This window comes from Tetrao urogallus (genome assembly GCF_951394365.1).
Source record: "Tetrao urogallus genome assembly, chromosome: 17".
Classification (NCBI taxonomy): Eukaryota; Metazoa; Chordata; class Aves; order Galliformes; family Phasianidae; genus Tetrao; species Tetrao urogallus.
Window position 1 is genome coordinate 10851631 of NC_136830.1, and position 126382 is coordinate 10978012.

The 126382-nt window shown below is 46.3% G+C and overlaps 3 protein-coding genes across 3 annotated transcripts; 1 reads left to right on the plus strand and 2 right to left on the minus strand.

The window, feature by feature from the left end:
- Window positions 1–8058: 8058 nt before the first annotated feature.
- Window positions 8059–23061, minus strand: HORMAD2 (HORMA domain containing 2; the record flags this gene model as incomplete). Its single annotated transcript, XM_079543717.1, has 12 exons — window positions 8059–8112; window positions 10470–10534; window positions 11613–11730; window positions 12484–12737; window positions 13301–13452; window positions 15937–16004; window positions 17344–17370; window positions 18108–18128; window positions 19396–19432; window positions 20432–20495; window positions 22144–22288; window positions 23014–23061. The coding sequence occupies 12 exons, from the start codon at window positions 23059–23061 to the stop codon at window positions 8059–8061; spliced, it is 1053 nt and encodes a 350-aa protein (XP_079399843.1).
- A 2959-nt stretch (window positions 23062–26020) lies between these two features.
- LOC306952984 (acyl-CoA dehydrogenase family member 11-like) lies at window positions 26021–39869 on the plus strand (the record flags this gene model as incomplete). The annotated part of the gene is made up of 14 exons (XM_079543771.1): window positions 26021–26293; window positions 29574–29806; window positions 30419–30518; window positions 31385–31502; window positions 32217–32359; window positions 32460–32609; window positions 33122–33216; window positions 33464–33563; window positions 34980–35120; window positions 35948–36040; window positions 36642–36749; window positions 38935–39106; window positions 39393–39459; window positions 39746–39869. 14 exons carry the CDS (start codon window positions 26021–26023, stop codon window positions 39867–39869), a joined length of 1917 nt encoding a protein of 638 aa, XP_079399897.1.
- Window positions 39870–43829: 3960 nt separating this feature from the next.
- Window positions 43830–114520, minus strand: MTMR3 (myotubularin related protein 3; the record flags this gene model as incomplete). Its single annotated transcript, XM_079543707.1, has 21 exons — window positions 43830–44001; window positions 45719–45745; window positions 46971–47059; window positions 47497–47607; window positions 49275–50676; window positions 51339–51484; window positions 53496–53666; window positions 55005–55190; window positions 56794–56989; window positions 58061–58172; window positions 60112–60243; window positions 60467–60672; window positions 66879–66992; window positions 68788–68884; window positions 72504–72670; window positions 74916–74998; window positions 78849–78881; window positions 82116–82232; window positions 83470–83559; window positions 83946–84023; window positions 114458–114520. 21 exons carry the CDS (start codon window positions 114518–114520, stop codon window positions 43830–43832), a joined length of 3792 nt encoding a protein of 1263 aa, XP_079399833.1.
- Window positions 114521–126382: the final 11862 nt, after the last annotated feature.

Consider the following 126382-nt stretch of genomic DNA (forward strand, 5'->3'; position numbering starts at 1 on the left):
ATGTACCTGCCAAGCAATCCTTTCTGTGGAGGTGACACAGGCCACAAAAGGAACACCTTGTACCCCAAACCACTACAGCCCTTCAAGCCCCATCCTGAAATGTCTCTGATGAGTATCAGAAATGCCAGGAATGCTGCTACATTACTAGGGACACTACGTTGCATTCTAGTGCTTTTTCATTTCCCCATCCCATCTCCATCGTGTAAGATCAACTTTGTGTTGGGAAGATGTTGTTCTAAATCCCCTTCTTTGGCATTTCAAATTTCATTATCTCTTTTCTTATAAAGTATAAAGTAATGCAGAGTTTGTTCTCTGAAAATCATTTTTACAGTGTTTAAGACTAACTAAGATCATTTTGCTCCACTCCAATAATAACCATTAGGTTTTTACACCTCTCCAGTAATAACTTGGCAGAGTGTCAGCCAGGCAATCAACACGCCAGAAAACACAGCACCTTTGCTCCAAAGGACAAATTCTTTCTTTTACTGCTGCTGCTCTCTTCACCTATATTTGCCATCAAGAGGTACCTTTATAAAAGTTAGGTTTGAAACATGGTGTGTTTCAACATCAGCTGTATTGGGTAACTATGCCTCTTGGTACGAAGTGGATTGCTGCTTCAGAAGTAAGTTGATATTATAACCATAGCAACACTACTTGCAGAGTCAGAAAGAAAAAACAACATTCAGCAGCAACAGCAGAAAATGTGTATAGATTACTTTATCTCTGCGTTCAATATAGATAAAAACCCTTCTCTGAAAAAAATAAAATAAAATCTATGCTCCGGAAAGAGTAGATAGAATGAAGCATAATCTAATGAATCATGAAACTTGTTTGCTGCCATCGATATCTCAGAGAGCTCATCCTGAAACAGTGCTGTTGATATTGATAACATATTGGCAAGGGACAGCCCAGCCAGAGAGAAACAAATTTAGCCAGTGGGATGTGTGTGGTGGGAGGGAGGGAGACAAAACAGAAAGAAGCACACAGATCCTGTCCACATGAAATCACCAATCCTCAACTTTAAAACATGAAACAAGTGCTGTTGGCCTCCAGTCATGACAGCTGTGGTGCCTGCTGCCTCCTTGCAATCCAAACTTTGTACAAGACAAAGTATGCAAAAATACGTGTGGCATGTGGAGAGTTAAACATGAGGAGAGAATTAAGGTCTTTACCAGTCAGATGGCAACACAAACTCACACCTTCTGAAATGCATTGTGTGGCAGAACAAACATCATTTCCTGCCTTCCAGAAGCAGCTTCTCTGGTTCACTGACCTTCCTTTTCTTCTTGGGTCCTATTACCTCTTCCTGGCTAAATGCAAGGTTCAGGCAGCTTATCTGTAAGAACCATCAGAAGCAGTGATCATTCTCACGGTACAGGCTCCTGTTAGACAAGTCAAGAAAGACAACTTCCAAATCTACAGTGTGTTTTCCTGGATCCTCTTGGGTTTATTCAGTGTGATCTTGTTCTCCAGTAAAAGCCATTAGGCAAGGAACCAAAACTGGAACACTCACTGGAGCTGAGATGCTAAGGTTTGTGAAAGCAACAGGTTCAGTCCCACAGCCTAGAGACAATGAAAGGAGCAAGGAGGCCTTTGAGAAATACAGTCGCTCGTGGGGCAGAAGCCTTCTTCACCAACGTGGGATAGTCATAGACTCAGAGAATGATAGAATGGCTTGTGCTGGAAGGGACCCCAAGGATCACCGAGTTCCACCCCCCGTCACAGGCAGGGCCACCAACCTCCAGCTCTGGCACTAGACCAGGCTGTTCAGGGCAACATCCAACCTGATCTTGAACACCTCCAGGGATCCACAGCCTCCCTCGGCAGCCTGTGCCAGCACCTCACCACTCTACCTGTGAAGAACTTCCCCCTGACATCCAAACCTTCCTTCCAAACATCTACACCTTCCTTCCTTGAGCTTAAAACCTTTCCCCCTTGCTCTATCACTATCTACCCTTGTAAAAAGTTGATTCACCTCCTGCTCATAATCCCACTGAAGAAAATTACATGGGTCAAATTGGCAGTTACTGGAAACAGCTTTTCAGGATGAGACACCATGGAATGATGTACACCATGGAATTTCAGCGTGAGCTGATGGGCCTCTGAGTCCAAAGACTATGTGTGAGTTTGTGAAAAACAACTAAGCAAAGCAAGCTCTGTTTCAGGGGGCATAACTTCCCCCTAGGAAGACACAAGCCCCCCTCAAAAATATCCAGAGGCCTAGAAAGCAAAAGGTTAAAGAGCACTAAAAAATATATGCTGGAATACAAGTGGGCAATTCAGACAGATCACAGACAGATGAACGTCCAGAACGACAGCTGAAGTGCTGGCTGTGTCATGTAAATCACAAACTCACTTATTCTTGTTATCACAAGACATATTTGCTTCTCTATAAGAATAATAACATGGAGCTGCAGAGAGCAGCATGTGCTGCTGCCCACCCAGAAGGGACAAAGCACAGAGTCTGGCAGGGTGACCTATCTTGCTCCCGCTGGAATCGAACCGAAGGGACACACCATAGCACACTCTTCAGCTTTGCCTCCAAAAGAAAATTCGTTTGGATGAAAGTAAGGTGAATGAAGAGGGAAAATAGTGCTAAACAAGTTGCTAATTCAAAATAAGAGCAGCTTATTCTGGTTTCGCTAAAAAATCAGGAGGAGCTCTATGAAGCAGGATAAGCACAAGGAGTTAATAGAGAGCTATTCCAGAACACATCCTGGAGAGAAGCACAAGGTCTCCAGATTACAAAATGTGGTCATTACAGAATTCCCCACCCACGTCATCAAGGCTCTCTTTCTATCTGACCTTGGTATGAGGCTTTGGTAATCTCTACGTAGCAATGGTCTTCCTAATGTGTGAAATAACTGACTGCGGATTAGCAGCAAAACCACCTCAGTTTGCCTCTCTATCGTGTTTCAAATTGTTTTTCTTCCCCTCTTCCCTCCTCTTCATTATGAGCAACACGATATTGGCTAATGCAGAAAGTACAACTTCCTTTCCATGCAAACAGAAAAAACAGAACCTGCCAAAGTGGGAGAGGCAGGTTTTCCTTCAGTCTGACAGAACTTCAGCACTGTCCACGGCGTATTTGCTTGAGGAAACTGAGATGAGTGGATCTCTATGTTACAGCTCCTGAACTGATATCCAGCTGCTCAAACTGGCATTTCAGGCAGTTATTTACTTTCCTTTCCCTGGCATCACTTTAACCTGTCTGCTTCGGTTTTTGAAGCGCAGGGCCCAGGGGGTGGAAACACTGCATCTAGACACTCTGCACTGCTAACACAGCTGCAAGACTTGTACCCTGTCCTGCTGGCTGCACAACAAAGTATAGCAATGATCCCCAGTCTCCAGGCCCCTGGTCACCTGAGGGATTCAGCTCTCTTTCTGTTTTAGCCCAAACCACACAGTGAGCACATCATCCACAGCCGGTGCTTTTATTCCCTCTATCGAGGAATGGACTCTGCAGCACAGGCAGCAACTTGGAGGTTTACCCCTTTCTTAATTCTCTGCATGGATGGGATGCTTCTGAGGCAGGAGAAGCAGCCACAAGGAGCAGCCACGACTCCCTCTGTGTGCATGCCCTACAGGAACCTGGAGATTAGGAGTAAAAACATCTATGCAAGTCGTCATGTTCTGCAGACACGCACTATTCATCTGCTGAATGAACAAGATGTCAAACGTGTGAGGTATTTCACCAAAGCCAACATGTCCTGTCCTGCTCCTGCCCTGCTACAAGTTCACATATGAGCTCAGAGGCAGGATCAGACCCCGAGCCCAACTTCCAGGTTCCTACCTTAACCAAACACTTGGGCTTCTTCCCCAGCAATGCACTCTAAATGGGATTAAGTCAGATCCTACGTGTGTTTATTTGACTTTAACCAGAAAGTAAACCTCTTAAACGGCGCGGTAAAAAGCAGGAAATCCCTCCCATTGACTAAACATACAATCAAAGCCTCCAAAGGTTGATTAATTCTATTTTTTCCCATACTCTGGGACTTTGAACAACCCATAGGCGAGCTCAGGCTGTACCAACGTTGGCTTTTGTCTTACACAATCACTGCAGGGCCTCGGCTCCCCTCAGGTATGGAGCCAGGTGCTACAAGGCCCCCCAAAGGACAACGCTGATGGGGGAACAAGACAGGAACAGAGCCGTGAGCTCCTGGCTGTCAGTCCAGGCCATGGCTCTGTCAAGCTCATAGCACGACGACACAGTGATCACGAACTTCCCGTGCTGTACAGTACTGCGCTATGTGTACAACGGTCGTATTTTGCCACTGATTTTTTCTGTGCAATTATAGCTAACTTGTGAATCATGCAAGTGTTACTAATTTCTGGCATAAAACTAACGGGACAGCTGCACATTGTCTGGAGAAGATATCAGGCTAAAAATAGATCAGACTTCAGATTAAAGCCTTCCCAAGGCAGACTGGTGGATGCAGCGCGGCAAGCAGACTATGGTTACGCTCCTATTCTTAGATAGACAAAATCAGTTTCGTGCTCTGCAATTTTCAATCCCCAGCGTCCCCACGTATCCTAGCCAAAAATTCCCAACATAAATTGATGCAAATTCACAGCACTTCTGGCACTTCTGCTTCCGAAGGCATCCTATGTAGAAAAGCTAGAATAGTGTAGGAGCATTCAGCTGTGCCCCTGCTTTGTGCCTGGCCTGCCCCATGCTGAGGTTTGGCACTCTGTAAATCTTATGTCCTCAGAAGAGTTCTCTTTGTCAGGACACGGAGTGTTTAATGTGGTACGTTGTAACCCAACAAATTCAGAAGCGCATGAATGTCAAAAGAAACCCAGTTCCATCAAGCAGGCCGGAAGAATAAGGACTGAGATACAAGATTTAGCTGGTGAAACAAGGCAAAACAATCCTCTGCTGCCAGGGCAGCAAGTACATCTAGCGGGGTACACAGATCATCATTAGGAAACTCTTATCAGAGCGGGCCAACGCCTGATGCATCTTGTGATTTTAGCTGCAGATAACTTGGTAGCACAGCAAACATTGCCACTTCCAAAAGCCAAGCCAGCAGCTCTTTAAATGCAGCCCCCAAAACAGGAGGCGTGCCAGGTGACAGACACCTCTCTCCGAGTGAAGGCAGCTCACTGACAGGTGGCTGCTCCAAGCACAGCAAAATCGAGGCTCACGAGGCACGTGGTGCTGTGCAGCAAAGAGATGGAAGGAAACAGACAGAAACCAAATGCAGCAAATTCCATTTAAACAGAAGGAAGAGCTTTTCTTTGCTATGAGCCTGATCAAATACTGGTGCAGGCTGTCCAGAGGGCCGGTGGAGCCTCCATTCTTGGAAGTATTCAAAATGTGAGTGGCCAAGGTGCTTACCCTGCCCTGGGCACGTAGGATGCTCTATGTGGCCTCCAGGTCTTCTGACCTCTGCCATTCTGCGAAGGCGGCACAAAGATTAAAGCTCAGCACAGGGCTCAGTGCTGACTGAGCTCCTATCAGTTTCCAGAAAAGCCAATGCACTGACATCAGTAGAACTAATCCTGATTTTCATCTGTACAAAGTGGAGGAGAATCACGCTGGTAAGCATGAAAGCCAAATTACGCAGGTGGAAGAATGAAAGACGCTCACTGTGATGCATCTATGGAAACTTGCCACATTTCTGTCCCCAGGAAACCATGCCAAGACATCACTGATTACCACTGGTCCTCTTCCTTTTCCATAGTTCACTGTTAAAATCTCTGCCATCCAACGCAATTTCCTTTTTGCAGACAAAGTCTGACAGGCCTACGCTGTGTCTCACGTATCTCGTTGCGTTTAAAGGACCACAAACAGATCTTTCCAGACTATGAAAACAAATTGTTCAAAACACCTGATTAAAAAGTCAAAAAAGTACCAGTGTCTGTCCCTGTAGCCTCTGCCAGGACCCTCAATTGGCCTGTAAGCTTCTGCACTGGGAGACTTTCCCTTGTGAGATTTACAGCACTGTAAACCAGGAGGTGAAAAGCAAAGACACTCACTGTGCCTATGAGGCCATCAGCAGCTTAGGCCCTCGTGGGATGTCAGACCTGCCCGACTTTACTGTGTGCAGATTTCTCCAGCAGTCTGTCTGGTTGTTAGCATGTACATTATGAACATGTGTGAAGGCTCAGAGGCTCAGTGTCTTCCTCTGGATGTCCATGGCATAGCTGAAATCTGAGGGCACACAAGTTAAACCTTTCTCCACCTCCAGGGCAGTGAGCATCACCTCCAAATGAAGAGATCACTACGAAGCTGTTTCATACACACTAGTCAGGAACAACTCATGCAAGGGATGAACAGCCTCAGATCCAGCTAAAGGTCGGATGTGAATGCAGAGAAGCCAGGAATTTCCTGAACTCCTTGTCTCACTCCTCCCAGAATGGCCTGAGCTAACAGGAAGGAGAGAGGCTAGCTCATCTCTGAATCTTTCTCTTCATTGTTTGGGTCTGTGTAGCCTCAGCTGGTTTGGAGGAGAAAATGTTCTGGGAACTTCTCATCAGATACAGTTCGCTTGATAGACAGCTAGAGATAAACCTTTCTTTTTTTTCTTTGCTGCAAAAGTTCAAGATAATGACATTGCCACAGAAAAATGCTTTCCTATTGCTCGGCAAATGGCAGACTTCACCCTTAAACTGCTTTCTGTCATGGCAATTGTAAAAGTGGCTTGCCTGAGAAAAATCAGACAACAAAGGTCTTGATCTTCAAGTTGTTGTTCTGCAACTGGATCCCTTGTGCTGACCTTCACTTTCAGACAGAAGTCACATGCAACTCTGAAGCTCAGCAAAGGGATCTCCAGCAGGATTACCACGGCTCTGGGCACCAAGAGGATGCTGACCACTGGCAAACACAACACACTGCTCGTAGGGTGTCAGGCATGAAAGACTGCTCATGCTGGCTTCCATTGCTGCCACAGCCTCTCTCATAGAGGAAAAGGACGTCACCAGGTACCCAAGACTTCAGCATGGGGAGTAGCAGCTGGCCAGACAAACCACCACCTGCAGTCTAAAATGGCAGTCTTTCATTTAGGCAAGTGAATCTCTGTGACTTTCAGACAGTTCCGGGTAAGAGAGCTGTGCCACACAGCCAGGCACTGACAGGCAGTGTGGAGCCCCTGGGCTACCAGTGATCCACTGTGCCTACACAAGGCCAATCCTCAGCACACTTACTGGTGTCCCACAGCAGCCTGGTAGCGCAAACGCAGCCAGCCCAGCAGCATAAGCACCATCTGGCACTGACTAGAGAAGCCAAAAAACCAGGAGGTAGAACTGTTCTGTGCTGATGCAGCCACACCACTTCCAGCTCTGGCACAGGCTCCGTCTGGGACGACTCAGGGCTCTGCACAACTGCTGCACTGTGCAATGAGACTGTGCTTTAAGGACCACCCCAGAACTTCAGCCCACAGCTTGCTGATGGGAGATAACGCCTGCAGAAGCATCCACATGGTCAGCTTTTATTCATCTTCTAGAACTGTTTCATTCCAAACTCATTCCACTGCAACATGTTTGCTTACATGAAGACAAAGAGGACAAAAATCAACTTGTGGGACAAAACCATTAAAGAACCCACAAGAGAGTAAAGGACTACGCTGAAGTCTTCAAGAAGTTATCTCACATTCAGTGCAGGACCCCATTTCCATCAGCAGATTTCTGCAGAATAAATCAGTGGGCAGCAATTCCCTATTTTACTCAGCTCTTCAGATCACAACTGCTAGAATGCCAGTGGAAACTAGGAAGACACATAAAGATAGCACACTGGGACAAATCCGCAGCTGATGCAATCAGAAACTCTCCTCAAGTCAGCAGAGGTAGGGTAATTTACATGCTGGTGTCTAACTCTGGATGATTAAGTACAGAGATGCTTTGCTGGGAAAGGGCAATCTCTCATTTGATCCTAAGTATCATCAATCATTAGATTGCAGATAACAAGCAAGTTGAGTACATGTAAATTTTTCTCCAATCTGAAAAGCCCTCTGTCAGAGACTCTTCGTGGCCATTATTAAACAGCATTTATAGTTCTAACAGGACAGAAATAGTTCTTTCTCTTTTGGCAGATCTGCAGCCTTTGCTTCTCCCATGTCATACAGATAAAAATAAGCCTCCAATGCTCCCATTCCTGGTTTTCCTGAAGAGCTGTAGGTCAGGAAAATAACGAACAATCAACTCGGTTCCAACAGCATAGTTCTGGCTTTTTTATAATTGGGAAACAGAAGGAATAAAGAAGTCCGCTCAGAGGAAGAGCAGCAACGGGGCCGTCCAAATTCCCCACAGCACCTCGTGACTGGATGGGATTTTTTAACACATCGCTTTCTGAACATCGAATCCTTGCTGACACCACGATCTGCAATAGGCTGGACTGCTTCCATCGGTTTCGATCAGCTCAGCTCAGCACGTAACGGTGCAGGTGAGCACTGAGCGCCCAGCCGCTGGGCCCAGCCACGCACAGCAGGGTGAGGTCCCCCCCCCAGCCCGCCTCGCCCTCACCAACCAGCCATGCCCGCTCCCCCATGGTAGCGCTGGTATGTGAGCAATTTTTATGAGAGCTAGTTCAAGGCGCTCTTTGGGTGGAAACCTAACACTTGTCGTGCACTAGCAGCCTGAGCCTGGTGGCTTATGTCTGCCAAAAATAAAGGGAGAGCTGCACGGACCCGGCCAGCTGGTTCCCGAGCGCTGCACACCCCAAGCTGAGCGACCCCTCAAAGCCGGGGGAAGGCAGCTCTCTTGGGAGACCACACAGCTCCTCAAATCACAGAGCTCCTCCCAGCACACCTGAAAAACGCTGCTCGTTTCACCGTCCTGCAGCCTGGATAGCAACAAGATGTTTACATTCACACCCCAAAAGGACTCCTGCCATCTTACCTGCGTTTGACCTCGTTAGATAATACCTAACTCTGATTTCCCTAGCTTGCCCTCATTTTTTAAGACAAACTTCACTCGACAGTTTGGCTTCCTGATATAAGTGGAATACACAATGCACATTTGTTTCACCCACTTCCCTCAGAAAAGAAGGGAAAGTCCCCCTCGCATGGAAAATAGCATCAAGTTTTTATTAGTGCTGGCTTTACCGTGGTGATCTGAACTTTCTAAAGAGTGACTTGCTTTTATTTCTTCCTGAAGTGACTGAAATGTTAGCCATATTCTAAGCAAGTATGTCTAAAAATAATAATATCAAAGAATAACTCAAAAACTGTCTGCCCAGCAGAATTTAACAGGAAGAGGGATTGCAATTCTTTTTTTGAGTCTTTGGAAGCATAAAGTGGATCAAATGACTCTTCCACTTTTCAGTAACCAGTACTGTTTCCACCACCTTCAGAAACTCTCACTATTGCTACTGCATTCTAAGGGAATTCACATGCTGCAGGAGAGAGGTATCTGGTGCTCTGACTCTCATCATGACAGACCCGAAAGAATGCAAGAGCATGAATCAGGGGGAGAACCATGAGTTACAAACAAAAAAGGCTCCTGTTTTCTCAGAGACGACAGAATAAACAATGATCAGAAGGAAACTGGAGGATGTGACAAAAAAAAAAATGTGGTTAAAGTTTGAAAAATACCAGCCTAGGCACAGAAGTTCATTTCTAAGATCCAGAGTCAATGCAAATACTTCAGAGATGCCTTTTGAATGACACGTTAAGTAGTCGTCTCCAGTTGCTGTCTGGGTTAGACTTTTCAACAGAAGCAGGGAAAATTTTACTAGCAATTTCCTACTCTCGTTAACTTATCCTGTGAAGATTCAGTTTCTGAATATTCAAGCTCACAGCATCTTCAACTAATTTGAATAGGAGGAAGATCAACTGGCAGGTCTGGTGGTGTTCAGAGACCTGCCTGTCACTGAAAAGAGCTCTGCACAAGGGCATGAATCCCAGCACTGATTTTGGTTCAGGGATTGACCTGAACAGTCTCAGGATGGAATTAACTTCACGTTACTTTATGTATCACGTCTGGTCCATCCTACTTCTTAGCTCTGCCTCTGTAACCCCTGAAAAAAGAGATCAGCACTTCCAGGAGCTAAGTCTTCCTATCACAGAGAGGTAGGCAAAAAGGGATAGGATCCAGAAGTACTGTGAGTCACACATGAAGATAAGACTGGCAGCAGGAAAGGAGAGGTAAAGATTAGCTTGGGCAGCAGACAAACACAGCCTTCAAATCTAACCCAGGGTGGTGATTTCAGAACCCTAATCCAAAAACACACGCAGGTAAAGAAACCTGGCTGTGTCATTTAGGCTGCATGTGTAATGCATGAGTGTCAACTCCTGGAACAGAACAAAAACTCTCGCAGTGGATGTGTGAAATGAGCTGACCACGGAAAGCTTGTTCATAAATGCTTCCAGTTCATGCTTATACCCCTGTGCTATAACACTTTGTAGCCATTGCATACCATGCAGCAAATGCACACGTTATTAGAAAGCTGTGCCATCCTAGGTGACATCACATTCCATGGCAATCAATTCACGCTGCCTGTCATATCAGAGTCACTGAAATTTGCTCACCTGCTGAGATGCCTGTGAGGAAGGCCGCCTGCCCATCTCTTTTATTTCCATCTTTCCCTTTCCACCTACAATGCAAACATATCAAAATTAGTTCTCAAGCTTCAAGCCCTATATTTAACTGAGAAAAATATACACAAAAGGACAACTGAACCACTGTAGTGCAATCCCATGCCTGATGTGGAATGGTGTAACCCTTATTCTCAGGCAATGCCAGCACTGGCAGTTTAGCACTGTAAACAGACTTCAGACTACCATCATCTAAATATAAAACATTAACCTCAACAGCTCCTGTCTGTGAGGTTAATACTTCATTTTTTAACCTGGCTTCCTAAGAAACAAGGATTATGTCAGTATATAATCTGTGTAAGTGGCTGTGTTGGACAGGAGCTTGTCCTCTGATTAATAACTGCTGTCCCTACTAGACAGTTTCCATAAAATTTGATTGTGGGGTCCTAAACTGCCTCAGAGCTTCATGGAAACAATTTGATGAGGCAGGAAGATATTGTTAATATCCCCCTAGTGGAAAAGGTGGCAGTGTGAGTTCACTCCTCATTATTTATCAGAGAATCTGCAGGAGAAAGACTAGAAGAGGTGGCTTCATAGGCAGCCCAGCTCCTTTATTCCACTGCCTGAGGATCTCAGGAATGCTATTTACCATTTTGTCACTAGATGGTATTGTTCCACAGGCTATATTTGAGAGCCTCAAAGGTCAAACAGAGCATGGTACATCACCAGCTAGGCCTACTGAAGTGACAGAGGCTTTTTTTTTTTGGTATATGTTCATGCATGCTTTTACATATGAAAGTTATTAGCAAAATCAAGCTGCAACAGCTATAGGAAAAGAGCCTTGGTGAAATGTAGATAATGTAATGTGATATTGATGAACGATGCATTTCCTCTGTATCTGAAAAAAAACTGCTGAGATAAAAAGGTGGAAAGATACTGATAAAAAATTGAATGTTTCTGTTAACAAACCAAGCGTACACAAGAGGCCATTTATTATAGGTCACTCTGATCTCATACAAAATTGAATTAGTCTGACAAACTGTTCACCCATTTCAAAACAGCTGAGAAAATCTAAATATTATGCTAAGAGATTAGCTGTGAACACAGGCTCCTTCACTGTTGAAACTGAGCTTCTACCTGTATCTTGAAGGCAAAAAGAAGATGCTTCAGTTCCCAGGCCTGGCTGGGTATAATTTCTGTCCTTTCCATCCTTTCCATGCTCATCTGACTCTGCTCTGACAGGGAGAGGGTTGTTCTGCAATGCAAACAATCCCTTGAATTAATAGCACGACTTAAAAATTATTCCCAGGAGGTAAATCTGCTGAGCTTATACTCAGCACTAACAGAGATGAGATTTACAAAACTCCTCAGCATGCAGCACTCCTACTTCCAAGCCTACAGAAGAGAGATTTACTGAGAAAGGCAGAAAATTCTGGCCCAAACAGTTTCCTGTCTTCAGGCAGCAGTTATGCTAAGGCTTGTTCACTGGCACTTGCCACCTAAAATTAAACTGCCAAGCCCGAGCTGCTGGTGCAGGCTGCCCCTTTGTTATTTCAGCTGAACTTGCTGTCTAATGATTGCCTGCTAAAGACAACCCCTACACTAAGCACCGAGGTGCTCCAGAGAAACTGGGCACAGTGCACAACTTTGGGATGGTTAGAGGCAGTGGAAGGAATCCCACCTGACTGCACAGATCTGGGAAAGAAACACCAAATGGAAATGCAAAAGTCTGCAGTTTCCTCCAGTTCTGCATGTGTGTGCTGTGGCTCTCTGTATAATCACTGCCCTCTTCTGGGAGAACATATTAGACTCAGTAAGCCAGTGGATGTGCTCAAATGAAATTCACATTATGCTGATGGATTTGCAGTCTCAGTGCTCAATCCAGTGCAGCAATGCTGCCCTGCACAAGCTTATTGAGCTAGGATTCTGAGCAAATGCTTTTTTTCAGAGTGTTTTGCTAGATAAACTCCATTCCTCCAACGAGAACTGAATAGAGTTATTTCTCTACCTTAGTGCTTCCCTCCTCTTCCTCTTCATCGCAGTCTAGCCCTTGGTGGGAGATCTCAGTAGGGCTATTCTTCTGGATCAGGTTGCTTTCAACTCTCCCCATTCTTTTGTTTTCAGTTGTTACTTTCACCTTCAAGGTGTGGAACCCAGTGGAGACTGACCCTAGTTTCAAGTTGACAGGATCACCATCAAACAACAGGTCCCCAGGGTTGTCATCTTTCTTAAAGCCAGGTGGCTGGTAATCATCAGGAGTCACTACACACAGAGAAAGAACCCAGTGCTGTCAGAGAAACAAAGTTCCATCCCTCTTTAATCTGCTCTATGAAATACACACATCTACCAACCTCCAGAAACAACGCCAGCTACCAACAGTGTGTTGGGTGGTTATTTTTTTGGAGGGAAAAAGGGAGATTTCAAAGGCAAAAAAAGAACTGAGCAAATGCTAACAGGTGGCTGAAAGAAACAGTAACTTTAGAATGCTGAGATACCATCAATGAGCACAACTTTCTGGATTACAAGCCAACACAGGAGGTGCATGTTCCTTAAGAAACAAACAGTGAAGAAGGCTGTCCTTTTCACACTGCAAGGTTGCACTTCTCATATGGATTTACAGTCCTTTCTCACAGCATCTGCCATCCCTGTGAGTCTAAGGGATTCACTACATTTTACACCATTTCTCACTGCATCAGCTCATAGCTCCTACCACCTCACTGCCATTTCACCTTTCTGAGGTTTATTAATTTCACGGGGCTCGTGGTTATCACAGAAACTGATGGAAAGGGAAGCTCCCCTGGCAGCACACGCAGCTATCCACCTACCATCATTGTAATAGAGGAGCTTCATGGTCAGGGAAATGTCATTGGGAAGTGGGCCCAGGTTCTGCATTAGCAGGTACAGCTTACGGATCAGGAGGCTGCAGGCTTGCTTGATGTCCTCGCTGCACACTCCATTCACAAAGTTCGTTCTGTTGCTACAATGGAAAGCAGAATAACAGAGTTGTTTTTCCTCAGTCATGAATATTCAAGATCCAATTACAAATACAGTGCACCCACTGACTTGTCTCAAAGCACCAGTGAGAAAGCTACAATGCCTTCGTGTAATTTCCAGATAAACAGGGAAATGAAACAGACTCCTGGGATGGAGTGGCATCAGGAAAACAGCAGCTCTAAACGAAGTGGCATGGCATTTACATTTGAAAAGACTTTGCAGTTAGGGCAATGGACCCCCATTGTACAAATATCGTGACTCACTTGTTCGAACATGATTAAAATGGATCAAAGGACCATAAAACAAGTGCCTTTCACCTAAGCAATTCCAGGAATGAGAGGAATGAGGTGAAAATCCCATATAGAGCTGATTCATCACCGTGGCTGTTTTCAAGTCCATTTTGCAGATTGAAGAGAAGTGAATTCCATGTTCTCACTTCAATTTCATGTAAGAAAAACTAGCTCAGAAGTGCATTTTTCCAAAGTGACTAAGGGGCATTCCTCTCACCTCCTTCACCCATCCAAATGTCAGCTGGCTAGTCTAAGCAAGCAGTCTAGACTGAGATAACCGTGCAGCAGCAGTGGGATGAATTGCCCTCTGGAGGAGTTCGTTTCTCTTGACTACAGATGTTGATGAGATGAGCAGCTTAGATCAGGCTGCTAACTTTAGCCAGTTGGAGGCAAACTGGATGAATCACTAAGAGAGCGAGGAACCTACACTTCCTTAACATTCAACAAGAAAGGGCCTTAAAAATAGTAGCTCCTCCACTATAAAACTGTGTCTTCGGATGATGCCACAAGCAGACTGGATGGTATCTAACAAAATCTAACAGAATCACCACAAATTATTTCCAAAGCAGAAAGGAACAAATGACAGTGGGGAGAATGCCAGGGCTGAGTATGGCTGATTAAATCACTGCTTCTGTAAGATGGATTTCCCCTTCCAGATGGAGCATTTCAATACGAAAACTGAGTGGCTGTTGAACAGTTTGTATTCCCAAGGTTATGTAGGTTATGGTTTGGTAAGTTCCAACAAAAAAACCCTTGTGCTGACCATGCTGTGTTATTAAATGGAATCTTGTATGTTCTGGAACGTGTATGGGAAGTGAGAGGCTAAAGATGGCAACATCAAGGTGGAATAAAGAGAAACCAGGCCTTTTCTTCCACATCACCTTCACAAGTCTTGGGATTAGCAGGGTAGAAAGCACAGAAGAAAGAGTATATACAAAAAGACATGAGAGCTCCATAGGAGGTAACAGGCCAAGTTCTGGTTCAGTATGAGAATAACACTAGGTTTGATGCAGGAGTGTGCCAAAAGGCAGGAACTAAAGAACTGAACCTCTCTGAAAGACTGGGATCCGTGGCCAGAAACTCCTCCAAAAATGAATCTAGAAAAGGGCAGAGATCATCTAGGAGAACGTTTTCCTTTGCCACTCGTACACAAGGACACAGACACATTCTTTGAGGGATGATTTGCTCTGGGTTGGCATGTGGCAATAAACCTTGCAGGTGCATAACAGTAGTTTTATCAACTGAAGGAGCTGACAGCAAAGATGACACAATAGTTTGATCAATGCCAGAATGTCAGCTTACAAACGACTGCAGGTACATACATGACCTGGTGATAGCAATGTCAGTCACAGGGGAAACAGAACAGAGCCACAGCTCAGGGAATCTGAGGCCTCAATCTCTGAACCCTCAGCACAGCACTGAGATTTTGAAGGAGCTGATACAAACAGAACAGAAAAGATAAAGAGGAGCCTCTTCTTGACCAGTACTATGGACATCAACAGATGCTGCGTTCTGCTGGGGAACTGGCTAATTATTTTTCCTTGCTTTGGTCATAGTTAATAGCTTTTGACAGTATTAAGTTTAAACTAAACAGGATTTTGCCCCACTAAACACAGCTGTCAAATATCTAACAGTGCCAAGAGGATGTAAGATGCTGCTGCTTCCTGCCATAAGTTCTGCAGCATCAACACAGGCATGATAGAGAAAGACCTCCCAGGCCACCCTCCTAGACTACTGGAACAGAACGCATGCGTGCAAATGCCCACGGATAAAAATACTGGGAATGAGATCTTCATTAAAAGGATCAAACTCGGAACAGCTTCATTGGAAAGCACAAGGCTCTCCTGTGAAACTGGAAGAACACTGCTGCTAGTTGAGATGGTAGCAGGCTCAACAAATGTGTTGGTTTCTCCACTGCTACACTGACTTGGTGTGATTTCTCTAAGTTGCTTTTCATTCAGTTCTGATGCACTTCAAGTGCCTCACTGTGCTACACAACAGCATTTCTATTCACCAGCTTGGATGTTTGTGTGCTGTAGTGACTATCCTCAACTCTGATGATATTTACTGCTGAGCTGCTCAGACATGCTATCATCATGAAGGGCAGCTTCTTCCTCAGGCTTCAGGAACACCTGCCTTTCAAAGTGCAATTCTGAGAAATAAACCCAAACCATTACCTGATGATGTCCATCTCGGGCACCTCCTGTTTGTATTTGAACTTGAATTGATACAGTTCAGTCACTGTCTGGAGATTTAACAAGAGCAGGAAAAGAAAAAGCAAACGTAAAGATGTGTTCTGAACTTAACAGGGTCTTTTCAAGACTTTAGAAGAACACAGCATTAGTCTAATGAGATGTTTATAGCTGAAGCTCCATTACTGCTTGCATAAGTGTTGGTAGGTTTTCCTTAACAACCACAACTTACCTAGCACTGAAATAATCACAGAAAAATTGTAAACTTCCAGCCTCCTCCTTCTATTTCCTCTGTGGGCCTGACTCCCCAGCCCTGTCCTCTAAAGAGACACCAGGGCCAGCTGACCTCACAGTGTCTGTATGTCCTCCCTCACTACTAAAAGGAAAAATGTCAGGCTTCATGAGCGATGCAGCGTCACAGGGAAGCCTGGCCAGAGTTCTGTATAGAGACAAGAGCCTGCAGGACAGTTTCCACTAGGAGTTTAAACTGTATTGCACAGGGATTCTGAGTTTCACTGGTCTCAGTGTTTACTAAGAGATTAAAAAGTATATATTTAGATGACATCCCACGTAAAAGAAAATGATTTGCTATGTTTTTAGAGAAGACAACCATTAGGAAGAACAAACTTCAGTCCAAGAGGAAGGACATACTGCAGCCCAATGTCATGTCTATCATTGGCTTTTCTGAGGCAGTGAGGTTGACTGGGAGGAGTCAGGTTGAGTTCTTAAGAAATCCCAGCACTTCCTCCCTCCCCAGATGCTGAGGTGCAGCGGGGCAGAACTGCAACGCCGCAGGCAGGCTCTGCAGCCATTCCTCATCTGTGCTCTGTGGAGAACGAATGGATGCAGAGCCTCACTTATATATTGCACTGCTAAGACTGCTGCCACAGGCTAGACAAAATAGCAGAGGTGGCAATGCAGTGGAGAACACGGAAAGGATAAGCACACACACACTGTGTAACTCATGCATCCCAGCTCTGAAGTGATTTGTAACTTCTGTCCTAAACCTCTCTGCATGAAAAACAAACAAAAAAAAAAGAACCAACAGATCTCTTCTCACTACTCCTTTCAAAAAGATAATAAAAGAAAAAGAGAATAAAAGAATGATTTTGAACTTCCCAGTTCTTCCCTCAGGGAAGAAAAACAAAATTGAGAACATGCCCATTAGTTGCCTGTTAACATCCCTGCCTGAGGCCCTAGATGCCCGGCAGGAGTGTTTGATCACAATCCAGCTCACTGAGCTGTCATTCTTGAGTGAAGGCAGAAGAAGAGAAACCAGGTCACCAAGCAGCAGTGTCAGGGTAGAATTTAAGCCCACAAGTCCATTCTGAATAAAAATCTACTCACCCATGCCTTCGGTTGCCTCAAAGATTAATTAAGACTCTTTCTTACCTCCGGTTCCTCGGGATTGGTGTACATCTGTTGTAAGAAAGCACAGTGAGCACATTCTGCCCTTGGGTAACATGAACCAGTGAAAAAGGACTATAAACAATGTTATTTCCAAGTTACAGCGGAGATTGTGCTATCTGTAACACGGGATCAGAGAAAGGAATGGCCGAGACACGGCCTTCCTCTATCAGCAGTCCATACTTAGCACTTCAAAGACAGGTAGAAGACTCACCTGTGTAATTCTAGAGGAATGAGGTTGATTCCCATTCCAATCCTCACAGGTAACATTGATGCCTGAGATTTAAATGCTCAGATTATGCACACAGTAGGTGTGTAGAACGGCTATTGCTGCTTTACAGAGAACCAGGGCAAAAGACTCCTGAGGCAGCTGCTAGCGTGTGGTTTCCTCGGCATCAGATTATTAAAGCAAACTCTTATGCACTGAGAAAACACAGCAGCTTCCTTCCTCCAAGGATCAAGGCCAGAGTTTGCGGGAAGAAATGATAGGGAGCCCAGGAAAGTGTTTCCTGGGCTTTAAGGATTCATGTAAGGCCTGAGAGTCAGAGGTCTGACATACGGAGAAAACGTTCCCACGCAGCCTAGGAAGTTCATATTTACCATATTTAAGAAAGGTCATCACTCTATTAAAAACCACATATATTTTGACTTCCCCTTATAAAAGGCATTTATGGTTTGACACAACGTTGACTCCAAATCTCTGTCAAGCACAGTGGGAGAAGAAAAACGTCTTGAACTGGTTTACTTACTGCTAGGACAGCAACATGTAGCTAAAGAGAGAGAGAACAAGAGAAAACAGAAGGCAAAGTCAGTATCTATCCTGAGTGGGTGAGGACAACATAAGATAGCAAAATCGAACTGCCTACACACACAGGCACATTCAACAAACTGAGTCACACGTCTTCAGGCAGACTCTTCACAGCACAGCAGCAGCAACACCTAGTGGCCGGTTCGCTGGCTTCACATGCACTTCCCCAAGAAAGCAACGACATGCTCAGACTTCCTTCCCTCCTGGGACTTTTTCTAAACAAATATTCAGAGCCTATGTCAACTTAAAACACTTTCACAATAGCACCCATCCCTACCGCAGAATAATATTTGTTCACTGATACAAGACACATCAAAGGTGTTTAATTCACGCTATAGCAAGAAACTGTACGTGGGAAAGGATGAGAAAGCAATCCTAGAGCACCCATTAAATACCTGTTTTTCTCTTAACCTTTGTCAAACAATAACTACATTATGTCTCTCATAAATAGCAGAGGGCTACATTCCTCCTAGAACTGTCAGCAAGCAATAAGCAGTTCCCATTTTGCACATCGTATGCACAGTGCCAGTCGTACTGATTTTAAGAGCACGTGCAATCAGCAGAGCTGAAACTAACACAGCTTCATCTGATCTAGATGAGAGTTAACTTGAGCAGTGCTGACAGAGATGGTAATTGGTCCTTTTTTCTGTACGTAGCAATTTTGTGTGTGTGTGTGAGAATCAGCAAGAAATATGATTACTTACTGGCTGGTTTTGTTCTGAAACCAGATAAACACATTACCTAATGAATGGCCTTATTAAAAAAAAAAAAAGGAATAAAATCCAAACCCAAGAGAAACCTAAGAGGGTTAGAGAAGAAAAAGGGCAAAGGCTTGAAGAAAACATGATAGAAAGCAGAAGCATGAAAGAATCTTTCTCAAGAAAACAGGCATAGAAATCAGGACCTGCAAGTTCTGACTGGCACTGTCTGTATTCAGACACTGGAGAGTGCAAATGCAGAACACAGAACAAAGGGGAATCCCTTCCAGGCTGCAAGTGCTCATGCCATGTACAGGCAAGTCCAGAGAGCTCCAGTCAAGGTTTGGTTGGGCTCAAGGAATAAAATCCCAAACCTCAGATTTTTATTCTCTGGGCAGCCCTCCCTTTACTCCACAGCTGTAAATGCTGTCTGTATGCAAGATCACTACAAAAGGAGGAAAGAAAATACAGTTTTGTCCATATTTTTGAAGAAAAATAACAAAGTCCATTAAAAAGCAAGAACGAACTTACATACTGCTTCTCCAAAGCATCAAAACAACCTTGAATCCTGCCAAGGAAAAATGTTTTAGTGCTAACCAGCAATGCTTATCTCATGGCCTGTAAAAACACAACTCATCAGATACAGTTTAAAGTCCATGTTATTCTGGAAGAAGACAACACAGCCAGTAACATTCTGGTCTTGTAAAGTCCTTTTCCAGGTCAGCCATCAGAATGAACCCGCCTGCCCTTCAAAAAGCATTTGTGTGTTGTTTACACATCCTGAGCCAGTCAGCCTAGAGCACACTTCAGTCCTGACAGTGACAAGGACCTGAGGCCAAAGCTCACAGCTCCATTTTGGCCCCCAGCTTGCTCTCCAGGGGCCCTTTTCCCAATGACTGTGTACAGAACTTGGCTGAAACTTCAATCTGAACACAGCCTGACGTGCCAGGACTCCTACATTTTTGCTATCTGATGTACAGCTCACTGCTAAGGATGTTTTCAAAGCAGTAGGTATTACTTGAGGCAGCAATGGTCAGATGTTTACTTATTGAGCCCTCGCAACTGCATATCTCCTTATCAATTCAGACTCTGCTTGTTGGGAACACGCTAATTCTGAAATGCACCCTTAATAATATACAGGACAACTGTAAGGTACCTAAACACACAATATTCAGGGAGGTAAAATACTGTACTTACTGAAAAACAAGCTACAAGAATCACTATAAAAGTGAAACTGGAAAATATGAGACAACAGCAGAATCAGTCTCATGATTTTCTTTACTCTCACTCCCTACCTACGCTGCCTGTGTGTGCTTTGGAGCCTGACCATGACCTCACTAAAGTCAACACTCCAACAGGCCCTGGCTTCACATGATCTCCGTCAGCTAATTCTGTCTTGCTTACGCACAGGGCCAAGCACACACACTGCAGCAGAGTGAGTTGCACAGGCATATCCAACAGTGCTGCTGGGCACAGTGTTTTCAAACTCAGGAAGAAGAAGAACGTGAGGGGTAGATGTCTTGCTGTTCAGCACAATCTTGTCTTAGTTTCACTGTTACTCACTTACCACTTGACTATCTGAAACGATCCCAGACAGCTTTTATCTTCTCGCAGAATTTTTAGACAGAGGTCTGCAAAACCAAATTTAGCACATAGTTACCATCCTTATCACAGCTATTGGGCAAATGCTGAAACCATCCCAGCTATCCTCCCTTTTTTGGATAAAATACTTTTTCTGGAGGTTCTTCCTAGCGGAAATGTTGGTTTTCCACTGAGTCCCAGGTGGGCTGACACAAGCTTATTGCTGCAATTTCAAATGTCAAAGACTTCCCTCAGATGATCTGGGTCCTGACAGAAGTCTAGAGTTGGCTTAATTCTGAAAAGCCAACAACTTCCTTCCTCCATGCCCACCAACTCTGGTATTTCCATAAAACACCTTCACTTCTGCATTCAGACTTCACCAACATCTCTGTGACATAAATGCCTGTAGAATAAAATAAACTATTTCTGATAACATTTTTCACCTAGTTCCTTCTGCCTCTGTTTTCAGGCATTCAGAGCAAGAAGAAACACATCCTGAAAATGAAGAAGTGAATTTGTAACACCTTAGGAGTCAACCAAAGAACCCTCAAAAGCATGAGCAGGTCAGATGTCAACATTCTTGATCAAAAAGACACTTGAAAGACCTGACATTTGATTAGAAGGACCAGTGGCTATTCAGGGTTTCCTGTGCCCTCAAAGCCCATGAAGTGCATGTAACCTTGTTTCAGGATAACTACCAGCTTAAGTAAAAACATGGAGATAGACTGCAATAAATGGAGACATTTCACACCCCACTAACATATCACAAATGAACAAAAAGATGCTGATGAAGCAAAGCATCACTAACTCTTAATATGGAGGAGGCTCAGTGAGACCTTATTGCCCTCTACAACTCCCCAAAAGGAGGCTGTGGTAAGTTGGGCTCTGCTCTTCGCCCAGGTTAGTAGTGACAGGACTAGAGGGAATGGCCTCAAGTTGCACCAGGGGAAGTTTATGTTGGATACTAGGAACAATTTCTTCTCCAAAAGAGTGGTCAGGCATTGGAATGGGGTGCCCAGGCTGAGTCATCATCCCTGGAGGTGTTCAAGAAATGTGGAGGTGTGGTACTAAGGGACAGTGGGCAACACTGGTGGCAGGTGGGCAGTTGGACTGGATGACCTTAAAGGTCTTTTCCAATCTTAATGATTCTATGATTCTTGTGATCCTACAGTCAGTCTCACAGCAATATTTTTCTTCATTAAAGTTCTGACTGTGGTTCTCTTGACAGTTCTGACCAAGCACATGCAATTATGTGAGCTAGTCAATTTTCACAGAAAGGAAAAAGCAATTCTACTTTCTATCTAACAAAGCAAGCTGAAAATTTGAACCCCAAGGGCTCAAAAATCCAAAGGAAAATAACATACACCAATCTGAACTAATTTTTAAATACTCAACAATGTCTAAGCCAAGCTCCTGACCTGAGGCCTGACTCAAAGGGCTGGCAATAGCAAGGAACAATTATAAACCAAAAGAAATATGAATAGGAAAGCCACAAGTTGCCAATAGCTCTAGGTCATCTTCTGTGCTCTCTATCTGATGCAGAAGCACTATCTGTATCAAGACTTGAGAAGGCCTATTAGCTACCTTCCCAATAGACTCAAGTCACACATTGAGCAGCTGGAAGGTAATCTGTAGAGCAGATAATTGCTAAAGTACAGTGAGTACGAATAAGAATTCTGAACAAACTGCAAGGGTTACCATCTAAATAGCGTGTTCCATAAGAACTCTCAGGGAACAGCCCTCTCAGGTATGTTATGCAGGAGACAGAGATGGCCAGAAGTCTTTTCACCAGCACCACAGACTGCTGCTTAGTAGTGATTTTGTTGGGGAACAACAGAAATTCCTGAAAAAGAAGGGCAAGGATTACACTTAGAAACGATTCTTAGCAGTTAGGAAGGGTAACTTTAAAAGATAATGTTAACATTTCCCTGGTCTTCATATTACACAGAGAGGACTCATGTCTAACAAAGTTTTTCAAGGAGAGTTACTGACATGATTTATTCAGCTGCAGACCACATGGGTCATTATTTCCTCTCTAATATGGCTGAACATTCCCACCCCTCCATTGCACCCACGCAGGCACTTAGGAGTGCCTTAGAATCAAAAGCGTGCATCGTTTTGTGCCAACTGCTGAGGTGCTCACTTCCTTACCAAAGTTCCCTGCCTGCTACAGCTTTGTGTGAGCTGTGACAGCAGACTAAGCCTGTCAGCACTGTAGGCAGACCTAGTTTTCAGAGCGATTTTAACACAGAGACGTAAACAGTACATCTAAGATTGGAGCTAATGTAAATACTAAACACTGCATGATTTAAACAGGAAAAATCCCAGTGGAAAGGACACTAAATTTAGCTCCCCTATTAGGTCATTGCCTTATTTCCTGCTAATGAAGTTCTGTGCACGCCTAATGAGCCTTTACTTATTTAGCCAAATATGTCAAAACTTCATGCTTCCTGGACTCATTAAATTGGAAATATCTGCTTTTTAATTCAACTAAGAATAACACGGTCTTCCCAGCTCACAATACAGACATGCCAGGCTCAAAACAGGGAGGCATTTCAAGGTTTTTACCTTAGAGGACTTATTCTTCGGCCTACTTAAAAGCTGACAAGTGGCCATCACGTATTTCAAAGATCTGTCTTCCACTTGTAGTCAAAACCTGAAAAAAAAAAACCACACCAAACATGAGACCCCTGGAAAATACACAATCATTGCACTTTTCATCTTCCTTAAAGATGAAAAAGAACCTTTCTCCTTAAAGAACCAGATTCATCGGGCTTATTCAGATCTAAGAGATTTGCAAAGCAAACTGTGGCTACTCTATGGCTAGAAGTGTGCAGAAGGAGAGAACTCTCACTATTCACCGGTAAACCATCGGGGCTACTTGATATTCAGGGCCACAGCAGTACCTGGTGTCAGCCACTGCTCTTTTAAATCGCATTTCTCATATCCCAAGCCTCAATGTTAATTCCTACAAGCACTAAAAAAAGCGTGAAAGAACTGGAAGCCTGCCAGCGGCAGCTGGTATTTTAGGAAGAGCGAGCAGGAACCACATTAACATCAATCCTGGCCAGAGCAAACCAAGGCGCCAAAGCACCGGCTGCCATTAGGCCGCTCGCTGCACCTGCATTGAGGCACCAGGGCAGCTTACAGCCACAACTCCCTATTTGACACCTGTGAGCCTGCAAGGTTTTCAATATTTACGCATTCATCTTAGGATTCTTTATGTTTTAAACCATGTTTCACTACACACTCTCTGGCCAGGTCCGGAATGCAATTCAAGCAGACAAATGTCTGCCTGTGAGCCACCTAACAATGTGATAATGGTAATGCAATGTGTTTTCCACAGCGCAGCCTGTTTACAGTCGATTTATACACAGTGGAAAAGCCTCCTCGGCAGCTCTTCGGGGCCTCAGAACACCACAGCAGCCGGCACACAACGGCACGGTGAGAAGGCAGCGCCGCTCACCCCAAGCGCGGGCTCGCCTCAGCGCGGCGCCATCTTGGGGGCGGCCCGAGCGCTACCTGCTGGGGGCGGGCGGAAGGAGGCGGCTGGGCGGGCGGCTGAGGGGGCGTTGCTGCAGCCCCTCGCTGCTCCCTCAGTAAAATTCCCCCGACCTGTACGCTAAATCCCCCTTCCTTTAGCTGACAGACCATTCCCTTATCACTGCCTACCCGTGCAAAAAGTTGATTTTCCACTTGTTTCTAAACTCCCTTGATATACCGGGAGGTCACAGTGAGGTCTCCCCACGGCCTTCCCTTTTCCTGGCTGAACAAGCACGGTTCCTTCAGCCTGCCTTCGTAAGAGAGGTGCTCCAGCCCTTGGATTATCTTTGTGGCCCTCCTCTGGATAGGACAAGAAGTGATTTCAAACTAAAAGAGAGGAGTTTTAGACCGGATATAAAGAAAGTGGTTTTTTCACTGAGGGCAGTGAGGCTCCGGCAGCGGTTGCCCAGCGGGCGTCCCTTCCCTGGAAGGTCAGGGGACAGGGCTCTGAGTTACCTGACCAGCTGTAGGCATTCCTGCTCGTTGCAGATGGACCAGGTGGCCTTTAGGATCCCTTCCAACTCAGATGGTTCCATGGTTCGTGCTGCAGCCAGGCGTGTCCCCGCCTTTAACCCCATGCACAAGTCTCCAACATCCGTGCTTGTAACAGCATGCTGTTGTTTGGAATCGTGGCACTGCTGTCAGCGTGTCACCACCCAAGTGGAGGTGCAGGTTTTACATTACTCAAAGCCAAAAGGCATTCTTAGGGTTTCCAGGTACGAACCCAGGAAAAAAGAGGCAATATTAGACCAACTCACAGAATCACAGAATTGTAGGGGTTGGAAGGGACCTCCAGAGATCATCGAGTCCAACCACCTGCCAAAGCAGGTTCCCTACAGCAGGTCGCACAGGTCGGCATCCAGGCAGGTCTTGAACATCTCCAGAGCAGGAGACTCCACCACCTCCCTGGGCAGCCTGTTCCAGTGCTCCGTCACCTCACTGTAAAGAAGTTCTTGCGCACATTGGTGCAGAACTTCCTATGCTGCAGTTTCCGGCCGTTTCCCCTTGTCCTGTCTCCACTCACCACTGAAAAGAGTTGAGCCTCGCCATTCTGCCCCCCACACCTGAGATACTGATAGACCTGGATCAGGTCCCCTCTCAGTCTTCTTTTCTGAAGGCTGAACAGACCCAGCTCACTCAGCCTTTCTCCATAGCAGAGATGCTCCAGGCCCTTCACCATCTTCGTGGCCCTCCGCTGGACTCTTTCCAAGAGATCCTTGTCTTTTTTGTACTGGGGAGCCCAGAACTGGACGCAGTGCTCCAGATGAGGCCTCACCAGGGCAGAGTAGACTCCATGACATCGGAGACTTCACAAGAAGTAGATTATGTCTGGAGCTTCTGTCACAACTCAGGGATCCAAGGAAGATGAGTCCCCTTTTATTAACCAGTACCTTGTTTACAGAATCATAGAATGGCTTTGGTTGGAAGGGCCCTTACAGCCCCCAGCCCCAAGCCCTGGGCTGGTTGTCCCACCAGCTCCCATCCATGGCCTGGAGCAGCACTGGGGACGGGGCACACGCAGCTCTGTGCAGCCTGGGCAGGCGCCTCACTGCCCTCTGAGTGAAGAGTTTCTTCCTAACATCTCACCTGCCAAATAATATAGGATAAGATCATAATGTGGAATAATAAGAATAACCCACCTAAACTATTTCTTCCCATTCCCAGGAATTCCATAAGTTTTTCTTCTCATCTCATTACAATTTCCAAACTCATTATTCCAGGCAATCCACTGGGGATGCTGCTGGATGCACACCAAGGCTTGTCCCTCGACTCTGGGAAATTTGGATGCTGATTTACACAATTGCTATGGACAGACACAATGTTTTCTGAGTACCTGTGTTTTCCAGGCCCTTTTCTGATCTCCTTCCAAAGACCTTTGCCCTAGTTCAAGTCAACAACAGCTGCTGAAAAGCTCCTCCCCAAGGGAGGAGAAAAGAGGGTTCATTTTCAAGAATAATATAACAGCATTAGGAGAAAACATGATGCAGTGAAGGTGATAGCTGTTGGGGTGACGTGCTGAAGCTTTGCTGTCATGTTTACTTTGGCTCTGTGCAGACCTGGTGCTACCTGCAGGCTGCGTCACGGCTGGGACAGGTGCCAAGCCTGCAGTTGTAGAGGATTCAGCACAACGGCAGGGCAAGGCCAGCAGGTCGGCCTGCGGGAGAAGCAAGTGGGAGCAGACCTGGAAATGCCTGTTGCAAGAAGAGAAGCTGAGACCCTCTTCCAAGAGCGGCCTGAGCCTGGGAACCAGTATTTGGAGGATGCTTTGCTTCGGAGTTACCTGGAGGCACACCTTCCTCCCAAGGTCTGACGTGTGTGTGTGTGTGTGTGTGTACACACTGCAGTGCTGGCTGGGTCACTGTTTGTGAACAGAACCTTTCTCTGAACCCTTCTGTGCCTTCCGTGTTTAACTGGGGGGAATTTAGCAGCGTTCCTTAAAACTTGTTGTGTGTGTAGGGGTGAAAAACACTCCCAGGACATAAGCAGAAACAGAAAGGGCCTAGTGGGCTCCTCTGGTCTGGGTGTTCCTGGAAGAGTGTTTGGAAATTGTCAGTACATTTGTTGTCTGGTGTCATCCAGAGTAAGAAATTTCACAGAAATGGAAAAAAAATGGAGGTACATCCCAAATCTGCTGTGCTCTTCCCCTTCCCTCTCTCTGGGGAAGCAGGATTTTCAAGGAAATCCCTTGCCAAAGTAACAAGGCTGATCTCAGCTGTAAGCTGAAGAGGATGCAAAGGCCCTTTGGGGATTACTGCCTCTCAACAACAGTCCTTGGCTTTTCTGAGTTGATATTCAGAGAGCAAAGGCTCAGCACAGAGCTGCAGGGGCACAGAGAGGAGGAGCAGCAGCCTGTGCTGTGCTGTGAGGTTCCATCCCGCAGGAAGCCCTGGGCTCCCTGCACTGCCTGTGCTCTGCCTTCCCCCCCCTAGGGACTGCAGTTTGTCTCACTTGCTGAGGGTCAGATCTCACAGAGCTGGGTGTGACCTCTGTGTTTCATTGCAGCAGAAGCAGAGCCCATAAAGCCACTGTGTGAGTAAAGGAGACGTATCCTGGCTGCCAGCAATGCTCTTCCTGCTTGGTCTGCAGGTCAGGAAGGTCTTGGGGCAGTAAGAGTGTAACAGGAGCACCATGAGCTTGCTATTGGCACTGCCGTGATGGAAGACAGGAATGAGGCATCTCCAAGCAGTGGAGAAAGGCTGTGGCCTTTCTAAAGGAGGACGGCTCCTACTGTGCACCTGATTCTTCCCATTTCCTGAAGAATTAAGAGGGTCAGAGCTGCTCTCCACTCCTTCCCCAGGGAGACAAAGCGGCTGCAATACCCACATCAGCAAATCTCCCTTCCATTTCTGCCTCTGGTCCCAGCGGGGCAGTGTTGCCTCGCTCTGCTCTCAGCCTCCCGCAGCACCGCCTTGCCCGCAGCCCGGAGCTGCTCGCCATGCCAACACCCCCCTCTCCCGTCCAGGACAGCAGCAGCCGCAGCTTGGCGCATCGCCCTGAAGCAGACACCGCTACAGTGGGTGTTGATTCCTATTGTGCTATTTACCCGTGTTTAGCGGTGAACATAGAGATGTCTCTGGAACGGAGCAAGGGATTTCTTTGTTTGAAGGTGATTTCTGGAGAGCACAGCAGGAAGCACCTGCTGGGTTTTTTTAAGCGCAGTTTCGAGATACCCACTGATCTTTGACCCCTCTGTAAAGAAATCTCAATAGCAAGGCTCATGTGTTTGTGCTCTCGGTGTGTTTTCACTCTGTTCATCCCTGGAACATCAAAGCACTGATTGGGGTGAAGGAGACCAGCTGCTGGCTGCAGCTTGGAACCTCATGGTTTGCAGGTGCCCCAGCAGCAGTGCGTTATGCACAAACGTAGCAGCTCTGATTTTGTTCTTTTCCCTTGGAAATAAAGGGAAGGACGGCGGTTCGTAGGTCAGGAGCAGAGCTCACAGCTAGGTGCTGTGGTTTCTTTAGAAGATGTGGGTACGGAGTTGGGAGTGAGCTGACAGGAGTGTGCTGACAGGAGACCTGTGGTGAACGCATGTCCATCTGCCCGCAAAAACCTCCAGCTAAATGGTCCAAAGGTCCTTCTGGTACTTCAGGGATCAGTGAAATCCTTCTACTTTGGATTCCTAGCTTGTCTCTCTGAACCAGCTTTCAAATAGTTACAGGGCAATAAGCCTTGGAGCACGCACCCAGCGCTCCTGTGGGCTTGTGTTGTGATCTCTAGGGCTGCTGCAATGTTCACCTGAAAAAAACAACGTGTGTTGTGAGGATGGAGACTTCCAGGCTGGACAGTGTGTGAAGGGTTCTCACTACACAGAGCAGTGGAAGGATCAGTCGTACAGGATGGAGTGTGATGAAAAGTCAGTGCAAGGGGAAGCAGGGAAAGGAAGCAGGGTTTGTATTTCTGCAGCGGCAAACAAATGCGTTTTATAACTGCACCATTCAGTCACAGCAAAAATGGCATTCACCTCCACAACTGCAATTATCGAGGAGGAAATGAGCATCTTTTATGGGCCTAGAGAACAGCAAAAAGTATTCCTCTGTTGAAAATTAATCTTGTTCAGGCGCTCGCGTGACGCCCCATGATAGCTTTGGACACATTTTTGCTAACCATCCACGCTAGGGGCTGGGTTACCCAGCTTTAACCTTGTCTATATCAGGTTGTTTATGTCTAAAGTTCACCAGGCTCTGGCTGCAGGCAGTGAAGAGGAGCAAACACCTGCAGAGGGCAATTCCATCACCTCAACACGAGGAGCTGGGGAGGTGGGGATGAGTCATTTCTCTGCAGGTGATGGTTTCTGTCCATTAGCCATGGACAGACTCCCGTGTCCAAGCCAGCCAAGCCTGGCTAAAATGAGAGTTAATGAATCTTTATCTGGGGGCATTCAGGAAGCTGGCTGCAGAGTGGAAATGTGAATGTAGACACACCTTATGTGCAAGGCAGAAGCTCAAGTCAGAGCAGCATGGGATGGCTTAGGTTGGAGGGGGCCTTAAAGACCATCCAGTTCCAACCCTGCCACGGCAGAGGTGCCAACCACCAGGTCAGGCTGCCCAGGAGCCCATCCCGGCTGGCCTTGAATGTCTGCAGGGTCATGGATGATGGAGCCCTCTTTCCTTTCCCATCTGATAAGGAGTTAACTGGTGATTTCAGTGGAAGTTTTTCTATAGAGATGAAGGATTTCCATTTTTGGCACCTTTTTCCTTGGCGTTCTTTTCCAGCACTAAATCACAGAGTGGCTTTGGTTGGAAGGGACCTCGAGGTCGTCTCGTCCAAATCCCTCTCTCGCATGCATCTGTGTGGCTCTCAGCCCCGATACAACAACTCTTCTGTCTTCTGTAAAACCCAGAGATGCTGCCAGGAGTAACTTGAAAAAAACGATTGTGAAAAAAAAAAACGTGACAGCTGAGCACAGCTGTGCCAGCAGAGGCCAAGAGACAAGCTGTCCTGCCGCGTCACAGAGCACGGTGAGCCAAGTGGCAAGAGATCATCAGTGCCCAGAACAGTACGGCCAGGACTTTGCCTTTGCCATTAGCACCGAGGCCCCTCGCCTTCCAAGCGAGAACTGAAAGGCTCTCGTTGCTTCACAGGTACTGGAGGAGGTGAGCCAGGAGCTGGAGGGGTTTGGAAACCGTCTGCTAACCAAGATCGGACCTCTGGGATGGGAATGTGAGTTGAATCCCCCTGTATTTCGGCAGTACGACGCCTGGGGGCAGCGGGTGGATCACATTGTCACCTGCTCAGCCTGGAAGAGGATGAAGGAGATTGCAGCAGAGGAGGGGCTGATTGCTGAGGCCTATGAGAGAAGATACTCCAACTGGAGGTAACTGGGTGGGATGGGAGTGACTTGGTGTCCTGCAGGCTGTGTTCAGCATCTGGAAGGACTGAATTGTTGTGTAATGGGTAGGAGGTGATGCGTGAACCAAAGCACACCTACTGCTGTACTGAACAGCAGCGCCTGTCCATTGCAATGTTCCACATCAGCAGTGATAAGGTGTAACTAATGGCCTGCAGTTGATCATAATACTCTCTGGCGTCGCTTTCCTCATTCTGGGGCCTGGCTTCCCTGAGCTGCTCCAGCTTTACATGCGTTACTCGTAACACAGAAGTCTGGAATTTTACTTGCAGTTTCATTGTGTTCCAGCCTCTGGAGATAGACCCAGATTTCTTATTTTTGAGACGTGCACTTGATGTGCACCAGATGGCAATCGCTGCCTTCCATCCAGCCCCATGCTCGCAATTCCTCTGGGACCAAGAAACATTTCTGCTCCGCTTCTGCCTTCATGGTTGAAACTGTTTCTTCTCTCCCAGAAACGAATGGTCTAACCAACCCATTTTGGCTGTGTTTTTCCCCTCTGTTCCTAGTCAAGACACCTGCATATCCTCCTGCTGCTGAACTGCTGTGAATCCCGTCTGTTTTCACTCTCTCTCCTAGCCGTGTGCACCAGGCTGTCAAACTGTACTTGTTTTCAACCGCCTCTGGGGGTTTCAACTGTCCGCTGGCCATGACTGATGGAGCAGCCAAAGTCATTGAGGTATGAGCTGAGCTGCTCTCTGAAGACACAGCCCATGTCCTGCAGAGCTGGCCGAGGACCAGGGAGAGCTGATCTGCCTTCTGGCTCTGGACGTGGCCCTGCCTTGCTCTGTGACTCAGCTCCATCTCCCCCCACCTGACTTTCTGCTTCAGTTACAGCCTGTGCACCCAGGCCAGCTTCTATGTTTGCATACAGTACTTGCACAGCCAGGCCTCTACTGCATACAAACCCTGCAGTAGCACTGCAGGAGCTGGAAAGTTGTCCCACCTTTCTTACTACGAGGTTCAACAGCCCTCTTTCCCTGTCCCCTCTGTGGAGCAGGAGTTAAATGAATTGAGCCAGATCCAAACGTGATGGATGGATCTGAGCTATCAAGGCTTCCCAGTCTGAAGGTCTGGCTGTGTTTCAGAGACACCTTTGTACTATGTAACTAGCTATGTGGAGTGCAGGGAAAAGCAAGGCAGAAAGTAGCTAGCCCTGGGCATCCTAACTGAAGAGAAACAAAATTCCACAAGGGAATTACCTTTTCCTGGATGCTGGTGACATCCAAAGATGCACACAGATGTACTGGTGCTGCCCTGGGAGCTCTGTCCAGCTGTCAAGCAGTGCAGCAGTTCAAGGTGAGCAGTGCTGCTCAGCACTCCTCAGGCTGCACTTCCTGCCCACGCAGTGCAGCTGCACTCAAGCCAGGTGGTTTCACATTGCCAGCAGTGCAAACAGATGCAGTGCAGGACAGCCCTGACTGCAGACAATCCATTCTGAGCCTGGTGAGGATGCTCGTAGGACAAGCCAGTGTTAATTAAGGCTAATGTCTAATTGCATCTACTTCGGTATGATTTTGGTTTCTTTTCCCTCCCCCCAAACAGTCCCTGGGTGTTCCTGCATCTCTGAGAAACGCTTTTGACCGTCTGACATCTCGTGACCCCAGGAAGTTCTGGACTTCTGGCCAGTGGATGACTGAGCGCCGGGGGGGCTCTGATGTTGGTACGTGCTGGGTGGGCAGCAGCCAGGTGTGCCAGGGAGGGCTGAGAACGTCAAAAAAATCCTACACACAGAGCTGTGTTTGGCCAACAGAAGGCCCAGCCTCTGTGCACTGCTCACAGGTACGGAGCTCTGCTCCTTGCTCAGGTCGCACTCTGATGTCTGCTCTGTGATCCAAACCTTGAGCAGGGCAGCTGGGACTGAGGAGCAGCCTTGACCTTCAGCTTTGGCCCTTGGCAAATGATTGCAATAGCTGGGAAACCTCAGGACCCCACTGCAGGAAAGGGAGTCACCTGCCTCTGATGAACCTTCTTCCCAGTTGGAGGAGTGGAGATCAGCTGTGCAGGGAGAGCTACAGAGGTGACAGCATTGCAGGGCTCTGGATGATGGCATCCCTTGTGGCTCTTGGCTGAGGTACCTCCTAAACAGAGGCCTTGTATTACAAACACAGCACGTTTTGCTTACAGAGCTCTGCCTTACCACTGTTAGATTGGGCTGTTGCTGGGTAGACTTGCAGCTAAACTGAACATTTTTCCTTTCCAGTTCTTAACTCTGGCTGCATTTCTTATCCAGTGTCAGTGAAAGCGATTAGCAGCTAATCCATATTTCATCCAGACAGCATGGGGCGACTTAAAGAGCTGCTGCTTAAACTGAAAATCAGCATCGATTGATGCAGAAGTTCCTGTAAAGCCGTGATCTTCTGCTCCTTTTTTGCAGCTAATGGCACAGAGACGGTGGCCAGAAAGCAGCCAGATGGCACATATCATCTCTACGGTTTTAAATGGTTTACATCAGCTGCTGATTCTGATATGGCACTGACCCTGGCCAGGATAGAGGATGCTGAAGGACGTGTGAAACAGGTCTGTTCTGCGGTGGAACGCCTGGGGGAGGAGGGGAACTTTTAACTTCCTTTTTTCATTGTCATGAAATCTTCTCTGCATGCCTTTCGAACGACCCCAGGGCTCCGGCGGGCTGTCCCTGTTCTTCCTGAGGGTTCGAGATGAGGAGGAAAAGCTGAATGGTATCCAAGTGCAAAGACTGAAAGCGAAGTTGGGCACACGGCAGATGGCGACAGCAGAGCTGTGGCTAAATGGAGCTAAAGCAGAGCTGGTGAGTGAGGTTTGCCCCTCCTCCCGGGACTCGGCGGGCTTGGCAAGGCAGGCTGCTCTTGGAGGGGTTGGCAGCGATATCACCTGAACAAGTGGGGCTACCTCCCACATCCGGGGCTGGCTGCTCATTCCGCAGAATCCTTCCCCAGCAGGGCTCTGTTGAAGCTGTGAATGGCTCAGGGAAAATTGTGCAGGAGAAAAAAGAAAGTGGTTTTAAGCTGGTCATTTCCCTGATGCAGTTGCATTAGCCCAGCTGAGGGACAGTTCTATGTAGCATACAGGTAGAACAAGCAGCCAGGAACCAGAACTGATCACGCTGACTCCTGCTGGACCCCAAATCTCTCTATACCACATGGCTAAAATGAGACAGCAGTGTTCCAAAGCAAGCAGGTCTCTCTGCCACTGGAGGATAGACAGAAGCAGAGTGGATGACTGCATCTGTCTGCCTTTGGGCACATCTCTTACTGAGAGGGAGGTGCTTCGGCTCCAACCTTTGTTCCTTGGTGGTTTCAGATCTCTGCAGAAGGTCGTGGAGTGGCCTCCATCTCCAACATGCTGAACATAACTCGGATCCACAACGTCATCGGTGCAGTAGCTTCCATGAGAAGGTGAAGGCAGCACGGATCCCCCCAGAGCTGAAGGAACAGCTTATGAGCACGGGGGAGTTTGCAGTGCTCAGCACTGCCTCTGCAGGCACGGGTCTGGAAGCCAGCAGTGCTGGAAAGAGCTGGCCTGTGTGTGGGCTGGAATGAGCCAGGCAAGGCTCATCCAGTGAGGATGGCTGGAAGGAAAAGCCTGGAAAGGAAGTAGGAAAGATGCTTCTCTGACACCTTGCACTGTCTGTATTCTCCCCAGGATGATCAGTCTGAGCAGGCAGTATGCCCTAAAACGGGTTGCCTTCGGGAAGCTCCTCAAAGATCATCCCCTGCACGTGCAGACGATTGCCCGGATGGAGGTAAGGCTGCAGGAGCAGAGCTGAGTCTGGAAAAACAGAAAGAGGACAAGGATCCTCGGTGGCCTGAGAGCACAGCCAGTCTGGCTCCGTGTGGAGATGAGGCGTAGGGAGCTGGGAATTGCCACAGTCTGCTGGGATTTGAGCTGATGCTGGGTCTGGCTTCTGTGCTGCACCATAGGTTACCCTAATAGCAATGACCTGGAGCTGTTGTGAGAGGGACGGCAGAGCTCAGTGTGCTTCCACTGTGCTGTGCCCTCTGGGGTCGGTCATTACATCAGCTTCCAAGCAAGGCACCACAGCCTCCTGAGCTGCACTTAACAGACGTGCAGGGCTGACGCAGAGCCACGCAGCACGGCTGGCAGCTCACACAACAGGAGATGAACAGGAGATGATGCTCTGTTCTCAGCGGGCTGTAAGGACCCCCCAGTGGGCACACTGCATATTCAGAGACAGCTTTGCTGTCAGTGTGCCCACACAGCGCTCACCACCACGAGGCACCCATTTGAATACGGCCTCCAGATGTAATTTGCATCCAGTGAAATAATGGTTAAGTGGTAGAGGAGAGGAGTGAGCTGGGGCTCTGGCTGTGGGCCTTCGCTCGTGGCAAAGCGTCTCACAGCTCTGCCTCAAAGCTGAGCTGGAGCAGCCCACTAAACCTGAGACACAGCAGCTTCCTCCCACTGCCAGAACTTCAAAAAGAAGGCACACAGTTCTCCTCATCCATCCAGGCACTGTTTCTTTTAGCTGGTGTAACAGCACTGTTCATTCTTGGGCTGCAGTAGTACAAAGATTTAAACCAGCATTTAAAACTCTGCATGCAGAACGGAGCAAGGAGGAGAGGGAATGTTGCCCCAACAGCTGCCAAGCATAATTTAAAGCTCTAGCATCTCCCAATTTAAAGCTCTAGCATCTCCTAGCCTGTAGCATTCTACGGCCAGAGCTTCCTCCAAAAGAAAGGCCAGATCCCACGCAGTCCCGCAGCACACCATCACACACAGGAGCTACAAATCTCCATCTCCCAGTGCTTGGCACATTGCAGCTTGCCAAGGCAGCATGTCGAATGTCGCGTGGAATCTGTCAAAGACTTTGCAAGTCTGGTGGTCTGAGACTCTCAGAGGTGCAGCCTCGTGTCCATTATCATTTGGAAGAGTGTGGATTTGTGGCCTGGGTGCCTGATGGAAGCTTTGATAAGGTTCCTGTTAGGCCCAGGGAGATGGCATTGTCCCTTTCTTCATACTGGTTTGCTTCTAACACGTCGTGCCTTGCTGGTCACTGGTCTTTGTCTCTGAAGACAATTTTGGGAAGGGTTGGATTTTGCCACTTCCAGACAGGCTCGTGGCACCTCAGCAGCCCAGGCTGGGACCAGTCTGAGCTCAGGACCCACGCCAGCAAAGCTCCCTGCTTCTCCCCACACAGGTGCAGACACGAGGGGCTTTTCTTCTCCTTATGGAAATGGCTCGGCTGCTTGGACTTGCAGAAACCAACATGGCAAGCGAGCAGGACCAGCTCCTCTTGAGACTGCTTGTGCCAGTTGCCAAACTGTACACAGGGAAGCAGGTATGGAACAAGCAATGGGTTTGTCTGGAGCAGGGCTGTGCGTTCCCAAAGAGCTGGAAAAGAGATGTTGTAGCACAGCCAACACAGAGGGCAGCAGGAGCAGCGGTACAGGCAGCGAGCGACCGCCCTGCAGGGCCTGCAGCATGATGGCTGCTCTGCACTAAGGCTGGGTTTTCAATTGGGAGACCTGTAACCCTGCTCTCAGGAAGCACCCAGCACGCCGGGGTCCTTCCAGCAGGCAAGCCATGGGGACAACAGGCAGAGCAAGCGCTCTTGATGTGCTGCATCTGCCACAGAGGAACGCTGCAGAGGCTTTAGCAGAACTCCCTGTGCTCCAAGGCCAAGTTGGGACCCTGAGCCACAGGAAATATCCTTCTCCTAGTTATGAATAAACAGAAGAGAGGTAGCACTGTTAGTCGCATTAGCCTTCACTTCAGGGGTCCAGCCCCTCCTTACCTGCCATCAGCTTGGATACAGAAGCTTACACATCATAGGCAAGCAGGTGGCAAAGATTCTCCTGAGATACAGGCACCTCCTTTATGCACCAAGTAAGCACAGTTTTGCCCTTACTTAGAGAGAACTCCAGTGACAAAAACCCCTCCTGGAGCTTCTCCCCAGCTCTGACTGCTCCCACGTCTCCTCCCAGTGTTGCTCAGTCTCCGTTCCCCAGGCTGCAGCTCCCCCTGTGTAACCAGCAGCCTGCCTCAGCAGCTCAGGGACCCGGCAGTCCTATCCTGGCAGGAACTGCGGTGTGATGTCAGAGGTTTCTGGCCACTTTCTCCCTCTCTGCGTTGTGTATTATGTCGGCGCTCTGCTTTTTTTTGCAGGCTTCTGCCGTTGCTATTGAGGCAATGGAGTCTTTTGGAGGACAAGGTTACATGGAGGATACAGGCTTGCCAGTCATAGTTCGTGATACTCTGGTAAGAGAACAGCAGGAAAAGCTTGTGCCTCACTTCATCCCTTCTTAGCTGCCTGGTACAGACAGGCTCAAATGAAAACACAGACCTGTAGGGATTGGACAGATCAGCACAACGGGAAAGGCATCACAACAGAGATGTAATGACAGAAGGACTGGGACAATAAAGAGGTGCTACAAAGGAAGGGAAGAAGATTGGTCACCCCTATCAGAAGATTCCAGGTTTGCAGGGCAAAGCTCCACCAAGGAGGGATCACCAGAAAGAGATCCTTCCCCAGTGGCAGCCAGCCCTTCAGTGAGGCCTAGGAGAGGTGCAGCCAGGCTCCATCCCTTCCTATCACACAGCTGAACTGCCCTCACCTCAATTCAGTCACTCTTCAATCAGTGCTTCAGGCCAGGGTCAGCAGTTCCCATAGGTCCCAGACTCACCCCCTTGCTCTCCTCACCAGAGCTTCTTTCCACTTGTGGTCAGGCAGGAAATCCCTGGAGATTGTCTGGATCTCCTGTAACTCTGTAGCTCTGCAGCCTCACGTTCACTGTCCTTTCTGGCAGCTTTCAGCCCCCAGCAGCTCCTCTGTGCTCTCACAGTCCCTCCTGTCACGCAGGTGCTGTCCATATGGGAAGGAACAACAAATGTCCTATCGCTCGACGTCCTGAGGTCCCTCACCAAGAGCCGGGGGCAGGCGATGGCCGTGTTCTTCTCCACAGTGCAGGTGAGCCCTCAGCAAAGCACCAGTAAGCCTGCTTTGATGCTTTGGCAGCCTTGGTGTTGGTGCTTCTGGCTGAGACTGCTAGAGAACGTGCCCAAACTCATGGCTTTGGACAAGCACTCCGAGGTGTTTCACAATCTGCTTTTTAAATGGCACTTACAAAAGCACAGCACAGGCAGTGTTGATTTTGGGATCCTTGCGTGCTGCAAAAGACGCAGATAGTTTCATCTCTCCAATGAGGAGCTGTGCACTGTCTGTTCTTCAAGAAAGGCACCGATGTGAGTTTATTTTTAATGTGAGTCACCTCCCTGAGCCCCAAATCAATTTTGTGGTGTTTTTCTGTTTGTTTTGCTCTGTTGTTTTTCCTTAAGCTGCAAAAGCAGCACAAGTCTGATAAATCCGAAACCTTCTCCAGGGCCACCTTCTGCAATATGACTTTCTATTTTTATTCCCACTGAAAAGATGGAAAGAGCCAAAGGAATCCCACTGCTGCCTCCTTCGAGGTGCAGCTCCCTGCCCTTACCCACAGGCTGCTCCTTTAAAGGCGCTCAGGCAAAGGCAGCCACGGAGAGTTCAAAGAAGCTCAAATTTCCTGAAGGTAAATGAGAATCCGTGCCATCAAGGGGCGCACAAAGCAGCCCGGAAGGCACGATCACCACATCAGAGGATGTTCCCTCAGGAATTGGATTATTCATTGAGGTAGAGCAATTCAGACCACGTTAGCACACAGCTGTGCTTGGGAATCCTAAGCTGCTGGATTTCAGCACCTGCAGACGTTGCTTTCTCATCCCCCACGAGAAGAAGTGAAGAGTTCTGGGCTGCTTCTCTGCCTTCAGCACTGAGTTTGCTTTGGGGCGCAGGGCAGAGGTGGTGCCTCTGTGGGCTCCGTTCAGCACAGCTCCAGCAGAAGGGAGAATGGGAAGTGAAGTGCAGAGCGTGGCGCTGACACGAGCTCAGCTGTGGGCTCTGGTGCATCCTGGAGGGAGCAGCTCCGTCCTGCGCTTCCTCCCGGAGGCATTAACCAGACCTGACTGCTCACAGGGCTGCAGCTGGGCACTGAGCTCCAACACGGGTTCTTACCATCCTCTCGTACAACTTCCATTGCCGGAAAAATGCCTCAAACAATGTGACCACCAAACAAGAAAGCCGCGTTTGCTCATAAGCAGGACTAACGAGCAGAGCCACTAATTAACAAGCAGTTCAGTCTGACACTGAAGAGAGTGGAGGAGAGGGTGGTAGGCTCTAAAAATGGCCTGGAAAGAAGCTGGCCTCTACAGGCTTACGTTGATTGGAACAGTTGGGACTGGGACACACGATGCAGGGGTCTGCAGAGTTTGGGCTGTATGGTTTCAGCTCCTTTCCAAACCACAGCTTCAGCACAGCAGGAAATCAGCGCAGCTTACTGAAGTGAGAGCCCACAGAACAACAGAGCTGACACTTGTGCTTCCAGCCCCGTTCTGATGCTCTCCACGCTGCCGCTCATCGCTGTGCTGCCAAAAACCATTCAGACAACCCTTGGCCTGGGAGCACAGCCAGGGCAGCATGGCCTGGGCCTGTTTGCAGCACGGCGCAGCGCTGGCTGCCACCCAAGCTGCTGGGGATACGTTTGTGCCCCTGGGGACTTTGATCCATTTTTAAACCACCTCATGGGCATTCTGTGGCTCAGAGGGTTCTTTGCACTTTGTCTTGGCCCTTTAATGATGGGCTTTTTGTATTCGTACAGCATCTCCTGCGAGCGCTCCTGTGCTGCTTTGCCTCGAGCGCAGAACAGCAGAACAGGACTGCGCCGTCCTTGTAGGCAGGCAGCGCTGCCTGGGCTGTCGTAGAAGCAGTACAGAAAACAGAACAGGTTTGGCTGCGCAGGCTGAGTGCTGCTGCTTTGCTGTGCTGCTGGGGGAACGGCGGCAACGCTGCAGGTGCTGGTAGGTGTTGGCTCGTGAATGGCCTCAAAGGAGACTGAATGACAAACAGCATAAATCCAAACGTGTTCCCGTTCTGCCCTCAGCCTCGCTGCAGGGAGGGATGTGAGCGCTGCAGAGGTGCGGCACAGCGCCGAGGGCCTCGTTTCAGAGGAAAGCACTTTGCAGTGAGCAGGGACACCCGCAGCCCCTCGGGTGCTCGGAGCCGACCCCTCGTTGGCCTCAGTGCCACGCAGGAGGTCAACGCGCCTCCCGTGATTGTTTTGCAGAACAAACTGGAGTCGGCTTGGAGCAGCGCGGAGCTGCAGGCCGCAGCGCAGTCTGTGCAGGATGCCGCCGGCCGCCTCGCACGGTTCTGCCGAGGAGCTGCTTCCGAAGGGGCAGCGCCCATGGAGCTGGCGGCAAGAGACTTCTCCTACTCCCTAGCAAGGATCTACGCAGGTAGGGAGGACAGAGGTGAATTTCAGAGCAGGAGGGCTGTGAGCTGTCCTGCTGTCCCCGGGCTTCGCTCCATCTTTTTAAAGATGTTTTAAAGAAAGCCATCGTGCAATCATAGAACAGCTTGAGTTGGAAGGGACCTTGAGAGGCCGTCTGGTCCCACTCCCCCACAGCAAACAGGGCCGCCCACAGCTCAGGCTGCTCGGCCTGCTGTCCCCACCTCCTTTCCAGCGGAGGCAGCTCAGCCACCCGAAGCCCAGCAGCACTGACACACCGCGTCCTTTCGCAGGAGCTCTGCTAATTGAGCACGCGGCTCGGCCTGGCTCCTCCCGCCTTGATGTCTGTGCCGCTCAGAGGTAAGCAAAGCCCCTGGCTCTGACCACGTTAGGTGACCTCTCGTGCCGCAGCGCTGCTCTGCCTGCATGGGGGCCACGCTGCGGTCAGACCCGAACTTCACATCCCGGGTGGAGACAAACAGCCTTGTGGGTTGGTTCCCAGCAGCATCGCTGCCATTCCCTGCACCCTGGGGAATCTCCACCCCACAGCGACGAGAATCGTCCAACTCGGGGAAACTCCAACTCGGGAGCAGCTGGTGTTGCGTGCGCAGCACGGCTCGGACAAACCGCCGCGTTCTGTGTTCAGGTGGTGCAGGCAGGAACTCTGCCCCGCGGCTGCAGAGATGGAGAACGGCAGCTACAGCGCCGAGGAATCGTCCCTGGACGGCGCCCTGGTGTACGACGGCAGCCCCGCGGGCAGCAGGCTGTGACTCAGACAGGTAGCGGAGACGCTCAGGTTGCACCCGAGGCAGCTGCAGGGAGCACGGCGAGCCCCCGATGGGGGTCGCTGCTGAACAGAGGTATTTCCGTCTCCAGGGCAGCGGTGGCTGGGTCTGCACAAGCGTTTGGACCCAGAGCACCGGTGCGGCTTTGAGACAAACATCCACAGCAGCCCCACTCATAGAACCATGGAATCATGAAGGTTGGAAAGGACCACTGAGGTCCTTTCCATGGTGCAACTTGAGGCCATCAGCTCTCGTCCTGTTGCTGTTACCCAGGAGCAGAGGCCGATCCCCACCTCACCACAACCTCCTTCCAGGAGCTGCAGCAATAACGTCTCTCCTGAGCCTTTTCCTCTTTATGCTGAGCCATCCCAGCTCCCTCATTCCCTGTCAGAACTCAGCGCATCCAGACCCCGCACAGCTCCACAGCCCTTCCCTGGACACACACCAAGGTCCCCGCGGTTCCTTGCAGGACCTTCCTGCCCTCAGGCACATCCACACTTCCTCCCAGCACGGTGGCACCTGCAGAGCTGCTGCTGGGCTCGCGATCCCCTCGTGCAGATCATCCACAAAGGTATCAAACGTTGCCAGCCCCAGTCGCCACTCGTCGGCTCGGTTTGCTGAGCGCTTTGATCGGAAGCCAACCCCATTCCTTAGGGGAGGAGGGCGCCCTGCGGCCGTGCACGGAGCGATCCGAGCCGCCTCGGGGAGCTGCAGGCACCGGGCGGACGCTGCCATCAGGGCACACGGCAACACCCCCCCAGCACCTCCTGGTGCTGCCTTACTGCCGGTGCAGATGCAGCCAGTGGAAGATGTCGGGATGCTCTTGCTGTGTTCTAGGCAAATGCTGAGTGATCCGATCGTTGTCAGAATCAGTGACTCTAAGCGGCAGCTGAGTGCTAACTGACGTTCGTTATAAAGAAAAGCAATGAAAAACTGAAACTATTTAGATTTATAACAGAAAACCTTTGTTTTTTCTCATTCACAGAGCTGCTCTCCAGTGCTGCCTGTGCTCCGATGGCGTTTTCTTGGTGGTGCCTCCACAGGAGCTGCAGCCCTGGCTCACGCTGCCCAGATGAAACAAAGTCTTTCTGACCAGAAGTTGCTCACCTCCTCCCTGCCCGCGCTGCCATCACAAAACCATCAGTGCTCACTGGTTGGTTAAGTCGTGCTTTTGGTTCTTTTTCCCTTGCCCCAGAGCAGCTCTGCTGGGCTTAAAGGTGACCCAAAGCAGAGGCTTTGCTGCACTGCTCCTGGCTGGACGCCCCATCCCTGCTCACTCAGCTCCACGGGCAGCAGAGGTGGGCAACAAAAGCAGTCACCACTGCACATCAAAGGCAGCGCTGCTGCCCAGTGCTGCTCCGTAACAGCCCTGCGAGGGGGTAAATCGCATCAACCCCATCACTCAGATCCCATCAAGGCCGGACACATCAGTACCAGAATGAAAGAAAAATCATTTCTGACCTCCAGCAAGCTTATTCATTTCCTTCGTGTGTCACAGCGGTGCTGCAAGTGATGCTGACATCACTTCTGACGCACGCTGGAGATCGGAATCCCGCGCTGCTCCACCAAAGCAAACACTGCCTCACCTGTGCGCCGTGCCCAGCAACCAGCAGGGAGCAGCTCTGCAGTGGCACAGCACAGGGCTCCCAGCTGCACAGCACCACTGAGGAGTGACTCAAGCACAAGAGGAGCTCCGTAAAATCTTGTAATTGAAACCCGCTGCTCCTCTGCGCGTCTGTAACAGTTGCTGCATTTTCTTCCTGAAGCTGCAAATACCACCACCGGCCCTGAGGTCGCCCAGCACGCGTGTGTGTGTGTGTGTGAGAGCACAGCCATGACCCTGCAGGGAGAGGAGTGGAAAATCCGCTCTTCCAAAGGCGAGAGGGGCAGCAGGCGCTGAAGGAGGGGCTGAGTTATGGGGGAGAGCCCAAGGGAGGCTGCTCTGCCCAGCCCTGCTGCGTCCTGCCCTGCTGCTGGGAGGCAGGAAGGAAAGGCAAAGAACTGGGCCGTGTGTCAGCGAATGCTCCCATGCAAAAACGCTAAACTTTATTCACTTTTATTTATATATTTAACAATTCTAAAGTATTTACTTCTCGCTTTGACAAAAATGAAAAATATAGGAGCACTTTACTCTCTGCAGGAGAGACAGGTTATATGTACAGCTATGGAGAGATACTGCTTCCTCCTTTACATACAAAGAAAAAATAATATTAATAAAAAAGTGCTTCGTCGATCAAAAAAAGACTAAGAGCTGCAAGCATTTATTCACACTGTACATCACAGAGCCCAGAAACCCGTATCAAACCTCTTGGCACCTGTCCTTACAACTGCAGAACCCACGCGTGTTTCTGACGCGCCGCACGCCGCTGTCGTCTCACAGCCTCTGCTCCACATCCAACATCCAACCGCAGCAGCCCCAGCTCTGCCCGCACAGCGCCCTCGGGTCAGGAGAAAACAGATAAAAATGCCACGGCAGAACCCAGCTTTTTCTTTGCTTTTCTCTCCTGCTGCTCCCAGGCCCCTTCCTGTGCCAGCACAGCCCCCACGCCTCCATTTCTGCCCCCACGCCTCAGCTCAGAGCGCAGCAACGCCAGCACGGGAAGCTCTGTGTCACTTCTTTCCCCACCAGCCTTCACGAGATGGCCTCTGTCTGACACTGCAGAGCAGATTGTGATGCTGCAGGGAAGGGCAGCGCTCCCTTCCCGAGGATTGTTCGTTATTTCTTTCAGCTCAGATACTCAACAGGATTGTTTTGTCCTGCAGAGCAGTGCAGGAGGTGCGAGCCGGGCCAGGCGCACGCTGCAGAGCACGACGTGGCCAGCTGCATCCCTGCTGCCCGGCTGCACCGAGCAACACTGCTCTGCCACAAGGGAGAAGGGGCCGAGGGCCTAACGCTCAGTAAGAACGGATACTGAGGAGATCCACACCTGATTGAGGTGACTCGGAAAGCAACCCAGGCTGGGGCAGAAGGAAGGAGGGGAATTGCGATGTACTGCGAGAGCCCTGCTAGAACCCTCAGGCAGCTCCTCCCTGTCTGGAGCACACTAGAAAAGGAGCAGCCGTGGCAGAAGGCTGCGGCACAGTGCGTTCCTCAGGGACCAAATGCAGCAGCAGTGCAGTGCAGCACAGCTGGAAGTGCTGCTGCTCTGAGCGCCCTCCCCAAAGTGCAGATAAGGAGCTCTGCGCCGAGCAAACCGGCCTACGGTGGGACAGGGACACAAATCAGAGGGCTGCTCCTTCCCCACTCGGTTTTAAATAAGGAACTGCAATTACACTCCTTCAGAGGCGTCGGTGTGACGCCACGCTCGGCCCCTCCTCACCTCTCACCAGCACCCGCAGCTCCTGCAGCCAGCACTGCCCAGCTGTGCCCAGCCAGCAGCACGGGGCTGCGGCAGCACAACCCGCGATCCCCTTCACGCACTCTAAGAACAGAGAGGCAGAGTGCTCTCTTGGGAAAAAGATTCCCACTTCTTCTAGCAGCAACAAATTCCCAAACAGCAGTTTCTTGTTTGGAAGTAACAGGAGTGATTGAAAGCACCGGCGCTGGGGCTGCAGCGATTCACCTCGCGCACCGCCTGCGCCGATTCCCCTCGTCTCCTTTCCTCCACCAAATTGTCTGCAACGCAGTTCAGCAGTGGGACAGTGAAATACAAAAGGGAGACCTGGTTCTGGTGCCAGCTCCCTTCCCGCCTGTACGACCTTCCAGCAAACAAGCAAACATATATATTATTATATACACACACACACAGGCGCGTACACGCACACACACGGATAGGACAGAAAGGAAAGGGAACGGCTGGAAGAGGAGATGCCCGCACTGCAGCAGCACGGTGAGCTCCGTCCCGCTGAGCAGCTCCTCGCCCCTCGTCCTTCCGGTCTCGGCCCACTGGGGTCACAGGATCACACACCTCTGCCACGGAGGGGCGCCGCCTCTCGGCCGGGCCTTTAGTTTGACGTGGCAGTGATGGGTTTGTCCAGTTCAAGATCCAGGCTGGCGCTGCTCGGGTGCAAGCTGCTGTAGCACGATTTGCAGACTCTGCTGGGCTCAAAGAGCTGCTGGCTGGGAACCGGCACCTTCTGGTTACAGCAGCTGGAGCAGAACACGTTTCCGCAATTCCTTGTGTCAGGAACAGAGGAGAGATGGAAAAGACAACATTAGCAGCAGTTTGATGAGGTTAACGGTTGTAGAGTTGTGCTACTCGCGGTGCTGCGGTGCTGTTTGTCCCTAAGCACCAGGACACACAGACAGCCCTGCAGAGCTCCACACCAGAGAGGATGTGAGGGAAACCACGGCACACAGCGGCTGCTCCTCTTTCCAGTGCGCTGCCGGAAGGGTTCAGCACGGAACCGGCACAGAACCCAGCACAGGTGATGCAATCCTCCCAGCCGTGCTGCCCTGCCCCGTTCCCAGCACCACACGTCGCTCACAGCACTGCTGTCGGCAAGGAGCACGCGGTGCACGGCGCCATGCTCAGGCTGTGCCGCAGGGATGCACTGCTGCCGGGCGCCCACTGCATGCGGCTCACAGGGTTAGGTGAAGTGTGGGAAGCGTCCCCTGCTGCTCCTGCAGCCCTCCCTGCATGCTGCACGCCTCGGCAGGCCGCTCAGGGCTCAGGGCTCCCGGCGCAGCCCTGCAGTCTGCCATTCACCTCCAGGCCCCGCTCCCTTCTCATCAGCTCTTTGGCATCGGGACTTAACGCCACTACCGATTTGTGCAGGAAAAGATTTGCTGCTGCCAAGAGTGACAGGAAGCTCTGCTTACACCCAGCAGCTTCGATTAATGCTTCGCTGCCAAGAGATGGGGCTCCCAGATGATGGGCACTGATGGGGAACAGCCAGCAGAGAAATGCCATTCCCATTCACAGGGCTGACTTCTGCAGCTCTGCACAGCAGCTGCGGATCTCAGTGCCACAACCCGAGCAGCAGAACGTCACGATGGCCAGCTTGGGGCTGCGGGCTGGAAGCCTTCAGGAATCTGTCAGAAATTACTGCTAGAAAAGCCAGCAGCACTGAAACCAATTGCCGAGGTGTGATCTGTGCTGTCAGCTCCCATTGCTGCTGTTCAAAGAGCAGTTATCCACAGAAACTTACTGCAGATGGATCGGGTCAGAAACAACCAGAGGGACTGGAAAACCATTATCTGTCTGTTGTAGCTCACCAGCTTCCTAACAGAACACTTGTTTTTTGTCCTTTTCTCTTTCTGTGACAGCATTCTGGAACTGTTCTGCCCTGAGCAGCTTTCTGTGCACCCCACTGCTGTGCACGAGGGATCTGGAGATGTTAGACATCTCTCCCCTTGGAGGGCAGGCGACTTAAAGCCACACCACCAAGAGCTCTTTGCACTAAATTATCCACGTTCACCCATTTTGTGAGACACCACCTCTCTCCCAGCCCTGCATTACCTCTTATTGCCACAGTCCTTCCAAAATCAGCACCAATCCTTTTCCATCAACATGCACACGCTTGCATGGCTTGCTAACACACTGACACCTCCCAGGATTAATGCAAAAAGGGAAAGAATGGAAGCTAAGATAAATGGCTGAACTAGAAGGTTAACCTCTTCCCAGTTAGCACTGCAGCATTCTGTTACTCAAACACACCATTGCTGATGGTGACAGTTAGTGTCATCCACACCACAGTTTCAGCTACCAGAAGCCAAGCCTCAGTGCCCTCCTGTGGAAAGAGAAGCCTGTTTTATCAATCTCAGCATCCAGCAGCTTATTTCTGGAGCTTTCCAGCCAGGTGAAAAACAGGGGGAAGAGCCTGAGTTAGTTTGGAGAAGTTACTGAGAAAATGCAGACAGACAACAGGCAGAGGCTGCTGTAAATGCTCACCAGATCTGATCAACACGTTCAGTGTCCCTGCAAGGAGGGAAGGAAGAGCTCAGAGGGAACAGCAACAGAAGCAAACTGGCAATGAAGGAAGCTGGGTACTTTTATCCTGCTCACGTTGGAAATGTGCTTCTAAGCCACTCTCACCCTCAGACAGGCAGGTGAGCAGACTCACCAGTCGCTGTGCTTGGTAACAATGCACACAAGGCAAATGCTTGCTTTTCTTGTCGGCTGGGATGGCAGCCCTTCCTGCTCTCTACCAACGAGAGCTCACCTGGACGGCCTGGCCAACCCACATCAGGCATTGGAAAGCACAGAACAAAGACACCAAAGAAATCCTGTAACAGGACTCCAGACCCTGCATCCATCTCAGCTCCTCGTGGTGCTGGAGGTGTTCAGGCTGCACACCAGCTTTGGGAGCTCCCCAGAATCCAGGCCTGCAAAACTGCGATGTGGGAGCAAAGTGGGAGCAGGCCTAGGGGAGCCACGGGCAGGGAGATGGTGATGGATGGGGGCACTTCACCACAGGCACCACAAGAGACACGTGAAAGTGTTCTCTGAACTCCTATAGAACCCCTCAGATGTGTGTAAGGATGCTTAGCAATTACATCTGCACACACAGTGGATATGAAACTTGAAAAAAAAAATCCATCTCATTCAATTCCTCATTCATTCTTCCCTGGTTTGTTTATCTTCACAAGAATTTTAAGTGAAGCAAAGTTCAGAGGGGGCTCAGGATGCTTTCAATTCTTCACTACTTCAAAAAGCACCGAAGCATCAAAACGTGGTAGCTGCCATTTATTTCAATGACAGTTTTTGTGATCATTTTCTCATGGCCAGAAATCAGGAATAGGGATTTAACGGAAATGAAACTAAGACAGAATTTCAGATTTCCAAAGGACCCTACTGAGTGCAAAGGAGACACACGACTATTTTTTAAGTTATTTTCATCACCTTAAGCTAAAGAGCCAGCTGTCTCCAAATCCAGCTCGAGAGAAAACACTGGGATCCACCTGGGCCAGGGCGTAACAGACACCCAGCGTGGCTCCTCATGCACAGATGCAGTGAGCTGGAGCCGAACAGGAGCTGCCCTGTTGCCTCAGAGCCCTTGGCTCCTGCAGGAGCTCCCACTCCTACCCCGACACCCATCCTTCACTAAGGAACTTCGAGGCAAAACGGAGCCCTTCCCGGCCTAAGAGCAGAGGGAAGACCCGAGTGCTGGCCTGGCCCCCATCCCTCCCTGCTGCTCAGATACCTGCAGTGGTGCTTCCTGCTGGCGAGCCAGAAGGCGCTGTCGCAGCCGTAGCAGTGAGCGGCCAGGTGGTCGGGGAGCCATCGTGTCACCTGCAAGGGGGAGAAGACAAACCTGTCAGGTTAGCAACCATCACACCTCAGCTCCCACGGCCCAAGCAAAGCCTGTTCCATTTAAAAGCAGAAACTCAGCGTTTGCAACACTGGCAGAGACCAAAACTTCCCCCTTGAGACCTGACTGCTGAGCTGCCCTCAGGCAAACAAAGGAAGTCATGAAGTCCAGCTCCCTGCTGCTCCCTGTGCCCTAGAGGCGCCCAGGCTGTGAGGCTTCCCCACGCTCCCTCAGCTCAGCCCCGGCTCCACCAAGTGCCCGCGGACAGCAGCGGGTTCACAGACACTGAGCTCAGGGCAGGAGGTGAGCGAAACGTGGCAAGAGGTGGCACACGAGCACAGGGTGTGGATAATCTGAGTGATGATGAACGGCCCCTCCTACCAGAACAGTAAGTGATCTGAAGGGATTCAGTCTGTACCTCTGTGTCCTGTTTGTCCACCTGCTCCCAGCTGGCTTCAGAGAAAATCTCTGTGCTGCAGTGAGACAAGCAGTTCTGATCCAGATTGCTTTCCGAGTCGGGTATAGAAGTCTGTTGGCAAACAAACACAGCTGAACAGAACTATCCCACCATCCTACTTCTACACAGGTCAAAGGTGGCCGACTGTGGGGAGCAGTGGGGAGGGAGCCTCTGCTGAGGAAGAGCAGGCTGTGTGTGCACGGCAAGGGAGGGCCAACACCCGCCAGCTCCCCGTGTGACAGCGCAGGCAAACCAGCACCGAGTGGGACGAAATGGAGCAAGCTGAAGCAGTTTGTGAGAGGTGAGCTGCAAACAGGAGGAAATCCACCAGGTCGGCTTTTCGCCCTCTGATGTGAGCTAGAGTGGATTTCAAATCCGCTTTCTCCAGTGCTAGCATAGAGTCCTGACAACACTTGGAGGGAGAAACCAAGAAGCTGCTATCTGTGGCTCCAATTTCATGGCTGTGTTTCTTTCCCAAGGCTTTCATTTTCAAAATAAATACTGGTGGTGCATACATGCCCTGCTGTCTGAAAAAGATCTGGAAAACACATGCAGAATCACTCATGGGAAAGCCAGCACCTGAGCCACGTGGACAGGGAATAACACTGCCTTACTACAGCCTGGGCTGGCAGCACTGCAGTTTAACTGGCTTAAATAAAACTATGGGGAAAAAAATCTTACATATTTTTGTGCCTGAGAACCTCTGGATTTACAAAGACAGTCCTCTTACTGCCAGATGAGGCAAAAACAGAAAGCAGAGAGCAGGTTCTAAAACAAGTGACACCTGAAAACATCCCAGCCCCACACTTGGCTGGAGAAGGCCCTTACACAGCGCAGCACAACAAACTGCGCCAAAGCATCACGTCCATCCAAGGAATCAAAGCCACATCCAACCTCAGTGAGATCCAGCTGAGATGGATGCTCAGGAGGAGCTCTGGGTGCTGTTCTCTCTGACAAAACTGCATTTTTCTCAACAGGTGTCCTGGGACTGTCCAGCACCTCTGCCGCTTCTGCACAACAGGAAACTAAACAGGCTCAAGTTGGAAAGCTCTTCCAAATCCTTCCCTCTCCCAGTCTTGGAGGCACATAAAGCAAATTAAATGCATATGTAGGAAATTTTTCTTGAGTACTGCACCAACCTGGGAACTCCAGGCCAACACTGTGTGAACGCACCTAAAGACTCTCCTGCATGTCCTCACCTCCCTTCTCGTGCCCCCTGCCTCCTCCTGTGTCCTCACAGCTCTCCCTTCTTTTCTTTTACCTCACTTCCAATTCTTGGCTTTGCTAACAGAGCAACCACTGCTGCACCTTTCCAACCCTCTGCATGCAAAGCACCAAGGGATAAGAGCTGCGTTCCTGCCCCAGTAAATGACACTGACGTCCTTAGGAAAATGTCCTTCCCATGAATGAAAACAAAAGCACAGCACGTGGGTTTTCGGAGTGAAGCCAATGCAGTATGCCCAGCTAGATGCAAATACACTGAAAAATGCTGCTTGAAGCAACCCTCTGCTATTTTCTTGGTCAAACTGAAACACAGTGGAACCATTCATCATCAGTAATGCTGCTCATCAAGCACTCTGATTACCTGCTCGCTCCTCAGAAAGACCTCGAGGGTTTTACAAAACCCTGTAGGGCCACACCAATCCCTGCCTGCCCAAAGAGCCACGGGCTGCCAACAAGGGGAGATGCACACAAGCAGCCCGCAGTGCCAGCAGCGGCCCAGCCCCCACCTCACTCACCACCTCGTCTCCGTAATCGCCGTTGAGACGGAGGGAGCTGTTCAGGAACTGGCTCTCCAGCCGGCTTTTCAGCTCCTGGAGCTGCTTCTTCAAGGTCTCCACCTCCTGCTGATGCCCAGTCTCAATCTGGCGCAGGCGCTGCTGGATGACATCGCTGTAGACAGGCATCCCGTCGTCATCCAGGTGGCTCCTGGCAGGTTGGTCTGGGCTGCCGGCCGCCTGCTGCTTCCCGAGATGAGCCATCATCCATTTCTGGTGCAGGTTCCTGAAGTGAAACTGCGCAGAGCCGCAGCTCGCCGCCGAGACCTGCCGGCTCAGAGAGATCTTCATCCTCCCGTCCTCCCCGTTCACACAGTGCCCGTTTGTCGCCTGGTATTTCTGCACCACGCCGAGCCCTGCAGGCTTCTCCACCGTCTTGTTCTCAGGCTCCAGCTCTCCATTACACACCACCTCGTCTTTACATTCACCTAAAGGCAAGGCACAAGGGGAAGGCATCGGGATGCGCGCGCTGCCCCTGCCAGCAGTCCTGTGCACTTTTGTGCCCAGTTTCTGAGGCTCTATCACGCTCTCCCCCTCCGGCCTGTTTTCAGTAAGTCGCAAAAGCTCGTCAGCACTGTTGTCCATCAGATGGGCTCTGTGGCACGGATCCTTGGGAATCAGCTCTTGCTTGGCTTCATTCTCTGTTAAGGTCTCTGTAGAACTCTCGATGTTGGATGTTCTCACCTCCTGCAGGCTCGTCAGAGGGAACAGAAGGCCGGCATGTGATATGCTGTGCAGGCTCTCTCCCTCTCCTTCAGGCTTGCCCACACCTTCCTCCACATTCTTCTGAGTGTCTCTATTTACAAAACTCTCCAAAGGAACAGTCTGCAGTCCTTTCACCTGAGGTAACTTCTGGATAGTGTTACTGAGATCAGCGTGCTCCTCCTGGTGTCCTTTAAGCTCACAAGCACCTTGTGCAAGCGGACGTGGATTGTTCATTACCATACCTTTGTCCTCAGCCTTTTCACACAGTTCACTGACATAGCCGTGTAGATTTTCAGTTCTCTTCTCCATATGCAAGGCAATCTCATCCCCTTTACCTGCAGTCTCTAGGCTGCCCCTCAAGTGCTCCTCCACACCGACCTCCTCTTTAGTGGCCTCCTGCAAAATGTTCTCCATCTGCCCCTCCGCCACGCCGGCTGCTACGGAGAGCTCCGCTCCCATCAGAGCTCTGCCCTGCTTGCTCAGGCCATCCCCATCAAACGGATCATCCCCAGGGTTCCCAAGGCTGCTCAGCTCCAGGGACCTGCGGTGCTCCTGCCACTTCTCATTCAGGCTGGGGTCGCTGCTGCGTCGGTTGGTCGTAGGCACGCTGCTGTCACAGGCTGTCGTCAGATTGTCAAAGGATCTTGTCTTTGGTAACCTGCACAAGTACGAGCAATCAGAATGACAAATGACAAATCAGGGTGGGTTTTTTTTGTTGCTGTTTTTCCTTTTTTGTAAGTTCAGATACTGTGGCTTAAAACCTGCCCTCCACAAGTGGGACGCCTGCGCAGTATTATCCAGAGCACATTTGGACCATCTGTAGGGAAAAGCTGCTTCAGAACTTTGCTGTTTGCCTGTAGGAAAATCTGTTGAATCAGACTTCAAACATCCCCAGATCCCTTTACCACAAAGCACAGATGCTCACAGTCTGGTCACACCTCCTAATTAACGTGTGCAAAGAATCACTTCGTTAAAAAAAAAACAAAACCCCACAAAGCAAAGAAAGTTATGCAACAGGAAAAGAACTGAAATTCAAGTCAGCCAAATAAAAGCTTATATCCACCAAAGCCAGGCAATGCCCACAGCTCAACTCATTTCCTAATCTCTCAGATTCCATACATTTGTTATGCTCTGACCTCTGAAACTTAACAGCTTTCAAACCTGAAACAAGGAAAGACTGCTTTGGGTCAGTGAGTCAAACAGCCCACAAACACGCCTGTGAGAAACACTTCCCTCCCACAAGTATTCTCCTCTTAATATCCCACAATATTCCTTATTGATCTTACTTTACAGGATGGGATTTCTGAGCTCTAGGCTCACCTGCCCAGGGGCTGATCTTCAGGGCTAGAGCCTGGAACAGGGTATGGGGCACAGGTGTCATCAGCAGGCGTAGAGGGGGAAGAACAGGGCAGGTAAACAGCACTCCAGAGCATTAAATTACGCACATGGCACACTGGGTACAGCACCTGAGAGAGAAAAACACACACAGTTGTTCAGAAATTGCAACTGCTTGCTGCCAGGGTGTAAAAATGCGTTCAGAGCTGATTGGGTTGTTATTCAGATTTGCAGCTGGGAGGCTGTGTCAGATCTCTAGGTAGTTCAGAAGGCCTGAGAGCAGCTACAGCACTTTTAATCAGCTACACTTGGATACGTAATGATCTTCTCTTTCAGAAGGAGCTTGAGGCCTAACAGTGCTGGCTTCCAACTTCCCGTGAATGAATTACTGCCACGTGCACTGTGTGAATCCACACCTCAATAATGCTGCTGGGCAAGCTGATGCACAGGGGAATTCAGCAGCCCATAGCAGAGCTTTCCTGTGCTTTGTACGACAGCGTGTCACACGAGAGCTGAACTCACAGCCTCTTTCTAGGGCTCCAATTCATCAAAGCTTAACCCCGTCTTTAAAGGAAGCACTCGCATGTGAAAAATTAAGTACATGTAGAAATACTTCTGCTGAACAGGCAGCCTGCTCTTGAAAGGGATTCCTTGACTGTGCAACATGCTTTCTGTTATGTCTGCATTCAAGAACGCCTCAAGTCTCTATCAATTTCACTGTTTTTGCAAGCAGCTTTCTTTAGGAAAAGCAGGGAGCAGCAGAGAGCAGCCAGGGGGTTCAGAGGGAGGATGTGGGGCAGCTCAGTTTGAGGACTGCTGCTCTTAACGACCACGGTTTTAGAACAGATGTGCCCACATCACTGAGGCACCTTTTCAACACTGAAGTAAAACAAGGAAGAAATGAATACAAGATAGGAAATTAGTAAAACTTGAAGAACACACACAGTTTATCCCAGTTAGTTTAGTATGTGTGCCATTTACCAAGAGCACGGCCCAAGCCACCTAGACCCCACGTGCAGTGCAGCAGGTGAAGGCAGCCCAGGGCCACAGCAGCTGTCTGGCTGCACTGCCTGAGCTGCAGGTGCTCTGAGCTCCTCCTGGCTAAGCTCACTGCTGTGCTCAGGGAGCACTCAACGCACCCACAGCTCCAGAAGCCCTCACAATCTGTTTTTATCTGCACTGCCTCACGCTTTCAGCTATCACAGCCACTGCTAATGGCAACGCCAGGCTGGAAAGTCTTGAAAGGCTCCCTGTGATGCTGCCTGTCACCATGACAGATGGATCTGCACACAGACTGAGCACAGGCTGCAGGTGTGGTGTCTAGAGGAGACGGGCAGAGACAGAGGGCTGATGTGAATACTGAATTCATCCTTTCATAGCAAATGCAGACAAATTCTTTCCTGCTAAGCCAAGTTTTAATTTTCCTCTTAAGGAACAACCATAAGCTGCATCCTTCACATGCAAAACCACGGCACAGCCCTTACAGCTGGGTTTGTGTTGTCTATGTTTCATTACCAAAAGCATTTAAATATTTATAAGAGCCTTTGCTACCCTTATCACCGTGATCTCTGATGACTGGCTGTTTACATGCCATGCCTACCACAGTGCAGCTCCAAATCCCTTCCATCCAGTACAAAAGAAGGTAACTGCAAGCCTTCCTGGATGGGAAGCTTCAGTGAGCCAGAGTGAAAATGTGAAAGTATTACAAGAAACACAAATATGCCAAATGATTCTAGTTACATTCTCTGCATCTATATTAAATCTAAACAGTGTCTGGGTTTGTTTGTCATTTCATGACACTCCTCTGACACGGCTTAGTTCTCTCTGTCAAACACAGAAACGTTAGTAACAAAATATGTTTCCAGCACAGAGAAATTTCTGAGGCTGCACCTGACATTCCTCAAATACAAGCAGACCTGAGGCAAGACCTGAAACGTAAAACTGAACAGAGCATCCAGTTGTAAATATCGAAGAGGAGAGCTGAGGTGTTTCCAGAAGGGTGCACTGTCCCTGCACTGCACTCGTGGTGAGTGACCTGCCATGTCCCACTGCTACAGGCTGGGTGCTGCACTGTGGGCCACACTGCTGAGAGCATCGCACTGAGAGTCCTCGAGAGACAGAGAGGATAAAAAGGATACGTACAGATTCTGACTGGGAGGAGTAGAGCAGATTCTTGAAGGCTTTGTTTGCTGCCCGCAGCAAAGACCAGACAGAACAGGTCCGTTCCTGAGTGTGTTTTTCTCCTCTTTCTTTCGCATTGTTGCACAGGAATGTACCAAAGAGGCAGGAGTAGGTGTGCTGCACCAATTTGACCTGCAGAGACCAACGCAGATACGGTCATATGGCAGAAGACATCAGCTTAATGCAAGAATGCTTCAGAAAAAAGAAACCTTTCCTTCACAGGGCAGTGCATTCTCTTCCCAAAGACCTTCCCAAAGATTTGATATATCAAATAAACCTGGAATTTTCTGTGTGTCTCCTTACGAATTAATTGCAAAAGGATTTACAAACAGAGGCATCTTTTAAAAACTCAAGGAAAAATTGCAAAATATAAAGACAAGCAGTGGTTCATATTCATTATAAAAGTGTTGCTAATTTGAAACTCACAGACCTGAAGGAGAAGTTATAAAACATTACTGCAGCAGCAGAAAGACAAAGAATGGTGGGAATAAGTGTTAATCTGTGTCAGTAGAGATGTGCACAGCATACATCCTAACCATTATTCACTCCACACTGTGCTCAACACCTGACCAAGCTGCTTAACGAGCCTACCTTTAAGTGCCTGAACAACCCCAACAGCCCCAGTGGCTGTGCACAGACTGGGGGTTTTGCTGTCAGGCAGTGGGGACATTAAGGGTAATGCTCACACAGCTCCCATCGATTAGCAGTGAGCTAGGGGAGCCAGTTACAACCTGATGCATCCTATTTCACAACTGAGCTAAGCTGGGACTGCGCATAAACTCAGTTACATGGCCGAGCCGGCAAGCAGGAATGCCAGTCATCTACAATCACAGCAACGGCTTTAAACCTGTGGGTCAGACATTCCATAAAAGCCTTTGTTCCTCAGGTTACTAGCTCTGCAGGCAGCCCACCTCTCAGACAGCCACACTCTGGCCTTAAAAACTGGCTTTGACAGCCCAGGCAAGTTTCTAATAAGAGAGCTCTCCCCCTCCAAAGGAAAGAAACACCGCTGGCACATCCTGCACATTTTCAGCAAGGGAAGAAAAATCGAATGGAGAGGTAAAGAGGAGTGCTTAGAAGAGTTATCTTCAGCATCCAAAGAGATCCAAGTCAAGGGAAGTTTATCTGCCAGTAAACAATTTTCTGTTGTGTGGACGTATTGCACTGAACTTATTTCAGCAACTCTTAAGTAGGATGATTAAATTCATATCGTTTGTTTCTTCCCTTCAAGTTTAAAAGAAGCCCTTAAGGGCCCTGCTTTTGTTTTAAGAGCGAACAAACCCCAGGCTCCACAAGTATACAAGTATTTTTGTCTGCTGCATCAGGGCAGCTCTGCCATGCCCTTTATCAGGCTGAAGGCATCCCGCCACAGACAGATGGGAAAATCAGAAACCCCTCAGGGCTCTTCAGTATGTGCGTACTGGGTTAGGAGCAGCCTATGAAAGAGCAAGCTCTCAAGCCACAACTCACAAGGAATGCTTCGTTAAACTCGAAAGAGCAGGGGAACTGCCTCTGGAGCTGATGGACGCAGTCCAGCCACTGTAGAAACACCGGGCAGCGCTCATTGAGGTCATCCGAATTCTCACCATGGCCACAGCGATCGGCAAACTTGTGGCCGAAATCCAGCCACTCCATCTCCACCAGCACCTGGAAACCCTGCACAAACACAAGTACAGATCAGAATTTCCTCTCTACTTCTTTCTTTCTCTCTCTTTTTAAGATGGTCTGATGCTCGTGGAGCTCATCTTATTGCTGTGTCCTCACTCCTGACTTCCCTTCAGAATCAGCCCCCACCACTTACCTTTTCTCCTTTATCCAGTACCTCTATTTTCTTAAGAGCTGCACAATGAAATTAGGACTGAAATGAATTCCCAAGCTCACATGGACAGGAAAGGGAATAAGACAGACTACTAAGTCCTCTGGCTCACGAGGAAGCAGACCTTGACGTGAGAACTATCTCAAGAGCAGGAACTTCAAATCTTGATTCAAACCCAGATAATGGTAACCTTCACTTGGATATAAAAGGAAATCTTAATGCTCTCCTTTGAAAACAAAGGAGAGATCTTTCTGTCAAAAAGAAAATTCAACATGACAAGATATCCACACACAGAGATTGCTTGCCTACATGTGTATCAAACGTAGCACAGCCATAGGTCTGATAAAGGTCAGACTGCACAGTTCCTCATGCAAACTCAAAGGGCAAAGCACATTCCAAAAGTGTCTAGTGAAGAACCCGGCTGTGACACCTAGTCTTACAGCACCTAAAATCTACCACGTTAGAAAGGTTTTGCTTCTAAGTGGAATGAAAAATTGTAGATCACACTTCATTAAGCCAATGGTTGTAATTCAAAAGGAAAAAGAAAGCTGATAGCTGTAAAGCCTGAAAGTGACCATGATGAAATTCATTCTTCTGAACATTCCTTATTCTTGTGCACAGTTACAGTTCATGGCTCCTCTGATGCAGCGGTGGAAAGGCAGGCAGCAAAAAGGTGAGTGTAGAAGAACTTTTCAACTTGAACAGGAAATGACAACACAGAGGAGGGACTGGGAGGAGCTTCTGCACCAGAGACAGAGCAGAGTGTTTTGACCTGGTGGATGCTGACCTCTAGAACCCAAGTGAAAAAGGGTCTGAGGAAGTCTCCACAACTTCCTCCAAAGGGCACTGCTACAGTTTCAGCTCCTTGTCCTCATGTATTCGAGGGTTTAAACACCAGAGTACAGCACAGTGCACAGACACACACTTCTGTTCTAGACAACAAAGGCATCTTGCATGTAGGCTGACAGATGGAATCTAGCCATCACATATCCCACAGTGCTGAAAAGCCTTGGAAGAAAAAAATCAGGCTGAAAAAGCAACAGTGTTATAACTCAGTGACAAGACATAATGAAAGAAACGAAACTGGAGAAATATGTAGCTAAGAAAACTGGAAAAGAGAACAGAGAAAGGCTTTGCATCAGCAGTTGGCTGAGAAACTGCAGCTGTGCCAGCAGCGCTCCGTATTGCATGTTCCTAAGCTAACTATGGGGAAAGGAACACCATGACAGGGCAGTTATTGCAAAGAGTAAAAACACAATCTGCTCTCGAATTACAGACTATATTTACACCTGCATGTAACTGTATCTGCAGACTGCTGTTACTGAACTCCTGCTAGCTCCTGCGCTGCTTCTAGGTGAAAATTCTGTAATTACTTTTCAATACAAAATTCCTTGGTAAGGAACCCAAACTCAGTCAATGTTCATTAGCAGATGGCTTACAAACCTCTGTGGTCCTGTAGTAGGGATCTAGCAGCAGTTTGGCCAGAGCCACGATCTGGGGGGTTCGGTCCCAGCCATCGGAGCAGTGCACCAAGACAGGTCGCTGGTCTCGGTCCACAGCATGAACCACAAGCAGTGCAGATTTCAGAAGCACAGATAAGTGCTGCAGCCATTTGGTGCTCTCCAGAGCTGACAGCCAACTGGAAGAAAACAAAGGAGGACAATCTTTGCTCTTTTAAAATGCTTCCAGGTTTGAATCCCTGATTTCATCAAATCAAAGCATAACCATTCTTAAATGTGTACTCTAATAAGCTGTGAATGTCATCACTGATTATTTTTCAGGTACATTTTGCTAAGACTTTCCCTGAACTGTAAGAAGCAAAGCCTTGCAGCCCACAGTCAGGCTGCGGCAGTTGCCCAGATACGTGCACAGCAGATCACCAGCACAGGTCATCATAAGCACCACTGGGTAATGGTTACTTCCAGCAGCCTGTGCTGATCCCCTTCTTCCCAATTCAGGTTGCACTGCAGTCCTGCTGTCAGTGGCAGACCTTGAGGCTCTGCCATGCGATCAGGACAACTAAGAGGTTTGGATCCTCTGAGCTGCCTCTGCCATCACACACATCTCAGCCACTGCCAGGCTTCCCGAGGTGTGCTGGAGGTACCTTGAGAATCACACAGCATGGAGGTTTTCCTATCAGCTCAGTATGAATGGCCATTCTGGATCTACTCTGAAACCACGCATTACATTTAGCAACAAATTCAGAACAGGGAGGTGGCAGGGGGACAGGACTGGTGCAGCTGCAGTGTCCTAATGAAGATCCGACCTCAGAAGCCCCCGAGCTGATGCACCACTAGAGCCTCATCATCCCATAGCACTGAAGGGCCACATTCCCTGAAAAGCCCCTACAAATGCATGAAGCATGTGGAACAGCACTAGGATACTCTGAAAGAGAGGCAGGCTGCTAAGATCAAAGATCCAGGAAGCTCAGATCAGAGTAAGTGCTAGCACTCAGGAACCCATTTGAAAGGAATAAGATGGCAGGAATAAAATTCAGGGCTAAAAAATAATTCCCAATCTCATTTTCTAGATTTACTTCAGTGAAAACACTACAACAAATTCTATGAAATGAAAATTACAGCTTTGCATTTTTGCACAGGAAAGTCAGTAAGAGGAAAAAACGTAACACTTGAACATCAGTTTACAAAACAGCAGGGAAAAAATATAGAAAGATGTAAATAGAGGCAAAAACCACTGAACAGCCACTTACTTTCCTGGATCTGGCATCTGTGTGCAGAGCAGACGCAGGGACTGAAAGCTCTTCCGGATAGAATGGATGTTTGCCATTCCCATGAACACTACTTCACAGTTCGGGTAATACTCTGCAGGGAAACAGCGAGAGAAGAAACTAGAAACTGTGCTTAGCTTAACTTCTAAAAGAAGCTTCTTCACCAGAACAAACCAGCGGTGCTGGGGGCAGACGAAAAGATGTTCACAAATATTCTGTAACGAAAAACTAGTGCCTGGCCTTCAGTGGGTATTCCAGACATTGCAACACATCAAAACAGGAGAGAATTAGCAAAGCGTTTCTGTATTTCTTTTCAATGTTTTGCTTCACATTACAAAAGGCAGAGCACAAACCTGTGGGAATAGTGATACTGCTGTGTGGGTGTCACAATGTTTTTATGCAGACTGAGAAGCACAGAATACATTTAACTGATAATCTGTGGACGTTCCTAAGTTTGGTAAGCTAATTCCTGTTTCTTATAGCAGTTACGGTTTTGCTTTCACAGCCACTCAAGAAGGCTGAAAGGTCTCTTCAATCTGAATCATGCTGAATTTCCCTATTGCAAGGAACCTCTACTGCAAGCACCTGAGAGATCCTCACAGTTAGGGAAGTTAGGAAAACAGAACGACTGAGCATTCCTTCAGATGTTGCTACAGCCTGTCCTCAGCAACGGCTCTGCTGGGGAAGCAGCAGCAGCACAGTGGTCACGAGTGGACTGAGCTCTGCTCTGTGCTGCTGCTTCTGTTTGCACAAATTGATGACACGATAGCAATAAAATGACCTCTCCTACAACAGAAAAAGAACCATGAATCAGAACGGGATATTGATTGCTTGCATAAGGAAATCCAGTATTCTCTTAGAAGAGTGTGCCTTCTACCATTTGATTTCCAGTTTAATGAGCTCAACAAAGTCTGGCCAGACCAGAACATCCTGTTAGTGATAAAACAAGGAACTGCAGTCCAAAATGACTGACAGCACCAGACTGAGTATTTCTGCAATTTCTACTGAATGATGTTATAATGGCACAAAACACAACATAACTGAGACCAGTGTTACACCTGGGAATGAAGTAAACGTGGCAATTCCTGGGGAAAAAAAATATCAGTAAATGAAGCACTTAACACAAGTCAAATGCACTGGAAGCAACACTGAAGCTGCCTGGACATTTCCTACGAAGAATTCAAGACTCGAGACACGAGGAAAATGAAACCTACTGCATACTCTGCTTTCCATGCTGCAGTTCTACTCTGCGATGACGAGTTGTTCATTCATTCTGAGGTGTTAAATGGAAAATTCATCCCTTCTTCTGGTGTTCATTTACCAAAGTGCAGCTATTGCAGCAAAGACCAAACCAGGAACATATGGCTGAAATAGCTTTTGTTACCCCATCAACAATTTGGTGGTTTTTTGTTTTTTTTCAGATTATCCAGCCATGGAATTTTAACAGACTGTATTCTCATCCAACAGCAATAAAATAATATCTTCTTTATACCATCAACGATTAGCAAGTGCCAAAGCACACAGAAAGTGATAAATGTGAATGCATGACAAACGCAAGACGGATCAGGATTTCAGTTGCCTCGGGTTACCGCATAAATGCTTACAAATATTTCAGCTTTGCAAAAACTGTTGAAAAGTTGTCTTCTGCACAACCATTCTGGAACACTGCAATCCTTTGCAGTTAACAGATTTCAAAGTTTGCTCAGTTTTCCAGCCATCAGCCCAGTGGATGCGTTTGTCTCACACTAGCTTAAGTATCTGACACAGCAGGGGAAGGCAATCAGCACAGTTCAGCATGCACTGAGCCCTGTTACCAGCTGGTTCTGTTCTCTGAGAAAGCTAACTGAGAGTCAAAGCTGTCCTTCTGAAGGGCTGTGTGACGGCTGCCACGGTCCAAAATTTTCTCCTAGATGAGCAGTACTTGCATCCACGCAGCCTGTCAAATATGCACTACCTAAGAATATCGCTGTCATTATAGTCAAGCAAATGGTTTTGATCAATTTAATACAAAAATGTGAAGAGGCACTGCTTACCTGGGCACTCACAGCCTCCACCCTTGGCTCTGTTAGCCACAGCTGCTGCATAGGACCGTGCGTCTAAGATCAAAAGCTTCTGAGGCTGTATTGCCAAACTCTCTGCCCCCGAGGCGTTAGAGATGGAGGAATCTGGGGGAGAAGATATGGAATTGAAGAATAACTGAAGGGATGCTCTTGGCATTGTTTGCAGCAATGATTCACTCGAGTCCCACAGCGTGTGTGCATCGTGCACACAGAAATCAGAGAACACCTCATTAAATACAAGGGATACAATCTGTTACACACACAAAGGAGATGAAGCTTTATATATAAAGCTCGGCCTTTTACTGAAAAGGAACAGTGGCAAACTTACCAAATTCCACATCAGAGAGGTCTGCTCCATTGGAGAAATCTCTTGAACAATTTCCATTCATTAGTTTGTTACTGTTGGACCTTGAATCCGAGGCACAGGCTTTGGCTACAGACTGGACAAGGTGCTCATCGTCTGCATTCCTCCAGCCCCACCAACTGACCTCAGGTTGTCCACAGCGGGAAATGACTGCTCCATTGCTCTGGTGCCTGAAAAGGAACAGAATAGAAAGAACCAGTGCATAACTTGAAAGGTCAGGAGGAAAAGCACAGAAGGCATTAAACGGTTCCCTCCAGCTTTTTAGTTCCTGCTGGGGAACCTACAGCTCAGCAGTTATCTCCAGTCTGTGACTCAGTGGACAATGCACTCCACATGCTTCACTTCAAAACGCTGCCTGTAATTACACCTCCACTGAAAGGTAAAAGTCAAAGCTGAGTTTGGTCACGGAGAACAAAGCATTTCCCTTCTTAACATTGCTGCCTGTTGGCCAGTAAAAGCTGGGGAACATTTCAGAACAACAGGCTGCCGTAAAGGGGCATCCAACCCCTCCTGGCTAGTCAGGTCTACAGCTGCAGCATGACAGACTAAATGTGAAAGTTCAATTTAGCTTGTGCTAATTTATACAGCTAGAAAGGAGTAAAACCAGAGATTCATGCTTTGATGAGCTTTTTGTTGTTAAATCAAAATGTTCTACTAATTGAATCTGGGAAGAATGTTATGATTTTGGTACGAAATGGCAGAATGCAGCACGCCTTCTGTCTGATGGCATTTAACACCAAGCATAACCAACTTGCACACTGATGGTATCCATTTCCAAGCATCATCTGCGAAGCACCAAAGGCAGTCCCTGAGCACTTTGCAGAACCACGTTATTTTAGGCACTGTTGCACTAGTTTCTCTGAATGCTGAACATCTGCAGTTTTGCTCATTCTGAAGATTGCTTTAGTGTTTGTTAGGAAAGAGTGGCATTCTATCTTAATGTAATCTTGCAAAAACCCAAAAGATTTAAAAAACCAACCAAGACCTCACAATGTCACCCCCTTCCTTAAGCTTCTCAGCCCTGCCTCTTCCTCTTCTCACATTCTCCCCCTCCTGAGGTTCCACTAGGTGTGGTTTTCTCTGTTCCTCCCCTTCTGTGGGTTGTGTTTCATCTGCTGCCTCCCACATCAACCACATCCTGCAGAAGAGCACCAAGGAGCTCTGCAGAGCACCAGCAGCACTGCTCTCCTCCATGTAAGCACCAGCGTGGTGCAGGGCTGGTAACGAAGTGCACAAGCACACAAACTGTTCTGTGGATACCTAAGTAGCAATGAAAAAGGAAAAACTGCTTATTAACTGAACATTTTTCTTCTAAAATGGGATATAAACTTTAAGTACTCTATACACTGACAAAACTTCCGAGGACTGGAAAAGAAGACAGAGAGAAGTCTATCAAATACGTATATGTTTTTTAAACGCCTTAAGAATTACTAACTATTATTGTTTTTTTAATTGACCACACATAAAGAACAGATGTGACATAACTGAAGAGTATCCAACTGCTGCAAACATGCTTCGGAAAACAGATTAGACACTTATCATTGTAATCTACTCTTAAAAAAAAGGTGTTCTGAAACATTGTCGCTCAGCTCTCGCTTGCTGTCCCCGTGCTGACACATCCCAGTGCTGCAGCAGAACACACAGCTCCCCATTCACTGCAGTGCTCACACACAGCTTCTACACCATCCTCCCTGACGTTCCCCAGGCACAGGACCTCAGCCACACAAGAAAGGCACTGCAGGTGGGGATGCAAAGAGCAGAGCCACGACTTTGCTCAGGCCACGTGGTGACTGAGTGGCGCCAAGCAGTGGCACACCAGAAGGTTTCACTCCATCACAATGACTCTACCCCCTTACCCACCTGCTCTCCCTTCCGTTTCAATGACCTGCAGGCACACATCCCCCCAACAAAGGTGTGTTTAGGCAGTGCCCTCCTTGCCCAGGAGCACCAGTGGAAACACAACCTCCACATCCCTAGAATTATGTGCCAATTGTTGTGCCTAAATGTTATGCTGGAGGAAAAGAAGATGGAGTTTTCCTGCAGACAAACTGACCGTCCAGCCTCAAGTCCACCAAGTGCTGCTTGACTGCACAGAAGTAAGGGTGAGCTGAACCTTCAAGCAAATTTACAGTTGGCCTTGATAGTCCTGAACAGAAGAAGGCCTGCCCACACCAACGCATCTCACCTTCTTTCTCTCTGTAACCAAATTATTGGGGTGCTCAGGTGTCAGAAATTGGTTTATAATCTGTTGCCAGAGCTCAGCACAGCCACGTCTCAGAGCACTGCAGGGAGCAGCATAGGCTGCCTCACACTGCTCAGTGTGAACATGGTTAAGACTTGCTGCTGAAAAACTCAGAATTCTGAACTATTTGGTGATATTGTATTTTAAGTACTTCTCATAGCTCCTCTGTAATGGTTTCATATAAAATTCTTTCACTGAGAGGAAGCAACTGACACGCTGCATTAACAGAAGCAAAGGAAAAGCAATCTGAATGCCACGGCATTTACAGCAGGTGCCAGCCAGCTCCACGCAAAGGAAAATGGATTGCTGTTGAAATGAACTACCTTCAGAGGCAGAACTATTGATAAAAATTTAGTTGAGCAAAAAATATGTGCCACTCAATGAGAGGCTGCCTCGCTCCTGGTACGCTGGCACAAATAACAAAGGAAAATAAAACATCATTATACATGCAATAATTCTATTCTGAACACCTAGATAAGCTCATTTACTCTCCCATATGTTCCCTGGGATTTCATTACCACCTACCTGCAGGATCATTTTCACAGAATCATAAACAGTTCTATTTTCATCTCCAGGCTCTCACCTCCCATTTGTACCCTGAATGACAGAACCACCAGGACTGGAGCTGAGCTCGCTGATGGCTGTGAAGCCCTGATACTCCTAAGCAGAAATCAGCAAGCAATTCTATTTACAGTAATGCTGCAGGGAAACAAACAAACAAAAAATAGCAAATAGTTTAAGTGTGATTCTGAGGTCCCTTGGGATGGACCTGAGGATAAGATGGTACCATTCACACTGCAGTAGCAAAACAAAAAGGGAATTAAAAATATTCAACCAAACCTTCCACCCAGACCTTCTAACCTCCTGGAGACACAGTAACATGTAGCCTCTAGACAGGAAAATAGAAGGTCCATGGTTTATTACTCACTCAGTAACTATAAAAACCATTATAAAGCACCATATAACTGTGTGATGTACAGCCCACCTCTGCATAAGTTTAATCTTTCTGTTCAAGCAACCTTTTGAGTACAACAATAAATCCACCAAGTCCCTGCAACCACAAGGAGCAGCAGTAAAGGCCTGCACAGCTCCCTGCACAGCACTACTTAACTACCAGTGCTTGCAACCAAAGAAATCTTTACAGCAATTCACCAAAGTAATTCAGCAGGCGTGGTACACGCAGAGTTCTGGTTACCTCTGCTTCCTGTGCTGGCAGAAGCACTGCCTGCATGGGCAACGGCCTTTAGCAGTGGGACAGAGCCAAAGGCACCTCCAACACAGCTCATCTCTCAGCAGGTTCTCAGGAGTTGTTTGTGCAGTGCAGATGAAGTCCCCTGCATTGCCTCATTCACTGAATCTCCCAAAGGCTTCTTCCTAACACTGATTTTCTGGGACCAAAGACAGGTCAGCTACAGAACCTGTTCCAGCCCAGATTTATCTGCCTCAAGACGTGCCTGGATTTTCAAACAGGCAAACACTGAGGGAAGCTGCAGAAGCTGGGTGTCACATTTTTCTGGAGATACGATCATCGAATAGAAGCAGTGCTCCCAGGAGCACAGGGAAATGCAATCCAGGAGGAGTATTTTTGAAGCTTGCCTCTGAACTCAGCCTGTTCAACTTCCCAGACCTGGATACTGCCACAGCTCTTGAAAGCTTTACGAGAGCAAAGAGGTTTTTGTAGCCAAGTGTCTGCCTTGCTGCTGCCTCGTCCCAGCACTCAGGAAATATCTGAGACTTGTTATTGGCTGTATTTAAAACATTATTACTTTCTTCCCTGAAGTAAAGCAATAAGAGCAGAGTTATTAAATGTGATCAATAAATAATGAAATCAATAGTCCCCAAATCATTCAACAGATAATAATGCTGAATGAGCTTTTGCCCATTACTCCCTCAAAAGTAAGGAAAAAAGCTGCTTTTATGTCACATATATAAAGAGAGAACTATATATGGATTTCCAATCATACGGATCATCAAGCAGCAGCTGATTTGGCTCCTGCTGGAGTGCAGAACAATGAAGTGAATGCCTCGAAAATCTATTACTGAGTGTCAAGATAAAGGAAAAAGAAACCAAAAAAGGGGAACTTTTCTCTCACTGGAACAGATACAAATGAAATATTGTGTCGTAATTCAACATATGTAGACTCATCTGAGCAGTCGAATATTAATGCCAGCAATTGAACAGTTTCAGTCCGTGAGGTCTTTCAACCACTTCAATCACCATCCCATAAACCTCCAGAATGCAGCTGCACCCAAGAATGCTCAGAAATTCATTACTTCTCCTGTGCAGTGAGCATGGAGGCAATGCTTCCCCATCTGAAGTGTGCCCAATGATGTGACAACTGCACCAAGGGCACAAAGCTCTGCAATAAGGCGTTGGAAGCTGGATACAAAACTGTACATAAATTGCACGGCTCTCTTTTATACACACAAACACTTTTGCACCATAACAACCAACCACCTATGTCTAAAAAGCATCAGCATATACTGGAAAACATTTTTCCCATCACAGAGTGAACAGAAGATGGGGGCAATTCCTGAATGTTTGCAGAGCATGCTGCCACTGCATTCTGGAGGGAAAAAGGAGGAAAGACAGGAGGATTGAAAACCATCCATGCGCTGCCACAGAGCGATCTGTTCTCCATTCACGGAGCAGGAATTCTCACCCTTTGTAAATGGTGCTTCGTAGCACCCTGAACTCTTGTGTGCCTGCTCCTCTGACCAAGGTCATACGATTCTGTCTTTACTGACCTCTAAATTTCACTTGCAGCTCAGAAAAAAGCTCTGTTCTCTCTGTTTCCAAGAAAAGAGACCGGGCAGATTTGATGGAACATTCAGTATTTGCTGTGTTTTTAAAAAAATCAGATGACAATGGAATTGAAGAGATTTTAAACACTTATGGGAGGAAATGAGTACAAAGGTCCCAGAATACTTGGGAAAAAAAATCTGAAATATATTTCTTACTAAATAAGCTGCCAACAAATGTCTCAGAAGAGCAGTTATCCTATGAACGACTGCTGGACTTACTTTAAGGAAAAAGATGCCTGCTTAAACTATATAAAATACGTAGATGGAGCTAACAAATGCATTATTTTGTAAATGAGTTTTAAATAATTCCAGGATTTGTTCTTGTTTGTAGTGCACGGTTTGTGTATCTGTTTTCTCCTTGTGTTTCTTTTCTGCATGACTCTTCTTCCAAAAGGCCAGGTGAGAACCAAAGAAAGATGGCAAGAATACCTGGCTAGAGATGCTACTCACCATGTCTGCAGTTGCATCAATTTCTCCACCTTACACTTTTTCATATTTTCAAAATACGTAACTACCTGAACTGAGATGCTGCCCTATGAATGCCTTGCAGGACACACAATGCTGAGTGCTACCACAACACATCTGGTATTAAAAGATACAAACCATTATTCACACTCAGACTGAACATGTCTGTCTTACTCTATAAATGGCTTGACAAGGGCCAACATGTGCTGCTGTGCACACATTCTTGGAGGTTTAAATAGGTATAAAGTGATGTATACGTGCAAGTAGCAAACAGAGAGACAAAAACCCCAAACCATCAAGGTGGACGCATCACACTTGGCTGTCATTTAATCACAGGTCTGAACTTCTTTCCTTGTACAAGAGCAGCCTGCATCCTTGTCTGAACTGTTAGGATGACTTGCTTCCCAGGTCCTATTCTGCTCATCCACAAAACTGCCTCTGGGATCCCTCTGGAGCGGAGCAGCAGAAGCCCAGAGTGGGTAACTGAGCAGATCAGCTCAGTGTGGTATGTGCTATGGCTCCCACAGGCAGCGCAGAGGAGACTGTGCCAGGTTTTGTTGCCTCTTTCCAGCCTAGTTCCCCAGTTTTACCTTGGCAGGTCCTGGGCCTGTGTGAATCATCCCCCCACATCATGTTATGCACACAAGAACAAGGCAAGATGTGAGGTAAGCCTCTAATTACTTTGAATATACGAGAAAACTATTAATTTAAAAGATCTTTAACACTTCCATTAAAGACTGTCCAGTGGACATCTGGGGCCCACAGAGCCTGAACGCCAAGACTCCTGGTTCCAAGTTATTTCACTTTTGTTTGTTTGCTAGAACATCTCAGTTGTTGTCAGGTGAAAGCTGTTCCAGTGCCTACCTGTACACAACAGCAGGGATGCGCTTCCAAGACCGAAAGCTTGCCACACTCTCCAGCTCTTTATCCGTGATCCAGGCAGGAACTATAATCTCCTGGGGATAGCTGCCACAGAGCCTGAGAGAAAAGCAGCACAGAGGGTTGGATGTAAGAAGCACAGAGCAATTGCACACCACCTACACAGCATGAACCAAAGAACATGGTAAGCGACCTGATATCTGATCAGTCCAGCAGTTTTGTTAGACCCTGTTTCATTGTGCATTAAGAAGCTTCTCCTCAGCATATTAAAGAATTACTGTGAACAGCAAGGTGCAGTTCAGGATGAGAAGATTTCTGTTTGTGTACGCTGATGATTTGAGACTCCATCAGCTGAAATAAACTGGGCACACAAAAAGCCTCTACATTCTCTCCAAGCTAAAGAATTAACCACTCAGGCACTGGGTCACAAAGCACAGAAGAACTCACACACCTACCATCCAAGTTCTAATTCTAACAGAACCGAATTCTGACATAATAAAATGCTGCCCATTTTGGATGTTCTTTCATAGAATCATAGAATGGCTGGGTTGCAAAGGAGCACAGTGCTCATCAGTTCCAACCCCTGCTGTGTGCAGGTCACCAACCAGCAGCCCAGGCTGCCCAGAGCCACATCCAGCCTGGCCTTGAATGCCTGCAGGGATGGGGCATCCACAGCCTCCTTGGGCAACCTGTGCCAGTGCCTCACCACCCTCTGGCTCAAAAACTTCCTCCTCCTTTCTACCTAAAAAGGTCTTCTAGCAAAACATAAGTAGAAGAAATGGGAAACAAGAACAATTAGCAATTAACTAAGCAATAAGCAATTAACAATTAGTGTTGCTTTGTTCTAACTACATTATGGTTCTGGGTAGTCTACCACAATAATTTTATAACTCATTTTAAAATATATACACTAGTAGGAGAATATCCTTAAAAAAAAAATCAAGTTCAATACCTGATATGTTTTACTGAAAATGGAATACACCACACTCCTACAATGAAGTTGCATGAAGGAACTTAAAAAGAGACACATGCACTGAGCAAGGACAGGTTGGAGGGCACTTCATTCCGAAAAATGTATCAATTGTGCCAAAAAAAAAAAATCCCATCTCAAGTGCTGGCCACAAGAATGAAGCATTTGTATTATTCTGCTTCCTCACAGCACTGAAGTTCTCTTTTTCCTCAGCATTCTTTAGTTTTTTCCTAGGCTAGATTTTTAGACACAAATACTGCTCATGCAGTAGCAGCAGCTTCCAACTGCAAGTCATTATCCTCCACAGACAAGGCAATGAAGCAGGTTCCATCACAAGTGTTACTGCTGGCTTTGCACTGAACTGGATGGGGCTGCAGCAGTACACTGCCACTGCCCATGCACAGACAAACTCTTTTCTCTGACCCAGCAGACAGAAGAGGGGACATTTATTTATCCTACTCTCAGGAAAAGATTTTTTTCCACTTATTTCGGGGTCTGTAGGTTTGACTCATCCAAACTGCATTCCTTCCCACAAAGCTCTGTCATAAGTTAGAGAATAAGGTACGTTAAAAAAACTTTCTGTAAGTTCAGCACAGCTCCACTCTCCGCTGACTTCTTAAGGCTTCCCCTTCGTGCACTAGAAAGCTTATTCTCTAAGGAGATCTCCAGCAAGCACATCAAAATCAGGTATTTCTAAGCCTGCAAAATTTTAACGGTTAACAAAGCATTACATACCACTTTAAAAGCACATTTATGCAGCAAAAACAGCAAAAAAACAATCATTAAACAGCAAAAAAAAAATCATAGTTGCAATTGTCCCTTATTAGGAACTGCAGAACTTGGAAAAAGTTCCAGTAACTTGCTATAAAAAAGCGGTGTTTTGAGATGCTGTCTGGCTGCAGATCAGCAGCCCACATAACTTACTTGTACTTCTCATTGATGTTGGAAATTCTCCAGGCATTGTTCATATCAAAACCCATCCTCTCCACTTCATTTTTAAACCTTGAAGTTACATGTTCTCCTGGGCATCGAAGGCAGAGAGAGAAAACAAAGGTGAAATAACAAGATTCCTACCTTCCAAAACAGAGAAAGACACCATGCTCATTAAACACTAAACAGAGGAAAGAACATTTCAGAAATATTGCCCACCTTCCATAGCCCTGTTTGAAAACCTGTATCAAGCACAAGTAACTCAGCCTGTATTGCTGGCTCCCCCTGATCAGCTCTCTGGAAATGCCCAAATCCATAAAACAGTGTTTTTCTCTAAAACAACCTGCCTCTGCAGGCTCATGTAAGAAAAACAGCTGAGCTCTGTACGTTAATGTGCATCTCAGGCTTCCATCTCTAAACTGCCTAAATCAGAGAGGTGATGAGAATCCAATGTGTGATTGTTAGACACTAATATCAGCCATGAAGTTTAATATATTGAAGGAATGAGCTCCATTTTTTCCTGGACATAATTTTAAAATTATTAAAATGCAGCTGAAAAACATACAGAAAGGAAAAAGTATTTTGATAGATCTGGAGAATTAATGGTTCTTAAGAGTGCAGAAGCAGATAACTTGTATGAAATGTCTACGTTACAGCAGATGCAAATGTCTGAGCACCAGTAGAAGAAAAGGATTCTGCAAGTCTTTCTATTGCTTGCCTCTTTAAACGACTACCACAAAATCCTGAGGCAGCAAGTGAGAGAAAAAAGTACTGAAAATTACCGCTTCAACTATTACATCTTTCTTTTACGTGTTTCACAAAACCTTCAATGTCTTTAAACACATGAGATACACGTGCAGACACACGTGTCCCTGGGGATGGAGAGGTCCATAGCTGAAGCATTTTTGAGATATTACCAAGCAATTAGAGATAAATATAGAGAAATAGGTAAAGAATGAAGATAATGGCCCAAACACAAGACTTAATTAACCATGAAAGAAAAGCTACAATGCCACTCATTTCTACAGCTCAGTTCATGTGCTGAAGATGGCACTGTGCAATTCCAGGTGTGCTTTACCACACGCAGGCTATTTGGTAAGCCTACTGAGATTGCTTTTCTCACACTGTTTGAAAGCTGAAACGGCAGAATGGCACAGTGTGCAAACAGAGAACACCCCTTCAAGGCTCACTGGAAAGACCAGGGACCTGACTGCCACCATCACTGTCTCGCTTTCCATCATGTCACTGGTAAAATAATTTCCAAAAAGAAGGAAATTATTCTGCCTCCCAGGCTGCGAATCTCCAGAATGGTCAATCTCAGTAACGTGGAGGCACTGCATTCTGCTTTACCTTCCTACTGTCAGATCGATTGCAGTGGAGCTTGCCAACATTTTCCCACTTCTCACACAAACTCTTATTGCCTGCATGAGCTTGAATTTATTATCTGCTAGCCACCTAGAATAGATCATCCTGAAATGTCCTCTCTGTGAGGACAGGCCTCTGACCCTTTCTCAAGTGCAGAAATGAAACTGGAACAATACATTCTGGCCAGTCCACCACTTCTGTCCTGCTCTTCCTTATCACTGCCTTTTATTTCTGTCACTAAATGTTCTATTGGAAGAGCAGCGTGCCCTTGATGCACTGAGGATGGGCTTCACTATCAGCTGCTGTGAGGAATGGCCACTAAAACTCAGGGCACATGCTGAATTAACAGTCTGGGTAGCAAATGAGCATACTGGAGTATCTCCAACCATCAGTGCCACATACTGCTGATGTGTTTCAGAGAAGCAGATGAAAATGAAATATGTTTGATTTCTCCCTCTGGTTCATAGCCGCTCTGCGCATCAAGAAATCAGACTCTCTCCAGGAAATGAAACCACAGCCCTGCCATTGTCTGCCCCTCCTGAAACAGGGACATTTTGAGAGGCCTTCTGAGCCAAGATGCACAATCTAACTTCCTAAGCACAGCCCACCAACTCCAGATTGAAGAGAAAGCAAGCTACAGACACCATGGATGTGTGCTTTACAACTATAAACATTGATCACATGAGCCACAGCTCAAGCTCCCATCACATACACAGACAGTGCTCTAGAATGTGTTTTTCCCCAGAACTTGATACTTCGATGAACTTTGAAGCAACTCAGTATTTTTATCCATCTCTATCAAATACTGGGCTGCTTTGATGTAAATAAACAAGTGAAAATCCAATGACTTGGATTCGTTTTTTAACTATATTCCCATTGGCTTACTTTAACTATAGTTTAATTCTTTATAGGAGAAAAACACCTACCATCAGAAGTAAAAAAGCTACAGAGGAGAACAAGTTACTACTGAGCAATTTCATAGATACAGCTCTAAGACAAAAAATGTTTATCACAAAGTGAATGCTGCTCTGCACAACCCACTGTTGGGTTGAAGCCTGTCTGAAAAGTATGCAAAGGAGACTTAACAAACCGACATTTCTACTATCTTCCAGCTAATGAGTTTACTTAGGGAAAAGACCTGAATTTTAAAATCTGCTCTGATGACTCTTCTACCTTTTTCAACAATCGCTAAGGAAGCACAGGAAGTGCAGAAGAACCAGAACCAAAGGACACCTCCTCCCACCTGGGTGCCACCTACTGGCTGCTCTTCCTCAGCCATCAAGAAAACTGCAGGCTTTGCTAAGCCTCACACCAGTTCCAGTGATAGGTGTCACACCATTCTACCATTCCCCTCCATTAACAAAGCTCTGATAATTAAGCTGCTTTCGTAAGATGTATGAATGTACAGGGGCTCAGACTGCAGGGTGCCTGGAACACAGACTTCCTCACATTCAAGCAAGTGCTATAACCACCAGGGGTGGAATTTGCAGCTTTTATTTACTTATGGACTTCTCTAACTATCTAGTGCAGGTGGTATTTAACTAAAAATAGGTGACTGCTGCAGCTGTGAAACTCACAGCTCAGATTTCCTTTTTTACCTCCTACTCCTCAACATCCATGCTAAAGGTGGCTGTTGCAAGTAATTACTAAAAACATGAGTATAATCAGTACAAAATGTTTTAGAATGAGTTACTACCACGGTGAACAAAATGTTATCAGTACTACATGTGACTGCCTAAATTAAATCACCACAGGAACTTCCCCACAACACTGAGGTGCAGTTTGCACAGTTTTGCACAGTTTGTTTCTTTTTTTTACCCAAAGTAGCCACGGTAGGAGCTAATCTCTCATTTGTCCAGTCAGAACAAACTTCACATCATGCAGAAGTCCATACATGCAAGACCTTGAAGGCGCTTGCTGCAAGTGAAGATACACTCTGCAGCCACTGAGTTAGTGCAAGAGCTGATGTGAAAGGAGTCCATATAGAACCACAGAATGGCCTGGGTTGCAAAGGAGCACAGTGCTCATCAGTTCCAACCCCTGCTGTGTGCAGGTCACCAACCAGCAGCCCAGGCTGCCCAGAGCCACATCCAGCCTGGCCTTGAATGCCTGCAGGGATGGGGCATCCACAGCCTCCTTGGGCAACCTGTGCCAGTGATAGAACAGAATATATCGGGTATCATTTAAATAGAAAAAAAAACATAATATTGATATTGTTTGTTTTTGTGGGTTTTCTGTTTGCTTGTTGGTTGGTTGGGTTTTTTTGGAGTGTTCTGGATTTCAGCAGAAAGCAGGCAGTCAGCAGTCAAACCATCTGTGCTGAACCCCAAAGTGCTTCCTCATACCTGGCCGACACAAATCCCCGTGCTGCTCCTTTTCACTGGCATACACCTCCATACACCAGGCGTGGTAGGCAAATGAGAACAGGTCTTCTATCTTGGAAGGAGGGCGGATGGCATTGTTCAGACGCTTAAGCCAATCTTGACACTGCTCAAAAGTAGAAAACTGACACCTGTCACAGAAAGAAGCATTTATCTGTTAATTCTCAGTAACAGATGCCAGATTATAACATCTGACAGGCTATGAAAACATCCATGAAAGCAAAAAAATGAGAGCAAACACCTTACAGGTAATTTAGTTCTGCTTCTGTTATATTCTAACAGACAGTAAAAATGAAACCTTTGGATATTCCTACAGAAATACATTCTTGTGGATTCAAGTTGAACTCTAAACATGAAAGCAATATTCTGTGACTGGGAATAAGCCAACGGTACACCTTACTCATCACGAATGAGGAATGCATTTATGCAGACACCTCGTTTAAAACGGTGGACAGCACCACTGAGTTCAGATGCGGCCTTCCTACAAAAGCAGAATGGTTTGGCACCTTGCTCTGATGGACACTAAGCACACAACTACTGCATTCATTATAATCTAGTATGTTCCTGCAAGCAAGAATGCATTTTTCATCAGACACAGAAGCAAAATCCATCTGAACAATATACTTAACAATGTACTACTTATCAGTGGGGACAACCTCCAGTATTTGAGATCTCACATTATTTCCCTTACCACGTATGCTAAGATTCTCATTGCTGGCCTTAATAACGTTGCTGAATCTGAGCTTTGCCAAACCTGGCAGACTAACATCAACAGCCAGGAGGAACATCCCCTGCACAGGAGAAACTACACCTCAAAGCAGCATATTAAAATGGCATTGGCTTATTTCAATGAGGATTTCTGACCCCTTCAGAATAACGGGGTGGAAATAAGAGCAGTGATACAAAATATTCACCAAACATTTGCATGCAGCTCAGCCTGTGTTCAGCTACGTTCATCGCTAATGACAGCGTCTGCATTCTCTAAGGGCAGGATTATCATCCCCACCTGTACATACCTCACAGTCACACAGTGGAAGGAAGAAGATGTCCAATTTGTGCTGCTTTACAAACATACCTGGAATAGCTGTGAGGAAGTACAGCCTGGCTGCGTTCATTCCTCATCACTGACCATAAAGTGAGCCCAGAATGTTAGCTTAGGCTGTTTAATTATCTATTAAACGTCTCCAGTCAGACAAGACACATCTCACCTAAATATCCCACTTTTCAAATTCTTTTCAAGTCATTACGTGTCATTTCCAAAACTATCTTCATTTGAGCCCTAACGTTCAAAACACCAACAGCCTTGTTGATGAAAACATAACACAAGTTCTAAGTTTGGCTTCTCAACCCCACATCTCAGGGTTTTCCAACAGTTAGTGCCATCAAGTACTGGTTGTAGGAGCTGCAATTTTGAATGAAAATTCATCAAGGAGGTCATAAATACAAATAATTTGTATTCACTGTACAGTTGAAGAGAACTAAATTAACGTAGAGAGGAAGAGTTTTTTAAATGTCAAGAGCTACGAGTTAAGAGGAAGTTAAATATTTAATTCAAATTAAACTAAATATTACTTCTGAAGTAAAATCAGACCTCACCAAAATACAGCATTTTGAGAAGCAGCTGGCCTGTTAAACATTCTGAGTGCTCAGATGTGACTGGGGCTTGTTTCATTATAGGAAAGGTACTGCCAGCAAACATTTAATCAGAAAAAACGTTCCTATCTTGTTAATTAAAGTTTATAGATCAAAATTAATTTCTCCAGCACAAAATAGGGAACAGTGAAGCTCAGAGACTCCAGGGGCAGATGCTGAAGACCTGCTGAAGGACAGAAGCAAATTAACACTCCCTTCCGCAGGATGCTGTTTAACCTGCTGTGAGCCAAGGTGGGCTGCAGGCCTGGCTGTACCTTAATTCCAGGCCTTCTTTCCCAACTTTCTTCTTAAGGATACCTCCTGCACTCTGACAGCTGTCAAAACACAGGGTGGCTGGTGCTATCCAGCCGGAAGGTTTCATGTAGAGCTGCACAAACCTGTATCTTAAGCCCCCACTCTTCAGTCCCAAATGTTGATTAATACATTTTTTCTAAGAAGCGTGTGTTTCAGTGCTTTCATCTAGTTTCATGTCCAGCAGTGCATGCTAAGGCAGAGAAAAAGCTGTGTAACTAAAATCCAAATACAGTAAGATAGCTTCTTAGGGTCTGCTATGATGCAGACATCTTAATCCCATCCCATCGTACACAAAAGCAGACAGAAGAAAAACTTTCAGGGGAAAGCAAGTGCACAAATGAATTAAGAAATACTTCCTTAAACCATCACAGCTGTTCACATTACACAGAAGGTACACTGACCACCATTCAACATCTGTCCTAGTCATACCTTATAACCTTGCAGTCTTTGCAAGTCAAATGAAGTTGAAATATATCACGACACTCAACACTTTCTATAAGCTGCAACGGAACCTGCAATTAAAAAGATAATATGATTTAATTTCAAGTGGCATTAACATTGCAATTTCTTGGTATATTTCACAAGGATTTATAATGGGACTGCGTGGAGACAGAAAAGAAAGAGAGAAAAGCAAAGGAAACTAGGTATAGCTACTTCAACTGCTCTGAAGTATCGTAGATCAGTGATGTTTCTAGCTCCACTGCTGCACAGCCAAAAAACCTTAAGGGATACCAGGAAAATAGCTGAAATTATCAGGGACAGGACTGCAGCACTGGTAACGTATGTGAAGGCAGAAAAAGCAGCAGAAACCCACAAACTCCTCCCTCATGGAAGCTTCTCTCCTGTAGGTCCAAATTTAGAGATTTATGAAATGTAATTTTAGCTACTGGTGTTGGAAACAAAATGCTGAGCAAGATGCCTCTTAGCACGCCGCTGCAGTCTACGTGCTTCTTATAGGATGTATTCTATGTGTCTTATTTAGGGAAAACCTTTGGCACTTGTAAATCAACACCCGCGATCAAAGCTGCTGTATTGAGAGTAATAAAGCCGAAACGTTCATTTTTAAAGGTGCACTTATATGAACTTGTGATGTTTTAGGGCACACGTCACTTGCAGAAGCACGTGCAAATACCTTTAAAGATGAGAAGAAACCACACAATGAAAATATTGGCTTTCATTAATAGCCTTGGACTTTTATCCGAGACAGGCAAACCTACATTCTTTTCTGTCACCTCTTAAGTGACAGAAGTTAGAACTCAAGTATCTCATACGTAATTGTCTAAATTCCAAACGCAGTTACAGGATTTAAGACCAAGTGTAAAACTGTCTGAAACACTTATTAGAGATGATATTGAACATTATACAAGGCAGCAAAACCTCTGCCACTGAGATTCTTGAATACAAGTGCTATCAGAGAAGCATTCAAATGCTCTTCTGTTTGTCACCAGCCAGGTATGATCCAGCAGTTTAAGCTCTGCCCTGCGGTTTACATGATGGCTTTAAACCCTGCTCTGACAGTGCCTGTGTGACTCTGGGCAGACATCCTCACAGGTCACTCCCAACCAAGGATCCGAGGTGTGGAACCAAGGCTGCTTCTATTCAGCCATCACAAAGCTTAAGTATTCCCTGATTTGAATGGAAGGAGAAAAGGAATCAAAAATAGGAGGCAGAAGAAACACGTCTAAGAAACGTGAGCCATAAGAAACCTTCTGAGCACAAAGATGCCTACACAGGGTGAAGTCTGACTGGACAGCCCAGTAGTCAGGGTATTCAAAGCTGGAAGTTGAATTTTAGTCCATGCTTTCAGTCTTGTTACTGTTTTGGCAATAGTCTAAAGTAAATTACATGACAGTCTAGAGTAAATTACATCAACAGGCATCCAAACATGCACCCCTCAGCCAAGCCTCCTTTTTATTTGCTGTCATTAAGATAAAATTGTCTGCAGAACCACCCAGCTCTGGTGGAACAAGTGAGCAGTTAGAACTGGTACACTGAAGATGCTGATGATACCTACATAAAGAACTACTCAAATGCACTGCAGACAAGCGTATCAGATGTACTTTTGTTACTACAGTCAGTGCTCTTATTTTTATCAGCAATTTCTCCAACTTGAGTCTAGTTTGCAAGGTAGATAAAACTGTGATAATTTGTCTAATGAGGGACTGGACCAGAACCCTTCCAGCCTTCCTTCCTGACCAGACAGTCTCACATTTATCAATAAATGATTTAAAACTACCTCAGCTTACATGGCACCAACACAGAAAGATACCCTCCTCCTACTACCTGATTCGAGACCTAGAAAGCATGCTTTATAGGTCAGTTGTTCCTTTACCTGCTATTCTTTTTCAAGGTCTCTTCTATTGCACTCCTTCCAGCACCCATCTTGCTCCCTCTTCCCACCAGCCTTGTTCTAGCTCCCCTTCCTCCTACCTGCACTCTAATGACATACCAACTATTCTTCCATTCTGCATTATTTCTGATTTCCTCTCTTACAAAGCAGTCTTTGTTCTACTCCTTTTCAATCCTCCCTCTGCTCAACAGCCATTCTTTATTCTCTTGACAGTCTACACATGGCTCCTTTGGCTTTCTTTCTTACTTTAGGACTACCCTCATACCAGTCTTTTAAACTTTCTTTTCCAGTCATAAAGATCTATACTCTGATCCTCTTCAAACTCCCTCCTGTCACATATCTCAATGCCCAGTAAAAAACTCTAACACTATCCACCTTCACCCTCCCCTCCCTTCCCATGGATATTCTTCCATTTCCACTGTTAACACGCTTCAGGCTGAAGCACGCAGCAAGGCAGACACGTGCAGTTAGTTTGCTCTTGAAAGAGCCCTCAATTTTATATGCAAGCACTTCACCATACACTAACATCCATCTAAAGAAAGCAGTGAAGCAGTAATTTTCACCTTTATACAAAGAAACATGCACTGTTATCAAAGGCCAGCCACATCACATGATAGAGAGCACTACAGCCCTGTGCTCCTCTTCTTGAAAATCAATCTCTTTTTAAACAGAAACATCTTACAACTCAACCATTTTCTTCTGGAAGTCATCTCTCCTTTAATTTTTATTTACTGGAGCCGTCACCTCACCGCAGTACAAAATATATTTAGAGAAATATACCTCCAGACCCAGAAAAAGAAAAGTGATGTTTACACTGCTGAAACAACCCATCTCCTGGCTCAGGCCGTGAGCACGACGCCGAGCAGTACTGGAGTGTGTCCAGGCTGTTTTAAGACAGATCCCTACACTGACGATGCTGTTCTGTACCCTGCACACCACTTGGCCTCAGACTCTCCTGGATGCCATGTGTAACTCAGAGGCCCTGAGCTGTAATTAGTACTTTCTTGTTTTCCTGCTCCTGAGCCTGAAGTAATGTTAGGGTTACGTTACATGTTGGTTACTTTACATAGTATGAGGTCAAAGCTATGTGCTCTATGTCCTGGAACACAGGAGAATACAGCACATGGAGGTACAGACGCTGCAAGATCAGCTCAGAAGGCCTTAGAGGACTCTCACAGGTGGAGGAGTTCAAATCCTTCCAGCCCTAATATTGCTCACAGGCCTTGCAAGGAGTACCCACATCAAATTTTGCTTTTAATTACACCTACACTACAGCTTAGACTCATCTTACAGGTAATCATTTAGCCCCCTTTTTTGCTTTCAGGACCAACACACAATTGGAGGACCTGGGATCGACATGAGGACTAAGCACAGATGCAGCACAGCTATAATACTCACGTAAGTCTGGAAAGGAACCAAACAAATCATTTTTCCACTAAAAAGCAAGGGGAAGCTCACACAAAAACTCATGTGATCCCAAGACTGAAAGCCTCCATCTTGCTAGTATGATTTTTTTCTTCTCCTGTGTCCAAAATCCTCTATTTGAAAGAGGCTGCATTCAAACCCATGGTTTCATAAACTACTCTAATATTTTAATTCTCCCATAAATGCAATGAGCTTACATCGAGAGCAATGATCAGACAAATTCCAGCTGCAAAGTTTGAAATTTTCTTAAGGAAAGCCAATCAACAGAGATCAGCCTGGGAACCAAACCTCTCATGTGCACTGAGATATCACTGTTGTGTCTGCATTTTCATCCTGTGGATAAATGCAAGTCAATGCTTTTTAATGCCGTAATCCCTTCAATTTATGCATGGTCTAAGGGATCTTTTGTTTTTGCATTTAAAACACCACATTCCTGTTACTGCTCAGCTCTAGGAAACTATCCATGGAAAGGACTCAGGCATACAATTCTTTTCTGCAGTGTTGCAGTGTGAGCATTATCAACATTTAATTGTATTTACTTTCAAGTACAGGTGCAGCAAGTGATCTAGCAACATTGTGCTACTTACTGAGGTTTCACAAGCATCGTTTGGACAGCCAGTCTATTGAATTGTAAACAAAAAGAGAACAGTGAGGGACAAAAAAAAAGACTGGGAACCTGTTTTTAACTGGATTCCATTTCCTCCAGGCAGTTTTGCATTCCCTGGAGGATCATTTCTAGAGCTAGCACACAGGAACACTCCATCTACTTCGAGAGGAGATGCCTGTATGGAACAGCTGCAAAGGCGTTCATTTTAACAGCACCATAATCCAGACACTAAGAATCCTCATTCATACACACAAATGCTTCTCTCTGCTGAGGTGGGAAGGCTGACAGTAAGCCTGATCTTAGGATATTGACTCTTACAAACATGATTGAAAGAAGATAAAACAATCCCAACCTAAGGAAACTTCCCTTTTCCCTAAAAGGTCTTCTTGTAGAAGTTTTCTGAAGAGCTCGTGATACAAAACCACTACAAAAATCAAGATGAACACAATCAGAGATTCCTCAGTGAAGAATTTCTTTAGAAAATCACCATTCCATCAACAGTAACAAAAGTGCTTATTATTCCAAACTTCAGCAATTTAAATGTGGTTCCTAATTACTGCTAACACCCTTCATCCTTACAGGTGTTCCAAACCCTATCTGCCTTTGGTCCCATACTACAGAATCCACCATAAGTCTTTAGTGATGGCCATAGAGAATTAGCAAATAACCGTATTCTACTCTTCCACCTGAAGTATCTAATTGAATCTTTCTGGTTAATGATGACATCCAAAGAAAGACTAACAAACCTTGGAGACATCAAATGGACCAAGAGGGATAAAAGTCAGTGAAGCAAAATTAGCATGGTAATATTTATACCATTATATGTACTTCTTCCTAACTTCAAATAATACTTTATTTAAGAAAACATCAATTTTTGTTACTGCTCATAAATATTTAATTGGTTACTCTTCAAAATTATTTTCCAGTTATCCTAAGGACTGATACATCAGTGCACGATTAGTGCCTTCTCTAATAAAGTAACTCAGCCATTTCCTGGCATTCCTAAGGACAAACTCCCAATTGCAAGAGCTACTCTTGTTTCTCAGCTCTCAGCTACCTCCTGTTACACATTCAGTCCCTTCCTCTGCCACAACATTCAGACTCCAAATCAAATAAAAACAAACAAATCTAGCACTAAATACCACAGTAATAGAGAAAATTCAGCCTTCAAATTCATGTTTCTACCACAAAGGACTCCTACAACACACGTTCCTCCTGACACATCCTCCTGCTGTTGCCAACAGCTCAGTGGGAAGCAGTGGCCGGAGTGCAGTTGAGCCACGAGCACCTGGCTGAACCTTGGCTGCCATTCCCATGCACAGACTGAGTCCCACATTATATTCCTGAACCACACAATAAGAAATGGAAAGCAACGTTATTCTTCATGCACACACAAACTATCTTCCTTGTTCGGTCAGCAAAAAAAGACAAGAGCCCTTAGATTTCCAGTTTAATTTTTGCCTTCAGAAATGTTCTGCCAGCATTTTGAATAACTGCCATGTTGAGAAATTATACCTTGGTTTGTTGGAATAAAGCACACACCAAGAATTGTAGCACTTGGTGCTGTATGCAGACATTCACTAGCCCAGCAGACGTGCCTTGCATCCCATATTGAGAGCTCATGAACTCAAAGGGCACTTAATGTGATTAAGAACTATGAGGGGCACATATAAGCCTAAAGAACAGAGCCATAGGATTAGAGACAATGCAAAACAGTGAAGATTTAAATAATTAGTAAACATTTTTTTTACAGAACTAAACATTTGGCTCTGGAAACAATCAAAGAACAAGTTAAAGTTAAGATTGAGACAACATCAAAAGTTCTACCAGTTACGTGCACAGGAGACCTCAGCGGTGTTGCACACCACTAGGATGCACATGTCTCAGTGCAGCACATGACAGGCACCTGCCTTCTTTCCTGCTGCCCTTGCTTTGGTCAGCTTTAGAACAACATCCAGCAGTTCTGGTTTCCACACTTAACTCAGTAATTCAATACTGACACCTGGCAACTATTCACCACTACCAGAGGCAGGAGTGGTCTTGAACTAAAGAACTGGTGAAAAACCCATCCTGATGGGAGGGGGAAAACATGTCCAGGTTGTTTGAACCTATCTTGCTGGTTTCATCAAATGTTTGCAAAAACACTTCTGTGCCATGTATAATGTCCCAGTGAATTCTACAAAGTTTACAAGTTGTATTATAACCTGTAAGACAGGAACATGTCAGCATCATACTGAGGGATTACACAATGCTCACTGAATTCATTTTCACATAAAATCTATTTCTATGATCCTCAGGAGCTCTATGATCCTTCGGAGGGCCACGAAGATGGTGAAGGGCCTGGAGCATCTCTGCTATGAGGAAAGGCTGAGTGAACTGGGTCTGTTCAGCCTTCAGAAAAGAAGACTGAGAGGGGACCTGATCCAGGTCTATAAATATCTAAGGTGTGGGGGCAGAATGGCGAGGCCAGACTGTTTTCAGTGGTGAGTGGAGACAGGACAAGGGGAAACGGCTGGAAACTGCAGCATAGGAAGTTCTGCACCAATGTGCGCAAGAACTTCTGTACAGTGAGGTGACGGAGCACTGGAACAGGCTGCCCAGGGAGGTGGTGGAGTCTCCTTCTCTGGAGATGTTCAAGACCTGCCTGGATGCCGACCTGTGCGACCTGCTGTAGGGAACCTGCTTTGGCAGATGGTTGGACTCGATGATCTCTGGAGGTCCCTTCCAACCCCTACAATTCTGTGATTCTGTGATATGTAACAGTTCTTAAGAATGGACGTACAGTTCTATTAAGAAATGCACAGGAATCTGAAAACAAGGTAAAATTCACAAGTCTCTCATATCTGTGACGCTATTGACACTATTCAACTTCAGGTATCAAATTTCAGAAGCTACTCCAAGCAAGCCATGAACTTGGCTTAGATTCTGCAAACAGCCCTCTGGAGGACCCTGCTTGTTTGTCCACCAAGTGCATACAGAACTTAGGCAGCAGGTATGGCTGACAGCCACCTGTACAGGGAAGAGAAAGCAGATGTGAATTACAAAGCCGTGCTTTCAGAGGTGCTGAGTAATCTTCTGAATTCCAAGTACACCTTTCTACTGTGTTAAAAACATGATTTGAACACAATAAGGAGATTATTCATTACCTCAAACGAGAAAAGGGAAGATCACTGTATTTTCATCTAATTCTCTTCTTTGGATTGAGTTCAAAATACCTGCATTGCTGTAGCAGCACAATAACACTTACGTTCACAACAGACTCCTTGAATTTGATGTGAAGTCTGTAATTAGAAAGTGCAATGATGGCATCCTCTGCTCGTCCTACATACTCTGTGCTCTCACCATGAAGTTCAATGAACGGGACCTTCAGAACGGCAGGAGAAGTCTTTTAGAAAGCGTTTATCAAAACACATCCCTCCTGTGAGCATCCACTCAAACACACAATAACAACAGTGCAAAATGAAACACCCCTGAGAACCCAGTCTAACTATTATTAAAATAAAGACCTGCAGCCTTTTTTTAAACAATGCCCCAATTTCTCACAGCTTGCCCGAGTTGTATGCGCTCAGTCAGTAAAAAGACTGCATTTTTATGAAAAAATTGGCAAGCAGTCCAACACTGTGATTTATGCTCTTGCTCCTTACTTAATAGAAAGTGACATTTCCATCTCGTTATTAAATCCATCCTAAATTAGGCAAAGCATAAATCATGCATAACCTTCTACGCTGCAGCCACCCCAGCACCCACTAAGCATTTCAGACTGGAAACTTGACTGCTACACAGTGCAAGGCAATCAATCAAATCATAATTCTGACTCTCATTTTCCACTGCTAATATGAAAATGCTTGACATGCTGCTGCTTTAGAAGTTGGAACGAAACTATACCTGCAACTTTCTGCTGCACATAAAAACCGCAGTTGTTTAAGTAAAAATAAGATTTAAGCACAGTTCATCTGAGTTGAGTGAAAGGCATGCCAACGCCCAACTTGAAACTAACCTGGTTTTACAGCAGCTTAAGGCAGTTAAAATATTTTCTATTACCATGAAACACACTAGCTCTTCAGTTAACAGAATGAGATCTATATGGTTAAATCATCTGAATTAAATTGATTTCACCTGAAGTTCAGAAAAATCAAAAACCAAACAAAAAATCTACTTTGTGCTACATAAGACTCCTGGCTTCTCTGCAACAGGAAGCAATGGTAGAGAACCCAAGCAGCAGCGTGAGGTGCTTTTGCTATTTGTTTGCTTAGGTTTTGTTCTTGTTGGGGCAGAGGTTGGAACACAGCTCTCAACTATGAAATAAAAACTTTCCTAACACTGATAAAAAGGGATTATTATTAAATTCTCAGTGCAGGAAAAAGCACTTGAAATCACAACACGGGTACGTGGCTATGCTTTTCAAGTACTAAGGAAACTTCTGCAATGTAATGCACAAGCTCTCTGTTCCATCCAATATTTGGAGCATTTGCACAGGAAGTGTTTTTCCCATTACTGCTATTTGCTCCCATTACTGTGCTGATTCACAGAACATTCCACAAATACACGGCTCAACAAGGGCCACTGTGATCTCAGCTGGCAAGGAGAAGCATGGTGATTACCTGAAGGTTCTCATCCTCTCGGATCAGCTGCTTCCTGGGAAAAATCTGATTAGCTTGGATGCATTCAAGGCTGTGCTGAGTCTCTTCATCCTGAAAAACAAAGCTTTACAGTTAACCTCAGCACTGTCACTTAATGCCCCCCTCACCACACAGCAAGCTATCAATGACCAAGGAAAGGTCAGAGACAATGGACTGTTTAGAGAACACAGATTTCAGTACCTTACTGAAGTTACCACACTTCCAAAGAGGAGCACACAGACAACTAAATACATTAGAAACTGATTTCCTTCCTGCAGCCCAATTACCAGTCATGAAGAAGAAAGCCTTGTATGGGTAGCAGGGCGGAAAAAAAGCATTAGCATAGGCTACTCTAACAGTACACTTCAGATCCAACAGTCCCACATGTAAGTATCAATTTCCTAATGCTTTTTTAGATTTCAGCCTATAGAGGCTCTTGATAGAACACTTTTGCTTACCATGACAGGCCCTGGGTAGGAGGAGAAATCCTCGTCTTTACTCACAATACTTTGAGGCTCGTCTTCACTTATTAAAATCTGAAAAACAAGAGAAGTGTAACAAATTAATTTTGCTTTGGCAAATGAAAACAAATGCATTTGTAAAGCTGAGAATTCAGCTATTAGAAAATCAGAAGCAAGTAGTAATTAGGAAAAGCTGAAATCCATATCAACTGACTCTCCTGAGACACAAAATTGTTTCTAAACTTGTCTGGCTCCTTCCATCCATACTGAAAAAATCACCTTTGAGTTTGCTGCTGGAAACGTAGCAGCCCAACAGCAGTACTTACAGCACTCGATTGATGTCACTGAAATTAAGACATGTTTCTGTCTACATCACCCTGAATTTTCTCCCAAGCCACTTGCAGATGGTGATGCATAAACAGACAGGTTATAAAACTGCAGGAATCGCTGTGATCGTTTACAGAATCACAGAATTTCATGTGATGTCCAATACAGGTTGTCAGATTCTCCTTAAGCAATTCTGTTTCAATTACAGCATACAAATCACCGTTCATACGTGGGTTCTTTGACAGATAGAATTCCTTGTTTTACAGTAATGCCTTACTTCCTACATTCAAAGATGCACCAAAACAGACATTTTCTTACACATCCCCTTCCAGGAGCTCCAACTCCCCATGTACTTGTGCCTTGCTCTCCCCACTATTTAACAACCCACCCCCCCATCTCTTAAAACCTGGAGACTGCCTGAAAATACTGAGGAACAGACAGCCTTGAAGTTAATGCCATCGATCCTACAAGGAACTTGGTGACTACAGCAGTTACTATTTGGATTTTAAGATCTGTTCTAATCTATCAAGCTTTTTAATTCACCAAAATATAACCAAAATTCATGTCTGTAAAAGTTTGGAAGCCAGTGGGAAGACTTTTAAAAGGCAGGCAGGTGCCAGGAAGTGCCTGTTTGAATTCTCAGAAGCAGGGAGGCATCAGGCTGCTGTGAATTTCTTGATACAATCCAGTGGGACAAGACAGCTCTCCTGAAAATATAGAGAAGCAATTGGAAGACAGGTCTGACTCCTGGTAGTTGTTCTTTTCATTTTGGAACTGCTTATTAAGGCGTTCTTAATTTGATAGAGCTCAATGGATCAGTAAACAATCAGATCCTTGGGAGCATCAAGGGTCTCATCTGTGTCTCTCGAGTCCGGCCTGCATATAAGAAACATTGAAATTATTTTTGAACTTTAAAATTGCAGTTCAGCTGCTTACATCAGTGGAAGCTTTAGCTGCATAGTTTCATTTCTTTCATCAGTACACTTGCTAGTAATTAGCAATTTAAGTTGCACCTTTTTTGGCCTTTCTTCACGGTTCCTTGTGTGTTCAGGATGATAGATATTTACAATAGAGTGTGATCACCTGGAACTGTATTCTGCCCTCACAGTATTCACTCTGTGGATAGAAAGCTTTAGCTTCCAGGCTGATAGACATTGTATCATCTTATACTTAACCCATTCGTCTGCTTCTTTTTATCAGTGTTTTTCTGGTTTGTTTCATTGTGTGTTTAAAGAATTAATACAGTATTTCAAAGTTTTGGCTGTTTACATCAAATAAAAGATTAAGGAGTTCAATGTTTCAGCAAGTTCAGTCTGTTCTCACTTCATGTCACCCCACTTCTAAATATATTTGAAGTTACCAGTGCAACATTTGACACAAAACCACTTGGCACCCATGGGCTCACCAACATGACAGCTCTGCAGGAAGTGCTGACTGCACCCTGCACCCTGTGCACAACGTCAGCAAAGGGAGAAGGAGCAGCAGATGTGCATAGCACGAAATTAGAACGTCCCACTGTGTAAATAAGAAATCTCAAATGGATGAAAAATGTGTCCCCAAAGCCTTCATGTCCCCAGAGTAGCCAAGAAGTAACTCACAGAGGCTCACACACAGGTTCTTAATCCCACACTCAGAATTCCACAGCTTGCAGAAGGTGTTTCTGAGCTGGGAACGGGGCTGTGGCACGGTGTTAAGCTGGGAGTATCCAATCTTGCAGCCATTACTTCTACTTTGGTAAATCTCTGAACAAAAACTCAAAGCAACCCTGTTGGAGATAGGTGGAAAAAACTGGAACTCTCCAGTTTCTGATTTTGAATACTTCTGTTAATACTGTATTGCTCCAGGTACTAATAAGCAAAACCTGATGGAGTCCTGATGGGAGGCCATCCTGCATCATAGCAGCAGACAGTGAAACCCCCTGGATGTTCTCTACAGTACAAGGAAATAAAGTAGTGGTGTTATGGGACATTTCAAAAGTGAACATGTTCTAAAATAAGATACACGAGGAGTTTAAATAGTTAGAGATAACACTTAATAAAAAAATATACTGTGTACAATACAGTAAAATGATTTATTCACTGTGAAACTATGTTCGTGTTGGACTTAAAAATCCCAACCTTTTCACAGCTAATACAGACCACAAAATTGCACCCCCTGTATTCAAAACAAGTGTTTGTGCTCAGCTCCGACATGACGTGGTTCTTCACATATGTTACGCTTTGCTAAGCTTATCTCCCAAAAAAACAGCCACTCGTGACTTGAAGATTCCGCGAAAGGAGGGGCTGAGCCACTCCTCAGCCACAGCTGGCTTCACCTTTGAGCCTTGGGTTCTCTCACACTGTGTGATGCAGCACTGCCCTTGAGCTCCGAGCTGTCAGAAATGGGCTCCTGTTCCATCAGACACAAAATGATGGTGGCTAAGTCACAACAAAGATTGCAGTAACTTCAGAGCTCGTTCTCTTGCTATAATGCAGACTAACAATGTAGAAGATGGGTTTAGAGCTAAGATTTAAACATATCTCCTTCTCACCCTTAAAATAATAAGCTTACACACTCAGCTCTACAGCCTGATGGAAGAGCAATGAAGACTCCTCCAGAACAGCAGCCATTGGTGAAGTCATTAAAAACCCACATCTCCAGATGGATCCATCCAGACAGCGGAGGTGTAACTACAAGAAAGCTTTAAGCACCATCAATAAAGCCTTCTGATCATAATAAAATAGGAATTCGGGAAATTCCCGCCAGTACAATTAGCAAAGGAATAGGAATCTAATTAAAAGGTGAACTTGATAACAAATTTAAAGTACGCTGAGTATCACTGATGAAAAGGTTCAGCATACTAGACACCCTGATGTAAACAAAGCTGTTCTTTGACACTTCCATTTGATTAGATACAATTATTTTAGAAGCTAACTGTACAACCATGTACGTGTTCAGGGCAGCTTAGAGAAAGAACTCCCTCATCCAGCTGTGACCCTGAAGTCCATCACGAACAGGCAGGGACTATTCAAATTACAACAGAACAAGGTTCTTGTTCTAATTACTGCACTCAGCTGCAAAACAGCTTCTATTCATGCTATGGTGGTTTCACATGCATGCAGAATCAGACCTTTTGAGGTGAATTTTGGGAAAGCAGCGCGGAAAAAAAATGTTGGTTTTAGCTTTAATCAGGATTATCAGAAATAAACCGTGATGCTGCCAAGATAAATGGCACAAGAACTTATAAAGCTGTTTGTAAGATGAACACAGGCTGCACATTCACACTGCTGAGAGGTGTTGGTGCAAAGCTTCAGCAACCAGAGTGCTGCAGTTATAAAAACTGCAGACAAAACCAGCAGGGAGTACTGCCTTATGAGAATGGATTTCATAGATTGGATGGAAACTGAACATTCTAAATGCAATAACACCTTTCCCATCATGCCAGTACTTCTTGGTCTCATGATCACAGCAGTGAGCAAAAGGGAGACATTCCCAAAAATGAAATGGAAATGTCTAACTAACCACAAAAACAATTTCCTCACAGGCACCCTTGGATTCAGGCTTCCAATTCCATACAGGATCACATACAAGTATTACCTTATAAACAGTGTAGTGAGATTTGTTTTTATTGTCAGACACAACAACTTAAAGCTCGCAGCCCAAACAGTTGATGATGTTCTCCATGTATGCAGTGCAGAACTGGAGAGCCCCATCACAGCAAACAGGGGTCGCTCTGCTTAATCCTCCACCCTCGTGTTCCTCTTGAAAGGACAAACGATTGGTAAAGGCTGCAACCTCTGATTATCCAACCAGAATGGGAACATCTTCATTACCTCTGATTAAGACGTGCCTCAGGTCTAAATTATATGCATAATTAGCACTGGCAATAATCACATGTTTACCAGCAATTCGAAACAAAAAGACGAAATAAAGAAAGATCATTTACATCAACATGCATTTAAATACAGTTTGACTAACATATTGCTATAAGCAAGGAAAATCAGAAAAAAAATAGTACAAAACAAGTAACTTTCTTCCCTAGATGTCACCTTCCAGACACTAAATTCCATCTCTTTTCCTATGAACAAAATGGAGTTGACCCTCAGTCCCAAACCAGAGCTATTTACTCACTGCATCACTGCTGTCCTCCTAAAGCTCCAGACAGAAAATGCAAAGGTTTTGACAAAGAAGCATTAGAAAGTTGGAGGGCGAAATATTCAAGAATGTGACCTGGTTTTGGCAAAAGATGCCTCTGTTTACAAAGTGGAAACACTCCTTCCTTTCCACAGGAGGAGGAAGAAAATTATCTGAGATAAGGGCAAATGCTTGCTTCCCACATTTCAATGCCTGACAGCAGGACTTCACCTCTGCCTTGGCACTGCACACAAGTCACTGAGCAGCTTTGTGAAGTATTTACTGGTGCAGTAACCAGTAACTCAGCAAAGGAGGGGCAGACAAAGAACCATAGTTGAAGACATCCAGCAGAACTAGAGGAGTTATTATTTCTTTTAATTGCACACTGCAAATACCCACTCAGCAAAGTACACATATGCTCATCTAGCATCTCAGAAAATGTTTTCACTCAGAATAATCAGTCACAGCCAACAGGTAGCTTGTCTTACCAGAACAATGGGATCAGCTTACCAAAGGAGAGATGCTAAAAGAGTCCTCTGTGCCCCAGACAGTTTCAGGCGTTACTCTTCCAATACTTCACATTGGCAACTGCAAATAAAAAGATGCTACTTTAACACAGAAACCTTCAGTTGGAACAGCAATTTTAAACTGCCAGCAGCTTAGACAAGAAACTTAGCAGCTACACTGGTAGCAAACCACCACCACAAATGAGTTACATGCAAACATGAGTTACTAAGGAGCTCTTTTGTAAGAGATCCAATCCTTTCAGTACAGATTATTAAAAGCGATTTAATTTTACACTGAAGTCAGTGTCCCTTCACCCCAAAGACCTCCCTCCATACTGTGGTTATTGCCCAGATACTTGTGGGCAAAGCTACAGAAACACCAAGGCGACCAGCAACGCTCGTGCACCAGCACTCATTACAAGCAGCCCCATAATTCACGACATTCCACACCTGCTGCGAGAACAATTACTACCTCAAGAGAAATAAAATAAATTTAAGCATTAACTGGCAAATGTACATTTGTCCAAAAGGCTATTAAACACTGGATGTGCTTCGCTCATACACAGTCACTTCAGCAGGGATTCAGAGCTCTTCCACCGCATCCAAGCGGCCGCTCAACAGCGAGAGTCACACGGGATGCAGAGCTCTACACAAACACATCCTGACCCTCAAATCAAAGCTCCAGACAAAGACCAACCGATTCCTAATGCATGTGAGCAACCAAAGCAATGAAAGACCGCTCCCCTGTGTGAACCAGCTATGAAAAGCTACAGCTCATCAGGAACAATAATTTTATGTGATAATCTCTAAAAGCATTGCTTGGCTGCCTGCAGCTCACAACCAGCAACCTAAACTGCAATTCCAGCAGCTTTGTGGCCTGCCAATTAACCATGGCTCAGGAAGCACAAAGGAAGCTGTCTTACTTTCAGCTATCAGGCTGGTCCTACAACAAGCTCAACCCTACAACTGCTTGGCTGTACAAAGTCACCTTTGTTGGCAACACTTAACTAGTTCCTTAAACAAAAAAACCTATGGAGGCAAACCATGCAACTCATGAATGTCTCTTCAGAGAGACTGTTCTGGCCACGTCCATGGTTTTAAATAGGCAAGACATTTAGAGCAGCAGGATGTGGATGTATTTTGTATGCTTTAGGTCCAAGAAAAAAATGCACAAAATCTGCAACACACTTTTTATTGAATTTAATGAGGTTTGCAAGAAACCACTTGGTCTCAAGAGTTTTGTAGAGAAGCTTAGAAACAGGAGAAACTGTTCCAATGTAAGTGTTAATAATTCCACCTCATTTGTGCCAGCATTCAGAAGGCAGTGACATGCCCACTAGCATTCCTCCTGCAAGGCACAGATAAGGACCTCAAATGTTATCACTTCCTAAGTCAACCGCAGCCAAAACGCAAAGGAAAAAAGAGGGGCTGTAAGCAGAAACATTACTATGAGGTTACCACCACCTCCAGAACACTGCAGGGAGGAGCAGCCCCAGGCACTGGGCTGTACCTGCTTAATTAACACCAAGCAAATCTAAGTTTGCTACCCCACATAAAGGGCAGTGTGTCCTCACCCCTTCCTCCACATGGCCAATCCACAACAGAAAGCAAAGCCTCCAAGATGGAAAAGGGAACACAGCCACTTCCCTCAGTAAGTCCTACAGAGCCTGATGTGTCCAGCAAGGGAGAGGTGTCACATCATCTTTCTTAGACTGCCACACGTGCTCACAGCTGGTTTGTTTGTTGGGGTTTGTTAAACACAGATGGGGCTACGTAAGGATAAGCACACTGAAAACTAGAGTCAGTGAAGTTGGAAAGAAGCAATTCTGCGATCTGGCTGTGGTGCTTAAGGCGACCTGAACCGCAACACCTGAGCTTTCACTGGAAACCATCCTCGCAGGATCCTGCTCTGTTGGTTGTTTCAGGATCTTGGCCATTATGTAAACAAAATGGGAGATGTGCACATTCACACAGCTCTTTTTTCTTTTCCTCTTGGACGGTTCTACACAGAAGCAGAGGAGGTGGATGAAACAGCAACCACACAACAATAGTGAGAAACAAGTGACATAATAAAAGATAAAACATTCTGAACAGCGCAACAAAACTCTCAAACTCCCACCCTTGGAGACATTCCCAACTCACTGACCCTTGGGCAACCTGACTCAGCTCCACAGCTGGCCCTGCTCTGAGCTGGGTGTACGACTACATGACCTCCAATGGAAATAATACCCCAAGTCCATGACAGGGTGGTTCTTTACATTTATTTAAACAAAATAGTGACAAATAGTTGTGAAAAAAAAAACCCTTAACTTTCAATCAATGTTTATTAAGATAGGACAGCTGTCACTTTGGTTTCTTCACAGAAGGGATGCACCCAGCAGGAACAAAACAAGGTATGACCTCAGGCATCCAGTGCAATGACAATTCTGCAGGTACCCCCCACCTCCCACCTCTCTGCTGAAACACTGCAGTTCTGCTTTGGCTGTGCAATGTCACAACCATATTATGCAAGTGTGGCTTCTGGTAGAAGTTCTCCATTTCTGTTTAACGTTCTGCACTCCGTTCCCACCAAACCTAGCTCCCCTCTGCCTCCATTTCCTCTTGCACCACACCACACACCCAACAGGTTGTTGCTTTTGTTCATTTTCTGCTTAGCTTCAGCCTGCATTTTGTCTATAGGCTGCTCTTACTCTCTTCCCTTACATATGCTTCCCAGTACAAATTAGTTTTTCCCCCCCTCCTTCCTTAACCCTGTTCCTAGCAGTACTTTGCTCCTGTTCCTTAGCACATTCTCAGCCACCTGCCTCTGGGGAGATGCACTCATATTGAGGCCAAGAGACCACAGAGGAGCTGAGAGCACCAGGACTGTAACCCTGCTGCTCCTGAGGCCATGGAGCACAGGGCTCCTGCCTTCCTCACAGAGCTCTTTACAACACACAGATGGAGGACGAGGAATGCTGAACTTCCAGACCATGTGTCTTCCTTAACTTCTCCAGCTTAAATAACAATTTCCAGCTTGAAAAGCAGTTAAATGTGATGGAAGATGACCTAGAATGAACACAATACAGGAACTGCAGAGTCTGACTACTTAATCACTAGAGCTAATAAAGAAAAAAATGACCTGGCTTTATTCAATTTCTCCATGATCAATGTAAAAATTCCACTGCTGTTTATTCTTAGATGGAGCTACAGTATATTCTAACAATTAGGAGACTATTAGGAAAAAGTGTTTGTGAATAGCAAGTTGTGTCATCATTCTTCACGGATCTCAAACAATGCAGTAGGCTAAAACACTGCAGCATGCCTGAAACCAAGATGTAGTCCTGTGGTTTTGTATTCCTTATTCTTCTTGCACAGCACACAGGTAACACCTACCCACAAGGATGGAACTGCTGCACAGTCCAATCTGCACTGTGGAGAGATCCACAAGGATGGATCTGAATCTGGAAGCTCACAAGATGCATAATCCTGGCACAGGGCCTGAACTGGGGAAACTGGGCTAGATTTGTGGAAGTTCTAAGCTACAAGAATACCATCTATGCTGGGAGGAAATAGTCTTATATAGTAATCTTTTCACTCAAGTGCTGTAACTTCTTGGTTATTATATGAATAGTAGCTACACTGCAAGTGATGGAACTGAGAACAGCAAGTGAGCAAGGCTGAGACCAGCCAGCAGTTTTCACAGGCAATGGCAGATCAGCACAAGGGGAATAGTTTGTTCCTCACACTCCCTCATTTTTCCACTAACATCCTCCGTGTCCTTTTGACATGAGTCAATTCTCTCTCCCTTTTTAATTCCTTTCTAAAACAACAGTAGCAAACAAGTACAACAGGGAGGTTGTTATTCTAAGCCCCAGAGGTCCTACTCACCCTTTCAGAATACCCGTTCATCTTTCTTCCCCCTCTCATCTCACAGTGTTTTTCTTTCATTTAGCCCTTTCTGTCACCCAAATGATGACAGAGGAAGCTACAGCTCCAGGAGCAGCATTACACAACACCTCCCAGGCATCCTCACACACTGCTTTTCCCTGAGTCAATGCAACACTAGAGATTGAGAAAGAATGCAAAAAGAGAATTGTGGAAGCTGGATGAATTAACCCAATTTGACCTGAAGACTCCTTTGGAGTCTCATGGCACTCATTAGATCTTGTCCCACTGAACTCCTTTCAGGACATTCTACACAGAATTACAGCTATTGGTTTGTATATACACACACTAACCTCGCTTTCACCACACTGCTTCTGGCACACAGCTTTCAGAACCTCTTTAAGAAAAGACCACTCCGTGCTTTTGTCATAAGACAACTTTATTTAAATACCAAACACCAGCAACGAATAAACATTTATTCCTAAAAGCATTAAGTAGGTTGAAGTTATTACAAAGTGTCTGTAACAGGAAGCTCCGTTCCCAGGGGTGCAGCCAGGAGCTGGCAGGCCACCAGGAGGCTCCTCTGCCATCAGCACCTATGACCACAGGCCTCTGTTTCACTGCACCTCGAACGATTCAGTGACAGACTTGAGTCTTAATCCACCAATTCCCAAGTTGCCCAGATAGCCTGCTCTGTCTGGAAGAGCCTTTGGGTAAGATACTACACACCTTTGCTGCTATGGAGGAAGAAAAGGCCATTTGAGAGGTGCAGCGTTTGAGGACTTCCACAGCACTACTTCGCAAGTGTGGAAGCTGATAATTTCAAGAGGCCTATACATTAACTCTCTGGAAAATAATGATAATCTTCCAATGGGATAAGATTGTCTTTTTTAAAGAAAAAACTAAGTCAAGTTCCCTGAAACATGATGGGCCATCAGAAGGGGTACTGCTCCCACAGGCCTCCCCAAAGCGCTCCCTTCCTTACCTTCACAAATGGACATTTCTTATGCCTTGTGGCTTTCTCCAAAAGCAGTCCAGAACGGAGTCCATAAGACACAACGATGTGGTCCAAAGAACCACCAGCTGGCTCTTTGCACCACATGCAGAAGCACCACTGCTCTACATTGGTTTATGAGGCCAGACCAGACACTGGTTCAAAGCACAGCCCACTCTGACTACGTGACATTAACTACTTGCAGGCTCTGAGGCAGCTGAAGAATCACTTCAATTCCTGCAGAAGTGACACTTCCTTCACAGAACAAGTGCTTTAACTCATCTCTTAAGCTGCTATTTACATATTGCTCTAAGCATGAAGTACATTCTTAAGTTGTGCAGTTTACGGTTCCAATACAGTCGGGAGACTCCACATCCATCAGAGCTCTAAAGCACACAGTCTGCCTGCCCGGCACAAGCTGAAGCTGCCCTTGGGTGTCACACACCTCAGTGACACTGCCGACAGCAGCACTGAGCTCCAAATGCACAGCTGGGCTCTCCCAGCCAGCCTGGGAAGGGCAGGCGTGTCTGACCACAGCATTAGTACTGTTTGCCTGCAGTGTAAGACCTGGAAGTTCATTAATATAAGAAAAGCATGAGTTCAAGTAATTCTTTGGATCTGCAAAACAAGCCTGGTAAGGTAACAGAACCGAGTAATGCCATTTGAAGAGCTGACAGCCAACTTTAAAGAGACACCCCTTTGTACGGGCTGACCACCTAAATTCCCACTTCAGGTGTTATTCAAAGATCAGGTTAGCTTTTCTAGGACCACAGGCAGCTGTTCTCTAGAACGCGGTCCAAAGACTTGTTTGGGTAACATCCACAGGATTCACTCTTCAACCAGTCCCTTAATGTGGAAACAGTACAGAAAAAGCCAAGTTATGAAGAGATAAAGCCACGTATGCTGGCACATAAGGCCAGAAAAAGTTGAGAAAGCAAACATGAGCAGCTTGAGTGAGTGTAAGAACCTTCCCGGCAGCCACTGACCCGACAGCAAGTCTGAGTGTAAAGGCAGGCGTGATTTACCAGAACAGGTTTCTCTTCTCCTTACATTTGAGCTGCTAACCCCTTGCAGGTCAGAACACCTCACTGCAGCAATCCATTTTCAGTTTCAGCTTCTCTGAACTTTCACTGTCACGTTCTGTTAACAGCAGAGCTCCGTGCAGAGGGAGGGAAGCCTTGCACCAGCGCTGCCCTTCAGCTGGGCACTGAGGGAAGAGCTTCATCTCCCTGCGTGTACTACGAGTTGCACGGAGCTCAGATGCCTTCCCTAATTAAGGAGGTTCCCTATATTTAGATCACAAGGGACAAACAAACTGGTTTGGCTGATCTACCAGCACGCTGACTCTAGAAACCCTACTCAGCGTCCTTTCTTTGGTCAGTTGGTTCAGTTCACTAAAGCCACAAGAAAAAAAAAGAGTAAACACCTCTTATCATTAAACAGCCTTAGCATCCTCCAAGTGTTACGACAGTTTATTCCATCTTTTTCCACTCGTGGAAAGCCAGTTACTGCCAGAAGCAGGAAGTATATCTGGCTAAACAGTGCTGCTCCTTTGCAAGTTGTGCTGAAGGCCAGGATACAGGACTCAGATGAAATGAAAAGCAGAAGGAGTCAGCCTTCAAAAGGGTACTACAAGCACATGCTGGAAAAGGACACGTAGGCAAACATGTATTGAGATACAGCAAGGAGCTCTGGACAGCCAAGGCTGTACCTTTGCCTAAGACTAATCAAATACCAAGGACTTAATGAGCATTTGTACTTCTCAGCAGGGAGGCATGAGGCACAACAACTCATCCTGCATCTCTCCAGATACAGACTGGAAGCAAGTTTTAACGTGCTTCAATTCCTGCAGCCAGCTTCCAAGGTTGGTTACACACAGGGCCTACTATTTGAGTGTGACACTCAGAGGCCTGGGTAATTCTGTCAGACCAAAACTTATACCTCTAAAGGCACAACAGCAGCATTTTAGAACAGGTTCGCTTTTCTCCCTCCAGTTCCAGTAACTTCCAGCTACTGAATGGAGGCAGTATGCTCAGATCTGGGACATGCCAGAACAAAAAATAGTTACCCTTTGTGCAGCTATGCTCAGCCAGGGAGGCTGGGTTCCATCATGACACCCTAGAAATCTTTTCTTCATATCACAGCTTCCATAGACCAGCAGGTCTGCGAGCTTACCACACACCGTACTTGCAGGGATGTTCAGAGCCAAGGAAAATTTACTTGGATTAACAAAACATGCTTACTCTAAAAAGATAAACAGCATGAAGCCAAACACATCCAGGCATTTCAGAGAGCCAACAAAGGACATAAGGCACAGATGTACCAAAACTGTGCTTCAATCAGAGCTGAAGTTCTACCACAGAACGTGGTCTGACACGTCCATGTCCACCAGCAGACACTCACTCTCCCCGCTCCACATGTAAAGTTAAAAGCCCAGTGACCTAAATGCTCACGTTGCCTTCAGAAGATACAGATATTTGCCTCATTTGATCAAAGCTCAGGTGTTGCTGCCCCTTTGGAAGTAGCATTTCCACAGTGACATCAACCAATACAGATGGGTTTATCCACAAAACAAAGACTCAAGTCAGGCTCTCTGATCTGCCCGCTCAGATCAGCGCCCAGTTCCATACTGCTGATTAAGTTTTTAGCTGCGAAAGTACAACTCAAGTACCAGACATTTCACCAAGGGCCCTCTAAATATGCTCTCTAAAAGAGGCATGGCAGACTGGTGCCACAGGTGATGTGCCAGTATACAGACACTCCTACAGCACTTAACACCACAGCAGCACTCCTACTGCTGTTACAGGAATGCTCCTATTGGTATACACAGCTCTTATTGCCCAACGAGCTCTGAAGGCAATATCCAGAACACACTTCCCCCAGAACTCAGCTCAGTATGGATGCATCCAAGGCAAACAAATGCTGCCTTCTCACTTGTTTTCCCTACAGAAGCTCATTCTTCCTGGCAGATCTACTGAAAAGGAAGAACACTGACAATAACAAAGCATTTTTAAGTGTTTTATCCTTAAAAGAACATTCACTCCTTCCTAACGTGACTCCAAGTAAACCTAGTTTAATGAGAAAAGCTTGGCTGTAATTAAAAGAAACCATTAATTGAAGAAAACAAGAAGCTTGGGCTCTTCAGCCTAAACAGTGCATCCCCATTTTCCAAAGCATTACAGCCAACAGTTACTGATGCAGCAGGTGAGACAGTTTGCATTTTAAATATTTTAATCCCAGATTTTAAAAAAGCCATACATCAGTAAGCAGGAATCTTCAGTTACACACTTTGTTTTGCACCTGAATCTCTCAGCCAGCAAGACTTAACCTTCTTATAAGGAAATAAAGACTCATAACCATCTTCACTGTAACACAAACACATTTAACACATTGCCTTCAAGTTGTATTTCACAAAGACATGCAAGAATATGTGCATGTTAGTCCATAAGCTTATTTAAGCATGAATATAGTTCAACTTATACATGTATAACACCTGAACTCTTGCCTTGGTCTTGTCTACCAAACAGACACGACCTTCAATCCCATTCACTAAAGTCAGACTTTGCAGCAAAGGTTTTTGTTCCTGAATTTGAAGTACTCTCTGACAACTGACCATATAAAAGCAAGGAAGCATTTGTACCTACTGAAAGAACACACATCAGTTTTAAATTTATGAGGATAAAACACTCAAGTTGCATTAATGTAGATTAACAAGTAAAACAGAAGAGTAGATAAAGAAATGAGGAGTTTAGTACTTGGGTGTGGAGATGCAGTTTACTGCTCTGTTCCCAATGAAAATAGCAAAACACTGCCATCAGCCAACAACTCATTCTGTGTCACACACAAGCAGGCAACATACAAACAAAATACTGAGAAACTCAATTTCCTCAAGTAATTGAGGATCTCCTTAAGGCCTTATCAGCTGTCAACTTCGTCCAAGTGCAAACCAAACAATGACAAGTTTCCTTCTTCCCAAAATTACAAATAAAAGCTGTGTGCAGCAAAGCATCAGGTTCAAGAAAACCTCAGAGAAAGCATTCCTTCTGAGGGGCTCAGACAACACCTGACGTCTGTGCTGTTTGCAGTCCCAGGAAAAAGATGCAACGTTCAGTTACAAAAACACAGTTAATTCTGCCTCTCAAGCTGAAAGGGCAATGGCACATCTGGCCATCACTTGGACACAGCTCCAGTTAGATCAAGTGGCTCAGACCTTGGACGGACAGGGCTGATCATCTCCATAGATTCCTTCCAGTCCACCTGTTCCACTGAGGTTGGACCCTTAAGAAAATTAAGTGAGGAAAATCAGGTAAGAGAAGCCTTCCCACTGAGCAGAGATAGGAAAAAAAGCAGAGCAGAACATGGTTCAGAATACTCGAGCCTACCTTGCTTTCACCAAGAGCATTTTGACACATCACATAGTTGGTAAAATACATCAATCTAGATGTGAAAGCAAATTCTACAAGCAAGGCGTGCTTTGCTGGCAGATTTTCTGGTCTAGGAGTTTAGGCTGATACAGGCAGTCGCACAATAAAGACAAAACAGATCCACACTTCAATTCTCCCACTCCCAGTTGACACCCGCATTATATTTAATATTGGTGCAGCCTCATCTTCAGTATCATGTGCACCTCTGGTCTCCACAACACAAAAAGGATGTTAAGACCCTTGAAAGCATCCAAAGGAGGCAACAATGCTGGTAACAGTGCTGGGAGGCACATTATGAGAGGAGGGGCCGAGGGCATCTGGGCTGTCCTGCTAGGACACAAGGCAATCTCATTGCTCCCTGCTGTGTCCTCAGGAGGGGAACCAGAGGCAGCAGGCTGTGCTCCTACTGCCCACAGCAGGACATGTGAAAATGGCACAGAGCTGCCCGGGGAGGATCAGACTGTGCTCTGCGAGAGACTTATTGACTGTGAGAGTGGTCAGTGCCAGGAGGTTTCCTAGCAAGGTGGCTGGTGTCCTGTGCTTGTCAGGGTTCAAGAAGCATTTGGACAATGCTCTCATTACCACGTTTAAGTTTTGGTTAGCCCTGAGGTTATCAAGCAGTTGAATTCATTCTCTGTACACCCCTTCCAACCGAAGTATTCTAACACTGATGACAGAGCAGATATTTCACCACTCATACACAGTGAGAATCAGCTTGCTGTAACTCTGCTTTAAGATGCCTTTATATGAAAAGCGCAGTCAAGGACTGCATATTAGGAAACACAAACACGATCACCACCTGCAAAGCATCAGCTCAGCTTTATGAATGATGCTCAGCTCCCTTCTCCATCTCTTCTTCCCCATACACTCCCTCCTGCTCTTACAGGGAGGACATCCTCTAACACAGATCTTTATTATATTCATTTTACTAACCAATGAGGCACTACAAATAAAAATCAGTCACTCCTACACAGCTCATTTCATAGCATCTCTTCAGGTGCTTAGAACATGATGAGTGCCATGAGCCTCACATTTTCACACTGGCCCTCACAGTTAACCAGTATTAACATATCTAAAAAGGCTGAAAACAAAGCACAGGAAGAGTTCAAGGCACCAAAAAGACCTTGTTTTGGTCTGGTTCTGGTTCCTCAAATACTCGAAGCGTATACACTATTTTGCTTTATATCCAGCAAATACAGCTCCCTCCAGGTGAGGGTCTGCGCTGCAGAAGTGAGCAGCCTGGTCAGCTAAACAACGCCAGGCAGCTCTAAGAGCTCCCAGTAACTCACTATCCAGCACCACGATCCAAAGCAGGGCAAGGACACAGCCACATCTTCAGGCAGGCAGCCATCATCCCACCCATTACACCACCACCCTGCTGCCCATCCTAGATGAAACTGCTACTCCCTCATCCAATGCTTCTACAAATAGCAGACAATGAAAGGCTGTTGGGCTGCCTAGCAGTTCTGGATTACAGACATCACAACAACTGCAGCCTCTCCTCACAGATCACCTGTGTGGACAAACTACTGAAGCCAGTGCATTCAGAGCAAGAAAGATTGAACAAGCATTTGAATCAGCACTGCTTAACCTGATTATATTCATTTATTCAATTGTTCGATTCAGGTAAGTCTCTTTTGGAGAGATGAATTCCTTGGCAAGCCTTCAGAATTGCCCAGTGCTCACACCTAGTATGGTACCTTGAATAACAGCCACAACCCTTCATTAGGAAGTTCAGGTCATCAGGAACCTGCATCAAAGCCAAGATGAGTCACAGCCAGCCCTCACAGACCCCTTAAAACATTCAGCACTAAAGCTGGGGGTACAGTGGCCTGTCTTTTCTTTTTTACTTCATAGCAGTGAAAATCCCGCAGCAAAGCAGGTCATCATTCTTTGCTTTTAAGCTCCCTTGCAGAGCACTATTCAGCAGGAGTTTAAGCCAGCATACATGCAGGGGGAAGACATGACACTAACATTTCAGAGAGATTCCAATTTCACGTGCTCAAGATATATTAGTGCAAATACTGAAAGACCAGCAAGCTTTTAACAGGCTCCTCTACAAGCAGTTCTACACAGCTCAGCACACTGCCTTTCTTTCCACGTGCTTGCACTGCTGCAGGTCCACCAGTTCATTTGCTGGGCTCCCTTACCTGCCCTGAAATACTTCCATGCTGGGCTGAACATTACGTCTCTATGCAGCCACTCAGCAAGCTGCAGCCTCCACACTGAGGAAGAACTTCACCCAGCTTTGTGCATTAGTTAATTCTCAAGTATCTTCATGCACAGCCTACCTCCTTGAAGTCAAAACCATTCAGTTGGAAAGTCAGCAAGTGCAATACACCAAATACACCACATAGCACCTGCCTCAGCGAGGCACCGCTGCCATGTATAAGCTTGGTCTGCCATAGCTTTAACTCTTGCTTATCTTAACAAAAGAGTGCCAGAAGTCTTATGCAAGTTCACCTCTAGCATGTTTGCCATCCTTAGGAGCTGCTGAATGAAACGTGAGTTAATGAATAACACAGTGGGAATTATTTCATTATCCTCATGGTGAAAGAGAGCCATCTATTTCTTGGATATGATGTCAGACTTGAGAATCAGCCAGTGAGAGACTTACTCAAGCTTCCACTGCTCAGTCACCTGCTATGCCAGCAGTATTCATAGTGAGAGGCCTGCAGACTGCACTGACAGCTCAAGCAAGGTTGCCAGAGCATGAAGCAAAGCTACTCTGAAAGCAGCCTTAGGAAGAATTAAAGCAACAAGACACAGAGGAACCGAAGCCTGCCGTTTTGCCTCCACAGAAAAGGGAGGAAAGCAGGGGTAAGGTTTTAGCAGTTTAATGTATAGGTCTTACATAGGCATGGAAATGCAGCTGTAATAGCACATCTTCACTTTCTTCCCTTATCTCCAACTTTACATTGACTGCACTGTCAAAAACTCACAACACTTAAAGGTAAATCCGAAGCAAGGGACAAACTCCCCAGTCACCGGCAATTCTGTCTTGGAGCACTTCCAGACAAGTGATGGTCAGACAACCCAGCTCTTCCAGGTTGACCAGGCAGTTTAAAGACAGTATTTAAAAACATATTTTACTGATTTCCTAGCAAAGTAACTTAAAAATGTATCAATTCTCAATGAGATCAGGTAGATATGCTAGACAGCATCCTTCAGATAGTCTGACTCCTGGGATACAAGTCCCTTCCCATCCAGAACATCAGTACATTCCCTTTAGCTCAAGCAAACAGTTCAGAGCAAGCTTTGGGACAGAAGCAGACATTTGAACAGTCAGACCAACCCATTACAGCAACCTGCAGGTATACTCACCTCTAACACTTCAGCAAATGAGGAATAAGGGAGTACAGAAGAAAACTGGGGAAATCTAAGAAAAGGAAAAGCCAGAGAGCCTGAAGTCAGAACCAGAAGGTGGACTTGTAATGCAGGTAGAAACAACTGAAGTGTCCTCCTGACACGGCACATGCAATGAAAGCACCCAGAGCAAGCTCTGCAAGTAGTTTTCCTACGCAGAGCGCAGACACCAAGATGCATTCTCATTTGAAGGAGTCAGATTTTCCCATAACCTGCAGCTTGCGGTCACTTCTGAAGAGCCACACATTACTGAGCTTGTCTAATGCTTCAAAAGCAAAAGGAGACTCGTACCACACACTCCAGCTCACACTGAGGAAGCACTGCCTTCACATCCAACGTGTGCTGCTCTGTCATTCTCACGTGCGTGCATATGTAAGATGTATTCCTAATCAGGAATCAAGTTCTGGCATCACAATTACTCTGTCAAGAATGCAGTGCTGAAGTATATTTAGAATGGTTCTGCTAACACGATAGCTAACCACCATAATGATCTTAAAGGTATCCAAGAACTCAATAAACCACTATTGCTCTATAACCGATCAACCTACTCTGCAATAATTGCTCGAAATACAAGCATTTCAGGTATGACGCTCATTCCACAGCAGCACCTCTGAAGAGAAAAGAATTAACAGGACGCACTATCGAGAGTTGGCTCCGGGGCAAGTTTCTGCTATAGCAGAAATCCCTGAACTGGTGGGGGATCAGCATCACCACCCAGCATCTCTCAGTCAGGAGCACTGCATGCAGGTCTGTCTGAGCCTTACAGCAATCACCTGACAGGCACTCACTGCCATGCAGAAGCAGCCTTGAGATGCTTCCCTCAGCCGGTGCCCATATGCCCATCAGCTGAGCAGCAGAGCATAGGCTGTGCTTCAGCCTGCAGGGCTGGAAGCAAGAAAGTAGAGAAGGTAAGCACACAGCACAGAGTGAGCTAAGAAACAGGTCTGAGGTAGTGTGCAATTTAAGAGAGCAATGAAACAGAACTGATGCCCTAACTTGGGAGGATGGAAGCCTTAACAATTCTGACTTGTAAGCACGTGATTAAACTTAAAGCAGGAGCACTGTACATTCTCCAGTGAGTCAGCTGTTATATACAACATCCAGCTGAGCTCTTGGGAACTTCCACAGCAATCTTTAAGTTGTTATGCTAAGAAAACTGTCTGAACTATCTGCAGTCTAGAGATTCACCTTTACTAGAATCATCCTTAGTGCCATACTCATATTAGCTGAAACTGACACCATAAATAAGATGCTTCTCCTCTAAAGCCAGATGCTTGTATCTGATCTAGCCTCCTTTTCAGAAGGCCCACATCCCACCATTCAGTGATTAGTTCTGACCCACTCTGTACACCCTCTGCAAGAGAAAGGCACGTGCTTGACTACATCTGATTTAGATGGAAAACAGCAACACGTGTTCATAACTCCCCAGTTTCCAGCCTAAACATATCTAGGCAATTGCTATAAGGAAGCAAACAAAATCATCCAGACAGTCTGGGGAAGCACCAGCAATTAAAAAACTCAAGTGGACACCAAGCATGAGCACCAAAGAATGTGAAGGAGTAGCTCAGCTGCTCCCTGTATTAACATAACAAATAGCTGTTCTCCTCAGTAGTCATAAGGTCACAGCAATTCTCCCCACACATATCAAGCTTTTGCATGCATTACCTAGCTGACTGAAAGTCAGTTACAAAGGAGATCCTCATCACCACTCCCATTTTCTCCAAGCTTAAAGATTAAATCAAGCATTACACGATTGGAATTTTCATTATCAGGAAGTCGCAATAATGTTTATTTGGTTGGCGTGTCCTTCAATATGATAGCTCAGTTTAATGCTTTAACAATTATTACTGCTTAACTAAGGTAAACACAAACAGGCCTGAAAAGCTTAAAGTAAACAGCAGGAAAACTAAGCTCGATTGCTTTAGACTGAATACATCATGATCACCTACAAGGGTCACGGAAATTCTCACATGGGCTGAATATGCATCAGAAGTTTCAAGTCCTGATGCCTGGAGCTTCCAAAAACTGTGAAAAAAGTTGCACAGCAAGGTAAAGATTCAGACTTCTTGGTGCATGCAGACAGCTGGGAATAGCAGAGAGGAAGAAATGGTCACAGTAACATAAAAAGGAAGAACTAAAACCTGGATCTCCAGGATATTCTGTCAGATTTGCATCGTCTCGGAAAGAAAGCACCAGTAAGCATATATGATTCTCTGCAGAGTTCACCAGAACTGCCCTGCTGCTGTTTCTACAAAGCTTCACAACTGAAGCTGCATGACCTACAGAGCAGCACTGTCCCTGGTATCCACCAAGAAATATCTCCAGTCCCGCTGTTCACCCCTATCCGACCGAGGAAAAGGCTGCACCAGGGCTGTGATGGAAGACAGCAGTAAGGCTCAGCATGGCACAGCTTTGTTTCACAGATGAGTTGCTGGAGTCATAAGAGAAGCCTCGCTAACTTACACTGATGAGCCTGAGCTTGAAGCTGTTCAGATAACTCATTTAAATTGGCAGAATGAGATGTTCAACCTATAGATGAAAGCCTTTGAATGGAAGCAACCCAATTATGGTTTACTACTAAACAATGAGCCTCATTCAGCGAGTGTAGCATGCTAAGGAAATAACTGAATAGACAACTAGAAAGAGTGATTCAAGTGTCAGTGTCCATGAGAATAGCCAGGACAAAGTGCTTTTTGTTTCTACCTTTGAGATCTTGACAAATCAAAACTAGATTAAATGTGCTAGCAGACTAGCTTCTGGCTCGGACTGACACACGATCCCACAGAGCAGGATCTGCCAACATTCTGAAGTAACTTACACCGCAGCAAACACAGAAATGCATATATTCCATTTCCCTTGTAAGAAGTTGCACAGGAATCATGCTTTTTCAGCATTCTAGTAAGCTCCCAGGGAACAACTTTCCTTACAGAACCATAAAAACACTCAATGAAACTGTAGAGATTATCCTCACTGCCCAGGTACTGAACAGCAGTACCAAATTCCTAGTCTCGGAGCCACGCTACTGTGTGCATGATACTACTGCCAGGTAAGGTGTTATTACCCTTTGGAACAGGAGCTGAAGTGGGTATTTGTTGTTTGTACATTTCTCATTTAACCTTGCTACGTTTCACCAGCACCATTACTTGCAGCTCAACAACCAAATCCAAGTTACTGAGTAACTTCCAGCACAAGGCTCAGTGCACTGCTCTGACAGCTGACTTATACAGAGACCCCAACATCTACAAATCCAATAACTCTGCTCCACACCCCACAAAGAATGGGCATATTTTATCTGTGGAGAACACACCAACATTCATCAGCTTACATATCAAACAGTACTGCAAGTAACAAAAGCAGAACTTGTAACAGTTTCAGTTAACAATTAATAAAATAGGTCTCTGAGAAAGGAATGCACCTGCTTCCACTTCCTGCATAAATCTCCAGCAGAGCCCAAGCAGCGCCACAGCCACCTCTGTGCCAGGCAGCAGAGGCAAACCCTCACGACACAACAGTCGCATTTTTTTGAGGTAACTAAAATCAGCAGCGATGGCTGCACTGCCAATAGCCTGCTGTCCCTGCACCAGGATTCATGCCAGCATTCCAGTGCCATAAGGCAACCTGTATTCTTAGCTCAGCCGCATGACCTGCAGAGCTCGTACCTATCGCACAGCACGCCAGCAGCACCCTGCCCACTGAAGGCTTACAAGTCAGCAACTTCCATTAGCACAGAGACAGTGTTGTTCACAGCAGATCAAGCACTGAAGAAGCACTCATTACACATTTTGCTTGCAGCAGCCTCGGCTCAGAAGCATGGCGTGAAAAAGTCCTCAGAGCATGCAGTCATACTGAGCAAGGATGGCATGTGGATGCCAGAGGATGCAAGGGACTGGGGACAAAAGCAACACAGAAGGTGAAGATGCTAATTTCTTGCTGTGTCACTAGTGACAAGGACGTAGAACGCTGGAATTAAAGCTGTGATGAAGCATTTACCCTGATGAGCTGGTGGATCAGTATCAGCACTGTTCCAGTGACAGTTTCAGACTACCACAAAACACCAAGGAAGGACTTCACTCAAGCCTGTTCTCACACAGAACCTTCACTGAGGTTTGTAAGTGGAACAAACCTAACTAGACAAATTAGGCTTATTTCTTACTTCAGAGTTGGAGCCTTTGGTCACTTCCATTCATCCTAGCTCAAACACTTCTAGTGTGGTGGGTTTTTTTAAACCAGTTCAATACTACACTTAAAAATGAAGAGTGGAAGAGGTGTGGTAGGAAGGTACAGCTTTGTTTGCTACAGGTCACTTTTACTTCTAAAAAAAATCACTTGGGTTTGGAGTGACACACCTTGGTGTTTAAGTAACTGAGATGTGCAGATGTAGGACACAGGTGAGTAAGAAGTGAGCTCTTTAAACCAACGCAGGTTTTAACAGGACAAATTCCTACTCCATCCTCACAGAGTTCAAAGGTTACAGAGAGCTCTATGTTGGAGGAGCAGTTGAGCAGCAGGCAACATGCTTTTTATAAGATGGCAAAGATGCTCTGAATACCATTCAGAGGCTGAGCTGTCACACAGCACAAACCATGGATTCCCTACTTCACAACTTTCTCTTCCACATTTGCACACCCACTACAGAAAGATCAGCATTGCTCAAACTTTTAACGCTCTGGTTAAGCTGTTATGAAGAGCTAAAAGTACCCAAGTCATCAGCATGAGTTTGGAGGGGTCATAGGTGGAATGGCTGCTCAGAAGTCGGCTAATGAGCAGGACATTCCTCAGACGGGTTTGAATTCATTGTATCTGTTACAAGATGTAGAAATCGTTTCAACAAGCAGAATCTGTTAAGTCTCTCCACAACACTTTGCATGAAGTCACTTAGGGCAGAAAACAGTCACAAAACTTGACTCCTGTCTATTGAAATACGATGTTGATTGGTTCTGTTTGCAAACCTGACACACCGAGTTGTTTAAGCACAGTTTTTCTCCACTCAGCTCAGCAAGCCCTCTCTAAACTGACCCTAGGGTATTCCTTCACCTCTCACATTTCAGCAAGCTGCCCAGCAGATCTCAAGGACACCAACCACACAGACAGCACTGCCCTTCCTCTTCAGTCTTCCAGAACCACGTAGGAGGTCTGCAGTTCCAGAACACAGAGCTAGAACATCAGTTTGGAGCTTACTGCTTATTGATACATGGAGGTTCAAAAGCTGACCTCTCACAAGCAGCAGAGCCCAACTGGCAGCACACAGCACTGCACAGGGCTACACAGCAACGGCTCCTGACTGCTTAGAGGAAAAACAGCACAGCTTTCAGTATGACAACCTCTGCTACTCACCAACCTGCCTGAACAAACCTGAGCGTTCTCTGCACCTCTGGAAGCACACTGCTCTCCAAACCCAGCCTGCAAATTCAAACTAGCTTTAGGAATTCTATAATTACCTTGGTATGATTCAGTACAAGAATTGTGTTTAAACAAATTTTTGGAGGTTTTTTGGCATTAAGTCTCTTTAAACTGTAAGCTTAGATTCTTCCCAGTTCAGGTACTTACTCCTGGCACAGCAGTTTTTGCACAAAAAGCTAAAGTCCCTTCTTGTCTCTTCACATTCACATCACAGCCAGTTGCATTTAATGAGACTAACTCCGTTTGTTAAGGATTGTTTTTGCTTTCACTCATCACCTGTGAGTGAAGTCAGTTAGCTCAGCAATACTACTGAACTGCATGAGTTTATTAAGAACTTTTGGGTTTGGGGGGAGTTCTGTTTGGTGGCTGGTTTGTTTTTTTTTTAAGCTGTTACATTAATGATGAACAGGGCTTGACAGGGCAACCAGTGTTTCTGATTAGACTAGAAACCAACTCTTGTTGGGGAAAGAATAAAAAGCAAGAAGTGCTACATATATGTGTGTATTTAGAAACTATAAGGGTACAAAGATTAAGCCTGTCATAATTTTGGGGCCTTTAAAATAAGTTCAATGAGGACATGAGGCTTAACCTTGCTAGGTCCCTAGTTTGAGTACCAAACAAACCACGTCTAGTAGCAAGAAGTAGGCTAGAAGTAGTAAAGGAGCTGCATTCAGGAAGGGCTGACCAACATAATCACCACATCAGTTTAATTAGTAGCTCAGTATCAGGCAGCTGTACATAGTAAGACAGGTTAGAAAGCTGAACAGTAGCTTGAAATAGTTTAGAAAATAAGCTACAGGGCACAACAGCATACAGCTCACTCTTCAATGAGCTGCCAAACTCCTCCTCAACCAGAACAAACCAAGTCGCCTTATGCAAGAGGAAAAGTCTTCATACCTTAGCGCTGAATGAGAGCACGGCAGCCTGAAGAATGATGCAAGAGCACTATTAATTTTAATAGGACTGCTTTCTGGGTGTGCCCCTCGCAGGGCAGGAACACCTGCACTTGTACCTATACAAACAGCTTGCTAGAAGCTGCTCGCAAGACACGAAGATGAGAAACAGCTCAGAGTGTCTGCGCTCTACCGACCTTGGACTTGTTCACTCAAGCAAAATCCCTTCATTCCCTGGCCACCAAGCCACAGGCTGTGCACTGCACACCAACACATCTACCTCAGGCACCATCCAGAGCAGCGACTCTGATGGACTGAACAACCTCTGCAGGTAAGCAGCGCACCAGGCAGGTTTCAAGGCTGCTCTCTACTCCAAGCTGAATTATTACAAGCAGCAGGTTTGGCACTGCTCTTATCTCAGCAAATCACTCCAGCATTCCCACCCTTAGTCCCTTGTCATAGGTTATCACCAGTCTCCCACACATGCACAGAATTGTCTATGTGACAGCAATGCCTCCGAGGACTTGGAACAGCCTGGCAGTCGAAAGCTTCGCAGCTCAAACCAGCCTACCAGTCAGCACTTCACCCCAGCAAGTTATCTATGGTTTCTCTAATAAGCTGAGGGGAGAAGCAAAGCAAGCGCTCCCCTAGTTACTCCTATATTTCTTTCAACCTGAGTGAAACAGCCCGGGAAGAAGCAAGCTTCAGCTGCTGGTAGAGGCACTGAAGATATTCCAACAGTGACTGGGCTCTTACTGTACCAGATGCTGTCAAAGGAGCACCAGAAGTCAAGATTAGTATCTTCTAAGTCACAGGAATTTGATTCCATTCTCAGTTCAGTGTCGTAGTATAGAATTTTAGGGAATTTACTACTCAAACTGACCATTTTTAGAAAGCCCCAGTGATAAACTTCCTCTTACTAGAAGAGAGTCACCCTCAAGTCCCACAACCCATCCTACTGCTTAAAAGCAAAAAACTCTACTTCTAAACACATGCAAAGTATTTTTGTTCCAGCTGCTGAAGCCTGAGGGGAAGGAAACGCAGCACTGCAGTGACCAGGTGTGCTGTTACTGTCGTGCAGCTAATTTCAGCTCTTTTCCAAGACGATCTGCGTATGAACACTGAAAATTGTTTCACTTCAACAAGCATTTATGAGCAATTATACAGCTAGACTCCCTCCGATGCCTCAGATTCTGAAAGAACCTCTAATTAGTTTTCCTGCCAGGCCATTTCTACACAAATGCACTCCAAACACAGTTTGAGCACCTGTAGGTATAACGAGGATATAGGCACACAGCAGTAAACTGAAGCTGCAGCTTTCTTTATAAAGCCAGCTAGGACATCCAGAACAGAAAGCTGATCTCCTCATAGCAAGAGGTCTAACTGACCTGACACAGCCCCTTGCTTCTGCCAGGGCACACACAGCAATGAAGCATTACAACTGTTGACACGCACCTCCAGAACGGCACATTCCCATGTTTGCTCTCCCTGCAGTCCTGATTTACTCATCTGTAAAGTGCAGGGATGCTCTGCAGCAGCGAAGCACGCTAAGCAAACACCTCCAAATCATGTGATACTCACGCTTGAGTATCAAGGGATAAAGAGATTCCAGTCCAAAGTAAAAGAAAACAAGCTAGCTATTGTATTCTGCTCTAGGAAACAGCTATAAGCCATTAGCCAAACCTATAAGGAAAACACAGCAGACCTCAAAATATTTACCTTGTTCCCATCTTTCCCCTTTTTCCACAGAGCTCAGATTCTCCCAAAGCACAAGAAGGTACATTCTTATGGAAGTCACTCAAAGAAAGGTTCACTGAACACAGACAAAGATGAGAATTTAATTATAATGGGTATCCAACCAGAATATAATGCACCGTTCACAGCAAATTCCTGCTATTAGCAATGAGAGAAAACGAAGATATTGAATTCTCAAACATACTCATGATTAGTATGTCCAATCACCAAGCAATTAAAGAGCAGGAACTCTTAATTGTGATGATGCACATTTGTGTGATAAGGATTAGTCACTCATTTGATGAAAAGCTTATCCACTCAAGAAAAACATGCACAGCACTCAGATGGAAACCAGGAGATCTGCAGGCAGAGGCAATAAGCTTACAAGTTTACATTAAGCAGGCTTCACTGGCTTCCAAGTTCCACTTATTAGAGACAAATAACCAAAATGAATTAGAAATGTGGTGCATTTAAAGACTTGGATCAGATGATCAGCAATGCCTCCATTCAGCAGCACGCTGCTCAGAAGCGAGGGAGGATCTGCTCGGCCACTGAAGCCCATCAGACACCAATGAGGTTCTGAAGACAAGCTTATAGGTAACGTGGTGGCATCCACAACCACTGAGTGCCATAAAAGCAGTAAATACATTCATGGAGAATAAAAGCAAGACTGTCAACTCATGACTTGCAAAAGTATCTCTGCTCTACTCAAACTAAAACTGACCCCAGAATGGATAGAGCAATGTCTTATTAATTTACAATGAGATCTGCCTCTGGGATACAGCATGGAGCTTTCATCTCACAGCTTCCCATTTGGCATCATCTGTTCTTTGTCCGAAACAAATATTTTAAAAGCCTGAACCTCGAGAACCCACAGAAGAGCAAAAGTTAACTTTGGTAGCAGTAGTTCTGAAAGTTAGAGAAGACACTGAAGGCTGGAGGCAAGCAAAACTGAAGGCAGTTTTCAGCTGCAAGAATCCAGAACTGGGTCTGAAGAGGTCTCAAAACAAACACCCTATGAAGGATGCAAACAATATAATTAGGCATGACAGAGCTTCCCAGCATCTCATTTTATCTCAGGTTTAACGTTTCAATGATAGCAATTATGCGCTTGCAGATAGCAATGCAATAAGTAGAGCTTTCCCAGGTACACATTTATTTCAATTATGGCTGCAAGAAATGAAATTAGGCAGCCACAGCAACAAGCTGTTCCCTTTCATTGTCTACTTGCAGAGAGAGCAAGGACTCAGCCTACTGGTCCCCCAGCCTGACTAGCAGATAGGAAATTCCCAAGAAACAATTTCTAATCTCAAACTCACACACAACCACTTCCACGAGCAGCTTAGCAGTCATGCTGAATGCTGGCAGTGGTAGCATAAGCCACACCAGACCGGCACTAGATCAGCTAATAACAGGATCATTCTGATTGCTTCTACACCACAGCTAAAGCTTCATTTCAGAAATACTCAGTTATTTTATCCACGTAGTGTCTGCTTTAAGATAGTAGCACTTTAAGACTCCACAGTTAAGGTAGGTGTAGATCGGATCAGATCTTTCCATCTATTTCCCAAAACCCTGACTGCAGCTCCACAGCTGCACAAAAAATAAACCTGCTTACAGAACAGTCAAACTGGATGAAACTGAAGAGTTGTTCTCACAGGACTTGGAAGGCTTCTGATTTATTCGGGGTGATACGAAGGAGTGAGCTGGGGAGAGAGCAAATGAGCCACGTCCCCAAGCAAGTCCTGCCTCCTGCTCCAAGGCAGCTTCAGAAAGCCAACCAAAGCAGCTGGTCGTCAGACCAGACTCTTAGTTTCCAGCTGTGCTCTGCAGCATGCAGACATGCATTTGTCTGCTCCTCTTGAAAAGGCAGCAAGGAGCAGCTTCCCCCAGGGGCTCACACAGGAGCAGAAAGCAGCACTAGAGAAGTCTCACGCTGCCTGGAGCCTGGCTCTGCCCTGCTGACGTTGGAGCCAAATTCTACATGTATAGGAAAAGGGAAACTGTTCTCTTCAGGTAGAATACAGAAGTAATGCTCTGGATACAGACTTAATTAAGGCAATGTAACAGTCTTCCTCCACAAAACCTCACCTACCTCAGTATTGATTACATTCTAGGAACTGCAGCTTGTACTGCACCAGAACAATCAGATATTTGGCTAGACAGGATGCTTAGACTTGTACACACAAGAAATATCCTGCAGACAGACATTTTTGATGGAGTTCTCTATTTCAAGGGATTTTATTTTCAGAAAGTTCAGTTAAACCACAATGCACAGCTTTTCACTAGTTTTCTCAAATGAAAAACCTTCCCACGTTCTTAAAATAGGCCAAGGCTCAAGGAAGGAAGCCTTTGGTAGAACTCCTAGCCCAGTGGATACTGTACATACAGCATGGGAGAATGGGATAGGTGCAGTGTGTTACTTAGACAATGTTGCCTCTATGAAAAGTAGGAAGCAGTTAAAAGTATCTTTTTAAAGTCTTTTCCCACTAATGCCCAAAGAAAGCAGGATCTGACAGGGCAGATCTTGCTCACCTGCTAGAGATAGCGCCAGTAAAGAATAACTTCACTTCTGAAATTGAAACAAGCCCAAAAATCTCAACATATCCAACACTTCCCAAGTACTATCAGCCTTGAGCTTGCTGTGTGTCTGTGTGCATCTGCACAACTGCCCCAGTTCAAGAAACAGCACCCAAACCTTGCCTCAGCCTTGCAGGCTCTAACAGTTACACTGGTCAGCCCAAGATCCAACCCAGCAGGAAGGAGAGAGCATTTAAATGGATATTTCCTGTAACAGAGTTAAAAATGCAATCACAGCTTCTTGTTTTAAAGCTCAGCCAGAAGATGATAAACAGAACAGTACTTTATGAATTTTGACATTCATGTGTTGGTCCACAAAGGAGAACAACACTCAAGCTCTTTATTAAAACACACTTGTATCACCTTTCCCACACAGCCACCAACTTCTAGGCCACCCTCAGGAGCTCAGAGGCCCCTCTCCTCTCACGAGCTCCATCCTGTATTTGCAGCATGAACTCCCATGTAGATCACTGCCCCCCACATATTCTGTTCTTCCCAGTAAGACCTGGGGAGCATCTGTCCAGTTCACTTGCTATCAGATGCACATCAAATCAACTGCCACTTCCTGAACTTTATGATTAAAATCAAAGATTAGCCAAAGTTAGGTATCAATAATTATATTTTAAATGAGTCCTTTATAAAGTGCTTTTTTGGAGAACATTGATGACTCCAGAAATAATGCATTTATCTCAGCATCCCAAAAAAACCCTTAGTTTTGCTCTTTTTCTTGAGCTCCCTCTGCACAGTGCAGAGCTGCAGCCCCATCATTCCTCAGCACTGAGCAGAGCACTCCCAGTTCATACACCAATGTAACCCAGACACCAGAACAGACTAAAGACAAAAGGTACACTGGTTTCTAAAGGATAATGCCTGCACTCCTCTCTTCCTCTGCTACTTCTGGTACTTTTGGTTGATTTTCTCCCCCAGCTCTGATCAGCAGAGACTGAATTGAGGGCTTCCTTATGGCATAAAATGACCTCTTGGAATCACAACAGCTGCTGTTCACCTCCCTTACATCAGGGCCAGAAGCTGTTAAACAGATAAAGGAAAGAACAGCCAGGCCACCTATGGCTCCAGCTAAAAACCAGCATCCTGTAACACCAAACACATTCTGTCAGTAGTTCTCAGCTATCCACCCCAAAGGGAGGGGACAAAGTCTTGGCTGTTTGTTATCAAACACAATCTGAACAAGAGCAGTCGGCACCAAGTGATGTTGCAGCTTATGACTTCTGTCCATCCCACAAAGCAGACACTGGCACACATACAAGTCAGAACACCCATCTGGATATGGTAACGTTCAAGGAAGGTTTGGATTTCGTGTTGAGGGACATGGTTTAGTGAGCACTATTGGTGATAGGTGGATGGTTGGACTGAGTGATCTTGAAGGTCTTTTCTCACCTTGGCAATTCTGTAATCCTGCCTGACTTGGGACTAACGCACCCAAGGTACAAGTGCTAACACACTGCAAATCGAGGTCTTCAATTCTTTACTGACCCTTTAATAAGTCTGTATTTCAAATCCTTAACTAGCACTAAATTCCCTGTTAGATCTTTCCTGCAAACCACTCAGTCACCAGACGATCTCAAAGCTACACAAAGCTAAAGGAACAGCTGTCTTTAAAAACTCTGTTAATCACAAGAATGATCTGCATGTTAGGCATATCCCAAAGCTTTCCTAAAAGCACTGCAAAGTTACGGCACTAATATCTAGAAGGACAGAATTACAAAGGAAACTCGCGTCCCAGAGACATAAAATCCGTATGGGAACTAAGAGGCAGATCCTTACACTGCCAGCTACCTCAGCTGGGTACACGTGCAGAACAGTTGCACATTATGGCAAAGAACAGACTTAAACAATTTAGTGCTTAGAAGCTCATCTTGAAAGAAACAACTTCTATTATTTGATCAGGTCAATAAAAGCAGCTATGAAATAAAATCACATTCAAGTACCTGGGATTTTCATTCTAGTTTACAATATTTGATAAGCACTACTGTACTATTTGCAGTCACAGGCTCTGACAACTGACACCAAACAGAAGAGCCCCATGATTATACCCAGCTACACAGCCCCGAACAGGAACAGCCATCACCACCTTTTATCCTCTGTAGGTGAAGAGATCCCAGATTACTTCTAGATGCTAACCCAGTACCTCCAATTTGCTCCAGAGACAATTACTCCTTCCTTGCACTCCAGCAGACTTGTCTGACTACTTCCCAATTCTCGGGCAGCCTACTGATACTTTTCTCCTTAAGTTACTCCACTTGGACACATTAATTGTCAGCCAAGCACTGCTCAGACCTCCTACTCTTGAAGGGCTGACAACGTACTCCTCTCCATCATCCTGTGCAGCACGTAGGTGGAACGACATCTCAGATAAAGTACTGTACTCTCTATCTTCGGAAGCTTGGACACGCTGCACTTCTACCTCCTTCAGGTACAGACAGCCATTCTGATAGAAAATCAAGAGCTTATCAAGCCGGCCTTGCCTGTGGTTTCCTAAGCAGACTAACGCTTGGCTAATTTCTAGCTCAGACAATTAAAAGCAATGGACTTCAGCAAATTCCCAAATAGGCATTGATAATACTACCAGCCAGAAAACTAGCTTGTCTCAAGATGTCACTCCTATAATCTTTAGGACTTGACATAAGACAAGAGCACCTTTTGGCACAGTTGCCAAAAATTCCACTGTTTAACATTTTTCCTGCACATCTGCCTCTCCCCCAGCTCCAAAGCAAGCACACAGAAATTTCTTAGTGAAGCATTTCAGAAGCCCATGCCCCACCTTTACTTATCTGACAAAGATTTCAACATTCTGAGTTCACAGCATTTCCTGTACTACGAAAGAAAGCACTTGTTCTATCTTCTAAAACCACTGTGATCACTAACACCAAAGCAACACAGATACCAGGTGTCACATCTCATCTGCCTATAAACTCTATTGCACGAGCTCCCCTTCATCCTCTACCAAGAAAGATTTTCAGTACTACAACACATGCTTTACTGACAGGCCAGACAAACCTCAGCCCTCCATCTAAAGCCTCAAACCTGCCAGGTATTGCGCAAAACCTGCCACAGCTCCCTCAGTCACACTGCCATCCCCCGCCAATGGGCTTACTGGGGCAATTAAATATTCCTTTATTCCCACCATAAAGTCAAGCATCACTCCACACTACTCCACATGATTTTCTAGACAAGATCCTTGAAGAGAAAGCTTCACCGCACACGGCAACATGGCCTTGTCACACAAGAAAACAGGCAGGTGAAGTGCTCAGACAGAAGCAGGTACCAGATGTCCAGTCTGCATGAGGCACAAGCTCGTGCCCAGCCCTCACACAGTAAGGAAGGGGTGTGTGGAAAGAAAGAACCATAGAACGGTCTGGGTTGAAAAGGACCATAATGATCCGTCTACAGAGAGATGCAAAGGAATGTGAGAGCTCATCTGTTGGTGAAGCAGCATTCCCTAAAAGGAGGGACAACACAAGTACAGTGCAAAACCTTAAGCTTCCCTTAAAACACAAAAACTTCAACACGGCATGGGGTCAGGAGGGTTGGCACGAAACGGTACTCACCAGAGAAGGGCAACATCTGCTCAGATCCCACCAGAAGAACGGGACTGTTAAGAACAACATGGGGAAGAAGCACGATTAAAGCCCCCACAGGTAACAGAGAAGCCCTAACAATCCCCTTACGAAGGCAGTGAGCACACCGACCCGTACAGCAGCATACAAGCCGAGCTCGGGGCCGGGACAGCAGGCACCGTCCGGCGGGGTATGGACAGCCACGGCGCACGGCCGGAGCCCGGCGCGGCCCTGCACCGTCACCTTCCTGAGGCCACCGGGCCCCGCGGGAAGGAGGAGGAAGAGGAGGCCGAGCCCCGCACCGAGCCGCCGAGCCCCGCACCGAGGGAGCGCAGCGCCGCCGGACCGCCGCCGCCCCAGCTGAGGGGGCGTGCCGGGCCGCGGCCCTCCCTGACAGCCCGGCCGCCCTCCGCCAGGCCCCGGCCCGCTTCATCCCCCCGCGCGGCGCCGAACCCTTCCGCAGACCCCCGCCGGCTCCTTACCTCGGGGCCGGGCATGGCGCGGAGCCCCCTCACCCCGTCCCGGGGCGCGGCCTCCTGCCTTGGGCCGGGGTCGCCGGGCTCCTGGCTGCCGCCGCCGCCGCTTTTCACCACAACATGGCGGCCGCACGGGACGCGGGTACGGCGAGGAGAGCGCGCCCCCGACACCGCCTCCCCTTCCCTCGCTGCCAAGGGCGGAGCGGCCGCCTCCTGTCAGGTGACGCGGGCAGGCCTCTCGTCGGCCCCTCCTGAAGGGAAGGAGGAGCCCGCCTCTTTTCCTTTTATAACCCTGTGGGGGTGGTGAAGTGGCGGGGTGCTGGTGGGGCGGGCTGTGACTCCTGAGGTGGCCGAGCTCTGAGATGGCTGTGACCTCTGAGGTGGCCAAGCACTGAGTGAACTGAGCCCCGTGAGGTGACTGAGCCCCAACTGAGGTGGCTGAGCCCCCTGAGGTAGCCAAGCCTTGAGATGGCTGTGACCTCTGAGGTGGCTGAGCCCCCTGAGGTGGCCGAGCCCTGAGGTTACTGAGCCAGCTGAGGTGGCTGAGCTCTGAGGTGGCCGTGACCCCTGAGCCAAGCCCTGAGGTGACTGAGCCCCCTGAGGTGGCCAAGCCCCCTGATAACAACCCAGCCCTCAGCTGGCTGATCCCCATGAGGTGAGTGAGCCCCCCGAGATGAACGCAGCTGCCTTGGGGCAAAGAGGAGCCGTGGTGATCCGAACCCCAATGCCTGCCTTGTGCTCCCCTCAGGAGCTCTCCAAAAGCTCTTGGAGGAACTACAGATCCAACTGGAAACCTGGTGCCTGCACGCAGCCTGTGCCTTACTTTGCTTCTGTGGCATTCTGGGGCTTGGCTATAAGGACATGTGTGGCCCCTTGCTGTCCATAAATGCACTGGCCAAGAGCAGCTCGCAGCTCCTCCATGAGGTAATGGAGAACAGGGAGCCAGCAGGCAGTGCGAGAGCCAGAAAGTGCACGGTAGTGGGGAGAAAAGCGATAAAGCAAAAGGGACAAGAGTGCAGAGCAGCATAAGGCGCTGCAGAGCTGGAGGGGGGAATGGCGGCCACGTGCAGGTGGCAGGGAGCGGCTGCAGGACCGTATCTGGGTCTTATTGCAAACGTGATGGATTGTTAATGCTTTATTTTTATACATCTCTTTAATTTACAATGCACTATGTAGGTCAGGTTGTGCTTTTGAGAGATATTTCCACCTGCTCGTGTTTGCCTTGGTCTGGAATGAAGTTATACTAACTATAAAATGTGCTCCTAAATTATCCGCAGGACTCTCCCTCTGAGTCCAAGGCTAGTCATTGTAGCAGATGGACTCCGGTCTGTCATTAAGCCATGCTGAAGGTGGAAGTGGCATTAGAATGAACAACACAAAATACAGGATCCCGTGTCTTTAAGCTCAGATAGAAGCCACACAGTGAGTTGTTTGCTAGCTAGCTTCCTCGGTCAGGGACAGTAAACGTTTGAAAGGAAGTTAATGAGCCCCTCTGAAGGGATTTTTTTCCAACAACAAGCCATCATCTGAATGCAAATGTGTTCTGAAAGTCAATATGTACCTTCTGAGGAAATTCAGAAGAAATACAGGTAAATGAAGGGAAAAACAAGATTTCTGGCCTGTTTATACCCAAATGCAATGAAAAACTGTTCTGAAGGGCAGGTGTTGACAGCATCAGGAAGCAGAATATGAAGTTTGAAAGCTCCCTGTTAAGCAGTTGCTTCTGCAGTGTGCCTGGACGGAGATCAAATGTGACCTACTTCAGAAAACTGAATCCTGGAGACCCTGCTGGGTGCACTGCCTGTATTTAGGGAGAGGAGCAAGCTGCAGTGCCATCGCAGTGACAGCAAGCACTGAGGGAAAGCTACTTGCTCCCTGCTACTTATTTCAGTGACACAGATTGTCCTCCATGGCACTGAACAGATCGCTTGGAGAGTCCCTAAGTCTTCTGTTCAGATTCCCTCCATTTTGTGCTTCAGTTTATTTTTTTTTAATGTTATGTATGACCTCCTGTTAAATGAGTTTTAGTTCTGTTTTCTATGATCAGGGATCAGGGCAAAGGATGACAGATCAGGGCAAAGGGTGACAGCTAATGTGAATTACTTTATGGAAATGAAAATTACTGCACCCAAAGGGAGAGCAGTGCTCATGAGGACCTGATGTGCAGCTTGGGGAACAAGGCATCCCCATACCCACATTTCTGGCAAACCTGGAGCATATCCTCATCTACCCAATACAAAGTTTTGAACTTGTCGGGGTAGTAAGGACTTACTGAGGAGCTACCGAAGCACTGCCTGGTTTTAAAAGAGCAACTCAGTCATTTGTCCTGACCCTATTTGTCTGACCTCAGGAACTTTAGATGCATTAGAAGTAAATGTAAGGGAAGAAGTAGTTGGGGACAGGTGTGTAAGTAGAAAATGAAGTAAAATATAATGTAGTTTTACTAAAGATAGGTTACATGAAATTGGCAGTTTTCTTCAATAATATTTTTCTAGGCAATTGATTTACATCAGGTTTCATCTAACTGGATTTAATAGAATATTGAATACAGTGCAACACTGCAAACGTATTGTTTATCTGGGGAGCTATTTGGAAGGTGAGAAGATAGCTACAGAGAGATGGCAACAGTTCAGGTAGAAATTGCTGAATAGAAAAGGTGGAGATGTCACCTCGGACGTGCAATGTGTGGATGTGTGGGCAGCCAGGGAGAAGGCTCAGAGGCAGTGGCTGAGCTCTTGTGCACATCTCTGCTTCCCTCTGAGATGGAGCATCGGACTGCAGGGACCATCAGACTGACAATCTTTGCATCTCACACAGTATTTCTCGGTCAGGTCGTGGAACAAAAGGTAGGAGTAAGCTGATGGCATTTGCTGACGGCACACGGTTGGGAAGCACTAGCAGCACAGAGATATATCTGTATTTCTGGATGATCTGGGTAACACTGAGTGCTGGCACATCAGAAAGGAGATGAAATTTAATAGTGGAAAGTACACGGTCATGTGCTCGAGAAGTGTGAACAGGAATCTCTGCTGCAAGCTTGTTGGAAATGACAGAAGAAGAGAAAAATCTGGGTGTATTTGCTGATCTCAAGATGACTGAGAACTCCCGAGATGAAGCAGTGTGACAAAAAGCACGTATCAATTGAGATGTTTCCAAAGGAAGGGGAAAATATTAGTACCATGATACAAAGCTCTACTGCAACCTTCTCTGGAATTAGGAGCGCAGCTTTGGTCTCTTTATTGAAAGGAGACAAAATGTGACTGGAGGATAATGACAGGGTGATCCAGAGCTTTTCTTTTGTAAAGATTTGGACAAAATTTGTCTAGTCAAAAGACCTGAATGCCGAGAAGGGAAATAGTTGCTCTCAACAAAACTTCAGGGAATAAGAAGTAAACACATCTCCATTAAGAGCAAGGGTGATGGTCGTGTAAGAGCAAACAAGTATCCGGTGGCTATGAAGAGTCTGGGCTGAAACATGAGAACATCAGAGCTTCCAACAGCTCCACTTGTGAGGCTCCGATCATCCTCCCTGCGCTGCCTTATCCTGATGCAGTTGCCCCCAGCAGCTGAGAACTGAGCCTGAAGACCCAGCAAGTCCTTTCCAGACTTCTCTTAGTGCTTCAGACACAGTCACTGAGCCGCTAGTTAGCTTCTGACAAGGACAAAAGGGATTCCTGGTGTGGAAAGACATTCCTTGGGCTGCGGTCACAATCAAATGTCATTTTAGTCAGTGGCTGTATTCAGTGGCTGTATTCAGTGGCTGTATATTCAATGCATTTAAAATGGATGTGTGGTTGTGGTGGAGGCTGACAGCTTCTTGTTCTGGATCATCCCAGTCCCATCTTCCTGCAGACGCCCATCCTGTATTTGAGGTGCAATCCTGCACCTGGCACATTGAGGAGTGGCAAAAACAAACTTGTTTTAGGCACTTTCTTGCCCTTGTTACCATCTGGTGATCCAAACATCCAAACTTGGTCTTCCTGGGCTGTTTCTGTAATGATGAAAAACTGACGGTAAGGTCAGATATGTCTCAAACACGACAAAACACACCTGATTGTGTAAGAACAGGAGGACTATGGCTGGTGAGGATATCAGGGCCTGCATGGTGTGAGGCTGCCCCTGATTAAAATCTGCCAGCTGAGAAGCACCCGCTCTGCCATTTGTTCTGGTGAGACCCAAAACATGGATGCTGTGAATGAAAAGTAGATGAATAACTTGAAACTAATGAGATTTTTACGACATACCTATCGTCTTTGTCAGAATGTTCCCCAGTTTCTTGTTTTCAGACTGTCTGCTATCCCTGTGTTAACAGAATGCACTGATAGTGACATTTTGCCAGAGGAATGTGGCATCGAGAAGTTGTCTTGACAGAGGCTACTTATCAAGATGATTTTTAGATGATTACTGAAGTTCTTGGGGGCTTTGAGAACTTCTGGATCAGTGGAACAGCTACAGCATTTTTGAGCAAATACTGAAAATGGCCCTGGGCACCGTTTCCAGGCAGAAGCACAACACACTGAGCCTGGCTTGGCACTGACGTGTGAGCTGGTTGACACATGAGAGCCCAGTTTTAAGCAGCGGGCCAGCTGAAGACATGCTCAGCCTGTTTGTGGAATGAAGGACAGCTCGTGGCCATGGTACTTGAATTGAACATACTAGATCTGCTTGGGTCTGTGAGCACAGGGCATTCGTGTGCGGGTGATGAATGGCACCTTGTCTGTGCAGGGCATTTCTCTACCTGGAAGAAGCAGCTGAGGACATCAATATCAACGGTGCACCAGCAGTCCAGTACAGGCAGAATGCTTGGAAGCCTTATGTTCACCTCCCTTATTTTCTTATTCTTAAAAGACTAATAATCCATATTGTTTTTCTAAGCTAAAAGTAAGTAAAATATCTGAAATATTTAATAAGGAATGCCTCTTTAGAAAAGTTAACTGACAACTGTAAGCTGTGTTGTGTTGCTACAACGATGCAGACTGAGAAATGCATTTAATAACAAAGAATATTCATTTTTCTTAATTAGCATGTTAAGCTTCCTTCTCAAGCTGGATTGTTGTTATTATTCCATCATACAGAAGAACACAGGGCACAGAGGGCCTTAAGAAGTTCCTGAGAGGAACACCATCAAGTATCACTAGAAAATAGCATTATTTTAGCTGGTAGTTCTGTATACTGTAGAAAATAGGGTGACAAAGAACTCACGCCTGCGGTCACTGTAGTAAGCACAGCTCAGAGAGGAGGGAGCTCCCACCCCTGTGAATCCGCACCATTACACCTCACAGAGGTTGAGCAGCTCCTTCCCTCCATGGCCGGGTGGATGTTGTACAGCTGCCTCCCAGCACGGAGAGAAGCAGTGCTGCTGTCCCTTGCAGAAGCAATGCCATGAAGAAAATGAACCAGGTACCTCAGGCCATCCTCTGTGTCCTTCATTAGTGCCCAAAATGAAAGATACCCAATAGCAAGACTTGATGCTAAGAAGAGATCAGTTGGAGGATGGGGGAAAATTGAAAAATAAATGATAGTAGCATCCATCAGAACGATAGTTTAGTGATCACACCTCAGTCTTAATGACTGTCAATAACATGCTTCTGAAGGGTTATAGCTTCTGTTAATCCTTAAGAAGATAACATAGATGCCATTATAAGAAAACGTAAAAAACAGAGAAAGTAGGGCTGAAGTGAAAAATTGCAAGGCCCAGGGCTGACGTGGTTCATCATTGTTACATTAATTGCATATCAGCTGCTCAGAAAATACAGTGACCAATGTCCACGACTTGGCAATTTAATCTTCTTGCTACATCTCCTTTTCAGACAACGCTGACGTTTTCCAGCGATCACAACCCTTCAACGTTCTGTTTATTTGTAAAACCCCTTGAGAAGCGATGGTCCTTCAGGGCTACATGTGCCCTCACACCTGTGTGTGAGCACCACGGGGGCAGGCTGCTGTCTTTAAATCCTCTGTGATTTCCTTCTGAGGAAAAAGAGGGCCGACTCCTGGCCCCTTAGCAGCTCGGATGACTGTGTGAGCGGGAGGAAAACAGCTCTCTTCCGTGACTACAGCAAATAAGCAGATATCCTAAGCAACCCCCGGGCCGTCACGTGGGACTTTGGGGCAGAACTTGAGAAAATGCAGGGACCTTGAACACCTTAGTGCTGCCCGAGAGACAGAATGCTATACTGTAGTGATTGGGATGGGCTACGAAGAAAGCAGGCTGGCCTCAAGCAGTTCCTGGGGCAGCTCCAGCATATCAGTGCTCGCCTCGGTGCTTTTTGCAGTGCTTGAAGTGAACAGGCTGCTTTTGTGGTACTGCTAGCCAAGTCAGGAGCGTCCTTTGCACGCAGAGTCAAGGCAGTTGTTGGTGTATATCTGTCTAAACAGTGACAGAGCTACCGGAACCAGGGCGCTCTTCCCAGCCTTGGGACATCTGATAATTCCATGGTTACGTCCACCACTGAACAACTTCCTCCTGTCCATGAACCATATCTAAATAAGGATCCCGTTTAAGAAAAGCTTTTCCAAGGTGTTCTTGCCTGGAGGAGTTCTGCACTGAGGATCTGATCCAAAGCTCACTATGGAGCAAACTGTGAAAGCGGGATTTTCCTGCAGTTTTCTTTTCCAAGCTGTTTCCAGTGCTTTGCTTTTCCATGCGACAGAGGCCAGCGGTTACCCTGCACTGCTGGGAGCTGTGCAAGTGAAAGCTTTTCCCTCAGATTTGCACTGAGATTACAGAAATGAATAGAAATTCTATTTGTTTGCCAATTAAAATTTAATTTGTACAAGTAATGATACACATATAATTGCAAAACTCAGTTATACACACATAGTGGCACCAGTATTGTGGGCAGAGCTCCAAGAGTTCACAGCGCTTTAGCAAATCAAGTGCATAATACACAATCAATAAGGCAACGGCAGCAAAAATCACCAAAAAGAGGAATAAAAAGTGATTCAAAACAGCCTGATGACAGACTCTGGGCCCACTGAGTCATTTGGAGACTTTCCACCGGTGCTTTGGAGGAAGGCTGGCAAAGAAGGAGAAATAAACAGATGCCTTTGCAAAGGAATCATGCTTCAATTGCCAAATATTATCCTCCACTAAATAATCGGAGCAAACCTTGGATCTGACATAATTACTGGAGTTTTCTTCTGATAAGTGTTTTGCAGAGCACGTTGATGCTGGAGTTCAGCCCGAGGGCCTGACTCGTCTAGGTGATGTGTGAGAAACAAAAATAATAAATAATTCATTTTAAAAATTAGTAATTCAGAAGGTACGGTGAAAGATTGGCTAAAATTGCAGGCTCCCTGACAACCTGCCATGACATTTAAATTGCAAATCAATTGTACCCTGCAGAATGTGAAATGAACACAACCTCTCCGTGCTGCGTTCTTTCTAGAGAGAAAATGCCAGCTTGCTAATAAGGAAATACTGAACATGGCAGCATTAGGGGAGAGAGGCAGGCAGGCAGCTTTCTCTGTGGGGCTGCTGGACCGTCCACCCCATTCCCTTTTCTCTCCTCTGGCCACGTGTGACACACAGGAGCGGGGACAGCCGTAATGTGGTTACAAATAGGATGGCAAGTCAAGGTGCTGACTGCTCGCTGTTTCTGAGCACGTTGGACTGGGGGATCGGGAGCTAGAACCTCATTTCAGTCTCATTCCTAATTAGCCACGTGATGGAGGGCATGATGTGGTTTCCATTTTAGGCTGCTTTGTATAAAACTGGGCTCTGGAGTTTTGGAGGTGACTGCTGCAGCCAAGGAGGAGAGCTGAGATACGTGGAGCACCTCTAGCATAGTGAGTTGATTGCTTTAAATGCCTCACTTGTTCTGTCTTTCATCCCAAGAATGCCTGATTTCTGTGGGTTTAGAGTGCTGTAAACTTGACTAGCATAATCTGTTCTCGAGAGCAATTGAGCTTGTATTTATTGACAAGAATTATCCTTTTCCTGCAGTGTCAACCTGGTGATTTCCAGTAAACTCCCTGAACAGCAGAGAGAAACCAAAACTGAAAGGAACCAGGGAGTGGACTGTGGGGATTGCTGGCTTTGGCAGGCTCAGCTGTCCCGTGGGCTCCACTGCTCTGTGTCCTTTGCCTTAAGTGTGTAATTTCATTTGCCTGCAGAAATAAATTAGCAAGGCCTGCCTCGTTAAAGGGTGACTGGTTGACCTAGTTAGTTGTTCCAAAGGAAAAACAACTGCACTGTGCAGCTGTCATCCCTTAAAATACAACATTACGGGCGCAAATTGTATCCAAAATACATTTTTTAAAATGCCACGCTGTTGGTGGGATCCTGGAACTACAGATTCCCACTGCTACCTGCACAGGGGTCTGCACTGTGCTGCTCCGCACCGCAAACACTTCTCATACAATCACAGCACAGTTGGATCAGAAGGGCCCTTACAGCCCCAACCCCTGCCCTGCGCTGGTTGCTCCCCCAGCTCAGGCTGCCCAGCGCCCATCCCTGGCCTGAGCAGCACTGGGGGACGCAGCACTGGGCGCGCAGCCCGCGCCGCGCTGGAAGCACTGCACGCCCCGCCTCCTGGAGGCTCGCCTCGTCGTCCGCCCCCCGAGCACTTCCGGCCGGCACCGGAAGCGCCTCCTGTTTCCGGAAGTGCGGTGCCGGTTGGACGTGGCCGCGCGGTAACGGGGCCTAGGCTGGGGAAAGGCGGAGGCGCTCCTTCTTCACCGCGATCGCGGTGGGGTAGGGCCCTGCAGGGAGTCCGAGCCGGTTAGGCCCGCTGTGGGCTTGGGTGACCGCGTGCTCTTGTGTGCCTTCGGTTGGGGGCTTGGCGGCAGCGCGGTGTGCTTGAGGCCGGCCGGCTGTCCGGAGGCCTCCGAGGTGCAGCGGGAGGGGCCTGGGGCTGTGTGCAGGAGGGGTGGGGGACTGCAGGCCTTGGCTGACCCGCTGCTGGGGCCGGCCTGCTCCTCCTCCAAGCGATACGTGTGTCCTTTTTCCCTTTCCTCTGTGGGCCTGAAGCGTGGAGCAGGGAACACCTCCTGTCGTGCTTCCCTGGTGAAAGTGTTTTGGTGTGTTCTGTTTCTGTTGTTGTTCGTTTGTTTTTTAAGGGCTTCTATGCTGTGTGCCTGAAATGACGAGGTAGATTCATAGAATATCCCGAATTGGAAGGTGCCCATAAAGATCGCTGGCCACACAGGACCACCCAAAAATCAGACTGGTCTGAGAGCAGTGTCCCAAAGCTCCCTGAGCTCCAGCAGCTCGGGCTGTGCCTGCTGCCCTGGGTAGCCTGTTCCTCTGGGACAGAACCTTTTCCTGATATCCAACCTGAACCTTCCCCGAGATCCAAAAAAATCTGTTTGCTTAAGCCAAAACTCATTTGAAGAGATCGTGTGATAGAGGTCAGGAGTGATTCTGCATGCTGGGGTCTCTGTGCTCAGATTTATTCTTTGTTTGAGATGAATAAACTTCTGGTTGGGATCCCATCTCTTACAGCCTGTTTCTGACTTGGCAGGCTCAAAATGAGACACCTGAAATTTTTTTCCCATATTGCAAATTTTCACTTCTTTGTGGAGTTTTCAAAATGACTCTAGAAATTATAAGAGCCAAAAAAAGTATTTATTTCAGCTTTTCTATGCTGTGAAATTTAGCATTGATCTGGTGTATTTTTTCTTATTTTTTGTAAGCCTCTGAAATATTGATAATGATGTAATTTATACTAAAATCCATTTTCTGGATCCAGAGGCATGATTCTTTGTGTCCAAGCTGTGACACTGCTCTCTAATCAGTGTTGTTCAGCTGTAGGGACACTCCCATTACCTTCCGTTCTGCCCAGGCAATGTGAAGGAAATGAAATACATGTTATGAGACTTTGGTTCTTATATCTTCACCACGTAATTTTTTTTTTTAGTACTGTTTCACTGACATCACTGTAGATTCCCTCAACACTTTGAAAGCTGTGTTAATCTGCAGTTTACATTTTGTATCAGTGCCTGAACCAATGCACACGATCACATACTTTCTATCACATACTTTCTGTTGAATGAAGAAGGTTGGACTCACAGTTAATTTCAGAGTGGACCGAAATATTTCTGAGCCTAAAAGTGCTGTTGACAATTGAAATACAGTCCCACGAGCACATATGGGAAATGGACAGGAGAATGCAAGGCTTTAGATTGCCTCCTTAGTTTGTGATGTCAGGAGACAGGCAGAACGCATTAAAA